The sequence below is a fragment of the Mobula birostris genome, chromosome 9, assembly GCF_030028105.1.
Source record: "Mobula birostris isolate sMobBir1 chromosome 9, sMobBir1.hap1, whole genome shotgun sequence".
Lineage (NCBI taxonomy): Eukaryota > Metazoa > Chordata > Chondrichthyes > Myliobatiformes > Myliobatidae > Mobula > Mobula birostris.
The window spans coordinates 36,557,666-36,675,498 of NC_092378.1; the positions used below are offsets into that span (position 1 = coordinate 36,557,666).

Genomic DNA, 117,833 nt, shown 5'->3' on the forward strand with positions numbered 1-117,833 from the left:
TTTTTCTCCACAGACCCCATATCACCCATTGCATATTTCTGACTTTTTTCCTGTTTTAATTTCAGATTTCTAGCAATCACATTATTGAATTTTTGAATTAGTTTCTATTCCATTGGATACCTGATTGGCTTAAGATGCAAATGTTTTCAAGTCATTTTGCTTTATCAATTACTCTAGCAACATCTATAAATAAGTGACCAGTTTCAAGGCCACATACATGCAAACAGTAACATTCTGCTGAACCTTAAAATGGAAAGTTGTTTAAAAAATTCCAGTGTCAAAATAAATCTTTTCCAATAGAACATACAAATTCTCAATTTGGTTCAAAATTGTTTATGCTGAAAGATAATTTACTTTCATTCTGTTTTCACAAGTAGGTTTGGCAATTCAGAAATAAATTCAGAAGATGCACATCACAGGTTACAAGCAATTTTACTTCCAGCTTTTAAAAAGATAGTCAGCAGGTAAAGTTGGCAAGGTCCTTCACGTGGAAGGTTTCAAGGTGCTGTACATTTCCTCTTATGAGAGCCATTTTATTAAATCAGATCACATGCAATGATACTGCCTGTAACAAACTGGTAAACTGAATAACTAGACACAGAAGAGCATAGCAGTATTTTTTTAAATTCCTGCAAGTTGGTAAGATGTAGGAAATACCAACATTGAAAAGAAATCAAGTTAGGAATCTCTGGGATTCAGCAACTGAATTACAAAAATAAAAGTTATAGTCTTTCCCAAGCCACTATAACTCAAAAATTTAACACTTTCATTGGTAAACTGCATTTTAAAATTACTTTTAAAATACTTGTATGGCAAAACTTCAGCAAACAGTATTTACCAAAATTAGTTATAACAAAAGCCGCATTTTAGATCAATTTAATAATGTCATCAATAGATTGCCGATACAGACATCTCTACGCTGGTGTTTATTTCACAAGTTCCTCACCCCCTCTCAGATAACTGTCAATCTATTCTTTTGTCCCTCTTGTGCTTATCCAGCTTCTGCTTATATTTAACTATGCTACTCAATTGGTCCTCTGCACAGAACTTTCCACCTCCTGCCTACTTCCCAACCTCTAGTTGCAGATTCATCACTTGGTAATATTTCCTAGGAATAAGTGATAACTCATTACATAAAGATCACAATTGATCTCCTTTCTTTTATTTCCCTAGAGAAAATCACCAACTTATGACATTTTTATAGTAAGTACATCCAACTCATTTCTGATTTCATTCTTGTGCATTTTTGGCACCGCCCCTATAGATCATGGAATACAAAATTGATGCCAAATGACCAAAATGATGTCACATGACACATGAACATTGTATGTTGCTTGATATCACTGGGCATGAGAACTGGCTAATATCAACCTCAGCATTAATAATTGTGGTTCAAATATGCAATACTTATCTGGATTGTTGTCTATTCAATAATAAATCTGTGCATAGAGTTTGTAAACGTTCTAATTATTTTATACATCACTTTAAAATATTTTAAATACATCAACTAAAAACATTACTAAGACCATGACAAACTTCTCAAGCTTTATTCATCCAAGGAATACTTAAAACTATGCTTACTTTCCAACTCTTCAAGGATTCCCTGATCAATACAAAGTACACCTCAATCAACATTGATATTTAGGATTCATGAACTATAAATGTTCTTAGTTATATCTGCTTATTTAAATACAATTCAAATTAAAATGCTACAAACCAATTTCTAAAGTGGTCCCACTGATAGATCTCTTCAACAGCTGCCTATTACTGACTTAAGGCAAAAACCCCATTATATATAGAAAATATGCTTTAAAAGCTCAAATAAATACTGCATGCTCTCCAAAAGATCTTCAAACAAAATAACTTCACATAGCAGGACACACGAGGAAAAATGAAATCATGTAAATTCTGTCAAATTAGCTTGTTTTATACAATATTTAATTAGAGCAGGTAATGCTCAACTGTGGATTGATTTATAATATCAGGTTATGTTTAAGAAAGCTTCTATAGTGGGAAAGTATGGCATTAAACCATATCTTTGGCCAAATTTACCACGACACCAGTCTGAAATGCATTTTATATGGTCTAAAAATTCTCATCTTCCAACAAATTAAACTTAATCAAATGTTACATAAATTAAGAATCAAGATCAACAATCAACAGTTTTTTTTTGATACATTATGATACGAAGTGAAAGCAATGTAGCTCACCAATAGTTAAAATGGACAGCTATAAGGGAGTTCAGGAAAATGGCAAGAATTCAACATTTATTTATTCACCAATTCCAATCACTGGTTTTTTCTTAAACTTACTTCATTGTATTCACAAAATCATTTCCATCCTCCATGTGCTATTTGACTTAGTTAAGATGGATTTTATTTTTACTCCTTCCCTGCTCAGTGCAGCTTCCAAGCTCTCTTGGGCTCAATATTTTATCTTATTCTAATAAAAGGTGTGAACCTTGCATGCTTTATTCCCAAACTGGTGAACAGGGATACTCAACGGCCTTTTTGGAAATGGAGCAGAGGCAAATATCAACTGCTACAACGGTTTGATTAGAGGTGTTTCAACATTATTCCTATTACTTGATTATAATCTGCACTAGAAACCAGAAAAAAGTGGAACTGGAAGTCTGAATGTAAGCAAGAAAAAATTCTAATTCCCTAGGTTAGCACACAGGTTTTTCCATGACATTGGTTGCCAGGTTATTAAATATACTGGCCCTATTTATCAAACTCGTGGTCTAAATGATCTATCAATGCTGCTGAAAATCAGGTCAGGCCACTAGTGTACACAGAAAATAACTCCAGTACATGGGGATGTTCCTTTCATAGTGAAAGCACTTAAGTGCAATCTGCCAAACAATTATAATTTCCTGAACCAGTAACATTTTATTTTAAAAGGTGAGAATTGAAGACCCTAGCAGCAACTTGGCAAAACTTGTTTACAGTATCAGAGCACCAATAATTATACTTGATGTGCAGCCTGTTTCTCGGTAATAATTTTGTGAAGCTCATCCGCATCCTGAGTAGTTTTCACACGGATCAAAATTGGCATAGCAGCATCTGGATTTTTCTCATCAATGGGAGGATTAGGAACACAGACGAGAAGGATGTTGTTTTTTCCTGTTCTTGTACAAGGTAATGATGGATGAAGCAGAATATTCAGTAAAATATTTCCTGGTTGAGAAAAAAAGTTGAAAGCCTTAAAAATCTAGCAATTTCCCATAAACATATTCTCATGTATAATTAAATTTTATATTCAAGTCTACTCTTAAACATAAATCACACATTCTACTTCCATTAAGTTTTATTCAAAGCCTTGCTTCAATGACTTATTAACTAATGGAAACGTTTTCCAGCATTTGTACTTGTAAAAGTACTTCTAATTTAAACAGCAACTTACAAACTCAAACTCAATAAAATCTTCCAGCCAAAACAAAGCATTAGATTTGTAAATGGAACATGGGTTCTTGTTTTATTCCCTCAAATAGTTGTGTTCTTATGCTGAATAAGATGTTGTCAATTTTCAGTTAATAAATCTATACATATATTAATTATAGATTAACACATCAAAGCAAGCCATTCAGCCTAAAGACCCCTGAATGGCTTTTCCAAAAATCAATCCACTTAGTAATATGTAACTATACTAATGAAATATATTGAAATCATATTCAATTGTTTAGATTTCGTCCCTCCCTCGTCTCAAAGGCTTTTAAGTATTGTACCGAGGTAATTTTTTGAAATCAGACAAAAGTAAGGTTTTTCTTAGTTGGTACTGGGTTCTCCCTGTAAAATCATCATGCACAGCTAAAAGTTCAGATTCACTCTATGCTCCCTCAGGACGGCCTGGTGTGGATGAGACACACCTTCTTCTGGAATGTGTGTTTGCCAAGACGATATGGGAAGGGAAGCTATGGCTTTTTTCTGATCAGTTGCACAATACTCATCGGGTGTTCTCAGGGACACATACTGAGGCAAACTTTCCTATCGGTGATTCAGCAAAAGATGCACTTGGGTCTGCCTGAAACTTGCTGGTCTTCCAGTGCAAGGAGCAATCCAAAACTGAATACTGCAGTCTGGATCTGTCCAATCTGAGCGACAAACTGAAGCTTCGTGTAGCTACCCTAAGCTTTCATGTGGACTGTCAGAGCACAGTCCTCATGGCATTAGGCCCTTTGGAAAATCCTCTCAAAACTTAATGGGTGAAAGAATAATTAAAACCATGTGGACCACAAGTAAGTAAATAAATGTAATAATATGCTAAGAACACTGAATTGTCCCATAAAGCAATGACCTGCATATATAAAAACAATTTTTAATGAAAAAGCAGTTTTGGAAAGAAAATTCAAATGTGGAGGTTTCAGAGAATAGAAGTGTTAAAACCCAGCAACTCTATGAAATACAATGAATTCATGCTAGAGGATGAACAGTACCTAAAGGGCACTGTATTGCTAAAAAGTAATTGGCTGGTTTTACAGCAGGTTTTTCTTCCAATATAATTTACAAGTGGAAGGTGTTGGGGAAAAACAGAAATTGTGAGCATTTCCTCAAATCATCCATGTCATTGCTAATGTTTCTTGGGATGGTAGTGCAATTGACACTTGAAACTACTATGGTTAAAGACACTGACACAAAACTGTCAGGGAAGGGAACTCCACAATTTTAACCCAGCAACTGAAGATCTGTGACACATCTACAGATTGGGATGGTTGCCAACATGGCTTTTAAAGTGGTACGGATCAAAAGTCTGGGTGATGCTGTTAAAGGTCTGGAGAGTTGTGGCAGTTCATTTTGCAGATAGTACATCTCAAATGAAGGCAGTAAAGTTTTAACAGTACAAATCACAAATCATCGCTGATGGTGTTGTTGGAAGTGCACTTATCCAAATATGTGCATAATATTCCATTATTCTATTGGCCACTGCCTTATTTTACTTGAAAACCTTTGATAAATCAGAAGATGAGGTATTCAATGCAGTCACCAGTCAAGTTAGGATGGCTAAACCCAGGATTTGATTATCACATTTAAGATGTAAACCTCTAGCATTGCTGGATCTGCCTGCTAGATTCCGTATAAATTATTTTTGCTACATGATTTAGGTGAATTATAGATGCTAATTAACTCACCTAGATTAGTATCTGCTCGTATCAACAACTGAAATTTTTGATCTGCCACAGGTTTTAAATGGATTGTACCAATTCCTTTATCTTTAAAATCTCCATCCTTCTTGTAGAACATTTTACATCTGGAAAAGCAAAATTTAATACTTAAGCTTAATAACATTAAGCACACCCCGATAAGAGACACTTGTCCTGCGCTTGACAATTTAAGACTGAAATTCCATATTGACAACCATGAACCTTTTCCCATATAAAATAAGTGACATTCAAAAATCTGCTTCAGAGCATCTGCATTGAGTGTATGATCAGTCTTAATTACAACATCACAGGTTTCCGTAAGAAGGTATTGATGGATGCTCCAGTTGAACTGTTGGCAGCAGTCTAACAGCTTATTAAGTCAACTCAGTATACTCCAGTGCTCAGGAGCTGGGTCTGGATGTAAAGAAATTAGTTTCATCAATTAATAATATATTCAAAAGTGAACTTTTAGTTCCTAAAAGTTTAGGATGTCATATGATTGTAAAAAAAACACTTAAATGGATGTTTCTTTTCGGGGGGGGGGCAGAAGAAAATATTACAAAGAGGCAAGACTGAAATAGTTTTCCAAAATAAATTGAAAGTAAAAATTCACCTGAAATGCCAAAGTAAAAAGAATTGTCAATATGTAGATAATAATTAAATATTTGTTAGTTTTATACAGAACAGAAATGGGCCTTTTACAGTACCATCAAATCCATTTCAAATATTTTTTCTATCTGCACTAATCCCATTTGTCCTCATTACATCCATATCCCTATGTCACCACTGTTCAGACAGGTGTTTAAAATGCCTCTTAAATGTAATTGTATCTGCATCCCAGTGTCAACCATTTTCTATGTAAAACCTACCCCCCTCAATGTTCTACCTCTCATCTTAGCCCTTTACCCTCTTATTTAGATACCTCTGCCACGTGGAAAGAGATTTTGACCATCTACTCTATTTTTTATAATCTCATATACTTCTATCAAGTCATTGCTCAGCTTCTTTTGCAACAAGGAAAACAAGATTACACTATCCGTTCACTCCACATAACTTACAAGTCTCCAAATTCTTCTTCCTGTTCTAGAAATATGTCAGCAGATTAATTGTTCACTATTAATTATCCCTAATACCCAGTGGCAGGACAGTCAAACAGTTGATGGCCAATCTGAGAAAGTGGCAAGGCTGGAAGTAATAAAATGGAAAATGGAATTGCTCTGCTGAGAAATGCATGGATCAGATGGGTCAAGTGATCTTTATTTGTATTGTAACAAGAATCCTAATCTTTGCATCAACAAGGTATAGAATATTGAGTGCAAAAGGGAAACATGCCTTTGCAAAAACTTTAGACTTCAGCACATGCTGTTCTTTCACTATAACAATGCAAGTTATAAGCTAATAGAACATGGGCAGATAGAGGCTAACCATTGAACTGTCCAGATTAAATACTTAGTATAAGTCTGGGAACAAAGTCTTGCATACACCATTTTCTACAGAGCTCTATGGAAAAGGAAATTTATTTCCAGGATTAGCAAGTTAAACTTAAAGTTAAACTGATTAAAGGTCCTAAATAAATACTTGCATGCAGGACAAATGCAAACACATTTAAAATGGTTTCCCACTGTAGAATCTGAATCAAGTTAAAAGTACTTAAGGTCCAAAAGACAATCGAAATTTAGACATGCTACTTTTACCTTGGAAATCAAATATACATCATTCACAAAATCAATTATTACAAACTTTACTTCAAATAACATTACGTACTTCTTTGAAAAAATTGCATCTTCTTCCTTGATTTCATTTACAACTGGTTTAGGAGGCTCTTCACTCTCTTCTTCATTTTCATCTACAAATTGGAATAAGCAGCAAATTTTTAAAAAATATGACAGCAAAGGAAACAATGGATACAAAAACTAAGAAAAATGATTGTCAATGAGCATATACAAGGTGGATAAAATAACCTTCTCCTTACTGCAAGAAATATGAACATTAGGCTGTATTATAATAGTGACATTGATGATTTTTTTCTCCTAATCCATTGTAAACAATTAGTACTCAATGTGTTTTGCTATTAAGATCATACTTTCAAATCATTTACAGTAAATTTTGGTTAGTTAATTGGGCCATTGGATAATCAGGGCAGCTGCTTATTTGTTGCACCCCTTTAAAAAACTAATCCAGAAAATAGCTGGGATTCCCTTCATTTATTTGGGACAATATTCTGCTTAACTGGGGCAGGACACTGTTGCCAAACAGTACCTAACTAGCATCAGTTACGTGCACTTGTGTGGCTGGTAAGACACTACACCGTGCTTAAAGCAATCAGCTAGCGTCAGTTGTGTGCGTGTTCAAAAAGCGGTGATTTTTGTCACTGATAGTTGGTGAGAAATAAGCAGCAAGACAATTTCAAATTGTTTTGCTCACTGCAGTTTTAAGCATTCAGGCTTAGAGATGCTAGAAACAGCCGGGAGTGAAAATGAAACTAAAACTATTTCACTCCAAGTTAAAACCTTTGATGAACTTGAAGGTATCGACAATCATTTTGAATGTTACAATGCAAATGAAGATTTGGAGGATGCAATCCTCTAAAACATTGTATGAAAACAGTCAATTATCTGCACGTGTCTGTACTGATTTTGTCATTTGTAGTCAAAAGGACAGCAGATGAATTCCTCCATGGATAACTTAGGAATTAATACAGTTTAATGGTAGAGGTATTGGCATTGTTCAAATCAGTTCTGTATTCACTTAAATATACAAATTCATACTCAGTTAAATGGTAGTTTGTCTTCTTTACACATTTTATCTATTTCCATGAGATTTGCCTAATTTGGGCAGCTGCTGTATTGGGCCAAAATGTACTAGTCCCGATGTGTCCCAATAAAGTGGAATGCACTGTAATTAAACTATGGACTACCATCACCAATTTCACGGGGGGGGGGGGTGTGTCTGTGTCTCTCTCTGTTGTTTTTCATTATTTCTATTTAGAAAACTCATCTCAGGGTGTATATGGTTTAATGCCATACTTTCCCACTACAGAAGCTTTTTTAAACATAACCTGATATTATTATAAATCAATCTCCACAGTTGAGCATTACCCGCTCTAATTAAATATTGTATAAAACAAGCTAATTTGACAGAATTTACATGATTTCATTTTTCCTCGTGTGTCCTGCTATGTGAAGTTATTTTGTTTGAAGATCTTTTGGAGAGCATGCAGTATTTATCTGAGCTTTTAAAGCATATTTTCTATATATAATGTTTTTTTTTGCCTTAAGTCAGTAATAGGCAGCTGTTGAAGAGATCTATCAGTGGGACCACTTTAGAAATTGGTTTGTAGCATTTTAATTTGAATTGTATTTAAATAAGCAGATATAACTAAGAACATTTATAGTTCATGAATCCTAAATATCAATGTTGAGGTGTACTTTGTATTGATCAGGGAATCCTTGAAGAGTAGGAAAGTAAGCATAGTTTTAAGTATTCCTTGGATGAATAAAGCTTGAGAAGTTTGTCATGGTCTTAGTCATGTTTTTAGTTGATATATTTAAAATATTTTAAAGTGATGTATAAAATAATTAGAACATTTACAAACTCTATGCACAGATTTATTATTGAATAGATAGCAATCCAGATAAGTATTGTATATTTGAACCACAACTATTAATGCTGAGATTGACATTAGCCGGTTCTCATGCCCAGTGATATCAAGCTTTCTCCGTGATGGACTTGGGCTTACTTTTTTTTAAAAGAAGGCTTTTCTGTACAAAGGCATTGTGTTACAACAGTCGATACACCCTCCTCCACACATCTACAGAGGTTTGTCAAAGTTTTAGATGACATGCCAAATTGTCACAACCTTCTAAGCAAAGCTCCGCCATGCTTTCTTTTTAATTGCACTATGCGCTGGGCCCAGGACAGATCCTCAAACAATAACAGAGGAATTTCAAGTTGCTGACCCTCTCCATCTCTGATCCTCCAATGAGGACTGGCTCATAACATCTAGTCTCTTCCTGAAGTCAGTAATTAGCTCTTTGGTTTTGCTGACATTAAATGAGTGGTTGTGGCACCTCTCAGCCAGATTTTCAATCTCCCTCCTATATGCTGATTTGTCACCACCTGTAATTCAATTCGAATTTGAGGTTACTGAATTGCTGGAATCTTCTAAATCAGAGGGACTGGATTATTGGGGCTATTTAATGGCGGATGTAAATACACTTTGGAAAGAGAGAAGTGAGGACCATGGGGAACTGGCACAAAACAGATGAGGCATGAGGAAAATCATATTGAATGACAGGGCATGCTTGAGTGGCTGAGCAGTCTACTCCTGCTTGTATTTCTTATGTTCATGGATAATAAGCATAAAAATGAATGCTGAAGGCAACAAGGATACAGGCCTGTGAAGTGAGTAACATGTAGTTAACATGACAAGTGAAACATTAGGAACACCAGACTTAAGTGTGTAGCCAAAATACGCATTTATTATAAAATTGCCCAGTGCAAGGAACAAATGAGCAATCTTTAGATGCAAATTATGTTCAATTGTCATGAAATGGATGCCTGCAAAATGGCAAGTAAACCTGATTATAATTTAGCAGCAAAGTATGTAGCCCTAATGATAGATAACTGTCACTTTAAAGCAGGGGTCCCCAACCTTCCTTGCACTGCAGACCAGTTTAATATTGACAATATTCTTGTGGACCGGCCGACCAGTTGGGGGTGGGGTGGGGTGGGGGGGGGAGGAGGTTGTTCAAGTAGGGTTAAACTCATCTCAACATGTCTTTTACAGTTAGGGTTGCCAACTTTCTCACTCCCAAATAAGGGACAAAAGTAGCAGTCAAATACGGGACACTTATGTTTACCCCAGGGAAGACTACCATGACCATGAAGCCTTGCGCGGGCATCTGTGTGTGCATGCGCGTACGTGCCGATTTTTTTCCCCACAAATCGGTTTTGGCTTAATCTTCCCAACTATACTGTACATACATTAATTCTTCTTTATATAGGCTGTGTATTTATCAAGTCATTCCTGCTTTTACTATATGTTAGTGTTATTTTTGGTTTTATATGTTATTTGGTATGATCTGGTAGGTTATTTTTTGGGTCTGGGAACACGCAAAAATTTTTCCCATATAAATTAATGGTAATTGCTTCTTCGCTTTACGCCATTTGGGCACGAAAGGTTTCAGAGGAATGCTCTACCTTAGCGGGGGGGAATACGAGACAAGGGCAGTCCCGTATGGGACAAACCAATTTAGCCCAATATACGGGATGTCCCGGCAAATACAGGACTGTTGGCAGCCTTATGTTCAAGTTCAACAGTGCGTGACGGAATGAGGAAAGGTGCAGCTGACTCATATTGTTTCCTCGCGGACCGGTAGCACATGCTTTGCGGCTTGGTGGTTGGGGACCGCTGCTTTAAAGACAAGAGATGATGCAATTGGAAGCATGCAGGAATTGGTAACTGTGAAGGAAAGATTGAAGAACTTAAGAGTCACTGTGGTCCATTGGGTTCCTGAAGAGAACTGTAGAGTGGCAAAATGCATAAATACAAGTAGCAATCAATCATGTTGCAAAGGCACGATAATCTTTATGGAGTATTTTATCTTTCACGTTATCTGGAAAAATTATGAGCTTCTGTGGCACTGTTAGGATAACTTTTTTTGCATTACATAAGTGTCTTCCTTCTTGAGGAAGTAACAAGCAGGATAGACAAAGGGGAGTCAGTGAATGCTGATTACTTGAATTTTCAGAAGACCTTTGATTTTGTGCTATCCATAAGCCTGCTGAACATGACAGAGCCCATGGTATTACAGAAAAGGTACTAGCACGGCTGACTGACAGACTGCAAAGAATGGGAAGACCAGGGACCTTTAGAGGTTGGCTGGCGCTGACTAGTGTTCTGCAGGAGCCAGTAATGGGTCCCCTACTTTTAACGTTACATGTTAATGATCTGGAGACAGAACTGAATGTGCTGTAATTACGTTTGCAGATGACACAAAGGGAAGTGGAGGAACCGGTAGTGTTAAGAAAGCAGGGAGTCTGCAGAAGGACTTGGATAGGTTGGGAAAATGGACAAAGAAGTGGCCAGTGTTATACAATGTGAAGTGTATGGTCTAGCACTTCGGTAAAAAGAATAAGGGCATAGACTATTTTCTAAATGTAGAAAGAATTCAGAAATCAAAAATGCAAAGGACTTGAAGGTCCTGGTTCAGGGTTCCCTAAATGTTAACTTGCAGGTTGAGTCAGTGGTAAGGAAGGCAAACACTTTATTAGTATTCATTTTGAGAGGACTAAATTTTTTTTTAAAAAAGCAAGAATGTAATGCCAAGGCTTAATAAGGCATTGTCAAACCATATTTGGAGTATTGAGAGCAGATTTTGGCCTCACATCCAAGTAAGGATGTACTGTCCAGAGAAGCTTTTGCAATAATGATCCCAGGATGAAAGGGTTAATGTATGATGAGTGCTTGATTGCTCTGAGCCAGTACTTGCTGGAATTTAGAAGGATGAGGGTGATCTCATTGAAACTTACCCAATATTGAAAGACCCAGACAGAGTGGACCGTGGAAAGGATGTTTCCTGTAGTGGGAGAGGGTACAACCTTGGGATAAAAGGATGCTTCTTTAGAATTGAGAGGAGGAGGAATTTCTTTAGAGGGTGGTGTATCTGAGGAATTACTTGCCACAGATGGCATGGAAGCCAGATCACTGGTTAAATTTAAAACAAAAGTTGATTGGTGTTTGATTAGGAAGGGTGCCAGAGTTTTGAGGGAGAAGTAGGAGAATGGGGTTGGGAGGGGTGAGGGAAGAAAATTATCTAAGTAAGAATGGGCTGTCATTGGAGAGGGTACAGAGAAGCTTTATAATAATCCCAGGATGAAAGGTTAACATGACTAAATGGCGGAGCAGATTTGATTAGTCGAACGGCATAATTTTGTTCTTATGTCTTATGGTTTTATGTAGAGAGCCTAACTGGACATGAACTTTTATCATTAATCAAATTTAACAGGTAATATTATAAAGGGCAGTTGTTAGCACATCATTTCAGTAGCTGAAGGATCCAAATTATAATAGGTTAAGGTTTACAAAAGGGAGCCTGAAAACACCTTCTTGTACAAAACTATATGAAAGTGGAACTTGTTTTCACAGTAGCACATCAAAAATGTAGCAAGGTAACAAGATTAGGCTGGTGGAAAAAAGTTGAATTAATATGGGATCATTGGTAAATGCTTGTGTAGTTGACAAAAACAGATAAGACACCTACTTCATTTTTAGTTATAGGAAAGAATTTGAAATAACAAAAATAACTATCAGAGATTAAAAAAAACACAAGACTGACAGAAACATATTTACATTTATAATAACGAGCCAGATTTAGTTAATTGAGCCATGTATTAAGCTTCATCTAACAAGTATAATCCATTTGAAAGGGAGAAATGAAGAATATCTACCAAGAATTTAGATTTAAGCATAGCTGACTGTCACATAATGGAAGACTGATTATTCAAGGTAAACTGGGCACACATATTCATGAGCTGAAAGGGATTTTAGAGCAGTGAAAATTGTTCATAAATGAACCTGCTACAGAATCAATTTATTTCCCCATGCAGAAAGACTTGTGTTTGCCAAAACAAAAAGCCATGCGCAACACCAGATACGCAAAAGTTGAAACTAAATGAAATTGAATACAAAAAACAAAAAAAAGTAGATTCAAACAAATTGAAAAAACACTAGGTGACTAAGCAGAAAGAGCAACAACTCTAACAATAAGTCTAAATTTTCAACCCCAGCATGTCATTAGAAATCACGGAACTTTGAAACAGACTCCAAAATAAGGAACCTATGAAAGGACTCAAAGACCAACCCAAGGATATATTTACCTGCTTCCTCAAAAGGAGTTTTGTGCTACTATTACCATAGAGAAATTGCAAGAACCTGTAAGGTAAAAAAGGATCTAGTGCTTTCCCGGTGTATATGACTAATAAACATTTCTTAGATTTTCAGCTGGGTACAGGTACAGCTGGGTTCAGATTATAACCGACATTTCGTTGCAAACTCTGCCATCTCCATCAGATAATGCCTGGGCACATCTAGTCCGGCAATATTTATACCCCTGTAGTCCGTCCCTTCCGATTAGTCCTCATCCAATCAGGTTTCTGCTCTTCCACCTTAACAGAATTCCCTGTGAATGCGGAGCAGCATATATCAGCCAGATGGGACGCATGGTGGAAACTCGCATCAAGGAGCACAGGAGGGTTACCTGGAGAAATCGGCAGTAGCAGAACAGAGCATTTGCAATGGCCATAGGATCGACTTCAACAGCACAAAACTACTGTGTCGTGCCAATGGCTTTTGGGACCGCCTGGTAAAGGAAGCCATTAAGATAAAACTAGAGGAAAAGAAATTTAATAAAGACAAAGGTCTTGCTCTAAATAAGAACTGGAATTTGATTGTAAACAAAGTGGAAGAGCAGAAACCTAATTAGATGAGGTCTAACCAATCAAGAGGGACGGACTACGGGTGTATAAATACCACCAGATTAGACGTGCCCAGGCATCATCCCTGATGAAGATAGAGTTCATCAACAAGACATCAGTTATAATCAATACCTGTACCTGGCTGGAAGCTCAAGAACAGTTTAACTCAGGAGTCCTTCCACATCAATACAATTTCTGTGTGCAAATTATGACAAGTACCAACAGTGCATAGATCTGGAGAAAAGAGCTAATATTGACAGAACGATCATGAAGGAGGGGCTTAATAAATGTTTGGGGTAGAATTTTCTGATTGCAGGATAAGCTGCTTAGAACCAGAGACTGAACCAGCAATGACCACAAAGATAGTTGGCTTCATCAACCATTACTACATTCTTAAACAGAGGACTGAAGTCAACTACATTTAAGTTAAAGTAATGCCGCAAAGACTACATCAGCACTCTGTTTTGCAGCAATATTTAATTAAATAATTCCTTCATATTTCCTTGCAACTATTTTATAGTACTACATGTTAGTTGTGATATTGACTTAATAATAATTAAAACAAAAGTGCTCTAGATTGTGCTGCCGAGTACATAAACAGATTGGTTTAAGCAAACTTCTGAATGGCTGAACTAATCGGGCAGCCAGCCCTCCACGCTCCACCCCCCACCAAAGTCAGTATTATTTTCAGGGTAGCAATAGCCAATGCCAGACAACATCTGTTTAAGATGACTGGAGGCATGTTTAGAGATTAGAGGTAGTTTTTTTTTTAAAAGTGTTAGGTGCCTACAACATACTGCTGTGTAGAGGATAAGGAAAATGGAGGGTTATGTACTGTTTAGGAGGGAATACTCAAGATTGATTGTGGAGTAGTTTTATATAGGTCTAGATTTTATGATCATTGCCATTAACTTCACTTTCCTGAAGATCATGATAATATGTGTTTAAACAATACTTGTTTGAAATTCACTCTGATTTGAATATACTTAATGCCTCAGTGTAATCTTTTTTCTTGGGATTGCCCAAGAGAGAAAAAGATAGAGATGATTTCCTTCTACTTCATTTGTAGGTACTGTGGGGCTGATTAGGCAGAAGTGATTCTTGATATCCACAGCTTTCATGTACAGAATTTGAATGAGTCAAAGCAGGGGAAAAAAATACTCATTTCAAGCCTTAAGTGGGCATTCCCTCTCAGAGATCATGTTCTCTGATTCTTAATTGCCCATCAGGAAAACACCCTCACAGCATTTACATTATCAAACTCAGTAACTGTTTACCGGATTGATTCATGTGGAAAAATTTCACTACTCTGCGGTCCACTGCCATCATGGCAGGTATATCTTAGCATAAACAAGGAGTCTCAAAACTACAGGCTAATTCATGTGTGGTCTATGACACAACTTCCTTACTCTCGCACTCAGTGCAATAATCAGCATTCTATTTGCACTACACAATGATTCCTGTACAAACGTCAAACTAAACAGCATGCTGCTTTGTTGTTTCTACTCAAGTGGATAACAGCACATTTCCCCACATTATATATTCGCACACAAAAAATGCTGGTGGTTATTGTCCATATTTTGCCTTTTCACTTAACCTGCATACACTGTTTTGCAATTTCGTGCCCTCCTCACATTTTGCTTTTCCATTATTAGCAGACTCATATTTAATAAACTTGATCCTTTCGTCTAAGATCCCCATATTCAAGTATCTGCAGTCTCTTGTGTCCCCAGCACTGATCTATGTGACACCACTAATTCAGCCTGCTAACTTAAATTGAGCCATTACCATAATTGTTTCTTCTACAACAATACTATATTATCCTCATACCATGAGAGCTTATTTTGGAGTTTTTTTTAAATCTACTACTTTATTAAATATCTTTTGGAAATCCAAATACACAATGTTTTTGCTTCTACGTTCAAAGATTTCAATGGACTTTATTTGGAGAAAAGAGGAAATAGATTTTCCATTTCATTCATCAATGCTAAACAGCCTATAACACCATGCTCTCTCCCTCTCTTTTTCCTTTCTTGAATGGAGATTTGTATTTGTGATTTTCGAATCAGCATAGACCTTCCTAGATTCACTCCCTCAGTAGACACTGCTTTTTGAATTTGAGGATTCAGACCATCAGTTCCAAGAGGTCTGCTGGCTTTCAGTACTATTAGTTTATCCAATACCTCTTCTCCAATAGGAGCAGGCTGGTTTAAAACACAGGAGCCAGGCTATAAATGTATGAACTTGATACGGAACTCTACACACATGGTGCAGATATGGAAGTATTTGCACCAAATAATAACTGATAGTAGATTAATTATCAATGTTAAAGCTAATATGGACTCCTTTGATTTTTAATTCTAACCTAATTCTCCATCTTCAATCACTTTGCTTTCTTAACCTTCATTGCTATTTTTAATGATGCATATTCATTTGCACTTCTAAAACCCTCTCCATTTACTCTATTTATATTCTTATTGATCTCCTGTTATTAAAATATTTCAACCAGATCTGTATGGAGGCTTACTTGCAATTAAAAACACACATCTAATGACATCTTGCACTCTTGTAGTTCTCTTTTCCATTCACTATTATAAACTCACTCGATATGTTGCTAGACACAATATTTGAAACTGTGCTCTCAATTTCAAAGTCCAAGTGAACACCCAGGGTGCCTGTACAGATCCCAGTGAAAATGGTAACTAAATTGTTAAATTTGTGTATTATTGCCACACATAACAATGTAGAGTGAAAAACTGTTTTACAACACAATAGTACAGGCCCTTTGGCTCACAATATTGTGCAACTTACAGTTGCAAGAAAAATTTTGTGAACCCTTAGTGTTAAATGCTCAAGGAGATCTGTTTTTTTTTTGTGAGAATGATGTAATGGTCTTTTTGGGGGGGGGGGTCCCCTGATGTGATTTTCCCGCCGATGTGAGGTCACGTGATGACATGTGCCCCATGACTACATAAGGGTCAACTCAGGTGATGCAGTAGGTTTTTGAGTTTGTAGATTTCCAGGTAGAACGTGTTGTGCCTCTGTTTCTGTTGCGTGTTTGTTTTTGTGACGCAGTTTCGTTTTTAAAACGGAAGGTGCGTTCTCTTACAAGATATTGTACTTGGACTGGGAATTTGTGGCAGGAAGTGCCAATTTGCTCAATTCCGACAGTTTTGAAGGGAGAGTGAAGAATTCATCGAAGTGAAGGATCAAGAGAAGTCGGCATCGTTTGGCAGTTTAATAAGGAATCGACCTTATTGAGTCTTCATTGGAGAGAACCTGCATTGAGATAACTCTTGCAATAGGGCAATGAGTTCATGCAAGAAGGTGCTCTCTCTCTAAAAGGAATTTAAGGTCAGTTGATTTAAACTGTTTATTTTCGGCATCGGGAATCCTGTGGACGAAACCAGCAGTAAAGGTGCATCGGGAAGAAATCTTTCTCCAGAGAAGTCTCTCCCAATTGAATGTGTAAAACTGTTGGACTTTCGAAGTTATCGCTTTAAGAACTATATCTGACTGTATCACTTTAAGAACTGTTTTCGCATTTAACACTTTAAGAACCAGAGCCGAGTGGAGCTGATGAACGGCTGCGTACCTGTTAACCTCCGGTTAAAGTTTTCCTTTTTTTTCCTCTCCTTATCGTTTATACGTGTTTAATAAATGTTTGGTTGTTTTTATATAACCTGTCTCGGTTAATATTCATTGTTGCCGGTTACGTAACATTAGCAATTACCTGCTTTTCTGCATTAATTACTCAAAATGTGGTCTGATCTTCATCTAAGTCACAATAATAGACAAACACAATCTGCCTAAACTAATAACACACAAACAATTGTACTTTTCATGTCTTTATTCAACACATCGTTTAATCATTCACAGTCTGGGCTGGAAAAAATGTGAACCCTTGTATTTAATAACTGGTAGAACCTCCTTTAGCAGCAATAAGTTCCACCAAACATTTCCTGTAGCTGCTGATCAGACTTGCACAACAGCGACAAGGAATTTTAGACCATTCCTCCATACAAAACTGTTTCAGTTCATCAATATTTCTGGGATACCTTGCACCTAACAGTCCTCTTTAGGTCATACCAGAGCATCTCAATTGGGTTAAGGTCTGGACTCTGACTTGGCCATTCCAAAACACAAATTTTCTTCTTTTTAAAACCATTCTGATATTGATCAACATTAGCTTGTTGGATCATCCAACTTCTATTAAGCTTCAGATGGTGGACCGCTACCCTGACATCCTCCTGTAAAACATCTTGATACTATTTTGAATTTATTGATCCCTCAATGATGGCAAGCTGTCCAGGCCCTGAGGCAGAAAAGCAGCCCAAATCATGATGCTCTTTCACAGTTGGGATGAGATTTTGGTGTTGGTGGGCACTGCTCTTTTCCCTCCAAACATAACGATGTGCATTTCTGCCAAAAAGTTCAACTTTCGTCTTATCAATCCACAGAACATTGTCCTGGAGGGCCGGCTGGTGGCGCAATGACATCAGCGCCGGACTCTGGAACGGAGGTTCCCGGGTTCGAACCCAATCGGGTCCACTCCCGAGTACGCTGTCCATCCATGCCGGGTTGAGTGTCGAGATTGCAACTTGACCTCATAAAATAAAGGGAAAAATACTGCGAAATGTCTGTGTGAGGAGTGGCATACCACACAGTTTCTCTCTCTTGGCACCTTGTGAAGGCATGAAAAAGACATCGTCCCGCCAACATCGCACACGGCAAAAAAAAAGAGAAAGAACATTGTCCTGGAAATATTGTGGAACATCCAGGTAGTCTTTTGCAAACCTGAGACGAGCACCAATGTTGAACACCATTCTTGTTCAGTATTTTTCCTATAGTGGACACATGAACTGACCCTTTAGCAAGTTCTAAAGAGCTCTGCAGGTCTTTTGCTGTTACCCTTGGGTTCTTTTTCACCTCCTTCAGCATTGCACTTTATGCTCTCGGTGTGATCTTTGCAGGACAGAGTCTCCTAGGGAGAGTAGCAAAGGTTCTGAAATTCCTCCATTTGTAGACAATTTCTCTTACTCTGGACTAATAAACACTGAGGTCTTCAGAAATGCTATTGTAGCCTTTTCCAGCTTGATGAATCTCTACAATTCTTCTTCCAAGGTCCTCTGAAAGTTGTTTTGATTGAGGCATGGTGCACACAAGATCTTTCTTGAGAAGAGCAGGCTAAGTCAATAACCTGAATTTGTGTCTTTTTTTTTTAAATATAGGGCAGGGCACCTCTACAACCCACAACTCCAATCTCATCTCCTTGATTGGAACACCTGACTCTATATAGTTTTCATAGAAGACATTACCCCAGAGTTAACATACTTTTTTGAACCTTGACTTTGATTGTTTAAATGGTACTCATTATTGATGAGAAGTGCAATTGTTTGTGTTATTAGTTTAAGCAGATTGTGTTCGTCTATTTATTGTGACTTAAGATGCAATAAATAATAAATAATTGAATTGAATAATTAATACAGAAAAGCAGGTACCTGCAAAGGATTCAAAAACTTCTTCTTGCAACTGCACATACCACAAATCTAATCCAACAATCAATCTATGCCTTCTTCCTGCACAGCCTGAAACCCTCCATCTTTCTTACATGTATATATCCAAGAGTCTCTTAAATGCCCCTATTGTGTCAGCCTTTACCATCACCTCGGCAGTATATTCCAGACACCTATCATTCAGTATAATAAAAACCTGCTTTTGCCATCTCCCCTAAACTTTCCTTTGATCACCTTAAAACTATATTCTCTGGTGTTGGCCATTGCTGCCCTGGGGGGAAAATGGCTCGCTGTCTACTTTATGCTTCTCAATCTCTGTCATTCCAAAAAGAAAAGCTCTAGCTTGCTCAACAGCAGGAGGAGGAGATGGCAGCGCGACGCGCACACGCAGCTCTCCAGTGAAAATGATATTGCATTTGTTAAGTAGGGGCCATGGACAATTCTGATTTGATGGAGACAGACGTGAAAGCACAGGGAAACATCTGGAGAAATTCCTGAAACGCCAGTTCGCTGCCGCTATACTGGGCAATCGAGAATTTTCCAGAGGGAAGGCCCCAAAATCTCCGGCTTTGCCTGCTGCTGGCAACTGAGGCTGAGGTCAAATCGTTTGGATAGAGATGGTGCACGGTACTCGGTGTCGGAGGGCTGATCGGAGGCTCGAAGTTTTCGGACGACTCAGAGTCGGATTGTGGTCAGGCATGGCAGAGAGAGTTTTTTTCCTTCTCCCGTCTGCATGAGATATGGGACATTCGAGAGACTTTGAACTTTTTTACTGTGCCATGGCCTGTGCTTCATCAAGTTATGGTATTGTTGCACTGTTGTACTATATGTTATAATTATCTGGTTTTTGTTAAGTTTTTCAGTCTTGGTCTGTCCTGTGTTTTTGTGATATCACACCGGAGGGATATTGTATCATTTCTTAATGCATGCATTACTAAATGACAATAAAAGAGGACTGCGTGTCCTCATAATCTAATCTTTCCTACTAGAGATGTTCTCTAATTTAGGTAGAGTGTTGGTAAATCTCCCATGCATCCTCTCTAAAGCTTCCACATCTTTGCTATAATGAGACAACCAGAAATGAACACAATACTCCAATAGTGGCCTAACCATTTTTATGGAGCTGCAATACTACCTGATAGCTCTTGAACTCAATCTCCTGACCAATGAAGGTCAAACACCATACACCACCTTAATTTTGGGAAATCTATGGACCACACTCCTTTTTGTTCCTTCCTCTACACGGTTAAGAATCTTGTATTAACCTTGCACTCTGCTGTCGTGTTTAACTTTCCAGAGCTTATTACTTTGCACTTTTCCAGACTGACTCTATCAGCCATTTCTCCATTCAGCTCTGCATCCTCTCTGTATTTTGCTATAAGCTATAACAACCTTCTACACTATGCACAACATCACCAACCTTTGTACCTAAATAAATAAACCTACAGACACACCCATTTCCACATCCAAGTCATTTATTAAAAACCAGTAAGTGTAGGGGCCCAGAATAGATTCCTGTGGAACACCACTAGTCAATGATAACCAGGCAGAAGGTGTTCCATCTACTACCATCCACTGCCTTTTGTCAGAAAGCCAATTCCAAATCCACACATGGATCCACATCCTCATGACTTTCTGGATGAGCCTACCATGGGAGCCTTGTGAAATGCTTTACTAAAAATCAATATACACCACATCCTTTAACTGTTTTGTCAGCTCCTTGAAAAACTCAATTAGGTTCTTGAGGCATGACCTGCCACTCGCATGCTAACTATCCCTAATAAGACGATGCTTCTCCAAATGCTCATAAATCTTGTCCCTAAGAATCCTCTCCATTAGTTTGCCCATCACTGACACAAGGCTCACAGGTCTACATTTCCCAGAATTATTCTTTTAACTTTCTTGAACAACAAAGAACATCTGCCATCGTCCCAATCTCTGGCATTACTTCTGTGGCCAGGAAGGGCACAAAATATCAAAAGACTCAACCATCCTTCCCTCACATCCATAGTAACCTGGGGCATATCCCATCCATCTCCAGGGATTTACTTTGTCAATGTTTTTCAAAAGCTCCAGCACATGCCTCATTCTTAACTTTGATATGTGCCTGCACATTAGCCTGATCTATGCTGACCTAACACTGAAAGTCCCATTCGGGTGGGACAGTGAGGTAAAGCCTCACTTGTCTCATTCTCCTCAGGAAGTAGAGACAATGCTGTGCTTTCTTGACCAGAGGTGAGATCATGCATCATGTGTATTCTCAGAAACTTGGTGCAATCATCTATTTGATTTTCTTCAAGTTGAGGCTCGCTACATTCTACCAGCTACTCTACCTCCTCTCTGTATGTTGTGTCATTGTTGTTGTTGATGAGGTCAACCATTGTTGTGTCATCAGCAAACTTGATAATTCGATGTGAACTGGATCTAGCAGTGCTTTCATGTGCCAGCAGCAGGCTAAGCACACAGCCCTAGGAGCGCAGCATGATGAAGCTAGAGAGGTTTCTACCAACACAGTGACTGGTCTTTCTGTGAAGAAATCCAGGATTCAGTTACAAAGAGATGTTGAGACCCAGCGAGGACAGTTTGCCCACCAGCTTCTGAGGTACGATCATATTAAACACCAAACTGAAGTTGATAAACAGCATCCTGGCATATAAGGCACCATTTTCCAGGTGGGACAGGACAGCGTGGAATGCAGAAGCTATAGTGGACCAATTTGAACGATAAGCAAATTGGAAAGGGTCCAGTGTGGCAGGGTGATGGGATTTCATGCGATTCATGACCAGCCAGTCAAATCACTACATTATTGTTGAGGTCAATGCCACAGTACAGTAGTCGTTGAGGCAGGTTGCTGTCACCCTCTTGAGCACCTGGATTATGATGACTACCTTGAATTAGGGGACCACTCTTGTACCATCAAGCTCAAGGACAGCCTCTACCTCACTGTTACAAGATTTCCCTAATACATGCTTTCAGGCTTTTGCATCTTCTGCCCAAGAGGCAATCGGTACTGTTTTCTGTCTTATGGCCAGTTTCTATAATTTCAATGTGTTCCTACCTTAGTCACAGTTCTGATAAAGAACTGTATTATGAGCACTGAAGTAGCAAATTTATACAGCAAGTTTCAATACTTGCCATATAATCTCTGAAAGTAATGTGTTTTATCAGGTATGAACAACATTATGACCAGAATATTCAAAATATTTAGCAAATTATAGCCCTATTTAAATATCTGGTCACATTTTTAGTACATATTTACCCATGCTTTATTGTACCTGATTAAAGCACAAATTAGGATGTAGCCCGCCCAAATTACATATGTACCATATTTTTCATAACAAAAATAGACTGATGCCTGAATATGACATTTACAAAATGTTTGGCTCTATCTTTTGATAGCAAATTTTTTGGCCTCATTCTGAAACTGTGAAACGAAGAATTAGAAAATTATAAAATCAATTTTTGCAATTGGCTACCAAAATGTGTGAATACTAAGTGTGAGTAAATTCTCAAAAAAAAAAGACAAATCCCTACACGAATTACAGTTATGTTTATACATAATCTCTTCAAAAGATGGCAAACTGGCAACATACAGGCTTCCTAAGCCTTAAAGTAATCTCTTACAGAATATTAAGTGTTTATTTGTACATTAAAATTGTCCTTTAAATTCATCATTGGCTTCAATTGTATGTGTCTCCAAAGAACCTAGTTGCCTAATCTCAGTACATCTCCCAATAACAGGAGGAAATGAGGTCTTCTTTTAAATATATGAAACAACAGAAACCAGTTGCCATGTTAATACTGTGATCATGAAAACACTACACCCTCCAAACCTCAGTAAACAGCCATTTCTCACAATGAATGGCTGCAGGAACCCAAACATCATGCATTTTTATTCATCATCTCATCAACTTTTAAGAAGATACTAAAGCAAAGGTAAGGTGAGGGTGAAAAGACAGAGATCCAAAAGACAGAAAGCAAAATAAGTAACTGAAATAAAATTGGTACACAACAAAATGGCAATAATGAGTTGTTTTAAAAAGCCCAAATATTTTGGAAAATGTTTACAACAATAAGGGAGGAACAGGATTGTCTAATTCCCACACAGGGAATTCAAACATCTATCTGTAGTGCTGTTGTTTCAGGTCAAAGTGCAAAAATTGGCAAGATCCTTTTGGGATCTCTGAACCATTGATTTCTAGCTGCCAATTCACCAAGAAAGTTGTCATCCCCCATTAGAACCTTGCTATGCTGAGAAGTCAACCTCTCAGACCTCGCACTGTTGCTTGGTCTCCTGTGGACCAGTGGATCCCAAGGTGGATGATATCACGCCCCTCTCCCCCGGGGGTGGTGGGAGTTTTTAAGGGAGCAATAAAGATGGGGGGGGGGGGTGCGCTCAGTGGCAAGTGGGGCAGCTGTGGGATTACAGGCTTAAGTATTGAATTACTTATCATAAGCATTTGATCCTCAGTGCTCATAAATGATTACAATCACATAATCACTTCATCTGTTACTAACCCACCATTCTCTCAAGACTTGGCTCAAAGGGCATTGTAGTTGTTAAAAAGCACTGTGACACTCTGTAATTGGCATATCATGACACATCTGGACTGAAGAAATAGTGCTATTTCCAGGTCTGGCCTGCATATTATTGCCATTCACTACTGTAGTACAGTGTTCCCTAGTACAATCCCCAAACACTAATCACACAGTGATGATTTCCAGTGAATCAGGGTACAGTTTTCAATGGGGTAAAGTCACAAACTGCCCTTTTGAGTGGTCACGTCTGCATTTCTCTAGTTTACGGCCCAACCAAGAAATCACTGCCCCATTTTATGTACATTTGGACAGTCAGGTTTTGCCTGAGCTATGATGACATGATAACTTTCCCCTTTATTAATTGCAGCGCTTGACGTTGAACTTAACAATAGGCAATGACCATGGTTATTAATTCATAACGAAAATGGCAATAATGGCAAAGCAGCCAATATGCCTGTTATGAGAAAAAGATTTTTCAAATGAGACAATGAAACTGCCTAAGCTCCTTGAACATTTGAAGAAAATACACTCTGATAAAGCAAATAAGAACCTGACTTGCTTTCAGTCGCTTACTGAACACTTTCAGAAAAGGAAAACACTTCAAAACATGCTTCCCAGCACTTCACCACAGAACAGTGTGAAGTTTTGAATAGAAAGAAGCATCAGGAAAGATCGGGGTCTCTGACTCACTCCAGGGCATCAGTAAGAGGCTAGAAGAAAAAGTAGTAATTTCTGCAAATAGAATATCAAAAGGTGGAAAGAAGATGGTGATTGAGCAATGTAGTTTCAGGCTTTGCATTCCTTAGTGAAGATTTTAATCCATTGACTAAAAACAGAGTGTGGAGGTTGGAATACAATTGAAGAAACAAGGTAAGGCCAAGTTAATTCAATTTGTTCTTAAAGATAATTGATTTCTTTTATCATTAAAATGAATTTACAAATTGAATACAAAAATCACTTAATAAAATTGTACAAATCACATTTTCAGGTAAATATTCTTCAATTGCATCCCAAACTCTTATACAAAACAAAACCATGCACCCCAGTTTCAGATCAATGCAAAATTTAAAAAAGTCTGCAGATGATGAACCTGGAGCAAAAAAAACCCAAAATTTCTCCAGCAGTTTGCTTCTGCTCTAGTTGCAGAATTATCCTGCTTTTAATCACAAAATTTTAACTCTGTTTACTTTGTCTGGAAGCTCTTTGGTCTGCTATTTTCAGTTTATTGATTTCTTTTGACACAGAAACAACCTTGCTATTTGATGAACGTATAAAAACTGGATTTAAGCCGAAATATCAAGGTGTCAAAAAAAATCTGTGAACAGGAAGGAAAGCAGAATACTAGGAAGAATCAAATGTTTTTGGACAAATGCCACTGGATCAATTTTTACCACTTCACTATGCAAACAGGTCCTCCAATAAGGAATAATAGTTTAATAATTTTAAAATAATTGTAAATTGAGTAATCAATCCACACAGTTTCTAAAAATAATGGGAATGATTTGGAGTAGTGACACAATGCAAGCAATTCAAGATCCAAGAACTATAATTTAGGAAGTTAGCATGAGCACACCATAAATCAGTTTTCACATCTACATTGGACGTGGTACTAATTCCGAACAGGTTCTAACTAACATCAGTCCCGTGTAGTTGTGTGGCTGTTAAGACACTACAATCTGGTCAGAGATATTGTTGAAAAAGTGGCGATTTTTGACACTAATAATTGGCAAGAAATAACCAGCAGGACAATTTAGCATTGTTTTGCTCACTGTGGTTTGAGGCATCCAAGTTTGGAGAACCCAGAAACAACCAGGAGTAAAAATAAAATGACTGCACTGCTTCAACAAGTTAGGACCTATGAAGAACTTGAACGTATCAATGATCATCTTGAAAGTTACACTGAAAATGAAGATGAAAATAAGGAAATGGCAGATAAATCAGTTACTCTGCATCAGCCTTCGCTACTAATAGTTGTAGATTGGGTTTAGAAGGAAAGGAGGAAATTTACAATCAAGTAAATAGGCAAGTAGTATCCAAATTTGGGAGCTGTAGGCTAACAAATCCTCTGTGATGCAGATCATAGGTTCTGAAAGAAGTGGCTGGAAGGTAACTAATGTGTTTTGATTTTCTAAAGTTCCCGAGATTACAGAAGCCTCCATTAGATTGCAAAATAACAACAGTAACTCTTCTGTTCATAAAGGGAATGAGACAGAAAACAGGAAAGCACAATCCAATTAGCTTACCATCTGCCACAGGAAAAACACTAGAGGTTGAGTAATGATATTATAGAAAGGCATTTAGGGAAAAAAAAAATCAAGATAATCAAGCAATATTAACATTGTGATTTTATGAAAAAGACATGTTAAGAGTTTTTTGGATAAAGTAACATAGGAATGCCATAGATAAAAATGAATAATGAATGTACTAAGATTCTCAGTCATTTCAGTTAAAATGCCACCTCAAACGCTATACTAGAAAATAAAATTTCACAGTACAGGAAATGGCATATTGGATGGAATAGAAATGGGAGTATGCACAAATCTTTTCTGTTTGGCAAGATGGAATAAATGACTGGGACAAAGGCACTAAAAGCTGGCTGCTAAATTTGCCAATGACATAGGATTGGCAAGTTGTGAGAAGGACATAGATGTCACAAAGATATAGATTAAGCAGGCAAAGATCTGGTCCATGAACTATAATGTGAGAAAGTGAAGAATTTAATAGGTACAAAAAAAGAGAAAGCTAACTGGTGAGAGATGGCAGGGCTCTGAAATGTAGAGGGAACTGCATATATTAGTGCATGATATATACAGTAAAAAGCATGAATGCAGATCCAGGAAATAGTCAGGCAAAGTACAGGAAGCATTCCTTCATTGCAAAGAGAAATGAAAACAAAAGTTGAGAGGTTCTGCTTCACTTATATAGGACCCTGGTAGAATCACATCTTGAGTACTATGTACAATATTAGAACATAAGAACATAAGAAATATGAGCAGGACTAGGCCATCCGGCCCATCAAATCTGCCCCGCCATTCAATAAGATCATGGCTGATCTGTCTGTAAACTCAGCTCCATCTGCCTGCCTTTTCCCCATAACCCTTAATTCCCCTACTATTTAAAAATCCATCTGTTTCTTGAATATATTTAGTGAGGAAGCCTCAACTGCTTCCCTGGGCAGAGAATTCCACAGATTCACCACTCTCTGGGAAAAACAGTTTCTCATCTCCGTCTTAAATCTTCTCCCCTGAATCCTGAGGCATTGTCCCCTAGTTCTACTCTCACCTACCAAAGGAAACAACTTTCCTACTATCTTATCTATCCCTTTCAAAACTTTGTATGGTTCTATAAGATCCCCTCTCATTCTTCTGAACTCCAGAGAGTATAGTCCCAGGCGACTCATTCTCTGCTCATAGGTTAACCCTTCATCCCTGGAATCAACCTGGTGAACCTCCTCTGCACTGCCTCCAAAGTCAGTATGGAGACCAGAACTGTACATAGTACTCCAGGTGCGGCCTCACCAGTACCCTGTATAGTTGCAGCATGACCTCCCTACTCTTGAATTCAGTCCCTCTAGAAATGAAGGCCAAAATTCCGTTTGCCTTCTTAATAACCTGTTGTACCTGCAAGCCAACTTTTTGCGATTCATGAACAAGCACTCCCAAGTCCCTCTGCACAACAGCATGCTGCAGTCTTTCACTATTTAAATAATAATCTGCTCTTCTACTATTCCTTCCAAAGTGGATGATCTCGCATTTACGAACGTTGGCGATTCCATCTGCCAGACCTTGGCCCACTTACTTAACGTATCTATATCCCTCTGCAGGCTCTCCACATCCTCTGTACAATTTGCTTTTCTACTCAGTTTAGTGTCATCAGCAAATTTTGCTACGCTACACCGAGTCTCCTCTTCCAAATCATCAATGTAAATAGTAAACAGCTGCGGGTCCAGCACCGACCCCTGCGGCACCCCACTTACCACTGACTGCTAACCAGAGAAACACCCATTTGTACCAACTCTCTGCCTTCTATCAGTTAACCAATCCACTATCCATGCCAATACACTTCCTCCGACTCCATGCATCCGTATCTTACTTACAAGTCTCTTGTGCGGCATCTCATTGAACGCCTTCTGGAAATCCAAGTATACGACATCCACCTGTTCCCCTCTATCCCCTGCACTCACTATGTCCTCAAAGAACTCCAGTAAGTTTGTCAAACAGGACCTGCCCTTTCTGAATCTATACTGTGTCTGTCTAATGGAACCACTCCTTTCTAAATATTTTGCAATCTCTTCCTTAATGACAGCTTCAAGTAATAAGCTTACTTAAGGCTACAGTAACATAAACTGCTATTTGGAATCCAGGGTTGTGTTGTATCAATCATGCTTCTCTCTGGTGAGAGGGGACTTGATTAAAACACAAGACCCTGAAGGGTGGATTAGTACAGGATGTTTCCTCTTGTGGGACACTGTAGATCTGGGGATCCCTGTTTAAATAAGGAGTCACGGTGCAACAGGCTAAAGGAGTCAAGTGACTCAACTAGTTAGTACATTGATACGTATTAAAAAAATAAGAGCAGACTCAACTAAAGGAATCCTCTGACCTATCAAGATTCATTTGAAAGACAAAAATGCTGCCATCATTGAACTTTAAGGTGGTATTTTTTCATGATGGAAAGAACTTGTGTTTGTTTTTAAAGAACAGAATAGTTGCAAAAATATTTTTCCTGGATGACAAGACAGACTCCCTACAATTATATTTTAAGATGACTACTCAGTTAGTTTCTTGACAGGATTGTTTATCAGTGCTTTGCACTAAGATCTGACTTGCCCAATTCAAAAAACAATTTAAGAGTGAAAAACATTCTGTGTAGGTAGGTCCTATTGAGGTAGCATCTTGGTTTAGATGGCAAATTTAAAAAGCAGTATCTCAACATTAATAAATCACCATCTGAACTAACAACCAACTGGCATAGAACCAAATGAAGAATTAATATATTACTGAAGAGCTAAGGAGGGAATGATGAGCTCTTCCTTGTGGAGTAGAACAGAGTCAAACTTTTGGGACGGGCTCCCGCTGAACTGAAAAAGGGTAAATGGGGAGTTGACAAAGGTTTTAAACTTGGACAAACGATAATAAATTAAAAGCATGAATATAAATAAAACTGAAAAACTGAAGGAAGATATAAAATAGCAAGAAACTGTATTACCAAACAGGAGAATAAGATGTTAAAAATCAATTGACAGGAATGGCTATTAAAAATTAGATGAACTGCCTGTAAAGCAATGCACAGAGTTTGTATTAAAACAGGGGAAATGGAGGCAAAAGTATATGGAAGGGAACCAGATATAGATTAATGAGAGACATGGCTAACAGAATGCCTGGACTGAAATACATTTTTTTTTTTACATAAAGCAGTTTCATGTGAAGAACAATATGAAGGTGAACTGCTGTATTTCAAGATAACACTGAAACTGACTATCCCAAAATTATTTGCCTAGAAGGGCTAAGCAATGGGTAAATGTAAATGGACGTGCCATCTTGTGAGCATCTCGCCTTTTGTATGCAGACAGCGGAAAACATGCCTGTTAATGCACAAGAGCAGACCAGAAGTACTTTTAGACAATGTTAATCCAACACAATGAATTTAACACGATAATTGAGAATGAAACAAAGAGACGAAAATAAGATGTCAGATTGGAGAAAAGGCAATTCTGAGCTACAAGTAAGGAAAACAAAAATAAAACAATTTTGACAAAAAAATTACTAACACTAGGGTATATCTTAATCAACATTCAAAAGAATACACAAGCATTCTTTCTGCCTTAAAAACAATAACCAAACACCGACGTGAGACCATAGATGGATAAAAGGGTCCAAAAGGAAAATAAGTAAGCAGAAATTACATGCTTGGGAGCAAACTAAGGCAAATACAAGTTATAAGAATTTTTTTTTAAGAAAAAAGAACGGCAGTTAATTTAACCAGCCCATTAAAAGTAGTCCACTAGTGCAAGTGAAAATGATAATCTGAAACAGTCAACAGGGATGGTCAGGATTAAAAAGAATCTCAAACAAGTCAGAAGTCCCAAACATCAAAAGAGAATAATATTTATAACCTGACCTTATAACAAACTAATAAGTGAAATTGAAAGCATCTGCCACAATAAGAGCTACACGACAAATTTTACATTCTGTTCTGTACAACAGCAGATGTGAAGACACTAGATTATACCATATGCTGTACCCTTAAGGACAGCAAAACTTCTATTAAATGCATGCCAATATTAGTAAGAACTTTTGTGGATGACTAGCTCCATGTAAGGTTTTACCCATTGTGTTACTTCTTTATGAGAAGCTTATGAATTGACACATACCATCCTTAAAGCCCATGAAAATTATAATCATCTTTGCCTTCTTTTGCCCACTGTGATGCAGAAATATATAATGATATTAAATGTTGGAAACTTAAAAACTATTAATTTTCATGGGAAACTGGGAGGAGAGTAGAGTTTTTACAGCTAAGCAAAGGTTCTATTTACACCAATACCTTAGGACGTCAAGCCTTAATTTAAAATATATTTAATGTAATTATTCATTACCCATACCTTTATGCTCACTACCTTTCACTTCCGTTTTTTCTACAGATGCTGTGAAGGAAAAAGTTGGAGCAACAGTCTTCTCCTGGTTCAAATCTTTTCCAAACAATGAGCCTGATGTTCCAGCACCGAAAGAAAAGCGAATTAAAGGAGAGTTTTCCATGTTTTTCCTAAAGAGCAAGTTGATATTCCCACTGTTTCCCATTGCAGTCTCAGATTTTTTTTCTGAAGTGACTGGAATAGTATCCTTGTTTTTGACAGATGAGAATAAAGATGATGGGATTGTTCCCTGTGGTGTTTTGCTAACACCAAATGTGTTAACAGATTGCATTTCTGGCCTCTTGCTGCTTGTGTCACTCTCTGAGCCACTGTCAGAGCTGCTACCATATTTCTGTTCAATGCTTGTCAAATGCTTCTCGTAGTCTCTGAAGATTGGGGTCAAATCACAGAGTGGGTTCTCATTGACATGCTTGGTGATCCAGTCTCGGACTGAACAATTCAGTGCTGCTAGTTGTCTGTTGTACTCACTGGAGCCCACTTTATCCCCAGAGTTAATCTGATTAATACCATTTGTTTTCGTACCTATTTCACCTTTTGCCAAAGGGTTTGGTGGAGGGCCATTAGACAGAAAAGAACCTATGAAATGGAACAAGTTAAATGTTTAATTAAGTTCAGTGAAACAAAACCTATTAAATTGTTTGGAGTTCTCAGCAGTCTTCAGACAGATGAGGAATTCCTATGACAGCATGGGCCCATCTAAAAATACAGATGGGACACAGTTTCTATAATGTACAATAGATATAGCAGTATAACTTTTGTTTAAATAAGCACAAAATGCCTCAGAAATACCAAGTCAATTCAAACTTTGCTTTCCTTTAACTAATTTCCACTCATCAAAACACATAGCATAAAATGATGAAAGTTACGAGAATTGTTGAGGTGTTTTCAAGCCTGTATCCTTTACAATTAATCGTATTATTGTATTCAAGTAATGTCATAAGTAATGATACGAAAAGAATTTAGTCATTTAACAGGAATCCTAGCACAACAATTTAATTTCAAAAGACATTTCAAGCAAGTATAAAATCAATAATTTAGGTACAGGCCCCAAGTTTGTCAAAAGTTGAATATTCAAAAATAGCACTGCCTATTTTTTTTAAAAAAGACAACCAGAGATGCTAAAATGGGGAAAACAGGCTAATGGTTGACAGACTGAATTTATCCTCAATGAGCAAGGTAAAACAGGAACATTAATATACTAAATAGCTTTAATAACAAAGAACACTCAATTATATTACCTCAGGTTGTTAGAGGCTTTTTTCCCAAAAATAACTGCCTTCTTTCAGAAAGTGACTAATGTTTAATGACCCATTGCCAAAACTGAAATGTGAAAACACAAAAACTTCCTCTAATGTAGTGTTCAACACTACCATAAGGATATTGAAATTTTAGAGGGTTACAATGCCAATTCGTCAGGATATTGCACACAATAACTTTAAAAATGAGATTTTCCATGAATCACATAATAGAAAAGTCAGTTAAAAGATTTGAGAGTGGATAGTTACTTTTTTGAATTTAAAAGGTTAAAAATAGAACATTTCTTGACATGGGATTGTGCAGGTGTAGATTTCAGCTTCACAGTTAGCAACTGAGATGAAAATAAAGAGGTTGAAATGATAAAGTACAGTAAATCTGTACCTGAAACATGAGTCATCAGGCCCATTCATGAACAAATGATCATTTTCCATTTGGTAGATTTGCTCAATTGGTCCAAAGTATATCAATTAAGTGGAACTGGAAACTTCACGAGCATTTGAGGATACTCATTTGAGCATCATATAATAATCCTCAACTTTTCACTCTGTTCAGTCCAAAAACTGACTGCCTCAGAAACAGTTGTCAAGCATGCTACAAGCATGCTAGTGACTATGCTGCAAAGCACTTTGCTGACAAAATATATGGAATGGCCTGAGATAAGGAAGATGAGCATGTACTCTCAGTAGAGAGAACAGAGTAGCTAGCATCATTCCTCTTAGAAGTAAATATTAAGGTGAGATTTAAAGCTTCCTAACTTAAAGAAATAGAAAAAATACATTTGCAGTGGCAGAAGTGCTGATAGTTTTCTCTGTTAACTTTTAAAATTATGCAATAAGTGACTATGATCTAGAATACATGCCAAAAAAGGTGGCCGAATTACATTCAATATGAACTTTCAAAAAGAAATTGGATAAATAGTTAATCTGAATTTTCAGGGCCAAGAGGAGTAGAAGGAACAAGAGTAGGTTTAAGTAGATAATTCAAAGGACCTGGCACAGCTGCAGTGGGCAATGTGTAAGATCCTATCTCTACTCTAGGAGTGCAGATTGGTTAAGCTAACTAAAGATGTGTAGTGAAATGGCAAGAGCAGGAAAAACACTGCACATCAAGAATACTTACAAATAAAATACATGTAGCAGTTATGATACTTGATTCTACTTACCCAAAGATTTATTTACATCTGTAGCACTACTATGGGAAGGCTTTGAAGAGGACGATGAAGTACTTCCATTGGACAACCCACGTAAAGGCTTGAAACCAGAACCATTGCCAAATGCTCCAAATCCAGTATTTCCAGTCGATGACACTAGGCCAGAAAATCCTTTGAAAATTCCACCTCCTTCACACTGGAATATTTTGAAAACATAATTGATTAGTAGACTTTACAAATAAGAACCCAAGGTTCTAAAACAACTTGATGTCCACGTTTGACATAAAAGCCACCTAATGCATTAATGCAGATTTCCAGCATCTGCAAATTTTCTCTTGTTTGTAATGCATTAATATTTTGGTACTGATTTGAGAGTTATACAGCAGGGAAACGGGTCATTCAGGCTACTGAGCTCATGCCACTCATCAAGCAGCCAACTACATCAGCCCATTTTATTCGCTCTGAATGTCGTCAACTCTCCACAGATTCTATTATTCATCTGCACACTTCGGTCAGTTTATTGTGGCCAACCAATCTATCTTTAGGGTGCAAGAAGGAACTGATATCGTCACAGGAACAGAGTGCAAACCCCAAAAGTTAAGAGTCAAACAGGGCCCCTGGAGCTTTGAGGCAGCTGCTCTACTAGCTGCATCATCACACTGCTTGGAATAGATGGAATCGCTCATTTATTCCTTGTGTTCATTATTCTTAACCAAAATATTTAGACCCTTAAAATATGTAACTAATTAAGCTACAAAAATACTTTAAATATAGCCATAAATAAAATTACAACAAATTTCAACAAGTCTTTTAAAATTATTACACACATACAAGTTACTTAACAACAAAGCTACAATTTAAACGCGAATCTCAAATAGTCCACATTTGAATAAAAATCAATGCAAAGTGAGAAAGTGCAAAATGGAAGAAATCCAAAAGAAATCCTGCAGCTCAGATCTGGGCACCTACGAGATACTCTGGGTGAGCAGTGGTAGCAGCACAATTACATGATACCATTGGGTGTAATCTCATACCATCACCATTCAGCCAGGGGTTCAACTGTTACTTAATGGTGGAAGCACCAGATCTAACTAACCAAGATATCTAGCAAAGCTAAAGCAAAAGAACTAATCATACCAAACAAAAAAAAACCTGCATATTGTGGACAGAAAAGCAATTCAAAGCCCTGTACACAGTATTCCACTGTAAATGGTGGACAATTAAAGCGGAAGGAGGTAGGCGTTGAAATAAAACCCATCCACAGCGATAGCATATACTATTGTCAGTAGCAAAGACAAAGCCAAATCATTTCTAACCATCTTCAGCTACAAATGCCAAGTGGTTGATCTATCTCAACAACTTGCTAAGAACTTGCGACCAGAGAAACTAGCTTTTGATTCATTCCCAGCAGACCAAGGATTGGTTCTGTGCACCAAATATAGTAAAAGGAATGGACCCAATCACAACCTAGCTAAGGCAATGAAGGCATCTTCTCCAGAACCAGAAATCTGACCCACCACAATGACAAAAGCATCAGCATGACGGTGGAAAATCACTCAAGCTCATCCTGTCTACAAACAGAGGAACAAACCCAATCCATTTTACTGCACCATTGAAAATTCCTCCCCACCCCAATAAACAAAGTGATGGAAAGGTTTGTCAACAACACTGTCAAGCAACAATTACTCACCAAAAACCCACTCATCAATGCTCAAGGTAGACAGAGACACATATTTCTAGATATTATTTCAGTCTTGATTTAAATAAAAAGATCTGAATTTCAGAACAGCAGAGAGAACACTGCTCTTGAAATCAATACAGTATTTTTCTAATTGTGGTATCAATCTGCAAAACCAACCAAAGGCTTGAGTAACAAGTAGTGCACAAAATGATGGCTATGGTTGTTGAAGATTCATCATCTCATTCTTGATCAAGGTAGCATTCTGGACTCAGTCATCTTAAGTTATTTCATCCCCTAACTAGAAGTGGCAATACTTGGTTGTATTTGCAACTCCCAAGATAATGCAATAATGGCATTATCCCAGCAGAATTTGGAAAATATTCAAGATTGGGCTGATGGCCCAACGATGAGATAAACGTTATGACTGTGCAGCAGTTTGCGCAATGCTATTACAGCTCGGGGTGTTTCAGAATTTGGAGTTCAATTCCGGCACTGTCCTGTAAAGCAGGGGTCCCCAACCTTTTTTGCACTGCGGACCGGCTGATCCGGGGGGGGGGGGGGGGGGGGGGGGGGGGGGGGGGGGGGGGGGGGGGGGGGGGGGGGGGGGGGGGTGGGGGTAGGGGTTGCCAATTGACAAGAGTAGCAGTCAAATACGTTGTGTTTACCCCGAGAAAGACTACCATGACCATGAAGCCTTGCGCAGGCAGCAGTGCGCATGCGTGTACGTGATTTTTTTCTACAAATCCTTTTTGGCGATTCTGGTCAGGGGGCGGGTGGGGAGTGTTAATCACAACCGGAATATAGGTGATAAGTGGCTAATACACTCAATTTCGTTTCTAAAAGGGCTTATCTAAAGAATCTAATATTAAACACACAACGCATATTTTCCTCGCATGAATATAGTGATAAGTCAATTATAAGTCACTTATAAGTCAATAGCATCATAACATTTTAAGTAACGTTTGGATATTAAACACACAGCACATATTTTCCTAATATGAACATATAAAATCATTGCAACACACCAATATCGCTGAATCAGTGGGAACCCTGGGCTTGTTTCCCTGCAACAAGACGGTACCATCAAGGGGTGAAGGGAGACAGCGATACTTGAAGGGGGTTTCTTATGTCCAGTCTATTCTGCAATTTAGTTTTTGTTGCATTCACTGCAGAAAACCTTGCTTCGCACAGATATGTTGGAAGCAATGTTTTCAGTGCTTTCGTGGCTATCTCAGGATATTTAGCCTTGACTTTGATCCAGAATGCCGGCAGAGATGTTACGTCAAACATACTTTTCAGCCCGCTGTCATTTGCAAGCTCGAGGAGTTGATCTTCTTCCCGCGCTGACATGCTTGACACGCGCGTAGTGACCTCGCGTGCGTTCAAGCTCAACAGTGGGCGTGACAGGGAATGAGGAAAGGTGCAGTTGACTCATATTGCCAAATCATATCGTTTCCTCGCGGCCCGGTAGCACATGCTTTGCGGCCCGGTGGTTGGGGACTGCTGCTGCAAGGGGTCTCTGTACGTCCTCCCTGTGGAATGCATATGTTTTTCCCCAGGAGCTCTGTTTTCCTCCCACAGTCCAACAGCTTACCAGTTGTAAATTACCCTGTGATTAGGTTAGGGTTAATCAGGGTTGTGGGATTGCTGGGGTGGGATAGCTCAAAGGGCCGGAAGGGCCTACTTCACGTTGTATTGGCAAATAAATAAAGATAATCTTTTACTTATTATAACTGGAAGCCAAATAACTGAAAACAAAGACAGAGAAGAATTAAGCAATTTAAGACAAAAATTAAGATTGTTTCTCACCCTTGATTTTCTAGGAAAAGGTGAAAATCCATTCCTCAATTTTGCAAAACTGCTAAATAATTTGACGATTTAGTTTCATAATGCCAGTTAGTATTTGCTCATACAAAATTTCTCCCCTTCTACATCGACTGTCATCTGGCTTTCAAAATTAATTCTAAATCCATTCATAATTTGAATTTTTAAGCAAATTTCAACTATCAAGAGATCCTTGAGAGTTACAACAGGGGCACTAAATTATTAACACTATATCTGTGTGAAAATATGGGTTTGAAAATTAATCTCCCTTTGAAATCTGCTTAATTACATACAAGATTGTGTCGTGGAATCACACACACATTCAGAACAGCTGACGCTCAACTTAAAATCCGAATTAAGTGCCATATTACACAATTGAATATAAACACCAAGTTCAAAACTATAATTGAATAGTATATGAAAAGATCTAATAGATGTGTAATAATTCAAATGGATTTTATAGCTATTGTGATATCTGATACATCATGGCCCAGATTTTTAGCCTTTGGTAAGGAGATAGATAATGTTTGGATTTGTGGCTTTCCTAATCTACAATCCGGTCCAATATTCTGCACTCTACAGGGCAAATGAGAATATACAAATAATAGGAAAACATTTCAATCAGGTTGAATAATCCCTGCTGAGTCCATACCTGGAAATACTGAATGAGAATGAACAACTAGGTTTTAAATCATGTCCTGAGAAAGAATTTTGAAACTAAACTGGTCAGAGTCAGTCATATATCAGTATTCAGATATGCCAAAAGTTTCAGCACACAGGTTGGCATTAATGAGGCTCATCATTACTTCAATTACAAAATCATACCAAAGATTTGCATTACAATGTGACTCATAACACACAGTTCTGTTTTTACTCTATGGAGTATATGAAGAGTGGTGAAGAAGAAAGCCCTCAACTCCGAGTGGAGTCATCGGGACGCCATCATGACAGCGTTTTTTTTTTTAGCAGGCTTTCTTATTTTTACAAGGCTCATTTGCTAGCTCGACACTCAATTTCGTGCTCAGTTTCCAGCACAGATGGAGAGCGTGCAAGGGAGCCCGCTGGATTCGAACTTGGGAGCCTTTGCTCTGAAGTCCGGCGCTGATGCCACTACGCCACCAGCCAGCTACATGAAGAGTGGTAGATGCTTGGAATGCAGTGCTAGAGAAGGTGGTGGCAGGCAGCTACAATAGAAGGCTTAATCAGCATTTAGAAAGACATGAATAGGCAGGGAATGGAAGAATGTGCAAGCAAATTAGATTCATTTAATCTTAAAGCATAGAAACAGGCCCATCAGCCCAAGTGGTCCTCCCCTCCATATACTTATCCAAATGAGTCTTAAATGTTGCATTTGTGCCTACCTTAAACACTTCCTCTGGCAGCTCATTCCAGGTACTCACTACCCTCTTTGTAAAGCAGGTACCTCGCAGGTCACAATCTCTCCCCTCTTACCTTGTGTTTGTGTCCTCTAGTTTTGGACTCCATAATCTTAGAAAAAAGACTATGACCATCCACCTTATTTATATCTCTCATGAATTTGTAAACTTCTGAGGTCACTTCTCACTCTCCTATGCTCTAAGAGTGGCCAACCCTTCCCTAGTACTCAGGTTCTTTAGTCCAGGCAGCATCCTTGTAAATCTCTTTTGAACCCTCTTAAGCTTGACAATGTTTTCTCTGTAGCAGGAACTACTCAATGCCCCAAGTGCAGTCTCACTAATGATAAGGGGATAACTGTAAAATAATATCCATACTCCTAAACTCGACTGACAGATAAAGGCCAGTACGCTAAATGCTTTTAACATACCATCGACTTGCATGGCCTCAATTTCAGATCCCTGTTCCACAACACTTGCTAGTGACCTGTCATCCCTGTGCAAGTCCTACCCTGGTTTGAATATTCAAAATGCATTACCATACACTTGCCCAAGTTGAAATTCACTTGCCATTCTTCAGCCCACTTGCCCAAGTTGAAATTCACTTGCCATTCTTCAGCCCACCTCCCTAATACTCAAGCCCTCTAGTCCAGGCAGCATCCTCGTATATCTCTTTTGCACCCTCTGCAGCTTGATCAAGATTGCTTTATAATTCACTGTTACCTACTTCACCATCAAGACGACCAACTAAATTTAGCATCACATCCTAATCATTTATATAAAAATGAACAGAGATCACAACACTGATCCCTGGCCACCGGTCAGTGAATGCACCTTTAACCATCACCCTCTGCTTCCTATCATTGAGGCAATTCTGAATACACCTTGTTAGCTCCCCCTGAATCCCATGCAACTTAACTTGCAGATAAGCCTACTATGCAGGCAAAGTCCTGGCTGAAGTCCATACAGACAACATCCACTGTCCGTTCCTCATCTATCCCTCTCATGACTTAAAAAAAAACCCAAATGATTCACCAGATTTAACATCCCTTCCACAAAATCATGCTGACTATTCCTGATCAAGCCTTGACTATCCAAGCGATTGTAGTTCTCATCCCTCAGAACTCCTTCCAGTAACTTCCCTACATGAAGTTAGGTTCATTGGACAGTAATTCAATGCCTATCCTTGCTACTCTTCTTGAAGAAAAGATTAACCACACTCCAGTCTTCTAGTGGCTAACAATGAAGCCACTATCCCTACAAGGGCGTCTCTAATTTCTTCCCAGGCTTCCCATAATATTCAGTGGCGTATCTGTTCAGGCCCCGGGGGTTTACCCAATTTGCTGTGTTTCAAGGTTGTATACCACCTTCTACATAATATGCATATGATTCAACACCTGCTTATTACACTCATTTCTATGGCATCAATGATAGTAAACACAGGAGAAAAAGACATTAAAAAGTCTCAGCCATCTTCTCTGGTTTCATAGGCAGACCTGGTTGTTATCAAAAAGAGGATTCAGTCATCCTTTTACTGTTAATAACTGAAGAATCGCTTGGGATTATCTCTAACCCTACCTGCCAAATTCACCTCATAGCCTCTTTTTGCCCTACTGATTTCTCAAGCCTGAGGATTCATTTATACCCAATTGCCTAAACAATGTATACCTCCTTTACTTAATCAGAGCCTTAATATCACTGAGGGGTCCCCAAACTTGCTGTTTCTATCTTTCACCCAACAGGATCAAAGTTGTCGCTGGACTCTTACTAAGAACCTTTTCAAAGCCTCCCACTTACCAACTGCTGCTTTACCTTTAAACAGTTATTCAGTTGACCCCAGCTAGATTTTGCCTAACATCCTTAAAGTTGGCCTGTTCAAGTTCAGGACTTTAACCTGTGGACCTGCTCTATCTTTTTCCAAAGTTATTTCAAAATTAATAGAATTGGGATCACAGGAATCTACATAATTACATAAAACTTCTTCACACATCTACTCAAGTTCCTGCTGGTGGGTGGCCGGGGTTGGGGGGCGGTAAGGGCTATAATATAGCCCTACCAAGGTGACCACGCCTTCTTAATCTAAGATCTAGCCAAATGGCTTTATTAAAATATCCTCTTAACACTACTGCAACATCCTCCTATTTCAAAAAGGCAACACCCCCTATATTCTTATCTGTTTCTCTAGTCACATCCAAAGCTTCAGTATCCTGGAACATTAAGCTGACAAGTCTTGCCCTCTTCTCATCTGTGATTCTGTTATAGTTACAATTCTCCAGTCCCTGGAGGTAATCCACACCACCAGTTTTCTGCCTGATCTATTAAGCTACATGCTCTGAAATATGTAATTTAAAGAAGTAGTCCTACCTGCTTTTTTACTGTAAACATGATTATCCTGATAATGAAGCTTAGCTTCTTTGGTTCAAAAGTTCAAAGTGCAGTTATCATCAAAATAGGTACAAGTAACCTTGAGATTCATTCTCTTACAGGCATTTACAGTGGAACATAGAAACACAATGGAATCAAAGAAATCTACATAAAGACTGACAAACAGCCACTGTGCAGAAGACTACAAACAGCAAATAAAAATAATAAACAAATAAATAACACTGAGAAAAGGAGTTGTAGTCTTTGGAACTCAGTCTATAGGTTGTGAGATTAGTTCAGAGTCGAGTTGAGTAAAGTTATCCACGCTGGCTCAGGAGGCTGATGACTGAAGGGTAATAACTATTCCCGAACTGGGTGGTGGGACTCTGTCCTCCTTATCAATAGTATCAGCCAGAAGAGATCATGGCCTGGCTGGCAGGGATCCTCGATGATGGATGCTGCTTTCTTATGGCAGCATGTCTTGTAGTTGTTCTCAACGGTGGAGCGGGCATTTCCTGGGATAGACTGGGCTGTACCAACCACCTTTTGTAAACTGTTCTTGAACACTGGTGTTACCATACAGACTGTGATGCAACCAGAATACACTCCACCATGCATGTATAGAAAGTCGTCAGTTTTAGATGACATGCTAAATTTGCACAAGCTTTTAGTAGAGGCACTGGCATGTCTTCTTTTTAATGGCACTTACATGCTGATCCCAGGACAGATACTCTGATACAATGTTAAGAAATTTAAAGTTAGGTACCCTTTCCACCACCAATTCCCTAATGAGGACTGGTTCATAGACCTCCAGTTTCTTCTTCCAAATAATCCGCTGCACGTATTCCGGTCTTCTCACTGATTTCACTCTCTCAAGTAACTCCTAATCTAGCTTAAACCCTCCCTGGGTAAATTTCGCCACTACAAGATTACGCCCCCCTCCACCCTTCAAGTGCAACCTGTGCCTCTTGTATAGGTTGTGTCTACCCCAGAAGTGATTCCAATGATCGAAAAACCCGAATTCCTCCCCAGTGTAGCTTTTCAGTAACACATTCATCTGCTCTAGCTTTCTATTGCGGGACTCACTAGCATGAGATCCAAAGATTACTAACTTGCAGTCCAGTGTTTCAAATTTCTTACCCAATTTCCTATACTCATTCTCTAGAAAGATTTTTTGTTCTACCTGTATCATTTGTACCAACGTGTACAAGCTCTGGCTGTTTACCCTCATCCTCGAGGATGTTATGCAGCTGCTCAGACATCCTTAACCCTGGCACTTGGGAGGCAACATCACACAAGCATCTTTTCTGCAGCCACAGAATCTCCCGTCTGTCCCCCCTCAATACTGGGTCTCCCATCACAATTCTCTGCTGACAGCAACCTTTTCTTCTGAGCCTCAGAGCCAGACACATTGAGCTGAAATACCTATTCAGTGCTATACTCATTCACTTTCTAAATACCTTTTCTACTTAGAACTCCATATTAAGAATACTTCTCAACTAATTAATCAATCAAAACATATCACTGAAAACCTGGCTTCAAAATAATTACTAACACTTTAAATTTTAAATCTACAACAATTTAAATATCTGTGGATGGCAATTGTTTTTATAATGTGACTTCCTGCTTCAAAAAAGTGCAAGGAAATTTTCAAAATTAACGTTATATCAACATGACTATATTTGCATTTTGTAAAAACTTAACTTTTGCTTGCAGGTCCCATTTTGTTAAAAGCCCAAGCCATACTGTAAAATTTTCACATTATTAGATTAATCCGAACTGTGCTTCAGAACAAAGATGCTACATGTGGATTCTTGAGATGCATCAGCTTCATTCAAATAACCATAATCTTCCTTCCTAATATACTTTTATCTAAGTTTATTTGAAGGGTGATGTTGAAAAATAAGAAGTCAAAGTTAATAAGAAAAATATTTAATGAGTTTGCAAAACAGATTTGAAACAAGCTACGTGTTTAATTTTGCACTATGTTTCAATATAATGCCAACTAGCTGATATTTGAAGCAGGACAATTATCAATCGGTGCTTAGCTCACAGAAAAATCCAACTATCACACTCACCTTGAAGGTTCCAATTCCTATCAAGGAGAGTGCTTTCTATCTTTTGACAGAATATTTCTTAAAGTAAACAAAGCCTCTTTTAAGGACGAAAATAAGCTACATAAAACAAGTTATTAAATGTTATCAAGAACATTTAGGGAACGATCAAGAAATACATTGAGTGGAGATTTTGGACAAAAAGGTAGACAACGACATCAACCAAAAACTAGTCAGTGATGACATTCAACTCCAATATTTTCATTAAACAGTGAAAAATCAGTTCTTATCAGAAAGATAAAAACAATCCTACTTCTGGTGACCACCAAAAGGTAGCAATTTTTGAGATGAATACTTTTGACAGTTAAAATTCTCTCTCTGGGTGCATTCTCCTACACCATACACTTCAGTTCAGTCACCCATTCATTTTACCTTCTTGTTTGGTGTCACATTTTGTTAATACATCTGTGAAATACGGTAGGAATATTTTACAACATTACAAGATGTTAGGAAATGGAAATTGGTGCTAGGGTGTTGAGAGAAACTTGGTTTCAACGCTTAAGAGAAGTTTGGATATGTACACGGATGGCAGGGGCACGGAGGACTATGGTTAGGATGCAGGTCGATAGGACTAGGCAGTTTAAATGGTTTGTATCAGACTGGATGGGCCGAAAGTTCTGTTTCTGTCCTGTACTTTTCTACGGCTCTAGACATGCCTCAGGTTGAGTGACCACACTTAGGAAAATTTCTTTTTCCACTTTCACACTTCTTTCACTCATTTTTAGAGCTTTTTAAAGCTAGTAAATGTTTCATAGTATTCATTAATGGTTAGACAAAGTATAAATTCCATTAGATTAATTATGCATATTGCTAGAGATCAATTAAATAAATTATAGTAAGGATATGTACAGAGATAGGATAAGGGTAGATATGGAAAACAGATGTTTCTAACTGAGACATTGGCTTTAGAACAGTTCTCACAGGAATGGAACCCTTATGCAAGCTGGGGACTACCTGTACTTTCACCAGGACTGGAGTGGTTCAAGCAAGTGGCTCATCAACACTTGCCTAACGACAAGTTGCCAGAGATGCCAATGTCCAATAAAAAAAGATTATAAATAAAACTGCCATTGGGCTCATGCTGTACAGTACTGCTGCATGCTGACTTGAAGATAATATTGATGTCAAATACATAGTAAATACATATGAAATTTAAATTTACAGCCTAGTACAGTAAGTGAAATCTGCATTACTGATCACTACTAACACCCAAAGCAGAACGTACAGTCTTAAACACTTGGAACATGAAGAATAAAGTGTAGGTAGTTTATGCAAGATTTAACATGCACTGGAACTATTAAGCACTGCTACAACCTAGAAAGTTGCCAGTTACATTATGCAATTTTTAAATGGGTGCAGCTTTAATACTACCTCATAACATCTGTAAACTGTAAAGTACATAGACATAATGGGAAAAAATGCAGATTAAAGTGGAGGAAGTGGAACAGCCTGTTATCTCTCAATGTGGAAATTAAAAACATGTCTACAAAAATGAAATGGACATTAATGAAATATTGGGTCAAAGTTGATGCATGACAGAATTTAGTGCAAATACCAGAGAACAATCTGGGTCAGATTGCCATATCTATGACCTAAAAAAAATTACACGGCAGCAAGCGACCCATTCCCTGCAAAATCAAACTTAAGATAGTTCAAAAGATATCAAATATGATGTACAGATTTCAGCATCTCGACTATTCATTTTTCAGCAGACTGGTATTGTCTAGAACTGAACAATATGCCTACAAACAAGTTTAAACCAAAACACAAGATGCAACCCTCGAAGGACAAATTCATAAATTAAAAAGGAGATCCTGCAAACTTCTTAAAATATTTCAAGCCTCATAGAGGAGAAGGTTCAGTTCAATATCCTGCATAAGGAAAAATTCTGGAACAACTATTTCAGAATTAAATTATACTTTTACTGCAAGAAAAATTCCTTTCCAGTGAGGCACAATTTCTTCATCATCAAAATAGAACATAATGTTTTGAAGTTATGAAAATTAAACCCAAGTTCTGCAGAAGGCATGCCTTGGACCAAACTTATCTACTACCATCAAAACAATTAAAATGTTTACTGCATTGAGCAATCAATGTCATACTGCAAACACAAATACTATCCAGTGAAAGCTTTTAATGACTAACAAATACATCATCTAACCAAATAACATTCAATTTAGTTTAAATCAATGCATTCAGAACTTTCTGACATTACTTCTTGTCATTTGATTTACAGGTAGAGAAAACGAGCAGCATCATGCTGGTAAGGCGTGCAGTTTCCCTTCACGTTTATTCACACCAAGAAGTCCTGAACATGCGCCAAGAAACCTGAAATTTCAGGATTCAGTGGTAAATTCGGATGGCCACTTCTACATGATCAGTATTCCTTAATGTTTTGGCATAACAGTGGAGAAACAGCTATTTAGACCAATGTCAGACCACAGTTTACTGGGGCTTCAAGAGCATAGCCAGGCTTCTGATATTTTTAAATATTGTGTTTTTATTTCATTTTTAAAGTTTTAATATATTCAAATAAATCAAATATTTTAACAATTATTTCAATTTCTGACAAATGAAAATCCAGTGCAGTAAAACTGATAATCCACTACCTAACTATTTGGAAATGCCAATAGTTTGGCATTAAGTTTAACAGAAAATGTTTTCCACACTCCCAATCCATTGGCTGAGGATCCTGCCCCCATGCTCCAACTTTCCCAAGGACCACGCTTCCCTATTCACTTAAAATTCAAAGTTCTATTGCCTGCATTCCCTTGAAACTTAACTGATTCCATTTCCTGTGGTCCCTTGAAACTGAACAAGGTTTGATTGATCACACTTCCTTTGAACTAAGATCTAGTTTCCCATTTTTCCTTTAAATCTACCAGTTCACTGCATAGTTTATAATTCTACGCTACAAAACAGTGAGGCCACATGTAGAATATCGCGTTCAGTGTTGGACAAACTGCCATTACCCTAAAATGAGTGGAGAGGACATTACCAGACTTAAGGGACTGAGTTGTGAAGGGAGGTTGGGTAGGCCAAGATTTTATTCATTGGAGCAAAGGAAAATAAGGTTTGATCATAAAGAGGTGTATAAACTCATGAGGGGAGGAGCATAGAGTTAACGCACAAAATATTTTTCCCCAGGGTTAGGAAACCAAGAACTAGACAGCATAGGTTTAAGTTGAGGAGAGTTTTAATAGGTACCTGAGGGCAACCTTTTCACCCAGAGGAATTACAAGCTTGTTTTAAGAAATTAATTAATTTGAACTGATTAAACACACATGCATCACCTCCAATCAATACCAAGGTAAATCGAGTCATGCCAACAACATAATAACATCAGAGGCATCACGTAGTGAGCGAAGAATCCATTGGTCAAAGCTTGTGCAGCAGTAGAAGCAGGCCTGGCAGGACTTCCTAACCAGGGAAGTTGGTGAGGTTATGGACTGTGAAGGGACAGGAGGGAGAGATACAGCAAGAGTAAACATAGGAAAGGGACAGTCCTCTAATACTAAAGGTTTTTTTTAAAAAAGTCATTAAAGGACTCATCGGAGAGAGATAGTCCATTGCAGAGAGGGTTGAACAGTTGTGGGCCCTGGAGCGAGAGGCTGTGATGCTTGCGTGCTTCATACAACATTTCAAAGCTCATTACGAAGCCTGAAAAACCCTATACAATTGGACTGATTATGGCAGTAGTATTGGAGGTTCTGAGTAGTTTTGCAAAGCACAAGACCAAATAATTAAAGCAATTCTGCTCAGCAACTACACTGTTCAAAAGACAAATAGATGAAATTTCTAAGAATGTGGAAGATACACCATGCAACATACTCAGGACAACAGAATTTGCTCTGCAGTTGGATGAGTCAACTTTGCCAGGCAACAAATCTTTGCTCCTTGGATATGTTCGCTTTATAAAAGATGAAAACATGGTTTAAGAGTTGTTATTTACAAGGGGGCTAGAAACAGATACGAAGGAGAGTTAGTGTTTCAGGTTGTTGAGCAGTTCTTCAAAGAGAAACTACTCACTAACATTCGTGCTTGTGCAACAGATAAGGCATCATCAAGTTCTGGATGCCACCATGGGGTTATTATTTAATTGTAAAAGCTGTACCTAACATATTTACCATTCACTACAATTCAGACTCCTGTCGCAAGATCCTAAGCCAATGGCTGCACAAATTAAGTACTGTTATCACAGCTTAATTAAATCAAGTCCCATGCTCTCAATTCTAGACTATTTCAAGAGCTTTATATTGTGAATGTTGAACAATTTAAATGCTTGCTGTTGCACATAGAAGTTCGATGGTTCTCAAATGGAAACTGCCTGAGAAGTTTTTTGCACTTTTTGAAACTGTGATAAAATCTGTTGAAGACTCGAAAGCTTCGTTTCAGTAATCAACTCAAGAATATTAGGGATGACCTTGCTTATTTGTCAGAATTATTCGAAGTTTAACAACATTGATTTTCAATTGCAAGGGAATGATGTGAATCTTATCAAAGTTAAACCCATCATCTCCACAAATATGTCCAAGTTAACCCTATTTTAAGTGCAACATTGCCTGTCACAATCTTTCTCAATTTCTCAGAATTGGAAGAGAAAGAAAGAATACTTGATGATCTTCAAGTATACTGTGTCCACATTGGTGAGCTGCATATAGACCTATCAGAGAGATTTCAGAATCTTCTCTCAATCCAAATTCCAGATTGGGTGATAAATCCATTCTAAAACACTTGTAATGAGCAATTAACAGGAAGGATGGAGGAAGAACTGATCTTGCTACAAAATGACTGAGCTGAAACTAAGGTTCAAAACATCATTTCAAGACTATCGGTTGTAGAAGTAAATCTCTGAAAATTATCAAGGACTGTGGGAAAAGGTCAAGATGTTGTTTATTGCCTTTCCAACGTCATACTTAGTCAAGCACGATTTCAGTGCAGACGCCCAACTTCTTTCAAAGCAACAAAAGAATGCAAATTACTGAACTTGAGGATATGAGACTCCTTCTGAATGACATTCAGACATCAAACCCATCCATCTCACTCAAAGGGGGAAAAAAAATGAAGTACTGAATAGTCTGACTACTAATGTATGCTCTACAATTGTTGATAGAAATTGATTTTACTATATATAAGAGTTCGGCACGGACTAGAGGGCCGAGATGGCCTGTTTCCGTGCTGTAATGGTTATATAGTTATATAATTAAATAATTTCATTTGTAGCTTTAAATAGATTTGAATAATTTTTGCAATTATTTGTCACTGTTTTGAATTTGCAGTTCCTATTTTCTTTCACTATGGCGAGTAAATCAAGATTCTTGTTTTAAGTCATGCCCAGAAAGAGAGGGGGTGCTGGGGATGTGGTCTGAGAACCAAAGGGGTGGTAATCCAAAAATGTTTCTGAACTACTGTACTAGGCTAATACCTCCAATATTTAGGCTGTCCTATGAGGTAAACATGGACAGGCTAGGTTTGTATCTACCAGATTTTAAATGATTGATAAGAGATCATTGAAAGATCTTATCAGGGTGGACATGGAGAGACCATTTCCTCTTGTGAGAGCACCAAAATGTGGTACCACAAGTAGTACAGGGTTTAAGAAAGCAGTGGGGCAGAACTGTCTTGAACTTTGAGATTCTCTGGAACCCTCTTCCTTAATGAGCAATGAATGTATAGTCTTTGAATATTTTTAAGGTAACAGCAGCAGATATACACTTGATAGGCCAGGAGTTAACATTGAAATTAAGAGGAAATCTATGTTATGATGTTCAGGTCAAGGGACTGCAAGGGCCATGGCAAAACCTTCAGCTTGTGCCTCTTGAGGTAGTCCATTGTGGATTTTGAGGTGTTTAGGATCATTATTCCTGTTGTAGAAGCTATCCTCTTTTCATCTTTGGCTTTTTTTTTTACAGACGGTGTGATGTTTGCGTCCAGAATTTTCTGGTACTTAATTGAAATCATTCTTCCCTCTACCAGTAAATGTTCTCCATACCACTGGCCGCAACACAAGCCCAAGGCATGATCGATCCACCCCTGTACATAACAGTTGGAGAGGGGTTCTTTTCATGAAATTCTGCACCCTTTTTTCTCCAAACATACCTTTGCTCATTGTGGCCAAAAAGTCCTATTTTAACTTCATCAGTCCACAGAACTTGTTTCCAAAATGCATCAGCCTTGTTTAGATGTTCCTTTGAACCTTTTGAATGGAACTTTTGCTGAAGCAAGAGGTTAAAGATCTCAGTGAACACTCCAGCAAGTTGAGCAGCACAGGGACTTGGCCAGGTACCCCATCTGGGCCAGATACTTTTCATCCTGAAGACTGCTTGCACATCGGCCCCAGAGAATGAAATCACAGGATCATCAGGGTTCGTGAAGGTTCCTCCACATTTTGAAAATTATGAAAAACCCCTCCTTTGATCTTTACCTTGTTCAAAATGCAGAAGCTTGGCCACTCCAATAAGACCAGACTACGTGTGGTAAGTTGGAGCTGTCGAAAGAAAACTTTGTTGTCTTGTGTTTTAATTTTCTAGACAAGCAACTTTCCAATTTGATACTGGCCAATAGCTAATCTCCTTCAAATATAGACAATGTGCTTATAATTAAAAAGCTGTAATTCTCCTGGAAGTAGTACTATCACTATAAGTGTTCAAGAATCATAAAAAATTTTGATCCTTTATTTTGGAGTTTAAGATTATTCTTTCAATAATTAAGAGCATAGCCTGCACATTAAATTCAAGACAAAAGATACCTCAGCAGACCTGTCAAATGTTTCTGTGGCCATTAATGCCCAGATGAAAAACACTCCAAAATCAAGTTTGGTTATCTCACATGGACACCATAATAAATAGCAATGGTAATTCAATTACCAACTTACTCCAATATGATCTTTACAACAAATCCAATGCTAATCACCTAATAATACACCACAAGTTTTTCATGCTTTAGTAAATCAAGTGCATCTGGTTAGAAAATTTATGTCAAAGTAAATAATTCTCGAAGTAAATTCAAAATGGCTTTAAAAAACGATAAATAGAAGAGAACAAAGATTACTACATAATGATTACATGTAGATTTGGAATTAAAAGATTTATAAAAATAACTTCTAAGTTAAGCAGTATAAGATAATTAACACTTAAGCTTTAATCAAAATTGAAATGTTGCATCTTTTCCTGAAAATGCAGAGTTTTCCAAACAGTCAACTTCTGTAACCATGATCAAAAGATTCTATCAAACAGCAGATTCTTAGTTTCTGGGATCAGACTTAAAACAAAATGCTAGAAAGTAGCAGTAGCATAAATTCATTGATTAATTAAAGCTAGATAAATCAGGCATCATTTATGTCAAAGATGCAAGTTAAGTTACATGGAGGTAGGAGAGATGGTAAGTGGAATGAAAAGATATACTGCTGAAAACCATTATTTCAAAAACTAATTTGCATCAGCCTTTGAAAGTTACACACGCAAGTCCTTTTATTTTTTATATTTAAGGCACTAAATTATTTCTTTATATTGTGATAAAATCATGAATTATTAAAATGAAAATTGTCACGCTGCTAGGTTTATCATTCTGATCACTAACACTTCAACCACAGGATATACATAAAATTCCAAATATTTTCAGCTGGGTTACCCATACAGGCTAATAAAATCAGATTAATTTTCAGTTGATGGCTGTTTGCCTGATTTGTGAACAATGAGATTTCCTCAAATTTCAGTTTGAATTCTGCAAGTCCCAGGTGCCAGTGTTGCAATGACATTTAATAAGTGACCGTAGGCAAAGCCCCACTCAACACCCCAAAAAGGAAATAAAAATTCAGTTATATGACTTGCCTCAGCGAGGACGTTCCTGCGTTTTGCTTTTTTAATAGCTCTGTTTTTCAGCACATCTTCACTTGCAACTGAGAAGGTTCCTGCCTAAAAAGCAAAGTACTCTATGGTAAAACAATAGAAACAATTCAATATCCTGTTTTCCCTTTGAAAAGTTTAATACTGAAGCTGCAAGAAAATATCAACGTGACTCATTACATTTTCGTACTGGAGCCAGGAATTCAGATGAACACGAGACTTGTGCTTATCCAAAAGAAGTTTTCTGTCTTTTTTCACCCCGAAACTCCACCTCCTCCAAAAACTGGGTGTTCAGTATGGTATAATCTCACTTAGAGGATAGTTTTATACCTTATTTACCTATTATATTCATGAACAGTTAACATAGATGATCAAAGATAGGCTATAAATGAACTCCTGGCTGACTTTAGATTATTGTAAATTATACCAAAGGGATCTGTTTATCATGTTTCGTATTAGATAAATCCAAATTACATTCCATTTCATCCATCAGTTCAGTACCAAGATGCATAATGTAGTTACTGTAAAAACCTTTCTCACTGTTCAAGTATTGCAGTCATTGGTTTGCTAGATCTAACATTTTGACAGCTGACAAAAACTACAAAATTGAGAACATAATCCAGGTGAGTATAATAGGTGAACAGTATTCTGGGCAGTACTTCTTCCTCAAAAGAATGTACTGAAGATTTTCAAGCAAGTACATTGCTAATTTGGGAACTTCCTGTGTGAAAACTGCCTGCTTCATTAACACAAACTGCTGCAGAAGTATTTTACTGATTAAGGAATTCTGGTTTATCCTAAAGGTATGCAAACATTCGTTGATTAAGTGGAGACTGCATCACAGAGTTCTAAAGTGGGTTTGCAGAAATAATGGATGTATTAATTATCTTCCCACATGCCCTAGATTCCTGGAGTAGTCCTGACAAATTGGAGGTACCAAAATGTAACAACGGCATTTAAAAGGAGGTAACAACTACACGCCAATTTAATCAAACCAATTGAGTCCTGACGAAGGGTTTCGGCCCGAAACATCGACTGTACCTCTTCCTAGAGATGCTGCCTGGCCTACTGCATTCACCAGCAACTTTGATGTGTGTTGCTTGAATTTCCAGCATCTGCAGAATTCCTCGTGTTTTAGTCAGACCTCTGCTAGCAAAGTTCTGTATACGTCATACTTCATTAAGAGCACAAAACAGGAAAAGAGTCAACTATTCAATAAAGCAAAAGGCATCCTTGACGAGGAGTATCCTAACTGCAGGCTGAGAATAAACAGGGAAGACATAAAACAAGCACAGAACTTTTGCTACTTAGGAAGCTGGGTGAGATCAGATAGCAGGTGCGACATGGACATTTAAAGAAGAATAGGGATGACAAAAGACACCTTTATGAGAATGAAGAGTATACTGACCAATACTAAACTAGGCATGACAATCTGCCTCAGAGTACTAAAATGTTACGTTTATCCAGTTATGTTATATGGCTCAGAATGTTGGACAATATCTAGCAACATGAGGAAACGAATTGAAACAGCAGAGATGTGGTTTTTGAGGAGGGTGCAAAGAATATCATGGACGAAACGAATATCTAACGAGGATGTCATGAACAGAGCAAACACAAAAGGAGAAATAATGTATGAGATCATGAAATGGCAACATAACTTCATTGGACATGCGATTAGGAAAGAGGAGTTGGAATGCACGGTAATTATGGGAAAGATTGAAGGGAAGAAAGCAAGAGGAAGACAAAGACAAATGATGATGGAGACAGCAGCCAGAGAACTGGAAATGAATACCAATGAACTGATCCACTTGACCCGCAACAGGAGTGTGTGGGCCATGGCAGTCAAAGTTCAAACTGGGCATGGTACCTGATGATGATGATGATGATGATCCTTGACAAATCCAGTAATAATTCCTTTTTAAGAATGCAACTAGAAGGCAGATTAGGGCTTCGATTGCTGTGTAAAATATGGTATTTCTGGATTTTTAAAATTTATTTAAAGTAATATAAAATGTAGGCTCGAGATACTGCAAATTCAGCTCTCAACCAACTCCACTGAACAGTGTGTCTTAATGTTTCAGAAATATCAGTTAATTGAATATAAATATAGCTTTAATATTAATCATTTTTTCAAAAATCTCTAAATGCCAACTATTTAAAATATAAAGAGCACACCACAGCTCTGACAGGGCCTAATGCTCTGCAGCCACCTTTGTCTCTGAACAGGGGTTGGTAGAGTTTCATTAATAAACAATTCCATTTCTACTTGCTGTTATCTAAAATCACATTTTGATTTTAAGAAACTGTAAACTTGGATTAAACATCAAGGACCTAAGACCAAGGTGAGAAATTGCTCAATGAAGCAAAATGTAAATATCTGAAATTCTCTCCCTCAGAGGGATCTGGGTGTTCAGATGTTAAGTACATACATGACTCAACTTGAAGGTTGAGGATCAGACAAAGTATATGATCGGCCTATTGAATAATTAAACTGGCTTGGAAAATGTTATAAACAAAATGTCTGAGTCAGTGCAGGATGGCAATTAAGGGTAGCAAGGAAAACCACGATCATTTTTGAATAATACTTGCTACTTACAAGTTAGTTACTTAATTATTGTCTCTAGCAATGATTGAAATTTTATGTATACATTTTTGGGGTTTAATTTTTGGAAAATTTGAATGCACAAAATAAATTGTCTGATGGTCCTGCTTTTATTTTCACTATTTAAAAATCTGTTATAGGGTGCTTCCAGAAAAGATAGGCCCAGTAAAACTCTAGGAACTAAGGACAGCAGGAAGAATGGCCAAGAGAATAAAAGGTCAGGTTAGGTTAAGGTTTAAGAAGAGGATTGTATAGACAAAAAGTAAAACATGGGCTGAATATGCTATTTCATATTCAATGTCTATAAAAAGTCTTCATTCCCCCCCCCCCAAGAAATGTTCATGTTTTATTGTTTCACAACATTGAATCACAGTGGATTTAGTTTGGTTTTTTTTGACACTGATCAACAGAAAAACTTCTCTGTCAAAGTGAAAATACATCTCTACAAAGTGATCTAAATTAATTACAAATACAAAACATAAAATAATTGATTGCACAAATATTCACCACCTTCAATATGACACACCAAACCATCACTAGAGCAGCCAATTGGTTTTAGAAGTCACATAGTTGGTTAAATGGAGATCACCACGTGCAGTCAAGGTGTTTCAATTGATGGCAGTAGAAATATACCTGCATCTGGAAGGTCCAACTGCTGGTCACTACACTGATAAAAACTACACCACGAAGACAAAAGAACACTCCAAGCAACTTCGCAAAGAGATTATTGAAAAGCACAAGACGGATGGAGATGGATTCAAGAAAATTCCCAAGTCACTGAATTTCCCTTGGAGTACAGTTATGTCAATTATCAAGAAATGGAAAGAATATGGCACAGCTGTAAAATTGCCTGGAACAGGGGGTGAAAACTTTTTAATAGGCACTGTATATGTAATACTATGCAAAAGCTGCAACCAAAATGATTTTGAAAAATAATTGAATGAAAGCAGGATTAGGTAAAGTAAAAATACCAATCAAAATTTAGAGTCAATTACTCAATGTATGGTTCAAATTATTTCAACTCTTTAAAAACAATTAAAGATGATCAAAGCAATTTGAGCCTATTATTCTTGAAAATAATACAGTATTATGCACAAGTCTAAGGTATATATATCTCAAGACTTCTTCACAGTACTGTAGCAATTTCATGTATTGCACTGTGCTGCTGCCACAGAAAAAAAATTTCATGACACACGAGTGATAAATCAGATTCTGATATCGATCTCTATTGTGGACTGCGAATGGAAAGGGGGGGGGGAGGGAGGGAGAGGGAAATCACAGTTGGAAAAGGGGAAGGGAGCAGGAAGCACCAGAGATATATTCTGTAATGATCAATAACCAATTCTTTGGAATCAAATGACTTTACCCCTTGTCTCAAGACTGGGTGCATCTGTATCCACACCCCTGGAACTCCTTCTCTACCAACTGTCTCACACTCCTCCCCTGGCACTCCAGTTCAGATATTTACATTTTGCTTCATTGAGCAATTTCTCATCTTGGTCTTAGAAGCCTGATGTTTAATCCAAATTTACAGTTTCTTAAAATGAAGAGGTGAGGTCTAGAGAACAGCATGTAGAAATGGAATTGCTTATTAATGAACCTCTGCCAATCCCTGATCAAAGGCAAAGGTGGCTGCAGAGCATTGGGCCCTGTCAAAGCTGTGGTGTGTTCTTTATATTTTAAATGGCTGGCATTTAGAGATGTTTGAAAACTGTTGATTAATATTAAAGCTGTATTTATATTCAGTGACTGATATTTCCAAAACATTAAAACACATTGTTTAATTTAGTGGAGTTGATTAAGAGCTGAATTTGCAATATCTCAAGAGCCTACATTTTATATTACTTTACTAAATAAATTTTAAAAATCCAGAAATACCATATTTCCCACCAGATTTTCAAACTCGTTCTCCACTCCACATTGACAAACACAGTACTGTGCAAAAGTTTTAAGCTATGTATAAAAAAATAAAAAGTGGAATCAATGATACTTAGTAACAAAATGAATCAACTACAAAAGTGCACTGCTCAGGAAACAAAGTAACACAATATTGCATTATTCTTACATCTGATACAATTTTCAACCACAGATAGGTATAACTTAAGTTGTCAAATTTTAAAATTAAAAATCAAAGATGAACTATTTGTCACATGTACATTGAAATACAGTGAAATCCATCATTTGCAGAGAAAAAAAATTAATTCAGCAAGAATTGTGCAGGGAAGCTCATACACTTGTTGTGCCAACATAACATGCCCACAACTGACTAACCCTAACCATACATCTTTGGAATGTGGGAGAAAACTGGAGCACCCAGAGAAAGTGCACGTGATCACTGGGAGAACGTACAAACATCGTACAGACAGTGGTGGGAATTGAAACCAGATCTGTGTTGCTGACACCATCATAACATTACAGTAAGCATGACACTATAGTGTTTTCTTTGGATAAATTAGGACATCTGTTTATTCTTCGGATATTAACACATGACAATATTAACAAACTGAACTACAGCATTCAGTCTAATGTAGCTTAATACAAGTCCTGAGAACATTTTAAAAAAATAGAAGAGCAGCTGGAATGGACTTTTTAAATACAGAAACACAGAAAACTTACAGCACAATACAGGCCTTTCGGCCCACAATGCTGTGCCGAACATGTACTTACTTTAGAAATTACCTAGGCTTACCCGTAGCCCTCCATTTTTCTAAGCTCCATGTACCTATCCAAGAGTCTCTTAAAAGACCCTATCGTATCCACCTCCACCACCGTCGCCAGCAGCCCAGTCCACACGCTCACCACTCTCTGCGTAAAAGTTGGTTTTATTCCACATTACATGCATAATCTTCTGCTCAGACAACCCACTTCTGCTATACTCCCTCCACATCAAAGTACACTATACATGAACACCACTCTTCACCCTTTACCTCACCACAACAATATACCATTTAGGCTGGGGTATGTTTCCCTTAAGACCATCCCATCTCTTTGCAAGTTGTGTTTATATCTCACCGAATTATGGAAATTACTACTCCACAATAACTCTTACACAAGTTTTCTTGAACTTAGATTACATTACTCATAGTATGGTCACGTATGAATACTTGGATTTTAGGAGCAAATGTACTATTCCACTTGGGCTACAATGTCCCCAAATTAGTTTGGAAAATGTTTGTAGAACTGACAACAGTAGTTGCAAAAAGATCTGTTGCAGCATTAAACAGCTGAATATTAAAATTTATTTAATATTACTTTTAGCATTTAAAACATTCTACTGCACAATGCAATAACACAATGTATTTCAACCATTAAGCACTGTTTTCAGCACAGATTATTTTTCAGCAATTAAAAAGTAGAAATTGTAACCTTCTCACAGTTGCTTGCCCTAAACCAAATTGAATAAATATGGACCTGGCAATTAACTTGAAAACTTGGGTTCATTTTATTTGCCTACCAACAGCTACCGTTGACATTTAACATTATGCAATATTACAAAGAACTGCTATTTCTTTCTTCATCTCCATTCCATACCCTGAAAAATTGTAATTTATATTATATAATAAAATGCTTGTGTACACACCTCTTCTGATTCTTCTTCCTGATCCCAATTCCGATCAGTTAGTTCTTTGTCTGCAGTTCTCTTTGCCATTGTTATTACTGAAACAAAACAGACAAGTTTATTCTCGTTATAACTGGATGAAACACCTTAAACTAAAAAAACAAATAGTATGAAATTACAAAAGGTCAAAAAAAACCAATTTGGTTTGAAAATTATTTCTTTGAGGTGTGACGCCAAACCAAGTTATCAGACAATTGATGCTAATGAGAGAGATAAGGGAGACAATGGGGAAACGTTCAAAATGTTAATGAGAGAGGAAAGAGAGTTTAACGGAAAAGAAGCACAATTCAGAATATTGACAGACTGGTTGCTTTGAACCTGAACTGTTTGAAGTTTGATGGACAGGCAATACCCCAGCAGGGGGATAAAAAGAACAGGTTCACTAAGGCACGAGACACACCACGAGATAACGAGACCCTGGAAGAGCGGTGTGCCCCCACAAGTTGGTGGGAGTTTGGAGATCCAGTTCGCGGGAACCAACCATAGACTCACAAGGTGAAAAGGTACGATCGGTGGGAACCTGGTGTGTGTGTCCAGCCTTGCCTGGGTGCCGGGATCACCGCGGAAGAATGGTCGTATCCGGAACGGAGGGGTCACAGTCAGTGACCAAAGTGGGATAGATAAGACATAAAAGGGTCCGCCCGAAACCAACTGCGAAGAACATCAAAGGTCTTCCTGAATCAAACTGCATTCCCCCCCCCCAACAGAACAGCCATTACTGCGAACTGTACTAAGCTGAACTGAACTCTCCGTCACTTAAGACTGATCATTTTACCCCTGGACTGCGATAGAGCTTGGTTTGATTCCTATTACCCAAGTCCTGTGTACATGCGTGTATTATCATTGCTAACCTGTTGCATTTATATCCTTATAATTAGAGTACTGTGTTACTTATTTCTTTAATAAAACTTTATTAGCTCCTAGTAATCCAGACTCCAACGAGTGGTCCATTTCTGCTGGTTCAGCAACCCAGTTACGGGGTACGTAACAGAGGTCAACTTTGTTTTCAATATAAATAGAAAGTTGAACGATTAATTTATGAGATAGAGGCAAGGAGAACAGAGATAAAAGAATGAAAATGGTGCAATAGTGTGCAAGGGAAGACAGAATGAGTAAAATGGACACTGTACAAACAGGAGAGGAGAGACTGGATAAGTATGTAATAAATAGGGCAAACCATATTAAACTTTCAATGTGACAAATGTGTGTAACTAGACTTGAATCACCATTGAGATACAAACGTCTAATTCAGGTAACAAATTGCCACCCAAGAAAATTAATTCAAGTTAAAGTTTAATTGCATTCAATCATACGTGCAGACAGCCAAATGAAACAGCATTCCTCCGGAGCCAAGGCACAAGACACAGCACATACAGTCACACACAGCACATACATTTATGATAGCACATAGTCAAAAAATATTATCCTCAATATCAATGGTGCATGTGATGTTGTCCAAGAGCCACGTTTTTGCAAGAACAAGTACACAGCAGTTCCCCAACTTGCGCTTCAGCCCCAGATGAAAGCAATCCAGCTCATCTTCTAGGGAGTGAACACTAGAGAGCAACACTGACCCAGAAGGGCTGGCCTGCAGAGGCCAGCCCCCGATCCAGCATGATTTCAGCATGCCTGCAGCACCCCTGTTCTCTCCTACACTGACCTGCAAGGGCTGACCTGCAGAGGCCAGCCCCTGATCCAGCATGCCAACAAGACCTCTGTTCTCTCCTACACTGCCTCTTGTGTCCCCTCCCCTCTGTGGCTCTAACAGGTGATGCAGTGGCATGAGGGGATGGTCCAAGCAACAATTGAGGCCATGCAGCTCCCCCACCATCGGTCTCGCCAATGAACCAGATTTAGAGTATTTTATATTACCAATGTCCAACAGGGTCTTGCAATAACAAGAAAAACATTTAAGACTAACATTTGTGACAAAATACTTAGTGACAAGATCAATTTTGTGTTGCAGGTGGTTGAGGGTAAAGCAGTGGCCAAGAAGCTAGTGTTTCTAATCACGTTAAGGGATCTCTTAACTTGTCTTAGCAGACAAATAAGACAATTTCACAGAAAACCTGAAAAACATCATTAACAATAGGCCAAATGCAACAGGTTTGTCTCTACTGCCAACAATTACTTGGCTAATGTAGACAAAAAGTATTAAAGTATTTAAAATTAAAATTATTTCAAAATATTAAGCATATCAAGAATTAAATATATTAAGATTAAAAAAAACAATTAAGTTACCCTCCCTCCCTTCACCCCAATTCTCAAATGCAAGTGCGAAATTGAATTAAATCGGGTTTCTGGCCCCATGTTAGATCTCACTGTTACAGGAAAAGAGACAGATATTCCAGCATTATGTTGCCAATGGACTATGTAGAGTTAAGTGACGAGGCAGACTGTCTTATTTTGCAGAGTCTGAATGCTTTTTGCAGACTTAAGAAAAGGCAGTCAAATCTCGACGCCTATCTGAGGAAGAGGCCAAAGTTAGAGGGGAACCTACAGCCTGGTCCCTCCTCTGAGATGTAACCAGCACCCACTTCCCTCTGCTGCTCTTGTGATTTGATATACAAGTTAGACCTATTTGTGTGTTTGCTACTCCACAAATTACTGTATATACATAAAATATCTCATGTCAGGTTTTTTTTAAAATCAGGCACACGTCCATTTACAATGTTACAATGACCCCCCACACAGCTGATTTACTTAGCACTCCACCTCCGAGGAACACATCTTCAGTGTTAAGCGGGGTCTGAGTATACTGTATTTCATCCCTTAAGATGGATATCCTGCTGGTGATCTTCACACACTCACTGCTGCAGTCAGAGGCTTTCAAAAGGGCTTCAATCATCCCAGTGCCTGAGAGGAGGAAAGTAAGCTGCCTCGATGACTATCGCCCAGTCTACTGTGATGAAGTGCTTTTAGAGGTTGGTCATGGCTAGAATTGACTCCTGCCCAAGCAAGGACCTGGGCTCGCTACTATTTGCCTACCACAACAGGTCTACAGCAGATGCAATCTTACTGGCTTTCTACTTGGCCTTGCTCACTTGGACAACAGCAATACTACATCAGCCAGCTGCTTACTGATCAGCATTCAACACCATCATTCCCTCAGCACTGACCATCAAGCTTCAAAACCTGGGTGTCTGTACCTCCCTCTATAACTGGATTATTGACTTCCTCACTGAGAGATCACTCAGTGTGGATCAGTAATATCATCTCCTCACTGACAATCAACACAAGTGCACCTCAAGAATTTGACCTTAGCCCACTGGTCTAATCTTTTTACACTCATGAACATGAGCAGTGCCTAGCGACAACATTTATAATTTTGCCAACGACACCACTGTTTTTGGGAAAATTTCATGAGGTGTACAGGAGTAAGATCGATCGGCTGGTTGACTGGTGTCGCAACAACAACCCTGCATTCAATGTGGTTAAGACCAAGGAATTGATTGTGGATTCCAGGAAGGGAAAGTTGGGAGAATACACAGCGGCCCTCATTGAGAGGGCAATAGTAGAAAGGATAAGCAGCTTCAAGCTCCAGGATCTCAGAGGGCCCAACACATTGATGCACTTATGAAGAAGGCACACCAGCATTTATACTTCATTGGAAGTTTGAGGAGACTCAGCATGTCACCAAAGACTTACAAATTTTTACAGATGCACTGGGGAGAGCTTTCTGACTGGTTGCATCAGGATACAACACAGAGGAGAGAAAGAGGCTTCAGAGAATTGCAGTCTCAGCCAGCTCTATCATGCGCACAGTGGCATCAATATAAAGGACCCTCTCCATCCAGGACATGCAGCAAGAACAAACATCAAGTGTTAAGGACTCTCTCCATCCTGAACATGCCCCCTTCTCATTAGCACCATTAAGGAAGAGGCACAGGAGCTTGAAGATCCACATTCAATGTTTTAGGAAAGTTTCCCATGAACACTACATTGTTATGCCTTGTTTGCACTATTTTTTTATATGTAACTTATGACAAATTTATGCACTGCAGCCACAAAAAACCCATGACATACCTCAGTGATAATAAATCTGATTCTGATTACAATGCAATCCATGACGTCCTGGTTACCATTCATATCTTAGTGAATTAATTTATTCCATTTGACTCCACAGCATTCAAACGTCACATTTTCAAATATCTTAATTTTAAATCCATGAACAAATAATTTAGATTATACAATTACAATAGATATAAAAAATGTTTGCAATGGAATGTTTATAACACAGATTACCTTCAAGATAGTAACAGTAATAATTAGAAAACAAAATCGATATTAACGAGAAATTTTAAAAATACGAAACTTGATCAGATCGATACTGAAGGTCTACCTATTTAACGAAATCACAAAGTACAAGCAGTGACCTTCTCTCTATCTGCATTCACTTATCAGGAAATCAACATAACCCACAGTAAACGTGGCACAAATACAATCAATTGTACAGGACTCATCCGACTAACTCCACGTGTTCCGAATCAAATAATTACATTGTTCCAGTAGGGGTCGCTGGGCAGAAATAAGGATTGAAAACTATATTAAAAACCTTAGTTACTCGTCAAGATCTACACGTCTGTCTGAGATCAGATAGAAATATGTATTCTATTAAATAGTTGAGTTAAAGTAAGTAGTGTAAAATAAAAGAAAATATATATGATGAAACAGTTGTTTTACTCGTCGTTTTCATTATTCCTAACCTGGTTAGATGTCTTCAGGAAGAATATTACTCCTTCCACAAATTGAAGAAATCTTAACTTTTATCCAGAAACTTGCAAATTAACCTTTTTTTTCAGCAATGACCGACTCGTTTCATTGCGGCAAATCTAGGCACGTTTTACCGAAGCCAGGGTAACTTACATATGGGCAAAGCTGAACATTACGTTGACAGATTGACAGACTACCTGACCAATCAGATCGCGGGCCAAAGCCGGCGCCAGGCCAGCCACAATAAGCGGGGACCGTAATCATCAAGTTGGGCAGCCTCACACTCATAAAATGAACACGCGCTTTGGAAAATTAACACGAAAGCCCAATTAATGGAGTAGCTTCCGTTCTGTACAAACAACTGAGATGGCAGTAAGCGTTCTGAGGTGGAAGTCATCCCGGGTCAGGGCCGAGGCCTACATGTATGTCGGGGAAAGGCCATTTACCATCTTACTTTCAACATTTCTCCCTGAGCCATCCGGGTCTATGAAAGTGGGCGATTATGCACTACAATCCGCTCAGAGACATTCATCCCGCAGCAATGCACGCTCGTAGCTTTTGTGCTGAAGCGGCGCAAACGACGGTTATTATTTAAATTGCACGCGCGGCAGGACTAAGGAAACCTTGGCTCACCTGCGATAGGTGATTCTGTGTTGTCGATGAGCCAGACTCTCTGCCTGGGTAAGGTCCTCCACAAGTAATAATCTCGATGCTCGCCCTACCCTGTGTGAAAATTGTACTCGGATGCTCGGCACTCTTTTCCCTGAAACCCTCTCCCGGCTGCTCAGCAATGTGGGGACACCGCCATTTCGTCCTGAAGAGGCGGACCCCGCGCATGCTCGCCGGGCGGAGCTTCTATAATTACGTGTGTAGTCCTAGCGCTACCAATGCAGCACTGTCGTCTACTCAACCTCCGTTACAGCCAAATTGCAAGTAATATTTGACAGTATGCTAATTCACCAGATTATCATTTTGGAACGACATCGAAATGGAACACAGATGAATGATATTAAACCAGCTGTAAAACCTTCATCAGCCCCTTTCCCAGAAAAGTCATTAATATCAATTTAATTTTCTTAAGAGATTTCGATCTAACATTCTGAGGAATGAAGCACTTATTTAAGAGACACGAGATTCTTATTACATTTAATAGTGATTGTGTGATTTAATAACGTTGTGTGTAACATGTTGCCCAATTGCATTATACCTAATATGCCAAAAATCAAGTAAAGCTTTTTTGTCAACATAATTTCTGTTGCACGGAGCTGCATACTTAATAGAACATAGTATCCTGAAAGAGATTAATTTTCCTCTGTCTCAAAATATGCCATTTATCGTATCCATGATAATCCCATCCAACAGCCAAAGAAACAAGGTCAGTTGTCACAGAATTTTTCTAATCCAACTTCCAGTAACCACATCCAACCAGTATACAAATACACCAGTGTTTTTAGTTATTCTGAATGATTGCCCACCAATGCTTGCAAATCTGCTGAGTGTCTTAACATTTTCGGTTTTTTTTTGTTGCGGTGCCAATAATTTGGTGGCAATTAGTTTCTTTAGGAATTAGCACACCCATGCTGATGCCCCAGTCAGTGATAATTATTGAACTCAGTCAACCTGAATGGGCATTCCAAGGCCAGGTGACTCCCAGAACATTAAGGTAGTCTTCCCAGTTTCCACACCAACATGCTTTGTAGCCTTTTTGAACTTCGTACCTTGTGATCCCAAAGATCCCACATGTAGTGCAGCTGTGAAAATGTGGACCATGCGATCATGGGCATATCTTTCTGCTTGAATTTTTTGCATTTAGGAATCAGGCCCTAAGTAAAAATGCTTCGTATGCTTCCCACTACCCAGATTGAGCAAAGAAGTGGCAGATGGAATACTGTGTCTGGAAGTGTATGATCATACACTTTGATGGAAGGAATAAAGGCATAGACTATTTTTTAACTGGGGAAAAATTTCAAAAATTAGACATGCAAAAGGATTTGGGAGTCCTTGTGCAGTATTCCCTAAAGATTAACTTGCAGATTGAGTTGGTGGTAAGGAAGGCAAGTGTAATATTATATTAGATTATGAGGACACGCAGTCCTCTTTTATTGTCATTTAGTAATGCATGCATTAAGAAATGATACAATATTCCTCCGGTGTGATGTCACAGAAACACAGGACAGACCAAGACTGAAAAACTGACAAAAACCACATAATTGTAACATATAGTTACAACAGTGCAAGCAATACCATAACTTGATGAAGAACAGGCCATGAGTACGGTAAAAAGTTCAAAGTCTCTTGAAAGTGCCACATCTCACGTAGACGGGAGAAGGAAGAAAACTCTCCCTGCCATTGTCCAAAAACTTAGAGCTCTGACCAGCCCTCTGAGCACTGAGCACCATCTCTGCCGAACGCTTCAACCCCAGCCCCGGCTGCCAGCAAGCAGGCAAAGCTAAGGATTTTGGGGCCTTCCCTCTGGAGATTCTCGATTGCACAGTAGCAGCGGCAGCGAACCAGGCATTTCGGAAGTCACTGCAGATGTTCCTCCGTGCTCTCACGGCTATCTCCATCAAATCAGAATTGTGCACAGCCCCTATTTAACAATTCATTTCTAAAATATAAGAGCAAGGATGTCATGCTGAGACTTCATAAGGCATTGGTCAGACCACACTTGGAGTATTGTGAGCAGCTTCGGGCCTTATATCTAAGAAAAGGTGTGCTGGCATTAGAGAGGGTCCAGAGCAGGTCTACGAGAATGGTTCTGGGAATGAAAGGGTTAATTTATGGGCAGTGTTTGGTAGCTCTGGGCTTGTACTCACTGAAGTTTAGAAGAATGAGAGTGGATCTGGTTGTGCATTTAATATTTCAGTAATATTGTAAATATATTATTTGATTAAGCATTCTTTGTTTGCATAATTCATTGCAGGTTATGTGTTAAAGTACATGAATGGCATAGATTATTGTGTCATCACTAATATAAAAGCTAAGAAGTGTACACATTATTCCCAAATCTGTGTTTTTCTTTCAATTGCTTATGTTTTGGAGTTACAAAACATATCAGTGGCAGTGAATATTGTACCGTATAGCCTACAGTATAATAAGGGACTATTTGATGTTTTAGTAACATGTCTTTGAATGCACTATTAGGCACATATTAAACATGTGCTATTAGGAGCATATTGATCTGTACGTGTGTGTCGAGTTCGGTTTCTGGCAGTAAAGAACCATGAACCTTAGCTCGCATCTCCAGCATTTTTATTAATAGCATTGTTGTGTAACTGGGCCACATACACAACAAATTAGCGACGAGGTTAATGAACCTACATTGTATCAGAAGGCCGTGCTTTAATTGGTAACGACACTCGGAAGAAGAGCACAAGGAACAAGCCAAGGAGCGAGAGAAGGAGGTAGAGCGAGGCCGCGAGCCTGAAAGGAAACGAGAGCACAACCGGGGTCGGGAATGTTGGGAGACCAAGAGACACAGTTGGAGCCGCAGCACGTCCAGCTGAGACCACAGCTGGCGCTGACCCCTAGGGACTGAGGGTCTGCCTGCCTCAGAAGGGAGATAAAAAGGAGCAACACACACATATCTAGACGGAGTGCGCTTGTGGCTCCTGCAAAAAGGACATGTGAGTCACAAAGGAAAATAAGGGGAGAACGGGGCTTAATTAAATAACAAAGATTGTGATGATCGGAACCATTACAGCATATGATAGTGGCATTGAAGACTGGGCAACTTACATTGAAAGAGTGGAGTTATATTGTGAGGCTAATGGTGCTAAGGATGAAAAGAAAGCCAGCGTCTTACTCAGTATTATGGGAACAAAACCATATGGCCTGCTATGGAACCTGTTAACCTCTGAAAAGCCAGCTGACAAAACATTCAACCAAACAGTAGACACTCTTCAACAGCATTTAAACCCCAAACCACTGGTCATTGCTGAAAGATTTGAATTTCACAATCGGAAGCAGAGCAAAACTGAAAGCATTTCTGAATATAGTGCTGAATTGCGCAAATTATCAGAACGTTGTCAATTTGGAGCTGGTCTATCGGACGCATTGAGGGACAGGTTAGTGTGTGGCATGCACTGTGAAATCACACAGAAGAAGCTTCTGTGTGAAAGAGACTTTACATTCAAGAAAGCGCTAAACATTGCAATATCAACGTAAACAACGGCACGGGGTGTTTCCGAGATACAACAAAAATCTCTGGAATATGCCACAAATAAAAAGTCACTGAACAGGAATGGAGGAAAGAAATATTACCGTTGTGAGAACAGGTCACATGACCCAGATGACTGTTGGTTTAAAGACAAAGAATGCAGAAACTGTGGCAAGTAGGGCCACATTGGCAGAGTATGCAAAGCTAGCCAACAGCAGAAAAAGAGCAAAATACAGGGAAACAAGAAACCCCAGAAAGGAAAATACAACAAGGTACACAAAATGAAAGAAGGCAGTTCTGACGAAAACGACTCCGATGAAAGTGAATTGTCTTGTCGGCAACTTCACAGCGTGAAAGAGACAGATGATCGAAGAGTAATATGGGTCACTCCAAAAGTGGTGGGCGTGAGACTGAAAATGGAGTTGGACACAGTCTCAGCTTTAACAGTGATCTCTGTACATGACTATAAATGACTGTTTTCTCACATACCTCTGAAACGAACTAAGTTACTGCTAAAAGCTTAAACAGGACACAAAATGTGCATCTCAAAGGTAAAATTAAAGTGACAGTGACCTACGGAGACAAAACACAGCAGCTGAACCTCTATGTACTGAAAAATGGAGGACCACCGTTGCTGGGACGTGAATGGCTTGGGAAAATCCAGTTGGATTGGCACACCATCAAGGCACTAGATGTGTCAACAAAGGGCAACTCGGCAGGGAGGATGTCCGCAGCTCTCCTCTCACCCACTGTTGACTATTACAATGACGAAGAGGAGCTAGATAGCATCAACAATGAGGACAAACGCAGTATCCGTGGCCGTGACTCGAATGAAGATACAGAGGATGCAAGGGAGACAGATATTGCCAATAAGCAAGATGATGAAGACTATCTGGAAGTAAAAGAGTGGATGCACCAGGAGAAATTGACATCTCTCAGAAGGCAGCTACAACAGTTACAGGAGTATCAGAAAAGGATGAAGAAACTAGATCAACAATACAAGGAAAGAATACGAAATGCAGAACTTTTTCTGCAACTGGAGACAGGATAAGTGGAAAGGAATTATATTAAAGAGAAGAAAGCAGCAGTGAAGGAATTTGAAGATAAAAAGATTGCGTTAGAAGAAAAGAAAAAGATGCTTGAGAATGAGAGGCTAACAATAGAATTCACAGGAGACTCTATGGAGGTAAAGCTAATAATGACTAGGAAACTAAGGAGGAGACCTAATGACCCTGTTCCAATTACAAACAAAAGACGAAAGCCTGCATCTGCGCAGTTAAATTACTTGTTAACAGATGAACAGATAATGGAAGATCTGTGAACTCTCAATAAGCTTAAATCTCTGAAAAGACCAGCATCTCCGTCTTCTCCTGAGCATCTTCCCAGCACTCCTGCTGAATCACCAGCCCAAAGATATGAAGCACGAATAGAGGATGGAAAGTTATATTATGATGAGAGATGGTATCATAAAGGTCAGGCTATCTATTTGGAATCTAAGGAGAATACGAAGATTGGCTGTGTAATTAGCTCAGTAGGAGCAAATGAGATATGGGTAAGGAAGACAAGTGATAGCACAAAGATGCATATATATCTAGGACAGCTGCACAGAGGAGTCTTCATTATATAGAGGCGATCTGCTGCTTAGAACTCTTAGCAAGTTGGTGGCACACATCTTCTTACTCCCTATGCTCAGAGGTCAACTTTTCATGACTTTTATATGGAAATCTATTAAAACAAACAAGCTTATTGACAGACGTTACCCAGAGAGGCAGAGAAGACTCCCCCCCCAAGAGACTTGAGTTGTAAATGGGTCTTAGACCAAAACTAAAATAAAGGCTTGTTATAATTTGATATTATTATGTTACTAAATAAACAAATAGTAGGTGTTTGTATGTTAAGGGTAAACTTAATTGTTTAGCATAGTGCCCCAGTAAAAAAAAGTTGATACGCAATTAAAATAAAAGGGGAGGAGTGTACTGTATAGCCTACAGTATAATAAGGGACTAGGTTATGTTTTAGTAGCACGTCATTGAATGCACTATTAGGCGCATATTGGGCATGCACTATTAGGCGCGTATTGATCTGTATGTGCGACGAGTTCGGTTTCTGCCAGTAAAGAACCATGAACCTTAGCTCCTGTCTCCAGCGTTTTTATTAATAGCATTGTTGTGTAACCAGGCCACATACTCAACAAGTGTGCTTTAAAATAAAGTGCAGCACAATTGTTTCCCTTCGGAAAAGGAGAAAGATGGTTGAGTTTTAAAAAAGGCAAAAAATGGACAAAATTCATAGGTTCATAAGCAGCGAATACCAAATAATAATAATCATAAATTTAAAAAAAGTAGAAATGGCTGGCTACATTGAAAAGGCAGATGTGTTCTATTGCACAAAGGATAACTGGCTGTTCTTTACTGAGTGAATTAAGCAGTATTTTAAAGCAATTGAAATAGCCAATGAGAGGAGACATGATAGAGGTGTACAAGATAATAAGAGGAATAGATAGAGTGGATAGCCAGTGCCTCTTCCCCAGGGCACCACTGCTCAATACAAGAGGACATGGCTTTAAGGTAAGGGGTGGGAAGTTCAAGGGGGATATTAGAGGAAGGTTTTTTACTCAGAGGGTGGTTGGTCCGTGGAATGCACTGCCTGAGTCAGTGGTGGAGGCAGATACACTAGTGAAGTTTAAGAGACTACTAGACAGGTATATGGAGGAATCTAAGGTGGGGGCTTATATGGGAGGCAGGGTTTGAGGGTCGGCACAACATTGTGGGCCGAAGGGCCTGTACTGTGCTGTACTATTCTATGTTCTATGTTCTATGAAACGAGTGCCAGTTTTACTGAGTACAGTTGGTAGAAGAGCATACAGTTTGCTTAGAAGTTTGACTACTCTGTTGTTGTGTGTATGAAGTCACCAGAGAAAATTACTGGTAGATACAAAGTAGCCTCTTTATTCAACAAAACAAGGTACAGCAAGCATCATATGTACATGTTTTCGGTGGAAAGGTGTGCTGGCCCAATGTGGGGTTTGATATTTATGTGCCAAAGGACAACTCCATATTTACAATGTATAAGCAATGCTTTCTTTGAAACCACATACAACCTTCTCACCTCCTGATTCACATCCACACCATAGACATCCAAGTGTATTTTAATCAGCATTGACTGGTCTGAGATTCACAGCTTTTAGGAACCCATTGTTGAGCCATTCAAATGGATGGCTGTGGAGGCCAAGTCATTGATTACATTTAAAGTGGAGGTTGATAGGTTTTTGCTTAATCAGGTCATCAAACATTAAGGATAGAAGGCACGAGAATGGGTTTGAGAGAGGGATAATAATTCAGCCATGATTGAATGACACAGCAGAATCAAAAGACTGAATGGCCTAATTCTGCTTCTAGGTCTTAAATCGGAACAAGATACTTCCTCTTATATTCCTCAATTCTCTTATTTCTGGTCAGCACTTTGAGTGATCTCGCAATGCCTGATATAAAAAGTTCTGAAAATCCCACTTCATTAGATTGTCCAGATACTTATCAATTATTTCCTCTGGTTTCTGGCTATATATCCCAAAATTTTAGGTCCAGCAATTATGCCAGTTTAAAATGAGTTTATAAGACTTTTACCTTACAATAAACTTCATGATGCCATCAGACTCACTGATATGGCTCTGATCCCACGACTAGTGACAACATTACCTTCCAATTCTCATGTATCATTATGTTTCTCTTCTATGCTTCTCCATAGACCTCAGTGATATTGTTCAGATTTACAAACATGCCTAGTTTTTCCAGATATTGGACAACTTTTGAATCAATTTATATTTGATAAGTGTATTAATATGTTCATTATGTGCCAGTATCACTGTCCTACTTTAAAAATACTAATTTTCTATTTTCTTCAAACTGTTCTGCTACTTCCTCAAACACAATATCCTAATCTTCATGCCTATGTAGTATCTGTTGCCTGTGAAGTACCTTTGTTTCCAAAGGCAAGTACCAGATGTATGGTAATCAAAAGAATATTCCTTAAGCCCATAATAAATGGCAGTGTCAGTTACACTTACTTCTGAAATGTACATTTACACATATATAATAAAACTGATTATTTGACTCTAATAACCCGCTAGCACATCTAAAAATAACAATTGGCATACTTTATCCACCAAAATGATTTTTTGGCATTTATTATTGTTCAGCAATATCCTGTACATATATTATTTATCTTTATAATTTTGGAATGCTCAACAATGTTATATTAATCCAATCCATTGAGCCTCAGCTTGACAATTTTAAGCCCAAATGTATGTTGCACAAAGCTCCCCTTAGCTCATCATTTCCCATCCAAATGATTAACTTCAAATTGACTCCCCAATTTATAATCCACTATAAACATAACTTAACAAATCCAAATCTCATCTTTTCTCAAACTTCTCTCCTTCCTTGCCTACACAAGACTTTGGCACTTTATGTGTAATAGTGAACACATGCCTTTTTCCCTATCTTCAGTCCTCACACTACCTAGCAGCATTAGATTACTTCTTTTTTCCAGTGTTAAGATTGATAAAAAAGAAGCATTGTATCGTGTAAATGCAATTATGTCTTTAGTAGGGTAAATATTGGAAAATACGTTCACTTTGGATCATGTGCATGGCACATCAAGCTGTAAGATCTAGTGTCGCCTTGAGGTGCTGAAGATGACAAGTACAAAAATACAAAAACCAGCAACAAATTTTAAATTATTTTGTAGCATAAATGATCATAAATATTATTAAAGTATAAATGTACTATTCCACATAAATGCATTAAAATATTAAATTATCCCAACATGCAAAGATAATAATTATATAAATATATTACATTGATAAGTACTACCTTTTCCTCCAGGATACAACTAGCTAAATTGACTTTGTTGGTCTATTATTTGCACTGGTTGTCTTTTCCAGAATTCTATACAATTATGGAATAGTTACTGCAGATTGGAGGTGGCAACTGTGATCCCACTACTAAAAAAAGAAGAGGGAAAACACAAAAATACAGATTGGTTAGTTTAATATCAGTGGGGAAAAGACAACAATTTATTACAAAGAATACAGAGCAATTAACATGGGAAATGATATCTTAGCCTTCATAGCCAGAGGATTTGAATAAAGGAGCAGTGATACCTTGATACAATTATACAGATGGTTGGTGGGATCACACCAATAGTGATATGTGCAGTTTTGGTCTCCTTAGCTAAAAAAAGGAATGTTGTGAACATTGAAGAGAAACTTAGATAAAAAGCAAAGGCTTTAATAAAATCCATCCAGGTTTCTGAAGGGATAATCATGCTTGACATTCACTGTAGTTTTGAGCATATAACTGGTAGACAGTTAAGGAAGAACCAGTAAAAGTGATGACTTAGGATTTTTAGATTATAATACCTTAAGACATAGGACTCGAATTAGGCCAGTCATCCCATTGAGTATACCCTGCCATTCAATAATGGTTGATTTATTTTCCTTCTCAAATCTATTCTCTTCCCTTGTCCCCATAACTGGACTGATCAACCTCTGCTTTAAATGTATCCAATGACTTGGTCTCGCAGCTATCTGTGGCAATGAATTGTACAGATTTACCACCTCTGGGTAAATAAATTCCTCCTTATCTCTGTTCTAAAGGGACATCCTTGCATTCTGATGCCGTTCTCTCTGGTCTGAGACTCTCTCACCATTGGAAACATTGTCTGCATGTCCACTCTGTCCACACTTTACAATATTCAGTAGGTTTCAGTAAGATCCCCTTTCATTCTTCTAAACTCCAGTGAGCCATCAAGCTCTCCTTATACATTAACCCTTTTACTCCTTTGATGCTCTCCAATGCCAGCTCATCATTTCTTAGATATGGGGCCCAAAACTGCTGACAATATCAAATGTGGTCTTGCCAAAACCTTATCAAGCTGCCGCATTACATCCCCGCTTTTATATTTCAGTCCTCTTGAAATAACTTCTAGCATTGCATTTGCATTCCTTACTAGTGACTCAACTTGCACTAGAGAATCCTGCACTAGGACCCCCAAGTCCGTTTTGCGCCTCAGTTTCTTATTTCCCTGTCTGTTTAGAAAATAGCCTATACCTTTATTCCTTCTACCAAAATGCATGGCCATACACTTCTCTGCACCACTTCTTTTCCCATTCTCCTCTGTCCAAGTTCTTCTGCAGACTTCCTGCTTTCTCAGCACTGCCTGACCCTCCCCCTGAATCTGTATCATCAACAAACTTGGCTACAAAGCTATCAATCTGTCATCCAGATCATTAACATATCATGTGAAAAGTAGCAGACCCAATACCAACCACTGTAGAACACCACTTGTCACTGGCAGCCAAACCGAAAAGATCCTTTTTATTCCCACTCCTTGCCTTCTGCTATTCTGCCAAACTTCTGTCCATGATAGTATGTTTCCTGCAATACCATTGGCTTTTATCTCTGTAGCCTTATGTAGGGCCTTCTCAAAGGTCCTTAAATTTGCTGGCCTATTTTATTGCATGCCTCCAAGTACCCCAAAACCGCATCCTTAATAATGGTCTCAAAAATCTTGCCAACTACTGAAGTCATACTGACTGGCCTATAATTTCCTGTCTTTTGCCACCCTCCCATCTTAAAGAATGAAGTGACGTTTGTGATTTCCTAGTTCTCAGGATGCATTCCAGAATCTAGAGATTTTTGACGGTTCACTACTAATGCCTCCATGATCTCTTCAGCTACCCCTTTCAGAAGCCTGGGGTGTAGTCCAACTAGTCCAGGTGATTTATCCACCTTCAGACCTTTTAGTTTTTCCAAGCACCTTATTGAAATAAGGAACTTATTCAAAGTTTACAGTCTGTCACCGTATACAATACTACCTTGAGATTTATTTTTTTGCAGGCATTCACAGTAGAACAGAGAAGTACAACAGATCCTGTTGAAAACTACAGTCAAACAAAGACTGACAAACAACCAATCTGCAAAAGAAGACAAATTATGTAAATAAATAAATAATACTGAGAACATGAGTTGTAGAGATCTTGAAAGTAAGTCCATATAGGTTGTGGATTCAGTTCTTCTGCCATTTTTTTGTCCTCCCTTTTTACCTCTCCAGTGTCATTTTTCTATAGTCTGATCCCCACTTTTACTCTTTTTATTTAAAAAAAGACTTTTGGTATCCTCCTTTATATCATTGGCTAGCTTGCCTTCATATTTCATCTTAGTGTTTTTTAATTGCCTTCTGATGGTTTTAAAAACTTCCCCCTAGTTTTTGCTATGCTGTATGCCCTCCCTTTTGCTTTTATGCTCTCTAATTGCCCTTGCTATGGTTGTTTTATTCTCCCTTTAGAATACTTAATCTTCTTTGGGATGAACCTATCTAGTGTCTTACAAATTACTCCCAGAATTACTAGCCATTACTGCTCTTCTATCATCTCTGTAAGTGTTCCCTTCCAATCAAATTGCAATGTGAATTCTATGATATTATGATCATTGCCTCCTTTACCTTAAGCTTCCTTATCAAATCTGGTTTGTTGCAATACAGAATAGGCCTTACCCAAGTGAACTCGACCACACTCCACTGAAAAGTCATCTCTTGGGTATTCTACAATTCCTTCTCCTGGGATCCAGCACCAACCTGCATATTAAAATCCTAAATGACCACCATATCCTTGTCCTTTTTACGTGCTTTTCTATTTCCTGTTTGTATTCCACATCCAGACTACTGTTTGGAGGAATGTACATAACTCCCATCATGGTCTTTTTACCCTTGCAGTTACTTAACTCAACCCACAAAGAGTCTACATTTTCTGATCCTATATTGCGATTCTGATGCTGAGATAGATGAAATTGAATTTATGGACGTATTGAATACAGAAAATGCACTGAATGGTGGAGCAGCCATAAAGATCTGAATGGTCTGCTACTTCCTTAGTTTCTGTGTTTATGACCAATGAGAAGGACAGCCAGATAAACCCAAGGTTGATTTCATTGAAATAACACACCCTTCTTTACTGCCTCTTTGTAACTCTTCGAAAGGATCTGGTATCTTTTGAAAGTAGCGTATAATTGCACTCAAGCCTTCCACCATTGCCACCTCTCAGTTAACTAAAGCTCCAAATACTGCTTTTTCCAGATACTTCTAGTTTTTAAAGACAGTATTACCAATTTAATCTCTTTTAGCTCTCCTTGCCCAGTTTATTACTGAATCATCAGTTGATTTTCAGCAAACACACCCATAAATAATTAGGGATTGAATTATGGACCATTTTGTTAAGTGTAAATCCCAGCACAGCCACCGCCACAAGATTCCCTATAAAAATCAGATACATATTTCTTTCTTGATCATTATTGACATTGCATGTAATATTTGTGTTTATCATTTACTAACAGCTTACTAGATCAAAATCTATTTTTATTATCTTGTTAAGGTTGTAGATTTCTTGACTGTTTTCTCTTCTAGTGGCTATATTGAAGAAAAATTTCTGTGTCACTTCCCCTAATTTTTTCTATAATATTTGCTGCTCCATTTCAATTTTTTTAATGTTATGTTTTACACTTCATTTAAATTTTTTATTAAACTATTAAGAACTGAACATATAAAGCTGATTTATTGCCTTGCTCTTATTACACTCATGTCTATCAGAAAGCGGCATTCAATCACTTAGTTTTCTATATTTCACGGAGTATCTCTACCTCTCGTAAGCTGTTGAGTAATGAAGACTTAATATAAAGTGCCTGCTATGTTATGTCACAGATTATCTCTTTTAAAAATTTGTATTTGGTTTGCATCTGTTACAAGAAAACAGTTTAGAGTACTAGTTTAAGATTCCAAGGCCTTTCAGCATTAATTCACAAGAAGATGGTTTCTTGACATGGCAGCTATTACTTTTAGCTTAAATTGAAATACAAGGTTAAAACTTTCTTTCATCTAAAAATAATACATTTTCCTTCAAATTTTTCATAATTTCTGTCAAACAGGTCTTGTCGTGCATCCATCTAGTGTGCAATTACAAATTCCTGCCCCAATCACTTATTACCTTAGCATATGCCTGGGCTTCTCCATGTACCTGTATCTTTTAATGTCTTTTCAAGCCCTTCACCAGCTTAAAACAACCTATCTTTTAGGTGGTTTTCTTGTTCTGTTTCTCTGTTGCCCTTTGCAAGTTTACTCTTTCAATCATCCTTAATAAAAAGTTTTAATAGAATGATATAAATAAACAGTAAATGTTCTCTCTCTTCTCCCTTTTGTCTCTCTCATCCGCTGAAAGCTTTGTCTCGCAACTTTTTCCTCTTCCCAAAGGTTCATAGGTTCTATTTATTATCAAAGTATACAACTCTGAAATTCTTCTTCTTCAAATAGCTTTGAATCCAAGAAAGAAAAGAATGGCAGCACGATCAGCAACTCCCAAATCCCCCCTCCCCACACCAAAAAACAAACTAAAATGGAACAGGCACATCGACCGCCCTCCCCAGCAAACGAAAATGAAAAAGATAGGGTGAAAACACAGAATATAATGAAAAAGTATCAGACTGAAAGAAGTCCATAGTCCAAGTCCATATCCAAAATACAGAAAACCTCGGTAACATTCTCCGGGTGCAGTGGCAACCTCTGCCCTCTCTTGCAGCAGAGCAATCCCACCAGCAATCTAAATGCATTCTCCCCTCTCCAGCAGCAGAACAATCCCACCAGTGATCAAAAAGCTGGCAGCCAGGGCTCACCCTCCGTATTCACCTCCATGTTTCAATCGTCCCTATTGCTTTAATTGGCAAACAATGGGAGCTTTAATCAGTCTCTATTGCTTGTCAACCTGCCTCTGTTTCATGTCTCCCTCCAGATTGTCCTTTCTGACTCCATTGAAAATGACTGTAGTTAGTTTTTATTTGGTGTTAAAACCATCCTGTTTGTTGGGAACCCGTTATGCACAATTGCAATTGTCAGTGATCTCAAACAGCTCCGATTCATGCAGCAGAACATGAATATTATTCTTGAAAGATCATTATTTTACTTTGTATTTTGTATCTAATAATAGGCTTGCTGCTTTTACTTTTCTAGCTGTTTTGCAGTTTGAGGGATCATTATTGTACAAATAATAAAATTAGGAAAAAAGAACTTAAAGCCCAAATGCTGTCTAGGTTTCCTGCCATAATAACATACAGTAAGTCAATTATGGAAGCCTGCTAATGCTCATTGTAAAGTATAGATATAAGAAAGGGACAATTACTTTGATGGGGTTATACAAAAAGTCTCCAACCAGCAAGAATTAGAATCAGAACCAGGTTTATTATCACTAATATATGTGATGAAATTTGCTGTTTTCCTTCAGCAGTGCAGAGTAATGACATAAAAAATTACTATGTTACAAAATACATAAATAGTGCAAAAGAGGAATAACAAGGTAGTGTTCATAGGCCATTCAGAAATCTAATGGTGGAGTGGAAGAAGCTTTTTCTAAAATGTCAAGTCCTGATGAAGGGTCTCGGCCGGAAACGTTGACTGTTCGTTTCCACGGATGCTGCCTGACCTGCTGAGTTCCTCCAGTGTGTTGTTTGTGTTGCTTTGACCCCAGCATCTACAGAGTATTTTGTGTTTTCTAAAATGTTGTGTGTGGTCTTCAAGCTCTTGAACCTCCTCTGATGGTAGTAACCAGAAGAGACATATCCCAGATGGTGAGGGTCCTTAAGGATGGATGCCATCTTCTTGAGCTCTTGAAGACATCTTCATTAGTAAGGAATGTTATGCCCATGATGAAGTTGGCTGAATCTGCAACACTCCACATCCCCTTTTGACTCTGCGCATTGGACTCTCCACACCAGCTGGTGATGCAACCAATCACAATGCTCTCCTCCACATATCGGTAGAAATTTTGGTGACATGCCTAATCTTCTCAAACTCCTAATGAAGTAGAATCACTGGTGTGTTCTTTTCAGGACGGCATCAATGTGTTGGCCCAAGATTGATGTTCTGAAGTGTTGATGTCAAGGAACTTGAAGCTGCTCACGTTTTCCACCTCTGACCCCTCAATGAGGACTGATATGTGTTAGAACATACAACAGTATAGCACAGTTTCTTCTAGCTTCACCTTTCTGAAGTCAACAATCAATACTTTAGTTTTGCTGGTGATGAGTGTGAGGTTGTCATTGCAACACCACTCAACCAGCTGATTATTTCTCTCCTGTATGCTTTCTAATCGAGATCAAGATCAGATATACTGGCAAATAACTGTACTAGAAACATAGAAAACCTACAGCACAATACAGGCCCTTCGTCCCATGATGCTGTGCCGAACATGTACTTATTTTAGAAATTAACTAGGGTTACCCATAGCCCTCTATTTTTCTAAGCTCCAAGTATCCATCCAGGAGTCTCTTAAAAGACCCTGTCATTTCCGCCTCCACCACCGCTGCCGACAGCCCATTCCACCTGCTCACCACTCTCTGCGTAAAAAACTTACCCCTGACATCTTCCTCTGTACCTACTTCCAAGCACCTTAAAACTATGCCATCTCATGCTAGCCATTTCAGCCCTGGGAAAAAGCCTCTGACTATCCACATTATCAATGCCTCTCATTATCTTGTACACCTCTATCAGGTCACCTCTCATCCTCCATTGCTCCAAGGAGAAAAGGCCGAGTTCACTCAACCTATTCTCATAAGGCATGCTCCCCAATCCAGGCAACATCTTTGTAAGTCTCTTCTGCACCCTTCCTATGGTTTCCATGTCATTCCTGTAGTGAGGCGACTAGGACTGAGCACAGTACTCCAAGTGGGGTCTGACCAGGGTCCTATATAACTGCAACATTACCTCTCAGCTCTTAAACTCAATTATATAAAAGCAACAGAAATGTAGTGACATGGAATTTTAGCTTTCCTGATATTGACTGGGATTGCTCTAGTATAAAGGATGGAAATCATAAAATGCATTCATTAGGGCTTTAAAGCAGTTTGTAGAGGACCTGATTAGGAAAGGGGCTGTACTTCATCTTAGAGTCATTGAGTCACACAATTACAGAGCATGGAAACAGGAGATATTTAAAGGTAAGGTAGTTAAAGCTCCAAGTCAGCATGTTTGAGCAGTGGCCATTCGAAGATCCAAAGCGTGAGAAGACATAGCTCACTCAGGTTCATTGATTGAAGCATCAACTTGAGGCAGTTTGGTATTTTGAGCAGTAGCCAATCAGTGATTGGGATTGGTTGGCCAGAACAAATTAAGGTACGGCTGGGGCAAGCAGAGCAGCCATTGTTGGAGCAACCATCATTGGAATGGGCAGGGTTAGAGTGGGGATTTTGAGACTTTAGCTCTTCAAGGCTTCAATGAGGTGAGGCTTCAGTCAGAGAAAGTGAAAAGCTGTAGGTAGATTGTTTCCCCACAGTTTATTTATTGTTTTTCTTTCTTTATATTTACTCAATTAAAACAGTAGAAATGCCAGGCAGGATAATTGACTGCTCTTCTTGAGGGATGTGGGAAGGCAGGGAGACCTCCACTGTCCTTGACAACTACACCTGCGAGAAGTACATCCAGTTGCAGCTTCTAACACTCTGTGATAAGGAATTGGAGTTGGGACTGAATGAACTGCAGATCATTCAGGAGGCTGAGGGAGTGATAGATAGGACATATAGAGAGGTAGTTACACTCAGGTTGCAGGACACAGAAAACTAGAAGGAGAAAGGGGTTAAACAGCCAGTGCAGAGTACCCCTGTGGCCATCCACCTCAACAACAGATTTATCACTTTAGATACTGTTGAGAGGGATGACCTAGCAGAGGAAAGTCACAGTGATCAGGTTTGAGTCTGGCTCTGTGACTCAGAGGGAAGGAGGGAGAACAGACAAGCTGTGATGATAGGGGATTCTTTAGTTAGGGAAACAGAAAGGAAACTCTGTGGACAAGAACAAGAGTCCCGGATGCTATGTTGCCTCCTGGGTGCCAGGGTCCAGGGCATGCCAGATCAAGTCCTCAGCATTCTTAAGTGGGAGGGTGAACAGCCAGAGGTCATGGTCTATGTAGGTACCAATGACATAGATAGGAAGAGTGATGAAGTTCTGCAAAGTGAGTTCAGGGAGTTAGGTGCTAAGTTAAAGGACAGAACCTCCAGGGATGTGGTCTCAGGATAGCTACCCATGCCACATGCTAGTGAAGCTAGAAATGGGAAGTATGTAGTTTAACATGTGCCTAAGAAGTTAATGTAGGAGTGAGGGCATCAGATTTTTGGATCATTGGGCTGTCTTTCAGGGAAAGTGAGACCTGTACAGAAGAGATGGTTTGCACCTGGAATGGAAGGGTCTAACATCCTAACGGACGATTTGCTAGTGCTGCATGGGGGAGTTTAAACAAGAGTTGGAGGGAAATGGGAATCAGAATGCCAGAACAGTTAGAGGAGAGTTTGTGGAGACAAATGATGTTAAGACCTCAGACAAAGTCAGGAATCAAAAGATTGAACATGATGTGACTAATGTCCTGAGCTGTATATATATTTCAATGCCAGAATTATCATAGGAAAGGCATGGACAACACATAGAATTATGATATTGTAACCATTAGTGAGACTTGGTTGCAGAATGGGCAGGATTGGCAGCTTAATATTCTGTGGTTCCATTGTTTTAGATGTGACAGAGATGAAAGGATGAGGGGTGGTGTTTCTAGTCAGGGAAAATGTCACAGCAGTGCTCAGTCGGGACAGACTGGTGAACTCATCTAATGAGGCACTATGGGTGGAATTGAGGAATGAGAAAGGTACGACCACATTAATGGGGCTATATTACAGACCACCCAACAGTCCGTAGCGAGATCGCAGACTCCTGCAAGAAACATAAGATTTTAATTTTCCACATATTGACTAGAACTTCCATAGTGTAAAAGAATGAGATGGGATTGAGTTTGTCAAAGGTATACAGTATAGGAAAGTTTTCTTAATTAGTACATAGAAGTCCCAATGAGAGAGTATGCAATATTTGATCTGCTATTTGGGAACGAGACAGAGCATGTGACAGAAGTTTGTGTAAGGGAACACTTTGCATCTAGTGATCTTAATGTCATTATTTTCAAAGTACATGTGGAAAGACATAGGTCTGGTCTGCGGGTTGAGATTCCAGAATGGAGAAAGGCCAAATTTGATGGTATCAGAAAGAATCCGGGGTGTGGATTGAGGTAGGCTGTTTTCTGGCAAAGGTGTACTGGGTAAGTAGGAGGCCTTCAAAAGTGAAATTTTGAGAGTACAAAGCTTATATGTATCTGTCAGAATAAAAGGTAAAGATAACAAGATTAAGGAGCCTTGGTTTTCAGGAGATTTTGAGGCCCTGGCTAAGAAAATAATAAGCTGCCTAGCAAGTGTAGGCAGGTAGAAATAAATGAGGTATTTATTGAGTACTGTATAAGAAAGGCAAGAGAACACTTAAGAAAGATATCAAAAGGGCTAAAAAGAAGGCATGAGGTTGCCTGAGTAGACAAGGTGAAGGAGAATCCTAAGGGATTCTACATATATGTTAAGAGCAAAAGGATTGCAAGGGGCAAAATTGGTCCTCTGGAAGATCAGAATGGTAATTCATGAGTGGAGGCAGAAGAGTTGGGGGAGGTCTAAAAATGGATTATGTTTGCATCTCTGTTTACTCAAGAGATAGACACAGAGTCTTTAGAAGTGAGGCAAAGCAGCATCGACTTCAGGGACCCTATAAAGAATAACTTTACAGACTAATCAACCTCCCATGTAGGACCTTGTCAAATGTTTTCTAAAGTCCATGCAGACAACATCCACTGCCATGACTTCATCAAATTATTACCTATGCAGGTCATAGGAGAAGTTGTTTGCCGTCTTGAGTCCAATTAGGGTAGATAAATCCCCAGGGCCTGACAAGGCGTTTCCTTGGACCCTGTGGGAGGCAAACGTATAAATTGAACTGTCCTAGCAGAAATACTTAAAACATCCTTAGTGACAGGTGAGGTACCAGAGATTTGGAGGATATCTAATGTTGTTCCATTGTTTAAGAAAGGCTCTAAAAATAAACCAGGAAATTATAGGCTGGTGAGCCTGACATCAGTAGTGGAAAAATTATTGGAAGGTGTTCTAAGAAACCATTCATATGAGTATTTCTCTAGACATGGACTGATTAGTGATAGTCAGCTTGGCTTTGTGCATGATAGGTTGTATCTAACCAATCATATACAGTTTTTCAAGGAAGTTACCAGGAAAGTTGATGAAGACAAGGCAGTGGATGTTGTCTACATGGACTTTAGCAAGCCATTTGCCAAGGTCCCACAAGGGAGGTTGGTCAAGAAGGTTCAGTGGCTTGGCATTCAAGGTGAGGTAGTAAATTGGATTAGATGTTGGCTTTGTGGGATAAGCTTACAGTTCTTTATATTCTGCGTTTTTCGCCCGATCTTTCTTGTTTTTTGTGTGGGGGAGGGGGACTTGTGGGGGGGGGGGTTGATATGCCTGTTCCATTTTGTTCATTTTTGTGCAGGGAGGGTTGGTGTGCCTGTTACATTTTTGTTCGTTTTTTTTTGAATGGGGTGGGGGGGATTTGGGGGTTGATGCTCGTACTGCCTTTCTTTTCTTTCTTGGTTTCATGGCTACCTGGAAAAGAAGAATTTCAGAGTTGTATACTGTACTTTGATATAAATGAACCTTTGAACATGGATGATAGGGGTATGATGGGCCATGGTCCCAGGTCGATGGGACCAGGCTGTTTAAATAGTTCAGCATGGACTAGATGGGCCAAAGGGCCTGTTTCCATATTGTACTTTTCTATGACTCTATGTTCCTGTAAGGATAAGAAGCAAAAGTGGTACAATGACCTTGACTTATAAATGAAACTTATAGTTTTATCAGAACTAAGAAGAAAGCATCGGCACAGGTAGTATATGGTGTCTCAAAGTAGTATATATTATCATATACGTACTTTGAAAATACAGTACATTTACATTGAACTTGAACTTTGAACAAACTTGGATTGTTTTTTTCTGCAACATCGGAGGCTAAGGGGGTGACATAGTCAAAATATAAAATTATGGGTGGCATAGATAGGCTTCTTCCCAGTGCCAAATACTGGAGGACATAACTTTAAGGTGAGGAGGATTTACAAAGCAAGTTTATTTTACAGAGAGTGCCAGGTGCCTGGAATGTGCTGCCAGGGGAGGTTGTGGAAGTAGATATTATACTGTTGCAATATTTAAGAGGCATTTCTTTAGGTTTATTCACAGGCAGTGAATGGAAAGATAGGGACCATGTCAGACAAGTGGGATTAGTTTTCATTGGCCTCATGGATAACATAGACATTATGCAATGAAGGTCCTGTTCCTGTGCTGACTTGTTCTGTGTTCTATGTCTGAGTCAGAAAGGAGAACATATTTAGAGATACTGGCATACAAGAAAGAAGGTTGATAGTAGCTATTCCACGATGCTAAGGAAACAATGGATGAGATGGCTAGGGTCTAATGAAGATTCTTAAATCTTCATTAACCACTGGTGAGGTAACAGAAGACTGGAAAAGTTAGGAGGGCAAATATGAGGGCATCAAAGTACCCCGACAAGCTGGGTCGAGCATCATCTGTTGGGGGAAAGGAATTGTCACTGTTTGAGGTCAAAGCCCTGCATAAGGACCCAGACAAGTCAGGGTTAAGAAAGTTTTCAAAGGGAATTGTAATCTGGAGCATTATTGTGCAATGCATAGGAGCTATTTAGAGATGTGGCACCTCTGTGCATCTTTAAAAAAATCACAGTTTGATAATATTGCTTGGTAAATAAAATGGTTCCATGTGACAAAATCTGTATTATGAATATATTTTAGCAACAACACATTTTCATATATTCTTTATTTAAAATTAATACATACAGGCAATTAAGGTAGACCTCTGAGAAATTTATAAAGCAACTAGTATACTCTCATTGGTTATCACTTGCCTCACTGAATGACAATTCAGATTTTTATTGGTCCATTAACTATTACAGCTAGGTCCAAATAATGCATTTGCTGCACAAATGCTGTCACCCCAGTTGGAGAAATGTAATTAACAAATGTGTTGAAATTTTACTTTTGCTTATAATCTATATAGATAGCCCAGATGGCCATTTTAAGTAATGCAGCAGAATTTCCTGTGTGATTCCCGGTGAGAAGAAAGCTAGTAACAAATGCAATGTTGCAAAGAAGGCTTTTCAAACAGTATGGCATATGTAACAAAAGACTTAAAGGTTATTTTCCTTTTTTTTTATTCTTTGAAGTCTTTTAAAGCATTGCCAAGTGGACAGCAGATAATGGGAATACAGACTGGACAATTTTTTTTAATATTTAATTTTCTTTCCTTATTTGACTGTGATCTTGCCCATGCTTCTAGTGTCAGAATACCAAAGGAGATAAGATGATCAGAATTATGTTAATCTGATACATTTGATCTGAACTGTGTTCACCAGGCAGAATATCCCTAGAATTAGATATACTCTCTTTTCAATGTGCTTTTCAGAATATATAGAACATAAATGAGGTATATATTGAGTATGCTGTCATTTGTCTTCATAGGAATACAGAAAAGATGCTCAGTAGAAACTTTACTTGCAAAAGCTTTAAAAACTTGTTCAGCAGTTATTCAAATAATTTGGAAAGATAACTCAGCTAATAAATGTCTTTGACTTGTAACATTTTTGTCTCTTTAAAATGGACACCTTTAAGTTTGTTCTTGGTAACAAGGGAGTTGGGGAGGCAGAAGAAATGGCAAAAAAAACTACAAAATTATGTAAAATATTTTACCAATCCAAGTGACTGAACATTAATGATACATTCTTGAAAATATCATAGACCTGGATAACAATAACAAGTTCAAATCCAATATTTCATGAGTAAAAACAATAATGCTCAAAAAGCATATAAATCATTAAAGAGATTTTGGCATTTGTTGATAGGTATTTTTAAGTTAATTTATGGACACAAGCATACTAATAACAGCTATTCCCAATGATCACATAGAGATATTACAAAATGAGCATACCCAAGTGTTTCCCATTAATAACACAAACAAATAAATTGATAATGGTTTAAGTTAAGCATTATGATTAAAATGGTAACCATACGTAACCTTGTGCAAGTAGGAAGTCAGATAAATGAAATATTTTAATTAAACTATTATTTATCTCATTAAATCTGCAGCCCATGCTCCATTAACCCGTCCCTATTTCATCTGGATTGCTTGAGTACAATACTAAATACTATAATACACTTCATATTTACTCCACTCACTTCCTTTGTCCATCATTGTTCATATGTGATGATTTGTGAATTATACTTTCATACCAATATTAACACTGCTGAAATATCTTAATATCAGCATTTGCCTTTCACAAAACGCTGATAGGCCCTAGAAATGTGGTGCTGTTACATCTACCTGCTAAGTCTCCTTAGTAGATCTCAGAACCTAACATTATCTATGTTTGAAGCATCTAAAATAACACACCTCTTTTTTTGTTAGATAGTTTGTTTTTTTTACTTTAATGGATAGATATTGTATGAAGTAAGTATGTTCTCTCGCCAGTTCAGGCTCTGCCCCCAGCTGATCCACATATTGCACTTTGATCTCTTGCCTAATGCTTGACTACCATTCTCCCCATTTGGACAAAATACTCTCTCAAATTTAAATTAGAACACTTTCTAATATTAAGGTTCTTTTCAAACTCTTACGTATGGTGCATATTTCCAATTTTTCCAAAGCAAGATGATGCCAGTGACCAACGGTGACATTTTAGAGACAGCTCACAAAACTTCTAGATACTATAATACAAGGGTTCTCAACTTTTTTATGCCATGGACCAAAACCATTAAGCATGGGGTCTGTGGACCCTGAGCTGGAAGCTCCTACTCTAAGTGCTTCTCCTGAATTGCAATTGCTGCAGTCTACAGCCTGTAACTTCTTTTTTAAGAATGTTGTTTTGAACTGACTAAATGATCTGTTTTTGCATTCCACTGGGGGATTTGGTGAACTGGACCCTTGAGAATGCAGGTAAGGCTGGGGTGACTGTTGCTGGGGGTGGACACTGCTTTAAGACCTCATTTCAGAAGACAAACCAAGGATCGGCTCCATTACTCCACACTGATTAAAGCATCGAGCAAAATTAAAATCGTTGAGGGTGAGAACAAAAAACGAGCGTGTGTTCAGCACTGCCTGCCTGTGTTTCCTCTCTTTTTGCTTCTGCTGTCAGGTGGGAAGTGTAGGAGCTTTGGGTCCCATGCTGCCAGATTTGGGAGCAGTTGTTGTCCTGCAGCAATTGGCCTCACTTGCCTCAGTGCTGAAAGGGCTCCGCAGCTGTAGACTCACTTTCAAGGATTCAGCAGTTCATGTTCCATGTGTTTTTGTTTACATTTTTTTACTATTTGTGTGATTTGATCAAGTGTCAAAGCCGAGGGTGAAGGACAAACCGGTGTTCAGCTCACTACCCCTCAAGGTTTTCTTGCTTCAGGGCTGAACTGACTCTGCAACTGTGGTTTACAACCATTGGTGCTTGCCTCAGTGCTGAACTGGCTCCGTGGCTATGGACTCACTTTCTGGTTGCCTGTGGTTAATGTTCTGTGTGTTATTTGTTTACTTTTGGCTTAATATCCATCAAGATATGAGCATCTGATGGAGGACATGGGTGCACTGTTTACCACTGCTAATTATCATAAAAACTATAAAATTTCACTGCATGCAGGACTAAATATCCTTCTGGCTGGGGTAAAGATAATTATGGCAACAGAAGGGAGAAGGAGAGCTTCATAATGTGGCCTGTCAATCTGCTTATCAGTCTCAAGGATAGAAATGTATACAACTGTAGATGTTAGAAATATCAAATTAAGTCAAAAAATGCAAAAGCACTCAGCTGACTTCAGGAAGGGTAAGACGAAGGAACATATACCAATCCTCATAGAGGGATCAGAAATGGAGAGAGTGAGCAGCTTCAAGTTCTTCGGTGTCAAGATCTCTGAGGATCTAACCTGGTCCCAACATATCGATGTAGTTATAAAGAAGTCAAGACAGCGGCTATACTTTATTAGGAGTTTGAAGAAATTTGGCAGGTCAACAAATACAGTCAATAACTTCTATAGTTGTGCCGTGGACAGCATTCTGACTGTCTGCATCACTGTCTGGTATGGAGGGGCTACTGCACAGGACCAAAAGAAGCTGCAGAAGGTTGTAAATCTAGTCAGCTCCATCTTGCGTACTAGCCTACAAAGAACCCAGGACTTCTTTAGGGAGCTGTGTCTCAGAAAGGCGGTGTCTATTATTAAGGACCTCCAGCACCCAGGGCATGCCCTTTTCTCACTGTTACCATCAGGTAGGAGGTACAGAAGTATGAAGGCACATACTCAGTGACTCAGGAACAGCTACTTCCCCTCCGCCATCTGATTACTAAATGGGCATTGAATCTTTGGACACTACCTCACTTTTTTTTTAATATACAGTAGTTCTGTTTTTGCACGTTTTTAAAAAAATCTATTCAATATACATAATTGATTTACTTCTTTATTTATTGTCATGTTTTAATTTAATTTTTTTTCTCTCTGCTAGATTATGTATTGCATTGTACTGCTGCTGCTAAATTAACAAATTTCATGTCACATGCCGATGGTAATAAACCTGATTCTGATTGTGATTCTGATCAGGTAGCATAATGGAAAGAAAAACATTACCTTTGCCTTTGTCAAGTCTTTGACAAAAATGTTAATACTTTTTCTCTTTCCACAGAACTTGCCTAACCTAGGAAGTGATCCCAGCATTTTCTGTTTTTAAATTCACCTCAGAATTTTTCATCAAGTGTGTTCTCCAAGGAAGAGTACAATGGACCAAGAAAACACCACTTTTTGTTTCTGTCACACACAAGCAATGGAGGGAGCTTTTACCCACTTAATATCAAAAAATCATAGTTCTAATAGACTTCCTGTCAATAAGGGGATAAATAATTACCCAGGGTAGCTGAGAATACTGTATGTGTTGGATTACAAACAGACCAGCCATGACCTTATTGACTAGCAGAGCAAACTTAAGTGTTTATTCAAACTCCCACTTTACGTGTTTATTTTTTTTGTTTTTAATAAAATAAATGATTTTTCTCCTTCCACCTCATAACAAACGCTTGTCAACTTCAGTATCATCTCAGTGAATTTCTTCAGTAACTACTTCATGATTGTAAATATTCTGTAAACCAGCGAATTATTTCTGTAGCTTAACATTATTTGTTTTTATACTGTAGAATTTCAGATCCTTTAAGCTTTCCTTTTAAAATGAAACAACTTTTTCTCATTTGTGCCACTTTAAAAGATTTATGTCTGTTCTGTTTGAACTTTCAAATCGCGTTTCTGTTTTCTCTTCACTGTTCTTAAAATACATCATCTCACCTCTCTTTTCTTATCAAACTTCTTTTTGCAAGTCAGCTTCTGTTCTCCTGCAACCACTTACGTTTTTCACCGTTAGCAAAACTTCCCAGTTTTGGGTAGATACAGTGGATTCTGGTTAATTGGGACATATTGGGACATTTTGACCCAATTAAGTGGTTGCCCCAATTACCCAAAGTTTCATGGAAATAGCTAAAAAGGAATTAAAAAGACAAACTAATTTTAACTGGATAACGAATAATATATTTAAGTGAAATGCAGAACAAATTAGAATATTACTAATTCTACTACCGTTCAATAGTTCCATTTAATATCAGAAAAATGAATGCAATATACATCCTGAAATTCTTTTTCTACACAGGCATCCATGAAAACAGAAGTGTCCCAAAGAATGAGTGACAGTTAAAATGTTAAAGCACCCCCACTTCCCCCACGCAGCCGCAAAGCAATGGCCTGCACCCATTTCTGCAAAGCAGCATCAGCACCCTCCACCTACCAAGCAAACAATAGCAAGGCCCCCAATAAAAACCATGATCTGCAGTACAACAAAAACTAATCGTTCACCTGACAATTCAACATGCCACAGGCTCTCTCTCTCCCTAATAAAGGGAAAAATAGGTGTCTCCTTTCACAGCGAGAAAAGAGATATAACAAAACATTTTACTGATATATGGTGTTAATAGTTTGACATACCATTTTTTTCCAAGTTCTGTGATTGGACATTCAGCAACAATCTCTCACCCACCAGCAAAAGAGAGAAAGTACAACTTGCCGAGTACACAGCCTCCGACAGCTGAACTGCTGCTGTTCCTGATGTATTGTTCCCATGATGCTTCAATTGGTGGCACCAGCTTAGGATCAACCCATTCACAGGGCCGCAAAACCTCAGAACCCCGGAGGTGCGCTTGTCTTCAAGGCTGCATCCTTGGGATTTCGAAAAGCAGCCATCCATGAGCTCCCAGGAGTGGGTCCCAACACTGCAAAGAACCAAAGTCTGAGTGTGATTACTTTACTAGTCATAGTCATAATCATAGTCATACTTTACTGATCCCGGGGGAAATTGGTTTTCGTTACAATTGCTCCATAAATAATAAATAGTAATAAAACCATAAATAGTTAAATAGTAATATGTAAATTATGCCAGGAAATAAGTCCAGGACCAGCCTATTGGCTCAGGGTGTCTGACCGTCCAAGGGAGGAGTTGTAAAGTTTGATGGTCACAGGCAGCAATGACTTCCTATGATGCTCTGTGTTGCATCTCGGTGGAATGAGTCTCTGGCTGAATGTACTCCTGTGCCCACCCAGTACATTATGTAGTGGATGGGAGACATTGTCCAAGATGGCATGTAACTTGGACAGCATCCTCTTTTTAGACACCACTGTCAGAGAGCCCAGTTCCATCCCCACAACATCACTGGCCTTACGAATGAGTTTGTTGATTCTGTTGGTGTCTGCCACCCTCAATCTGCTGCCCCAGCACACAACAGCAAACATGAGAGCACTGGCCACCACAGACTCGTAGAACATCCTCAGCATCGTCCGGCAGATGTTAAAGGACCTCAGTCTCCTCAGGAAATAGAGATGGCTCTGACCCTTCTTGTAGACAGCCTCAGTGTTCTTTGACCAGTCCAGTTTATTGTCAATTTGTATCCCCAGGTATTTGTAATCCTCCACCATGTGCACACTGACCCCCTGGATGGAAAGAGGGGTCTCCAGTAACTTAGCTTTCCTCAGGTCTACCACCAGCTCTTTAGTCTTTTTCACATTAAGCTGCAGATAATTCTGCTCACACCATGTGACAAAGTTTCCTACCGTAGCCCTGTACTCAGCCTCATCTCCCTTGCTGATGCATCCAACTATGGCAGAGTCATCCGAAAACTTCTGAAGATGACAAGACTCTGTGCAGTAGTTGAAGTCCAAGGTGTAAATGGTGAAGAGAAAGGGAGACAAGACAATCCCCTGTGGAGCCCCAGTGCCGCTGATCACTCTGTCGGACACACAGTGTTGCAAGCACACGTACTGTGGTCTGCCAGTCAGGTAATCAAGAATCTATTTACACCAGGGAAGTATCCACCTGCATCACTGTCAGTTTCTCCCCCAGCAGAGCAGGGCAGATGATGTTGAACGCACTGGGGAAGTCAAAAAACATGACCCTCACAGTGCTCGCAGGCTTGTGCAGGTGGGCGTAGACACGGTTCAGCAGGTAGACGATGGCATCCTCAACTCCTAGTTGGGGCTGGCAGGCAAACTGGAGGGGATCTAAGTGTGGCCTGACCACGAAACTGTATATTAGTTCCTAATAGTTATCGATGGAGGAATTCATGCAGAGTATGCTGTGATGTTCTTTCAATTGTTTGTAAATAAACAAAATCAGTGTAGACACCTAGTGCAGATAATGGACTGGCTTCATACAATACTTTCGATGAATGCATCCTACAAATCTTCACTTTCATTGTAACAATCAAGATAATTGTTGATACCCTCAAATTCTTAATAGTTACTAGCTGGCTAAAGTAGTGAAATCATTTCATTGTCACTCCTGGCCCTTTCTGGCATTTCCAAGCCTGAATTTTTGAAACTTCAGTGAGGAAAACAGTTTTGAATTGTCTTACTGCTTATTTCTCACCAACTATCAGTGACAAAAATCACTGATTTTTGAATCCAAACACACGCAACTGACACTATTTAAAAACTGTTTGCTCTCAGCATGGTGTAATATCGAATGGCCACAAAGGTGCACAGGACTGATACGAGATAGAAACTGATCAGCAAAATCCTGTCGCATTTAGATGGTATTGCGTCCCAAATAAATGAAGGGAATCCCAGCTATCTTCCCAAGTAGTTTCTGTTCCAAGTAAATACAGGATGGCACCCGTTAGTTTCGTGAGACCATGGATCTGTGCTTGGAAAGTCTTGCTTCAGTCTCTGTTAGGGCAGCGTCTGTTGTGGCTGTAGAGTCCCACATGGGAGTGACAGTCTCGGCTGCAGCAACTGCATTTGAAGGTGCTGTCCTCCAGTGTTGTCTTGGTGCTGTTTATTTGGCGAGTGCGCTTTTCTTCAGCAGCAAGCCTCAGCTTCTCTTCTCCTCTTTTTAGACCTCTGCGTAGTTCCAGCCTCCAGCGAGAGCAATCGCTTTCAATGTTCTCCCACCTCTCGACGTTCATGTTCAGTGACTTCATGTCTCTCTTGCAGACATCTTTGAAACGAAGATGGGGCTGCCCTTGTGCTCTCTTGCCGGAGGCCAGTTCCCCGTGCAGCAGGTCTTTCGGGATCCTCCCGTCTGACATGTGGTGTACATGGCCCAGCCAGCGGAGACGGCGTTGTTGGAGCAGGGTGAAGAGGCTGGATATCTGGGCGCGGGCCAGGACCTCATCGTAGATCCGTCTGTTGATCTCAGGGTCTAGGGAGAGACTGTCCGTGATGGTGGAGCCAAGGTATGTAAAATTGTGAACTACCTCCAGCTTGTAGTTGTAGATGGTAATGGCAGGGGGGTGCTCAACGCCTTGGCCCAACACATTGGCCTTCTTCAGGCTGATGGTCAAGCTGAAGTCCTGGCAAGCTCTAGAGAAGCTGTCCATGAGGCGTTGCAGTTGCTCTTCAGGGTGTGTTGCCAGTGCTGTCGTCTGCAAACAACATGTCCCTGATGAGTACTTCACGAACCTTGGTTTTTGCCCTCAGCCGGGACAGACTGAACAGCCTCCCATCCGATCTGGTGTGGAGGTAGACACCATCAGTTGGTATTCCAAAGGCGTGCTTCAGCATGACTGCGAAGAAGATGCCGAACAGGGTGGGGGCAAGCACACGGCCCTGCTTCACACCGCTGCGGATGCTGAAGGCCTCCGAAGAAGAGCCGTCAAACTGAACGATGCCTTTCATGTCTGTGTGGAATGACTGAACTATCCTGAGGAGCCTTGGGGAACAACCAATACTGGCGAGGATTTTGAACAGGCCGTCTCTGCTCATAAGGTCGAAGGCCTTCGTAAGGTCAATGAAAGCGACGTCTTTGCTCTCTGCATTTCTCTTGTAGCTGTCGAAGGGAGAAGGTCATGTCGATTGTGGAGTGTTCTGACCTGAAACCACACTGAGACTCGGGATATACCCTTTCCGCTATTTTCTGCAGTCTGTTCAGGACCACGCGGGTGATGACCTTCCCAACGATGCTCAGCAAGGAGATTCCCCTGTAGTTGTTACAGTTGCTTCTGTCCCCTTTGTTCTTATATAAGGTGACAATGTTGCAGTCTCTCATGTCTTGCGGCACTGCTCCCTCTATCCAGCACTGGCACAGTAGTTCGTGCAGGTGGTTTAGCAGGATGCCCTTTGCGCATTTGATGGCCTCTAGTGGAATGCCATCCAATCCTGGTGCCTTCCCAGTGGGCAGGCTGTTGATGGCTTTACTCAGCTCTTTGGCAGTCAGCAATGCATCCAGTTCCTCCATGACAGGCAGGCATTCCACGGCGTCTAGTGCGCTGTCCGAGATGCTGTTTTCTCTGGAGAAAAGTTCAGAGTAATTCTCCACCCATCTCTCCATCTGATGGTCTCGCCTGTGATGGTTTTCAATGGTGCTGTTTTGCTCTGGGTTGGACCGATGGCTTTCTTGATCCCCTCGTACATGGCACGGATGTTGCAAATAAGTGGCTGCCCCGATTAATCAATAGCCCAATTAACCGTAATCTACTGTATTGATATTCTGACCTGTGGATTCAAGCCAATAACAAAATACATTGAAAATGGAGGTAACCAATTTTGAACAACAATCATTAAATTATGTTTTCTGTCCTTCCTATCCACATTGGTACTCTCTTTTAAAAATAGTACTTGACAAAACACTCTATGGTAGCACAGTAAATATCATTCTCAAATATACACATACATATCATTTACTTTGTTAAAATTCAATTATTTCTTTTAACTATATTTTTTATATTGTGGCTTATTTTATTGATTTGTTAATTAAAATGTGGAATAATCTGAGGCAAGTCCATCCCTATGTCCAAATACATACTAATACAGACCATCAGCTGAACTCTTTAGTCTCTGAGGAATGTGGTTTCAGCTGGGTTAGGATCTGGTGCAGTGATACTCATTGCAAATGGCTTACAGTGACTTTGCTGGAAAATGCTAACCTCCGCTTGTGAGGAACTTGAGAACATGAGAAGGCCATTTAGCATTGAAAGCATGTTGCCACATTCAGCATCCTGACTTATCTATACATTAATCTCCACTTATTCATAAATTCCCTTCACATGCCATATCTGAAGAAAGACTTCAAATTTTTCAGTTAAACTAGCTTTAGCATAATTTTGATGAAGTTATTAATTTTCTACGTTCCCTTTAGTTGAGAATTAACACTTTTGTAAAAAAAAAGCCCACTGAGAATAAGTCTCAGCTCAAACATTAAAAATTAGGTACTGAAAGCTGTTGGCATATATGAAATCTTGCCTAAAATTGAAGTGGCATCGCTTGAGAAGGAGAGGACAAAATTAGGGTGGGAAATGAATGATGGGCTAAGTCATCAGTCAGATTTATTATCATTGACTTAGATTATGTGGAATGTGATATTTTGTGGCAGCAGTGACCGCAAAGACATAAAAATAATATAAATTGCGAGAAAGAAATACCTGGTACAAAAAAATTGTATTTATGTAGTGTTCAGAAATCTGACGGCGGATGGGAAGAAGCTGTTTCTGAATTGGTAAGTGTGGGTCTTCAGGTCTCCGTGATGATAATAATGAGAAGAGGGCATATCCAAAATGGCGAGTCTTCTTAGTGATGAATGCTGCCTTATTGAGTACCACCTCTTGAAGGCATTCTCAAAGGTAGGGAGGGTTGTGCCCATGATGGAGCTGGCTGAGCCTATAACCCTCTGAACTCACTTGCATTAGAGCCTCCATACCAGTCAAAATGTTACCACTGTATGTGAATGCTCGAGCTCATTCTTATGCATTGAACAGAGGCAATGTGTAACCTGATCACCTTACCTATGTTCTTCCTAATACAAGCAAATCAGAATCAGGTTATTATTGACATACAGTAGGTCATGAAATATGTTGTTTTGCAGCAACAGTACAGTGAAAGACATAAGTTTGAAACCAGGGCCTCTGTACCTCCCTCTGCAACTGGATTCTAGACTTTCTTATTAGGAGACCGCAGCCAGTACAGATCAATGATAAACATAAGACCAAAAGGTATAGGAGTAGAAATGAGGTCATTTGGCCCTTCGAGTCTGCTCTGCCATTTTGTCATGGCTGATTCATTTTTCCTCTTAGCTCCAATCTCTTGCCTTCTCCCCATATCTATCCCTTCATACCCTGACCAATCAAGAATCTATCAAACTCTGTCTTACATATACATAAAGACATGGCCTTCATAGCTGCCTAGGGCAACAAATTCTATAGATTCACCACTCTGTCGCTCAGGAAATTCCTCCTCTTCTCCTTGAGCAGGTTCAAGTTACTGGGCTTCAACGTCTCAGAGGAACAATCTTTGTTCCAACATATTGATGCAGTCATGAAGAAGGTGTGCCAGTGCCTCCTCTTCATTAGGATCTTGAGGAGATGTGGAATAACACCAAACACTCTTACGAACTTACACAATTAAACTGTGGACAGCATTCTGACTCGTTGCATAACTATCTGGTATGGATGCACCAATGCACAAGATCATAAGAAACTTCAGATGGTTGTAACCTAGCCAGCTCCGTGGCTCCCCACCATCAAGGGCATCTTCCAAAGGTGGTGCTTCAAGAAAGTGACATCCATCATTAAGGAGCCTCACTACCCAGGACATGCCCTCTTCTCATTACTACCATCAGGAAGGATGTACAGGAACCTGAAGATAGATACTCAACATTTTAGGAACAGTTTCTTCACCTCTGCTATCGGAGTTCTGAACAGTTTATGAACTCATGGTCATGACCTCACTATTACTCTTTTCCACCACTTATTTATTTATTTATCTATCTGTTTATTTATTTATTTATATTGTAACATAGTAATTTGTGTTAATTGTGCTAATTGCAAGTACGGAGGAAGAACTACAAAACTTAATTGATGGTAGCAGCAGAGATACAGAGGAGCAGATTGGGAGGCAGATTTTGGAAAGGTGCAAAAGTAACGGGGTTGTTATCATGGGTGACTTTAACAATATTATGCCAATATTGATTGGCACCTGATTAGTTCCAAGGGTTTAGATGGGGCAGAGTTTGTTAAGTGTGTCCAGGACAGATTCCTGTCACAGTATGTGGACAGGCCAACTAGGGGGAATGCCATACTAGATCTAGTACCAGGTAATGAACCAGGTCAGGTCACAGTTCTCTCAGTGGGTGAGCATCTGGGGGACAGTGACCACTGCTCCCTGGCCTTTAGCATTATCATGGAAAAGGATAGAATCAGAGAGGACAGGAAAATTTTTAATTGGGGAAGGGCAAATTATGAGGCTATAAGGCTAGAACATGCAGGTGTGAATTGGGATGATGTTTTTGCGGGGAAATGTACTATGGACATGTGGTCGATGTTTAGAGATCTCTTGCAGGATGTTAGGGATAAATTTGTCCCGGTGAGGAAGATAAAGAATGGTAGGGTGAAGGAACCATGGGTGACAAGTGAGGTGGAAAATCTAGTCAGGTGGAAGAAGACAGCATACATGAGGTTTAGGAAGCAGGGATCAGATGGGTCTATTGAGGAATATAGAGAAGCAAGAAAGGATCTTAAGAAGGGGTTGAGAAGAGCAAGAAGGGGGCATGAGAAGGCCTTGGCAAGTAGGGTAAAGGAAAACCTCAAGGCATTCTTCAATTATGTGAAGAAAAAAGGATGACAGGAGTGAAGGTAGGACCGATTAGAGATAAAGGTGGGAAGATGTGCCTGGAGGCTGTGGAAGTGAGCGAGGTCCTCAATGAATACTTCTCTTCGGTATTCACCAATGAGAGGGAACTTGATGATGGTGAGGACAATATGAGTGAGGTTGATGTTCTGGAGCATGTTGATATTAAGGCATAGGAGGTCTTGGAGTTGCTAAAATACATTAGGACGGATAAGTCCCCGGGGCCTGACGGAATATTCCCCAGGCTGCTCCATGAGGCGAGAGAAGAGATTGCTCAGCCTCTGGCTAGGATTTTTATGTCCTCGTTGTCCACAGGAATGGTACCGGAGGATTGGAGGGAGGCGAATGTTGTTCCCTTGTTCAAAAAAGGTAGTAGGGATAGTCCGAGTAATTATAGACCAGTGAGCCTTACGTCTGTGGTGGGAAAGCTGTTGGAAAAGACTCTTAGAGATAGGATCTCTGGGCATTTAGAGAATCATGGTCTGATCAGGGACAGTCAGCATGGCTCTGTGAAGGGCAGATTGTGTCTAACAAGGCTGATAGAGTTCTTTGAGGAGGTGACCAGGCATATAGATGAGGGTAATGCAGTGGATGTGATCTATATGGATTTTAGTAAGGCATTTGAGAAGGTTCCACATGGTAGGCTTATTCAGAAAGTCAGAAGGCATGGGATCCAGGGAAGTTTGGCCAGGTGGATTCAGAACTGGCTTGCCTGCAGAAGGCAGAGGGTGGTGGTGGAGGGAGTACATTCAGATTGGAGGATTGTGACTAGTGGTGTCCCACAAAGATCTGTTCTGGGACCTCTACTTTTTGTGATTTTTATTAACGACCTGGATGTGGGGGTAGAAGGGTGGGTTGGCAAGTTTGCAGACGACACAAAGGTTGGTGGTGTTGTAGATAGTGTGGAGGATTGTCAAAGATTGCAGAGAGACATTGGTAGGATGCAGAAGTGGGCTGAGAAGTGGCAGATGGAGTTCAACCCGGAGAAGTGTGAGGTGGTACACTTTGGAAGGACAAACTCCAAGGCAGGGTACAAAGTAAATGGCAGGGTACTTGGTAGTGTGGAGGAGCAGAGGAATCTGGGGGTACATGTCCACAGATCCCTGAAAGTTGCCTCACAGGTGGATAGAGTAGTTAAGAAAGCTTTTGGGGTGTTAGCTTTCATAAGTCGAGGGATAGAGTTTAAGAGTTGCGATGTAATGATGCAACTCTATAAAACTCTGGTTAGGCCATACTTGGAATACTGTGTCCAGTTCTGTTCGCCTCACTATAGGAAGGATGTGGAAGCATTGGAAAGGGTACACAGGAGATTTCCAGGATGCTGCCTGGTTTAGAGAGTATGCATTATGATCAGAGATTAAGGGAGCTAGGGCTTTACTCTTTGGAGAGAAGGAGGATGAGGGGAGACATGATAGAGGTGTACAAGATAATAAGAGGAATAGATAGAGTGGCTAGCCAGCGCCTCTTCCCCAGGGCACCACTGCTCAATACAAGAGGACATGGCTTTAAGGTAAGGGGTGGGAAGTTCAAGGGGGATATTAGAGAAAGGTTTTTTACTCAGAGAGTGGTTGGTGCGTGGAATGCACTGCCTGAGTCAGTGGTGGAGGCAGATACACTAGTGAAGTTTAAGAGACTACTAGACAGGTATATGGAGGAATTTAAGGTGGGAGCTTATACGGGAGGCAGGGTTTGGGGGTCGGCACAACAGTTTGGGCCAAAGGGCCTGTACTGTGCTGTACTTTTCTATGTTCTATGTTTAATTGTTGAATAAAGTGCAAAAATGGGTCTATCTATCAATTGCAAAAAGACAGAATGTATGGTGATATCCAAAAAGAAGCAGAATCCTTTCTGCAGGCTGAGAATAAATGGGGAAGACATAAAACAAGTACAGAACTTTTGCTACTTAGGAAGCTGGGTGAGATCAGATGGCAGGTGCGACACGGACATTTAAAGAAGAATAGGGATGGCAAAAGACACCTTTATGAGAATGAATAGTATACTGACCAATACTAGACTAGGCATGACAACCTGCCTCAGAGTACTAAAATGTTACGTTTATCCAGTTATGTCATATGGCTCAGAATGTTGGACAATAACTCGCAACATGAGGAAACAAATTGTAGCAGCAGAGATGAGGTTTTTGAGGAGGATGCAAAGAATATCATGGACGAAACGAATACCTAACGAGGGTGTCATGAACAGAGCAAACACAAAAAGAGAAATAATGTATGAGATCATGAAAAGGCAACGTAACTTCATTGGACATGTGGTTAGGAAAGAGGAGTTAGAATGCATGGTAATTATGGGAAAGATTGAAGGGAAGAAAGCAAGGGGAAGACAAAGACAAATGATGATGGGGACAGCAGCCAGAGAACCGGAAATGAATACCAATGAATTGATCCACTTAACCCGAAACAGGAGTGTGTGGGCCATGGCAGTCAAAGCTCAAACTGGGCATGGCACCTGATGATGATAGTAATTTGTTATGCCTGCACTGCATTGCTGCCATAAAACAACAAACCTCATGACTTAAGTCAGTGACAATAAATCTGATTCTGATGTTACTGATCCTTCACTGTCACTCACTACAGGTACTTGTCATTGAATATCTCCACTACCTGGACTGCAGTATTTTAAGAAGGGAACTTATTTCGGAAGGAAGTGAAGTAGGGGCTTTGTCATAGTGCTCATGAGCAAAAAAAAACCCAAAATTACTTGTATATTTAATTTATTGCAGCTAAAATGTTTGAAACTATGATGAATAATTTTTTTTAAAAAGCAAATAAGGCAATAAAGAGGAAGGAAGTGTAGAAAGTGCATTCCAAATACCAACTAACCTCTGACAATGGCAAGAAGAGAGGAAAGAGGTAACAGATCTTTGAGAGGAATGTTTGTAGCTTCTCCTCATCCAAGAATGAAGCACCATCAACAAGTTGATGCCATAGGCAGAAAAAGTGTTCGAATAGAAAGTGCAGAACAGAGGAAGAGGACCCTGCCAGGAACCTGTGAGGGAAGTAATCATTCTGAATCTCTCCATCTCTAGGAGACTGGGAGAACAATATTGTTCAATGCACCCCATATACGGCAGACAGAGAACAGCTACAGCGCACCCCAGGGCTGACAAAGATGGAGGCAACAACAGTAGTGGAGTCAGTCTGACCTTCCCCAGCAACATTACCACCTTCATCATTTGAAGGAGATCAGAACCAAAATCTCAGCCTGGAGCAAGTGCAAAATTTTTCACAGGCCCTGGGCTTGCTGGGTCAGATCAACTGACTTTGGTAATATGAATTTGGATCTTAACTCTACAATACTATGCGTGTAAAATTGCATCAATCAATATATGCAGTATGAAATGGATACCTTGAGGAAGTCAAGGCTGCTGTGCTGTTTTTGCTGAAGTGTGGCCTATTGCACTTCTACAGCTATTGGCAGTTATTGCAATATGCCATCAATGTGCTTGCTAGGTCAACAACTATTATTCCTCTGTCTGGCCTATGGGTTCTGCTGCAGGAAGACAACTTCACTGTCACTGAAGTCGGAGTGATGGTTGCTGGCTGTCTCTTCAAGGCAGACGTAAGGTACAGGACACATCACTCCATCTAATCATTGAGACATGCTTCGATTACTTCTTCCAAAAGGTTTTGAATGAACTCTGTGACTCATTTTTAAAGAGGAGGACCTGTTTGTCATATCTTCTCAGCTGGAAATACTGAGAATCGTACTGTATGAATGTAGAATACATAACAGGCCCTTTGGTCCACAATATGGGGCCAACTAATTAATCAGAGTTGGAATTGGTTTATTATTGTCACACATGCTGTACCGAGCTACAATGAAAAGCTCGTCTTGCACACTACACATCTAGGTTGGGTGGAGTCAATGATTATGTTGGTTGCTTTACTGAGGCAGCAAGAAGTGTAGGCAGACATCACATAGGGGAGGCTGTTTTCTTTGATGTGCTGAGTTGTGTGCACAACTCTCTGCTGTTTCTTGAGGTCACATGTAGAGCAGTTGCCATTCCAAGCTCTGCTGTATCCGGATAGGATGTTTTATATGGTGCAACATTAAAAATTGGTAAGTGTTGAAAAGTACATGCCAAATGTTTTTTCAGTCTCCTGAGGAAATAACGGCACTGGTAAGCTTTCTTGGCTGCGGGGTTGGTGGCCATTTAATTAAGCTAGTAATTAAATGCCTAACTAAACTAATCTGTTTTGCCTGCACAATGTCCATGTCCCTTAATTCTCTGCATGTTCATGTTCCTATCTAAGAGCCTCTTAAAAGCTTCTGACAAATACCTCCACCTCCATCTGTGGTAGCATATTCCAGGCAGCCATCTCTCCCTGTGTAAAAAAATTGCCTTACATCTTTTAACTTATGCCTCTCACCTTAAATGTACAGTGTTAGACACTAGGATAAAGATACTGGCCATCTATTCTATTTATGCCTCTCATAATCTTATGAATTTCTATCAGTTCACATGGGGATTCACGGGGTGCTAATGAGGTGGATTCAGAATTGGCTCGATGATAGAAGGTAGGGTGATGTTTAAAGATCGATTCTTCAACTGGACATCTGTGACTAGTGAGGCACTCCAGGGGTCAGTGTTGGGACTTGCATTGTTCATTTTTTAAATGTAAATAGTTTGGACGGGAATTACATGGCATAATTAACAAGTTTACTGATAATAATAAATTTGGAGGTCTTATTGGTAGTAAAGCAGGTTACAATAAGTTACTAGGAGATCGTGATCAAATTGGAACAGCAAATGGATTTCAACTTAGATAAGCGTGAGGTATTGTATTTTGGCCACTCAGTCCAGGGCAGGGAACTGATGAGTGTTGTAAAACAGTGGGACCTGGGAGCATTGGTACACAGTTCAGTGAAAGCAGTTGTGCAAGTAGACAGAGTGGTGAAGAATGAGTAGCTTAGGAGTAGGGACATGATGTTGCAGTTATACACATCATTCTTAAGACAGCACTTGAAGTATTGTATATAGTTTTGATCACCCTGTTATAGGAAAGACATTGTTAAGCTGAAGCAGAAAAATTTATGAGGATGCTGCTTGGAATAGTTAAAGGGAGAGATTGGCCGCACTGGATCTTTATTCTTTGGAATGTAGGAGAGATGACCTTATAGAAGTTTATAAGATCATGAGGGCTATGGATAAAGTGGACAGTCATAGTCTTTTCCCCAGGGTTGAGAAGTCCAAAACTGGAGGACACAGATATAAATGGGGAGAAATGTTAAGAAGACCCGAGAGGTAACTTCTTTTTCTACCTGGAATGACTTGCTAGAGGAAGTGGTTAGTGTGGGTACAAATGCAACATCTAGGAGGCATTTGGATAGGTATCTGAAGGGGAAAGACTTGGAGAGTTATGGGTCAAACATGGACAACTAGTACTAGCAGGGAGGATGCTGTGTTTGATATGGATTAGTTGGGCTGGAGGGGTATTTCCATTCTGAATATGGTCTCCTGACAGCCTCCGTAGCTCCTGAGAATACAACCCAAGTTTGCTTAACCTCTCCTCCTAGCACATGTGTCCTGTTCTGTTCTGCAACCACTCCAAGGCCTCCATATTTTCCCCATAATAGGGTGAACAAAATAGAATGCAATACTCCTGATGCGGCCTAACCAGAGTTTGATAAAGCTACAGCACACTGTAACTTGTTGACTCTTAAACTCCATTCTTGACTAATAAAGACAAGCATGCCATACACCTTCTTTACCACCCTATAAATCTGTGCAACCACTTACAGGGAGCTGTGGACTTGGACTTCAGGATCTCTCTGTACATCAACTGTGTTAAGAGTCCTACCATTGCATTCAAAACCCATTTACATCAGGTCTCCCAAAATGCAACATTTCATATTGGCCAGATTGCACCTCATCTGTCATTTCTCTGCCTACACTGGCAACTGATCTACACTCAGTGGCCACTTTATTAGGTACAACTGCTTGTTAATGCAAATATCTAATCAGCGAATTATGTGGCAGCAACTCGATGCATAAAAGCACGCAGACATGGTAAAGAGTTTCAGTTGTTGATCAGACCAAAAATCGGAATGGGAAAGAAATGTGACCCAAGTGATTTTGACTGCGTAATGATTGTTGGTACTTGACAGGGTGGTTTGAGTATCTTAGGATTTTCACACACAACAGTCTCCAGAGGTTACAGAGAATGGTGTGAAAAACAAAAATCATCCACTGTGGCAGTTCTGTGGGCAAAAGCACCTTGTTAATGAGAGAGAGAGTTCAGAGGAGAATGGTTAGATGGTTCAAGCTGACAGGAAGGGGACAGCAAACCAGATAACCTTGTGTTACAACAATGGTGTGCCGAAGAGCATCTCTGAATGTACAACACGTGAAACCTTGAAGTGGATGGACTACAGCAGTTGAAGACCATAAACTTACATTCAGTGCCACTTTATTAAGTCCGAGAAGTGCCAGTGTGGTTTGAGTATCCCAGAAACATTTGTATCATTTGACAATCTTCTACATGAACCCCAACACTACCAATCTTCATATTGTCTACAAATTTACTAATCTACTCGTCCAGAATTTCATCTGGGTCATTTATATACATCACAATCAGCAGAGTTCCAGTCCAGATTACTTTGTAACACCACTAGTCACAGCCAGAATCAGTCCTATTGACTACTATCCTCTTTCTTATATGGGCAAACTGGTTCAGAATCCAGATGCATCTTAATGGAAAGGCCACAGACAGCATGGCTTCCCTGAACACTCTGTCCCCTGTCTCACAGGTTTAAACAAGAGCAAAGTTTGGACCAGCCACTAGCCCCCAAAGTATCTGAAAAGGCAGCTTACAGATAAAATTGTATTTAGATTTGTGATATGAACCCATATCTATCTGAAGTATACAACATTGTGCATCTCGCTGATAGCATATCAAAATATACAAAGAAATGCATATTCACCCTTATCTACAAGCAGAAGGAAGACATCAGGTATGGGACACTTACTTGTTAGCATGGAGAGGAAAGGTTTTTGACAGAATATCTCATACCTACATAATGATGTGCTCTCCAAAATGGGCTTCGGGAAGGGAATCAGAAGGTGGATATAACTGCTCTACATAAACACCAGTAGTACAATTCAAATTAATAACTGGAAAATGGAAACGTCTGCTATTACGTGTGGCTACATCAAGCTGCATGAGATTGAGTGCACAAACGTCAAATGTCAGTACACACCTAGGGTCTATCTGTCCCATGTATAAAAATGCATGGTCTGGCCACATGGCCACATAATTTAGTGGACCTTTAGTTGGACCTTGGACCTATTCTTTGCAGAAAAGTTTATGCAGAAAACATCTTTCACCACAAATCCATCAAGAAGTTGTCATCATGGAATGTTCTGGGAAGCCTTGCAGAAAAAGGAGATGGTAGATTTTGTGGATAGTTCCCAGAGCAGACAATCATTTGGCATAATATTGCATTACCAGAACTCATAAACAAACAGCAAGTGGTGATAGGGGCCCTCCTTATATAGCCAGAGTCTCAATCCCACCACACAATGTCTTCAAGGGCATTGCATTTACCAAGAAGGTCTGAAGCGATTTTTTTGAGGCTTTCCTTAAGCAGCCGTGTAACATATGATTGAATGTTCTACAGTTCATTCCTGTAAGTGTATACTGAGACCAACATTGACTGCTGCCAGATCATCTCAGTTAAAAGCATGCACTGGTCTGCCCAAAAAATGTTGCTTTTGAATGTAAGGAAATATCCACAAGTGAATCCTGTTAATACACCCTTTCAGTATGTGCTGAGAGATACATGGTGCAAACATCACGAAGGCTCTGTGTGGAGGACCACAGTCTGGGGACCTGCTGCCACTGGACACAGAGGCAGGGCTCTGTGTAACAGCCTCTTAAAAACTTCACAGATAGATTGTTTAAGGGTATAGAATTGCTGCTATAAAAACACAGTGAACGACATGTCATAATTGTATTTACTATATATATTATGGGAGAAAGTATAAGAAAAAAAAAGTCCTTGATCTACAAACACTTCCTGCAATGCCTGGAGGCTGTGCTTGCATTACTAATGTGTGTATGGAACTGGAGGAGATAGCAGAGGTACTTAATGAATACTTTGCTTCAGCATTCACTACGGAAAAGGACTGTAGCGATTGTAAGGATGATGTACAGCAGACTGAAAAGCTTGAGCATATAGACATTAAGAAAGAGGATGTGCTGGAGCTTTAGGAAAGCATCAAGTTGGGTAAGTCACCGGGACCAGACGAGATATACCCCAGGCTACTGTGGGAGGCAAGGGAGGAGATTGCTGATCCTCTGGCAATGACCTTTGCATCATCAATGGGGACAGGAGAGGTTCCTGAGAATTAGAGGGTTGCAGGTGTTGTTCCCATATTCAAGAAAGGGAGTAGAGATAGCCCAGGAAATTGTAGGCCAGTGAGTCTTACTTCAGTGGTTGGTAAGTTGATGGAGAAGATCCTGAGAGGCAGGATTTATGAACATTAGCAGAGGCATAATATGATTAGGAATAGTCAGCATGGCTTTGTCAAAGGCAGGTCATGCCTTACGAGCCTGATTGAATTTTTTGAGGATATGACTAAACACGTTGATGAAGGTAGAGCAGTAGATGTAGTGTATATGGATTTCAGCCAAGGCATTTGATAAGGTACCCCATGCAAAACTTATTGAGAAAGTAAGGAGGCATGGGATCCAAAGGGACATTGCTTTGTGGATTCAGAATTGGCTTGCCCACAGAAGACAAAGAGTGGTTGCAGACAGGTTATAGTTATATTTTGCATGGAGGTCGGTAGCCAGTGGTGTGCCTTAGGGATCTGTTTTGGGACCCCTACTCTTCGTGATTTTTATAAATGACCTGGATGATAAAGTGAAGGGATGGGTTGGTAAATTTGCTGATGACACAAAGGCTGAGGGTGTTGTGGATAGTGTGGAGGGCTGTCAGATATTACAGCAGGACATCGATAGGATGCAAAACTGGACTGAGAAGTGGCAGATGGAGTTCTACCCAGGTAAGTGTGAGGTGGTTCATTTTGGTAGGTCAAATATGATGGCAGAATATAGTATTAATGGTAAGACTCTTGGCAGCGTGGAGAATCAGAGGGATCTTGTGGTCCAAGTCCACAGGACACTCAAAGCAGCTGCACAGTTTAGTCATAGTCATAGTCACAGTCATACTTTATTGATCCCAGGGGAAATTGGTTTTCGTTACAGTTGCACCATAAATAATAAATAGTAATAGAACCATAAATAGTTAAATAGTAATATGTAAATTATGCCAGTAAATTATGAAATAAGTCCAGGACCAGCCTATTGGCTCAGGATGTCTGACCCTCCAAGGGAGGAGTTGTAAAGTTTGATGGCCACAGGCAGCAATGACTTCCTATGACGCTCTGTGCTGCATCTCGGTGGAATGAGTCTCTGGCTGAATGTACTCCTGTGCCCACCCAGTACATTATGTAGTGGATGGGAGACATTGACCAAGATGGCGTGCAACTTAGACAGCATCCTCTTTTCAGACACCACCGTCAGAGAGTCCAGTTCCATTCCCACAACATCACTGGCCTTACGAATGAGTCTGTTGATTCTGTTGGTGTCTGCTACCCTCAGCCTGCTGCCCCAGCACACAACAGCAAACATGATAGCACTCACCACCACAGACTCGTAGAACTTCCTCAGCATCGTCTGGCAGATGTTAAAGGACCTCAATCTCCTCAGGAAATAGAGACAGCTCTGACCCTTCTTGTCGACAGCCTCAGTGTTCTTTGACCAGTCCAGTTTATTGTCAATTCATATCCCCAGGTATTTGTAATCCACACTGACCCCCTGGATGGAAAGAGGGGTCACCGGTACCTTAGCTCTCCTCAGGTCTACCACCAGCTCCTTAGTCTTTTTAACATTAAGTTTCCTACCGTAGCCCTGTACTCAGCCTCATCTCCCTTGCTGATGCATCCGACTATGGCAGAGTCATCCGAAAACTTCTGAAGATGACAAGACTCTGTGCAGTAGTTGAAGTCCGAGGTGTAAATGGTGAAGAGAAAGGGAGACAAGACAGTCCCCTGTGGAGCCTCAGTGCCACTGATCACTCTGTCGGACACACAGTGCTGCAAGCACACGTACTGTGGTCTGCCATTCAGGTAATCAAGAATCCATTTTACCAGGGAAGCATCCACCTGCATCACTGTCAGCTTCTCCCCCAGCAGAGCAGGGCGGATGGTGTTGAACGCACTGGAGAAGTCAAAAAACATGACCCTCACAGTGCTCGCTGGCTTGTCCAGGTGGGCGTAGAAACGGTTCAGCAGGTAGACGATGGCATCCTCAACTCCTAGTTGGGGCTGGTAGGCGAACTGGAGGGGATCTAAGTGTGGCCTGACGATAGGCCGGAGCAGCTCCAGAACGTCTCTCGAGGGTCTTCATGATGTGGGAGGTCAATGCCACTGGTCTGTAGTCATTGAGGCCACTGGGGCACGGCGTCTTCGGCACAGGGATGAGGCAGGACGTCTTCCACAGTACAGGAACCCTCCGGAGCCCCAGGCTCAGGTTGAATACATGGCGAAGTACTCCACATAGCTGAGGGGCACAGGCTTGACTGTGTGGTTAAGAAGGCATATGGTGCATTGGCTTTCATCAACCATGGGATTGAGTTTAAGAGCCAAGGGGTAATGTTACAGCTTTATAGGACCCTGGTCAGACCCCACTTGGAGTACTGTGCTTAGTTCTGGTCACCTCATTACAGGAAGGATGTGGAAACTATAGAAAGGGTGCAGAGAAGATTTACAAGGACGTTGCCTGGATTGGGGAGCATGCCCTATGAGAATAGTTTGACTTATCTCGGCCTTTTCTCCTTGGAGTGACAGAGGATGAGAAGTGACCTAATAGAGGTGTATAAGGTGATGAGAGGCATTGATCGTGTGGAAAGTCAGAAGCCTTTTCCCAGGGCTGAAATGGCTAACATGAGAGGGCACAGTTTTAGGGTGTTTGAAGATGTCAGGGGCAGGTTTTTTTATGCAGAGAGTGGTGAGTGCGTGGAATAGGCTGCTGGCAACAGTGGTGGAGGCAGACACGACAGGGTCTTTTAAGAGACTCCTGGATAGGTACATGGAGCATAGAAAAATAGAGGGCCATGGGTAACCCTAGTTAATTTCTAAAATAAGTACATGTTCGGCACAGCATCATGGGACGAAGGGCCTGTCTTGTGCTGTAGGTTTTTTGTGTTTTCTTATTTGTTTCTGCAGAAACTGCCTGCCAATAGGGTAAAAGCGGTTCTCATTTTTGTGGGGTGTGCTTGTGCATCTTTATTATTGTGAATGCTGTTTTACACTTTTGCTGATTCCCCCACCAACCTAAGGAAAAGCGATCGGAAGAATGTCACTAACAATGTGTGCAGGCTGGATTTGTGATGCCATGGTTGCCCATATGTCAAATGATTGTTCTTCCAGGCTGATTTATCATTGCAATAATGCTGAAGCACACTATCATAGTCATTGCCTTTCAGACGAATCACAAAGCTAAGACAATGTATATTCTGCAAAGATCCCATGGCCACTCGGGGTCCAAAGGTGCATTTGTTTGTTCTTTATGTCTTTCTTATGATCACAAATCACTGCTGGATACCAAGAAAATCAAGTACTGCAGGACTATCCTATCAGCGAGTTGATCGATAGCAATGGAGGTGTTGTTGTTGTTGCCCGGACTTGTTGCGTATCGTGCCGAGAAGTTGTGCTGTCCAATTGTCTTGGATGTTTTTATTGGGATCACTAGACCCTGTTGGATATTAGCAACATAGAATACTGTAACTCCAGTTCATTGGTGAGCCTACGGCGGGTGAGCTGCATTGCTTTGGTTGTGGCGAGGACCAGGCCTATACCACAGGGTTGCCTTTCACAGCTGCCCAGGACAGGAGACACTGAGGTAGTGTGAGAGCCTCAGTGGGGCATGCTGTAATCTGTATTGGGTTGGGTCTTGCCTCTTCCATTGGTGTTGCCCTCTGGTGTTCACTCAGTAGAAGAACAAGCTGGACCTGGACAACATCCCATAAATCTGGTCATGCTACTCAGGGACTTGAGCTACATTATTATTTTTCTTTGTGACGTATGTTTTTCTGACATTGTAGAAAGGGCCTGAAGGATCATTGGGGACCACAGTCACCCCAACAACAAACTGTTCCAGCTACCATCCGGAAAATGGTACCACAGAATGAAAGCCAGGACCAACAGGCTCCAGGACAGCTTCTTCCAGCAGGCCATCAGACTGATTAATTCATGCTGATACAATTGTATTCCTATGCTAAGTTGATTGTCCTGTTGTACTGTTTATTACAATTTACAATAAATTGCATATTGCACATTTAGACAAGGACCTAACGTAAAGATTTTTACTCATGTATGTGAAGGATGTAAGAATTAAAGTCAATTCTATTCGATCAGATGTGCTATGTACTGTTAGTAATATGTTTTGCACCCTGACCCAGAGGAATGCTGTTTCATTTGTCAATATTCCCGTATGGCTGAACGATAATTAAAATTGAACTTGAACAGAGAAATTCTTCTCAGTGATCCAGTTGATATGTATACTGCAATCAACATAAATAAATGCATTTTCGATGAAAGGCCATTGACCTGTAATATTTAATCAGTTTCTCCTTATCGATACTGACTGACCAGCTGAATTCTGTTTTTGTTATCACCAAAGGCAAGCAACACTTCGTTGTGGGACTTAAGAGTACACAAACTGTCTGCCAGATTTCCTAAAATAGAGCTCATATTTAAGTTGATGTAAAGATCTTAGTGACTTTAGGAGGTTGTGAAAAGAGTTGTAAAAAGGAAAGATATTCCTTTCCTTTTACTTTGACCAGGTCGAGTTTGTGATTGTTAATTGTAACATAAAACATTTTGAGTAATGATGACTGTAATTACTGGCTATTACCTTTAACCTCCAGAACAGCTTTCTCTATGAAAAATACTTCTTAATGTTATGAGTAACTAGTAAAGATTAGCAACTGGGAATACTCCACACATATCTAGAATTTGATTTATTTTTTTAACCTTGCTGTTACTTGTAAAACAATTTATAGATATGACAATACATATATGAAAAACCAGTAATCCAAACCTAACATTATTGATATGGCTGGAACAAAGCCAAAATAAAAAATCAACAGATGCTAAAGTGGTTGAAACAGCTAAAGATAATCAGAAAGTCACAAAATAATGTCATATTTGAACTGTCAATGAACTTGGGATCCTGCCAATTTTTAAAATGTTCATTGACCACTCATCCCCTCCCCATTTCAATTGAAAGAAAGAAGAGTCTGCTTTACTCAAGTTCAAACTGTGGGCCGTATCAGAAGCCCACATCTTGTCTACATTTTCTACACCCGACTGAAGTATTTTAATGATAGGAGATAACAATTTAAGAATAAGTTTGGAATTAGGTGTGTGAACTTCAGATCCACGAAAAATAATTCTAATATTATAATAATGACAGACTGGAAATTTTTGCAAGAGTAAATATTCAATTATACAGAACCCTAAAAGCGAATTCATACTTTATACTTAACAAAAATGCATTTTTTTTTCCGGTTGGGTCTGGAGTGTATGACTCAGGTAGATAAATTTTATAGCAACACACATCAAAGTTGCTGGTGAATGTAGCAGGCCAGGCAGCATCTGTAGGAAGAGGTGCAGTCGACGTTTCAGGCCGAGACCCTTCGTCAGGACTAACTGAAGAAAGAGCGAGTAAGGAATTTGAAAGATAAATTTTATAGGCCATTTTGAGTGCTGTGTTCGATTTTCAGCAGGACACCTCAGCAAGTGGGAAGGAGGAGGAGGAAAGACCTTATAAATGATGGAGAGGAATAGTTTAACAAAGCATCTAGCAAAAAGTTTGAATGCATCACGAGCTGATGTGACCCTCCCACCCTACATTTCCCATCTCCATGTTAGACCCACTGTACCTTTAGCAAACCAATCAAGCTATACCTATTCCTGACAAAATATCAATCAGTACAACAAAAAAAGTTTAAAAACAATCAGGGAAAAAAAACACACCTAAGCAGTGAAATAAACCATAAACAACACAAAAAATTGTAAAAGAAACAAGTACACTGAAATGAAATACAATATGAGACTCAGGGAACACAACATGGGAGCCATGAAGATATTTTATTGGAAATACTATTAAAGGAAGGTGTTCATACCATATGATGCACAATGTTGAAGTGCAATTGTGTCCTCTCTGTGTACAGAAAGTGACATCAGTTTCCATTTATTAAACAAACTATAAATAAATCATAAGTGACTGCATTCACAAAAATAATTTATTGGTTTTGAGGCACTGAGACATCCTGAAAGTGCAACAAGGTATGAGATAAATTCACTTCATTTTTATGACAACTTTAGGTTACAGCTAAAGTGCTTTGCAAGGTTTCCCCCCAGCATTATAATGAAGTATGATGCTCACATATGAACTTTTAAACTACAATGTATTGTCGGAACAATCTCATTTTTTCTGTGAAACATTTTAGCCACTGCTTTGAAAACTAATTTTAAATGTCCCAATTTATTTTACATATGCAGAAATTTCCCCACTTGTGAGTTTCAACACTGTAGCAGAAAGTATCAGAATTTACAAGGAAATGAGACAACAATTTTATACCAGATAAAGTGCAAAAAAGTAGTATTTTGCTCATTTTTAAGTTTCGCAAGGGACGAAAAAATTGCCATAAATGCATTCACATCTTGAACATCCTCCTGGTGATCAATCAACATCAGCTGATTAGCTGTAAACTAAGTACTAAAAATCTAAATAAGCCTTTTGTAGTACTTAAGTGATACAGGATATTAAAATAATATGCAGCATCCTTTTGAGTTAGAAATTCTATTTTGAGTTCAAACTGAGATATTTGTGTTTAGTTCTTGGGTTTACTACAAAGCCCTTTTGGAGAGGGGGAGGGGATGGCGTTCTCTTCAAGTTAGGTTTGATACTACCCTTTATGTGCATGTAATGGCGTTTACTTACGCAACCAGAAAGACAATAAAAAAAGCCTGCTATATTGACTTTTCCGTTTAAGTGTGCTGAAAGTCGATAGGATTCAAAGGTAAATGTAAAATGGACGTTAAGGCGAGGAGCTCCAGAGTTTCACCATCTAGCCATATAATGAAAAGTAAGAGTAACTGAACAAGAACAGAAGCAGTCGATCCAAGGTTAGGTGGGGGATGGGAGATGAAATCATATGCATTTCTATGTCCCATGAATAATTCCATAAACCTTTAAAATTGAATCAAAATGTTTTAGCATTTTAACAAAGGATCCTCGCCACGTTACCTTAAGGAAATCAACACGTCGTTTAACAGACTATACGTAAATTCTAAATCTATATTTGTGTTGCATTTTCCACGCCCTATCAACATCAATATGCTTTATATTTAGAGATCCAATAACTACCAAAAAATGCAGACAGCTTCTATAACGGCAGTTACGTCAATATCGCTCGTTTAACTATGGGAATGATCCTTCTTGCGAATTTTCAAAAACAGTTTACTTGTATGAGACTACGTGGCTTTCTAAATCGAGCTGTTGCACCTTTTAGTTGGGTTGCTAACGCGCCAGCACTTTCATCAAATTGTAAGATGTTGTAGAGTAAGATTCATTTGTGCTGAAAAGTGAAAGATCTTCTTTTCTCCTCATCAGAAATGTTCAGTCTTGCATTAGCAATTGGGGAATGGAAGTTTCTTTTCGCTCGTGTAACCATTTTTATGGTTTGGCTCATTGCCATCGAATAAGCGGAGAGCTGAAAAAGCAATCGCTTTCGTACATAATTTCTCTTTCTCGCAACTCTGTACTTTACTTAACGCCAAATCCCGCCTTCGCTCCGCGCTGATTGGTGCAGTGACGTCACACAACACCATTTCAGAACGTTCCCTAGCTGCGGCGAAACTTCTGATTGGCTGCGAGCGGTGCCCTTGCACAGCCCTCACTCACTCTCTGTCATTCTAATTATTTTTTTGTTCCTTAACTGCAACCTACCTCTTCGTTAAACCGCAACTAATGAATCAAACTTGAAAGACAGGCTGGAAATACCAAAGCGTTCGGAATATAGTCACAATAAATCATGTCTGCAAACTAAATGTTGAAACACTGCAACTCTTTATTTTTCCTATGAAAAAAATGGGTGCGTAACAATGTAATTAAAAGGCAGGCGCTTGCGCACACCAGCGATTCAATCAGTCGAAAGAACAGTCACCCGCCTTCAGAAGACGCTGGCGGATTCTGATTGAACAGGCGAGCTGTCTATCAAGGGTAGGACGAGATTAAAATACAGAAGTGTTAATTAAGTTGTCTATATGCAAATTTTCCAGTTCTGCTCTATAAATTTAAATGAGTAAAATAGATTACGTAATAAATCCGGGGAAAACTCATTTCGTTTCTTACAGTTTACTCCCTAAAATATGGACTATTCACTCCCACCTCGCTAGTCTGTTGAAAATTCACCATTGTACAACAACATTCTGTAGGTCAATTCACAAGAATGAAAAGTGCAACAGATAAACACCTCCTATCTGAGCTAGTTACGCTGCCTGTTTACTTTATCTACTGGTTAAAACTTTGAAAAATATTAATTAAAGCAAAATTACACCACAAAGGATTTATTGGATTAAGCCTCTAAAATACACTTTTGGCACAAATTACAACCCACCGTGAATAAAGCAAGGGGTATTTACCTTTTAATTAATTGTAATGACAATTCCAATTAAAAATAAAACTTTTGCAACCGTCTAAGACAAAGTGCACGTATAGACTTATAAGCGCAGAGAAGGTCGAGCCAGAAGCAATATCTAAAGTTAGTTCTAATTTTGTGCAGCTGGTGTAGGGTGCTGGCACTGCGCATGCGCGGCGCTGTTCCCTGGCAGGGTTCCATTGTTCCATCCGGGTACTCGATATTAGCATTGGCAGCCGAGGCACAACTTTTCCTCGAGGCAAAGTGAAATCCAGGCGCGCGCTCGCACCCGCGGAATATAGTCCCCGGATTTCGCTGTCCAGCCGCCAACGGAAAATTAACGGCGGCGGCGGCGGAGGAGGCTCGCTCGTCGGAGGCTGGGCAGCCCGGCGCACGGCGCGACGGGCGCGCTCGCTGCTGAGCTGTTGGCCACTTTCCCCCTTCTCCGGGAGAGTTTTGTAAAAAATGGCGTAAAGTGAGTGATGAGTCCTGTGTCCGTACTAGCAAGAGAGGCGAGAACTTGCTTTGCAGACTGTGTATACTTGTTCTTTCGATTGTTTACTGCTCGATTATTTATTTTTATATGTACAAAAATCTGTTTGAGTTTTTTTAAATATTGCAGACGCGCTCCTTCCCTTTCACGCCGACACACACGCACACGAACAACTAACTTCATTTCGTTTGGATTCAAAGTGTCTGAAAAAGTGCTTTTGAAGTACAGCCATGGAGATGCAAAGCCTTCAAGAGGCACTGAAAGTAGAAATCCAGTGTCACCAGGTAACAAAAAATCTTTTTACCCTTTATGGTGTTATGGGGGGGGGGGGAGGGAGGGAGAGCGAATCAAACCCGTTGAAAGCTGTGCATTTCTTAACGGTGCTTTGGATCTGAGGGTCAAGCTGTGGCAATAACTGCCTTCCGATATTGTTTACGTCCAAGATCTTTAACTTTGGGGCGAGTTTTTGGTGGTAGTCGAGTTCAGAGCAACAAGGATTTGGAGTAATATTGCGGTTGGGTTTGTGAGATTAGTACGAGACTTGAATATTTATGAGATGCTCGAACTGACTCAGTGTTTGCGTGCCTCTTTGTTCCTCCCAATCATGACAACTTGTATTGCTCTTTGACCTTTTTATATTTGGTTAAAAAGACATTATAAGCATTCTATTTCTTTTTATCAGAAACTAGTTGCACAGATGAAGCAAGATCCACAGGTAAAATATTAAAATCTTCAATAATTCTTGTACGATGTGTTCGGGAAGATGATCAGAAACTTTATCAGTGTAGATCTCATTTGGTAGTCGGGATAACTACTGTGTTTTACATTGTTCAGTAACTAAGACTTTATCGTACTTAAATGAGCAATGTAATTATTTTAGCACATATTTACCAATAATATATGCCAGTATTTAAAATGAATTACGTTTTTCCAGAACGGAGAACTTAAGAAACAACTGCACGAACGACAATCCCGAATAACATCTCTTAGTGAGAAGCAAGTAAGAAATTGGTTCAATTCTTGTCCGCTTACTAATGTGTATGGTGATGATTTAACATTTGCAATGACTTTCACTTAAAGTAATTGTGGGGGAAGGGAGGATAGATGGGGCGGGGGTGTTAACAATGAATATGTAATCTTTTAAAGGTAAAACGATTGAATGCCGAGAGCGTATGTATAAAGAACAACTACTAAAGTTAAAATGTTTTGTATACTGAGATGAGTTTGCTTCCAAATGAAGTTAAGTTGTGGCGTGCATTTAAGTTGGCAAATTCTGAGGCGTCCATTTTGGATAGGTCGACATATTTTCCAAGTCTAGAAAGAGAAGGGAAATCTGGCAACTATATTGAAAATTATTTAAAGCGCTGATTTTTACGTCAAGTTGCCTATTCAGTTTTTGGTTGGAATGCTAAAATAATTTTATATTCCAATTGATATGCTGCTACGTGTTATCTCCTTGTTCTGATTGGCGTGTAAACAGTGAATTTGGGGCTAGCTTCACTTTCATTTTTCTAATCTGTGAATTTAATGAGGGAGGTATTGGTCGGGCTTATGATTTTGACAGGGATTTAAAAATACCGTAGTGCATGAATATTGGATTCGTGAAGGCCGACTTTGTATACTTGGACTATACTTGGCTTCTAGCGGAGAACCTTGATAATTACAATAGAGAAAAAATTTCAGCACCACGAACAGATGCCATTGAATGCACAGCTTGCTGTGGTTTTGTCAGCGCTGAACTTCTCTGCTGTCTTCTGTATTTATGCAAGAAGATTTTAAATTCTGTTATTGCTTTAAAAACAAACTTTTAATTGTCATGAAGTATTTTAGAATCTTTAAAATGTAGACTCTTACTGAGTTTTTGTAAACTCCATTGATTTTGTTTCTTTTGGAATGCAGTATGCAGCATCAAGTTAACACTGCATCTTTAATTTTACTAAAGATCAAGGCATACTGTATACGGAACATTGGTAGTCCTGTTTGTCAGATTATTAATTGTTGATCTCAGTTACCAATCTCTTGTGCGTGGGGGGGGGAGGGGGTCGGTCAGTGGGGAGAGATGAAGCTGGTATGTATCGCCCTATTATTTATTTATTTATTTATTTTGCCGGTACATTCAATTTCTTAGTGGAAGCTTCCATTTTGTAAGTAAGGGGTGTTGTGTGTTTTCCTAACATGGAGAAAACTATGCAAAGAAGAAATCGCAATCTGTAATAGGAGGGGGAAGGGGGACTCATTCATGCTGAACATTACGGTTTTGATCGCTTTTGTATTTTGTTGAATTAAGGGTTAGGGAAGAGGGAGCGTTTAGACTTTTAGTTATAATCACCTTGTTTGTCAAATCAGTCGTTTGAATTTGCCAAAAATGATGCCCTCTTCCCTCCCCCCCCCCAATGGTGGAGGAAGGTATTTTTGTTTTTGATCACTCAGCATTTTTCACTCTGTAGTTAAAATAAGGTATGGAAAGCTCTGTTGTTTTTCCTTTATTGATCCCATCAACTTTTTTTGTCTTGGTAGAAATTGTTGAATGATGTGATCAAATACTTATAGAGTTAATTGGAGTTAACTATTTGAATTTAAAAAGTCTCAGTAAAAATTATAGCTAATTGTTAACGCATTTTTGGCACTTAAATTGCTTTTGATGAAAGTGCTAATAATCTTCCAGTACTTTGAGGGTGTTCTTCATAATGATCCCGATATATGGAAGGTTGAAAACAAGTTCCAGTAAAACTTCTGATTATGATTCATTGAACTTATGGTGTTACACTGTATATTCAATGTTATTTTGATACTACTACTAAGATTCATTACATACACATTTTCATGCACCTGTGCCAGAGATTTTTGCTTAATTTTATATTATATATATTTTCTAGAAACTAATTTAACATTTCTTATTACTTGAATTTCAAGTTTGATTTTGTTTAATTGGATATTTACAAAAAATTGGTTATATTGTTATGAAAAAGCATATTACAGCTTTTTCATTTTCCTTTTTGTTTGAGGGCATATAAGCTATTTTGATTTGAATATGAATGAGCAATTTAATTTAAATTGTGACAGCTTATTGTAATCTTGGAAAATAATGCAAAAGTTTTGACTTGTATGAAGGTATAGGCTAATGAGAAAGAAAATAGATTTTGATTTTCAGGTACACAAGATAAATAACTGATCAGTTTTTACATATGAATACAACTCTGAGAGAAATTCTCTCATTTGCCCTCTTGCCCAGCAGTCCAGTATTATAACACAATACAAATGTAAAGGTAAATAGTCTGTTGTATTGAATAGAATTAACTTTTGAATATGCAAAGATCTAATGTCAAGATTATGTTAACAGTGAGTACTACAGTAGGTGGAATGTTTATTAGGTTAAAAAGGAGCTTTAAAATATTTGATACATCTACATAGAAGTCCCAACTGGAGAGAGTGTGATACTAGATCTTCTGGGGAGTGAGACAGAGCAGGTGATTGAGGTTTTTGTAGGAGAACACCTTGCAACTAGTGATCATACTGCTATTAGTTTCAAGGTAATTATGGAAAAGGATCGATCTGGTCCTCGGGTTGAGATTCTTAGTTGGAGAAAGATCAATGTTGATGGTATCAGAAAGGATCTGGCAAGTGTGGATTAGGATAGTTTGCTTTTTGGCAACGGTGTGTTGATAAGTATGAGGCCTTCAAAAGTGAAATTTTGAGAGAAAAGAATTTGTATCTGCCTGTCAGAATAAAAGGTAAGGATAACATGTTTGGGGAACCTTGGTTTTCGAGAGGTACTGAGGCCCTGGTTAAGAAGGAGGTGCATAGCAGCTATAGGCACCAAGGTACAAATGAGGTACTTGAGTATAAGAAACGCAGGACAACACTTAAGGAAATCAGGACTACTGAAAGAAGGCATGAGGTTGCTCTAGCAGACAAGGTGATGGGGAATACTAAGGGCTTCAATATTAAGAGCAAAAGGATAGCAAGGGGCAAAATTGGTCCTCTGAAGATCAGTGGTAATCTATGCATGGAGCTGAAAGAGATGGGAACACTTTAAATGGATTTTCTGTGTTTGCTCAAGAGATGGACATAGACAAAAAAGTGAGGCAATGCAGCAATTAGTTCATAGACACCATACAGATTATAGAGGAGGAGATGTTTGCTGTCTTGAGGCAAATTAGGATGGCCAACTCCCCAGGGCCTGGCAAGGTGTTCTGTCGGACCCCGTGGGAGGCTAGTGCAGAAATTGCAGGGACCCGAACAAATATTTAAGACCTCCTTAGCCATGGATGAGGTGCTGGGGGATTGGAGGATAGCTAATGTTGTTTCGTTGTTTAAGAAGGGCTCTAAAAATATACCAGGTATTTATAGGCTGGTGGGAAAGTTATTGGAAGGTATTCTAAGGGATTGGATATGTAAGTATTTAGTTAGACAGGGACTGATTAGGGATTGTCAATGTGTTCTTTGTGTGGCAAGTCATATCTACCCAATCTTCTAGAGTGTTTGGAAGAACTTGTCAGGCAAGTTGATGAAGGTAAGGCAGTGGGTGTTGTCTACCTAGCAAGGCCTTTGACAACTACTCATATGGGAGTTTGGTCAAGAAAGTTCAATCACTTGACATTCAAAATGAGGGAGTAATTTGTATTAGACATTGGGTTTACGGGAGAAACCAGAGAGTGGTAGTAGATGGTTGCCTCTGACTGGAGTCCTGTGACTGGTGATGTACCACAGGGATTGGTGCTGGGTCTGTTGTTGTTTATCTATATCAACAGTCTGGCTGATAAACTGGATCAGGAAATTTGTGGATGATATCAAGATTGGGGGCTGCAGTGGACAGCGAGGAAGGCTATCAAAGCTTGCAGCGGGGTGGGGACCAGCTGGAAAAATGAGCTGAGAATGGTGGCTGAAATTTAATGCAGACAAGTGTGAGGAGTTGCTTTTTGGGAGGACCAAACAGGGTAGTCTTGCACAGTGAGCAGTAGAATGCTGAGGAGTGTGGTAGAACAGAGGAATCTGGGAATATAGATCCTTGAAAGTGGCATCACAGTTAGATGGGGTCGTAAAGAAAACTTTTGACACATTGGCCAAAATGTCATTGTATTGATTACAGGACTTAGGATGTTATGCTGAAATTGTATAAAATTTGTGAGGCCTAATTTGAAGTGTTGTGTACAATTTTGGTTGCCTACCTACAGGAAAGATGTAAATAAGATTGAAAAAATTATTATTGTTCCTTTCCATGTTTTGTGGTGCATCAGGTGGCAACCTTGCTGTTTCTTTAGCATTTTGTCTGTTTTTAGCTAGCTTGTCACTCAACCCAGTATATATGGAAAGTGTGCTCGGAGATGGCTGGATTCAGTGGAACCTGGGACCACTCACCTGAGTCCAATGCGGATGCCACTACACCTCAGCCAACTTAGGATTGAAAGAGTGCAGACAAAATTTACAAGGATATTGCCAGGACTTTAGGACCTGAGTTAGAGGGAAAGGTTGAATAAGTTTGGACTTCACTCCCTAGAAAGTAGGAAATTGAGGGGGAGATTTGATAGAGGTATACAAAATTATGAGGGGTATAGATAGAGTAAATGCAAGTAGGCTTTTTCTACTCAATTTGGGTGTGACCAGAACTAGAAGTCATGGGTGAATAATGATAGGTGAAATGTTTAAGGGGAACATGATGGGGAACTTCTTCATTTGGAGAGTGGTGAGAGTGTGGAATGAGTTGCCAGGACAAGTTGTGGATGTGAGTTCAAATTCAATATTAAGAGAAATTGGCATGGATGGAAGGGACATGGAGGGCTCTGGTCTGGGTGCAGGTTGTTGGGATGAGGCAAAGATAAGTCAGCAGGGACTAGATGGGCTGAAAGGCCTGTTTCTGTGCTGTAGTGTTCTGTGACACTGCTGCATGTACAAATGACCTAAGCCAGAAAGTAAATAATTTGCAAATTAAACAAATTTAAAATTGAGGGGCTATAAAATGAGGTTTGAAGCAATAACAGTGTAGTTAGCTAAGTTATCATTGTTATAATTCACTACTTCTGCTGAAATTTAAACAGTGGTCTCTTTGGTACTAATACCTAAACATAATATAATGGTGGTGTTGAAGTCTTTTTTGCAAAACTGTCTCCCTTTCTCATACACTGCTCTTGCCAGAAAATAGTGATAATGCAGTAATTGATGGTTTAAGGTACTTTGCTACGTGATTTCAGTGACCCAGGTGTTGATCAGAAAACCCTGGGCCTGTATGTAATGATGTAATATAGTATGCAACTTGGTGTCACTAGAATTTTTTTGCATCACTTTCGGGAGGTGGGGGTTTTGTGTGTGTGTGTGTGTGTATATGTATGTGTGTGTGTGTATATATATATATATATATATATGTATATATAAAAAATATAATCTCTCTTTTCTCTGTCCTCTCTCTTTTCTCTCCCTC

At 39.3% G+C, this 117,833-nt stretch overlaps 2 protein-coding genes and 1 pseudogene across 3 annotated transcripts in view; 2 read left to right on the plus strand and 1 right to left on the minus strand.

The window, feature by feature from the left end:
* Positions 1 to 415: 415 nt before the first annotated feature.
* On the minus strand, positions 416 to 61,708 carry nup50 (nucleoporin 50). Of its 2 annotated transcripts, XM_072267827.1 has the most exons (8): positions 61,503 to 61,708; positions 56,118 to 56,194; positions 49,921 to 50,004; positions 32,748 to 32,931; positions 30,278 to 30,904; positions 6,905 to 6,986; positions 5,129 to 5,247; positions 416 to 3,179 (listed from the first exon to the last, which is right to left on the minus strand). In XM_072267827.1, the coding sequence occupies exons 2-8, from the start codon at positions 56,184 to 56,186 to the stop codon at positions 2,968 to 2,970; spliced, it is 1,377 nt and encodes a 458-aa protein (XP_072123928.1). In that variant the 5' UTR covers positions 56,187 to 56,194; positions 61,503 to 61,708; the 3' UTR covers positions 416 to 2,967. The 2 variants fall into 2 exon arrangements, with proteins under 2 accessions (XP_072123928.1, XP_072123929.1); XM_072267828.1 differs by lacking the exon at positions 49,921 to 50,004.
* Positions 61,709 to 65,752: 4,044 nt separating this feature from the next.
* LOC140203360 (sin3 histone deacetylase corepressor complex component SDS3 pseudogene) lies at positions 65,753 to 66,673 on the plus strand (annotated as a pseudogene).
* Positions 66,674 to 111,172: 44,499 nt separating this feature from the next.
* The window catches only part of phf21b (PHD finger protein 21B), a 167,607-nt gene continuing 160,946 nt past the window's right edge, over positions 111,173 to 117,833 (plus strand). The window contains 4 exon segments of the mRNA XM_072267830.1: positions 111,173 to 111,400; positions 111,548 to 111,702; positions 112,101 to 112,133; positions 112,353 to 112,418. Of these exon segments, the coding sequence (XP_072123931.1) occupies positions 111,649 to 111,702; positions 112,101 to 112,133; positions 112,353 to 112,418 (153 nt within the window). The 5' untranslated portion in view covers positions 111,173 to 111,400; positions 111,548 to 111,648.

Coding starts and splice junctions, on each gene's coding strand:
- nup50 (XM_072267827.1), bottom strand. CDS start 56,186: ATGGCAAAGAGAACTGCAGACAAAGAACTAACTGATCGGAATTGGGAT. Junction 5,248..6,904: donor GATGCAATTTTTTCAAAGAA/GTACGTAATGTT, acceptor TTGCTTTTCCAG/ATGTAAAATGTTCTACAAGA. Junction 3,180..5,128: donor ACGAGCAGATACTAATCTAG/GTGAGTTAATTA, acceptor TTTCTCAACCAG/GAAATATTTTACTGAATATT.